Source organism: Ranitomeya variabilis, chromosome 2 (genome assembly GCF_051348905.1).
Source record: "Ranitomeya variabilis isolate aRanVar5 chromosome 2, aRanVar5.hap1, whole genome shotgun sequence".
In the NCBI taxonomy this organism is placed as follows: Eukaryota; Metazoa; Chordata; class Amphibia; order Anura; family Dendrobatidae; genus Ranitomeya; species Ranitomeya variabilis.
In genome coordinates, this window is record NC_135233.1 from 377,766,938 (window position 1) to 377,911,116 (window position 144,179).

The 144,179-nt window shown below is 47.0% G+C and overlaps 4 protein-coding genes across 4 annotated transcripts; 2 read left to right on the forward strand and 2 right to left on the reverse strand.

Annotated features, from left to right (window-relative positions):
• The first annotated feature begins 4,323 nt into the window (after nt 1-4,323).
• Nucleotides 4,324-87,239, forward strand: SLC44A4 (solute carrier family 44 member 4). The gene is made up of 22 exons (XM_077286077.1): nt 4,324-4,425; nt 44,183-44,231; nt 44,361-44,434; nt 50,433-50,511; nt 60,594-60,693; nt 60,776-60,892; nt 62,151-62,211; nt 63,570-63,687; nt 63,912-63,995; nt 65,137-65,249; nt 78,471-78,593; nt 79,307-79,406; nt 79,487-79,579; nt 80,917-81,019; nt 81,505-81,761; nt 82,849-82,943; nt 83,103-83,206; nt 83,406-83,479; nt 84,786-84,856; nt 85,100-85,194; nt 85,351-85,435; nt 85,804-87,239. The coding sequence occupies exons 1-22, from the start codon at nt 4,410-4,412 to the stop codon at nt 85,923-85,925; spliced, it is 2,133 nt and encodes a 710-aa protein (XP_077142192.1). The 5' UTR covers nt 4,324-4,409; the 3' UTR covers nt 85,926-87,239.
• Nucleotides 87,240-88,319: 1,080 nt separating this feature from the next.
• On the reverse strand, nt 88,320-100,690 carry LOC143806116 (uncharacterized). The gene is made up of 11 exons (XM_077286078.1): nt 100,482-100,690; nt 98,899-100,061; nt 97,013-97,120; nt 95,506-95,580; nt 95,320-95,424; nt 94,116-94,253; nt 93,697-93,876; nt 93,381-93,593; nt 91,375-91,566; nt 90,471-90,564; nt 88,320-90,054 (listed from the first exon to the last, which is right to left on the reverse strand). Exons 2-10 carry the CDS (start codon nt 100,057-100,059, stop codon nt 90,472-90,474), a joined length of 2,265 nt encoding a protein of 754 aa, XP_077142193.1. The 5' UTR covers nt 100,060-100,061; nt 100,482-100,690; the 3' UTR covers nt 88,320-90,054; nt 90,471.
• A 3,879-nt stretch (nt 100,691-104,569) lies between these two features.
• Nucleotides 104,570-113,271, reverse strand: PPT2 (palmitoyl-protein thioesterase 2). Its single transcript, XM_077286080.1, has 9 exons — nt 112,075-113,271; nt 110,019-110,189; nt 109,479-109,635; nt 108,695-108,790; nt 106,773-106,880; nt 106,532-106,615; nt 106,296-106,380; nt 106,150-106,204; nt 104,570-105,851 (listed from the first exon to the last, which is right to left on the reverse strand). The coding sequence occupies exons 1-9, from the start codon at nt 112,087-112,089 to the stop codon at nt 105,708-105,710; spliced, it is 915 nt and encodes a 304-aa protein (XP_077142195.1). The 5' UTR covers nt 112,090-113,271; the 3' UTR covers nt 104,570-105,707.
• Nucleotides 113,272-127,788: 14,517 nt separating this feature from the next.
• On the forward strand, nt 127,789-142,465 carry LOC143806118 (carnitine O-acetyltransferase-like). Its single transcript, XM_077286081.1, has 14 exons — nt 127,789-127,962; nt 130,186-130,407; nt 130,759-130,877; nt 131,624-131,677; nt 132,302-132,461; nt 132,988-133,162; nt 133,248-133,426; nt 134,189-134,289; nt 134,854-134,982; nt 135,414-135,536; nt 135,606-135,741; nt 136,020-136,082; nt 141,016-141,153; nt 141,268-142,465. The coding sequence occupies exons 1-14, from the start codon at nt 127,918-127,920 to the stop codon at nt 141,484-141,486; spliced, it is 1,863 nt and encodes a 620-aa protein (XP_077142196.1). The 5' UTR covers nt 127,789-127,917; the 3' UTR covers nt 141,487-142,465.
• The last annotated feature ends 1,714 nt before the right edge of the window (nt 142,466-144,179 follow it).

Below are 144,179 nucleotides of genomic sequence, written 5' to 3' on the forward strand. Positions count from 1 at the left end.
CTCTGCACTCACATCTATGGGGGTCCTGATAAAACCCGCGCAGGTTGTGGATCGGCAGATAGGAGAATAAAGGAACATTCACATGACCGTATAGCAGCCGTATGTTACCGTCAGTATTAGGGCCGCCAATCCTGGGCCGGTCACATATGAGGCTGTGAATTATGTCTGTATCACAGATGGTTAAATAAGGCTCCTTAAAGGGATAGTCGCATCTTAAATGTTTACTGCTTAGCGCTTGTAAACACGAGTAATTTTGCATTTTAAGGAACATTAAAATTTTCAGCCTTTTGTGCGAAAATACTTGTTACAGCTCGTCGCAGGACATGCACTATTTTTGGGTGTCTTCTATTTGCCCCTCCTTGTAGTTCTGTGGCCACATCCTCTGTTAATAAGTCAGCGATCAGCTGTCAGTCCCGGGATCGAAGTCATCTGCACTTTATGGTAGATGAATCTAGGGCATGGCATCCGTGCCGCTCTTCTCTTCCTTGTTGGGACTTTTGTTGGTTTTGGACTTTGCTTATTTCATATTTTTATACAAGAAGTTAACATAGTAATATAATAATGCACGTATGACCCAATGTCAGGCCGAGCCAGACACGTACTGCTCCCCTGCATGTGGCTGCATGATAGCGAATACATCCTATAGGATAGACAACGGTGGTCTTGAAAGCTGAGCAAAATTATTTGCAAGACCCTGGTCCAGTGGTCACGTCAGGAGTCCGAGGCCACCAGAATCTCCTGCCTGAAGCATCGACAACGCCTCTTCCACTTAGTAGGTCGGGCCCAACTTAATAACAGTGGGGGGCCGACTATTCATAAGAGGTGTTAGGGGTTGCTAAGGTGGCTGGACCTGGGGCGGCCAACGTGGCTGGACCAGAGGTGGCTGATGTGGCATGGCCAAAAGTGGCCGAATAAGCTTGACCATGGGTGGCCCATGCGGCTGGACAGGGGTGGCTGATGTGGCATGACCAGGAGTGGCTGACGCGGCTGGACCATGGGTGACCCTCACGGCTGAACAATGTGTGACCCTCGTGACTGGACCAAGGTCCTGCAAAATTTTTTACGTTTGGCAACAGGGATGGCCCAGCGCTGTACTTGGCTTTCACCCATAGACAATGATGGGCACTCCATTCCAACGAGGCTTTGCCGAGCACAGTGAGGTTCCCAGTGTTCAGACCCCACCACCGATCACCAAGAAATAGGTGACTTGTAATGTCGGGAATCACAAGGTATGTTTCCAGAATTACAACTTATCCTGATGGAGAGGGATCAGAGCTCGGCTGTCCCCATCAGACCCAGAGCCACTATGTGACCACAGCCCAAAAAATAAATAATAGGGGAGGACATGGGACCCCATGTCGTGTGATTCAATAGAAATGTTGCGATTGATGGAACATCCCTTTAAAAAGGTCTCATCAAGTCCATGTGTGCTATTAAGACATATGGATGTCATAGATGGGGATGTCATAGATGGGGGGGGTCCCCACCCAGGTCTCCCCTTTATGACCCAGGGTGCAATAGAGCCCACCCTGTAAAAGAGCAGCACATAATGTTGCATTATTAAAGGGGTCTTATCTTGACCATCTTGATTACGGTACCTGAATATTGGTTGCCCAAGTGCCGCTGGCGTCTGCCCAGGTCTCCCCGATGCTGGCACCTGAGCTGGCAGCGCACAGTTCCTGGTAAACTTCCTAGTTAACTTTCTCTTTTTAGAATCGGGCGGCTCCTTCTGCCTGTAATCATTGACATAGCAATAAATCACTTGGCACTCAAAAATTCTTATGCAAGATGAAGATGAACATTTCGTTTATTTTGTGCATCCAGTTCAAAGGTTTAAACGTTTTCGGTCTAATCAGAAGACCTTCATCAGAAACATCTTTGAATTACTGGAAGCCAAATAGCAGGGAATGTAGGCCCTGAAGGCCTGCGCAAAACTGTACCCGGGAGATCGCACCTGTATAGTCCTGGAGGAGCTTGAGATGAAGTGCTGTGGCAAAGCGAAGAATCGCAGGGGAAGTGGCGCTGGTGTCTCCAAGTGCGTGGCGCTGAGCTGCAGGGGACGCAGTTGATCCCGGGAGCGTTTTGGACTTGCGGTGGATACCGCGTCTCCTCTCCTACCCTCCAGCCTCCTGCGGGCATGATCGGCTTGCTCAGCCCTCTATTCTCAAGATTCCCCTTGTCATTTGTACTCGACCGGCTAGTGTCAGCTCTGCATCTCTATACAGCCAAACCCCTCTATACTCCAGTGCCTGATGCAAATCTTTCTAATAAAGGGTGTATAATAATATGTATAATACCTCTTTTGGCTTTAAACAATAGCACACTGATGAAGGTCTTCACAGACCGAAACGTTTGTGAATTTACACTGTATGTATTAAACACTCCCTTTTGCATCAGACTCCCTGGAGTGTGCTGAGTATATTCTATATTACGTCTGTAAGGTCTGGGCACCTATTCTCATGCACCTCCACCTTGGGCTGTGCTGAACATTTACTTTACCACTCCATAGAATACGGTGATGTCACAATACAGGAATAAATTGCATTTTGATGTCATAGTGCAATAGTGATGCCACAATAAATGGATAATAAAGCAAAGGCTCGAGCCGCTGTGTGCTAAAAGATACGAACAAAGAGTATGAAGGAGAAACCGTCACATACACTGTACCTATAGAATCTGTCACATAGACTGTGCCTATATAATCTGCCACATAGACTGTGCCTATAGAAATCATTGCATAGACTGTGCTTATAGAATCCGCCACATAGATTGTGCCTATAGAATCTGTCACATAGACTGTGCCTATAGAAATTGCATAGATTGTGCCTATAGAAATCATCGCATAGACTGTGCCTATAGAATCCGCCACATAGACTGTGCCTATAGAATCTGTCACATAGACTGTGCCTATAGAAATCATTGCATAGACTGTGCCTATAGAATCCACCACATAGATTGTGCCTATAGAATCTGTCACATAGACTGTGCCTATAGAAATAGCATAGATTGTGCCTATAGAAATCATCGCATAGACTGTGCCTATAGAATCCGCCACATAGACTGTGCCTATAGAATCTGTCACATAGACTGTGCCTATAGAAATCATTGCATAGATTGTGCCTATAGAAATCATTGCATAGACTGTGCCTATAGAATCCACCACATAGACTGTGCCTATAGAATCTGTCACATAGATTGTGCCTATAGAAATCATCGCATAGACTGTGCCTATAGAATCCGCCTCATAGACTGTGCCTATAGAATCTGTCACATAGACTGTGCCTATAGAAATCGCATAGATTGTGCCTATAGAAATCATCGCATAGACTGTGCCTATAGAATCTGCCACATAGATTGTGCCTATAGAATCTGTCACATAGATTGTGCCTATAGAAATCATCGCATAGACTGTGCCTATAGAATCCGCCTCATAGACTGTGCCTATAGAATCTGTCACATAGACTGTGCCTATAGAAATCATCGCATAGACTGTGCCTATAGAATCTGTCACATAGACTGTGCCTATAGAATCTGTCACATAGATTGTGCCTATAGAAATCATCGCATAGACTGTGCCTATAGAATCCGCCTCATAGACTGTGCCTATAGAATCTGTCACATAGACTGTGCCTATAGAAATCGCATAGATTGTGCCTATAGAAATCATCGCATAGACTGTGCCTATAGAATCTGCCACATAGATTGTGCCTATAGAAATCATCGCATAGACTGTGCCTATAGAATCCACCACATAGATTGTGCCTATAGAATGTGCCACATAGACTGTGCCTATAGAATCCACCACATAGATTGTGCCTATAGAAATCATTGCATAGACTGTGCCTATAGAATCCGCCACATAGACTGTGCCTATAGAATCCGCCACATAGACTGTGCCTATAGAATGTGCCACATAAGACTGTGCCTATAGAAACCACCACATAGATTGTGCCTAAAGAAATCATCGCATAGACTGTGCCTATAGAATCTGTCACATAGACTGTGCCTATAGAATGTGCCACATAGACTGTGCCTATAGAATCCACCACATAGATTGTACCTATAGAAATCATCGCATAGACTGCCTATAGAATCCGTCACATAGACTGTGCCTATAGAATCGTCACATAGACTGTGCCTATAGAATCTGTCACATGGACCGTGCCTATATAATCTATTTATTATCTATCTATTTATCTATCCATCTATTATCTATCTATTATCTATCTATCTCTCTTTCCCTCGCTCTCAGTTCTTCTCGTGGACGGGCTCTGGGCGTGGTCAGCAGCCGTAGTGGGCGGGGCGGAGCACAGGTGTGAGCAGGGGGCGTTGCCAGGTGACCACAAGGATTGAGGAACGGAGACAAGTGCTGAGCGGCCGGAGACCGGGGACAGCGGGCACCGGGGAAGATGGCGGAGGAGTACGGTAAGCAGAGAGCACACTCCGGGAGCGCTGAGCTCACCTGTGTGACCGCCACAGACCGCGGGTCCTGCCCTGTGTATGTCTAACCTGTGTGCGGTATAATCTCCGCGTACTGCGTCACCTGCCCCAATGTGTACAGGGACTGAGAGGAGGAGGATAGGAGACAGCACTGATATATAGGAGGAGGAGGATAGGAGACAGCACTGATATATAGGAGGAGGGGGATAGGAGACAGCACTGATATATAGGAGGAGGGGGATAGGAGACAGCACTGATATATAGGAGGAGGGGGATAGGAGACAGCACTGATATATAGGAGGAGGGGGATAGGAGACAGCACTGATATATAGGAGGAGGGGGATAGGAGACAGCACTGATATATAGGAGGAGGATAGGAGACAGCACTGATATATAGGAGGAGGAGGATAGGAGACAGCACTGATATATAGGAGGAGGAGGATAGGAGACAGCACTGATATATAGGAGGAGGAGGATAGGAGACAGCACTGATATATAGGAGGAGGGGGATAGGAGACAGCACTGATATATAGGAGGAGGGGGATAGGAGACAGCACTGATATATAGGAGGAGGGGGATAGGAGACAGCACTGATATATAGGAGGAGGGGGATAGGAGACAGCACTGATATATAGGAGGAGGGGGATAGGAGACAGCACTGATATATAGGAGGAGGATAGGAGACAGCACTGATATATAGGAGGAGGAGGATAGGAGACAGCACTGATATATAGGAGGAGGAGGATAGGAGACAGCACTGATATATAGGAGGAGGAGGATAGGAGACAGCACTGATATATAGGAGGAGGAGGATAGGAGACAGCACTGATATATAGGAGGAGGAGGATAGGAGACAGCACTGATATATAGGAGGAGGAGGATAGGAGACAGCACTGATATATAGGAGGAGGGGGATAGGAGACAGCACTGATATATAGGAGGAGGGGGATAGGAGACAGCACTGATATATAGGAGGAGGATAGGAGACAGCACTGATATATAGGAGGAGGAGGATAGGAGACAGCACTGATATATAGGAGGAGGAGGATAGGAGACAGCACTGATATATAGGAGGAGGAGGATAGGAGACAGCACTGATATATAGGAGGAGGGGGATAGGAGACAGCACTGATATATAGGAGGAGGGGGATAGGAGACAGCACTGATATATAGGAGGAGGAGGATAGGAGACAGCACTGATATATAGGAGGAGGAGGATAGGAGACAGCACTGATATATAGGAGGAGGAGGAGGATAGGAGACAGCACTGATATATAGGAGGAGGAGGAGGATAGGAGACAGCACTGATATATAGGAGGAGGAGGATAGGAGACAGCACTGATATATAGGAGGAGGGGGATAGGAGACAGCACTGATATATAGGAGGAGGGGGATAGGAGACAGCACTGATATATAGGAGGAGGGGGATAGGAGACATCACTGATATATAGGAGGAGGAGGATAGGAGACAGCACTGATATATAGGAGGAGGAGGATAGGAGACAGCACTGATATATAGGAGGAGGAGGAGGATAGGAGACAGCACTGATATATAGGAGGAGGAGGATAGGAGACAGCACTGATATATAGGAGGAGGGGGATAGGAGACAGCACTGATATATAGGAGGAGGAGGATAGGAGACAGCACTGATATATAGGAGGAGGAGGATAGGAGACAGCACTGATATATAGGAGGAGGAGGATAGGAGACAGCACTGATACATAGGAGGAGGAGGATAGGAGACAGCACTGATATATAGGAGGAGGAGGATAGGAGACAGCACTGATATATAGGAGGAGGAGGATAGGAGACAGCACTGATATATAGGAGGAGGGGGATAGGAGACAGCACTGATATATAGGAGGAGGGGGATAGGAGACAGCACTGATATATAGGAGGAGGGGGATAGGAGACATCACTGATATATAGGAGGAGGAGGATAGGAGACAGCACTGATATATAGGAGGAGGAGGATAGGAGACAGCACTGATATATAGGAGGAGGAGGAGGATAGGAGACAGCACTGATATATAGGAGGAGGAGGATAGGAGACAGCACTGATATATAGGAGGAGGGGGATAGGAGACAGCACTGATATATAGGAGGAGGAGGATAGGAGACAGCACTGATATATAGGAGGAGGAGGATAGGAGACAGCACTGATATATAGGAGGAGGAGGATAGGAGACAGCACTGATACATAGGAGGAGGAGGATAGGAGACAGCACTGATATATAGGAGGAGGAGGATAGGAGACAGCACTGATATATAGGAGGAGGAGGATAGGAGACAGCACTGATATATAGGAGGAGGGGGATAGGAGACAGCACTGATATATAGGAGGAGGAGGATAGGAGACAGCACTGATATATAGGAGGAGGAGGATAGGAGACAGCACTGATATATAGGAGGAGGGGGATAGGAGACAGCACTGATATATAGGAGGAGGGGGATAGGAGACATCACTGATATATAGGAGGAGGGGGATAGGAGACAGCACTGATATATAGGAGGAGGAGGATAGGAGACAGCACTGATATATAGGAGGAGGGGGATAGGAGACAGCACTGATATATAGGAGGAGGGGGATAGGAGACAGCACTGATATATAGGAGGAGGAGGATAGGAGACAGCACTGATATATAGGAGGAGGAGGAGGATAGGAGACAGCACTGATATATAGGAGGAGGAGGATAGGAGACAGCACTGATATATAGGAGGAGGGGGATAGGAGACAGCACTGATATATAGGAGGAGGAGGATAGGAGACAGCACTGATATATAGGAGGAGGAGGATAGGAGACAGCACTGATATATAGGAGGAGGAGGATAGGAGACAGCACTGATATATAGGAGGAGGAGGATAGGAGACAGCACTGATATATAGGAGGAGGAGGATAGGAGACAGCACTGATATATAGGAGGAGGGGGATAGGAGACAGCACTGATATATAGGAGGAGGGGGATAGGAGACAGCACTGATATATAGGAGGAGGGGGATAGGAGACAGCACTGATATATAGGAGGAGGAGGATAGGAGACAGCACTGATATATAGGAGGAGGAGGATAGGAGACAGCACTGATATATAGGAGGAGGAGGATAGGAGACAGCACTGATATATAGGAGGAGGAGGATAGGAGACAGCACTGATATATAGGAGGAGGAGGAGGATAGGAGACAGCACTGATATATAGGAGGATAGGAGACAGCACTGATATATAGGAGGAGGGGGATAGGAGACAGCACTGATATATAGGAGGAGGGGGATAGGAGACATCACTGATATATAGGAGGAGGGGGATAGGAGACAGCACTGATATATAGGAGGAGGAGGATAGGAGACAGCACTGATATATAGGAGGAGGGGGATAGGAGACAGCACTGATATATAGGAGGAGGGGGATAGGAGACAGCACTGATATATAGGAGGAGGAGGATAGGAGACAGCACTGATATATAGGAGGAGGAGGATAGGAGACAGCACTGATATATAGGAGGAGGAGGATAGGAGACAGCACTGATATATAGGAGGAGGAGGAGGATAGGAGACAGCACTGATATATAGGAGGAGGAGGATAGGAGACAGCACTGATATATAGGAGGAGGGGGATAGGAGACAGCACTGATATATAGGAGGAGGGGGATAGGAGACATCACTGATATATAGGAGGAGGGGGATAGGAGACAGCACTGATATATAGGAGGAGGAGGATAGGAGACAGCACTGATATATAGGAGGAGGGGGATAGGAGACAGCACTGATATATAGGAGGAGGGGGATAGGAGACAGCACTGATATATAGGAGGAGGAGGATAGGAGACAGCACTGATATATAGGAGGAGGAGGATAGGAGACAGCACTGATATATAGGAGGAGGAGGATAGGAGACAGCACTGATATATAGGAGGAGGGGGATAGGAGACAGCACTGATATATAGGAGGAGGAGGATAGGAGACAGCACTGATATATAGGAGGAGGAGGATAGGAGACAGCACTGATATATAGGAGGAGGAGGATAGGAGACAGCACTGATATATAGGAGGAGGGGGATAGGAGACAGCACTGATATATAGGAGGAGGGGGATAGGAGACAGCACTGATATATAGGAGGAGGAGGATAGGAGACAGCACTGATATATAGGAGGAGGAGGATAGGAGACAGCACTGATATATAGGAGGAGGAGGAGGATAGACTGATATATAGGAGGAGGAGGATAGGAGACAGCACTGATATATAGGAGGAGGGGGATAGGAGACAGCACTGATATATAGGAGGAGGAGGATAGGAGACAGCACTGATATATAGGAGGAGGAGGATAGGAGACAGCACTGATATATAGGAGGAGGAGGATAGGAGACAGCACTGATATATAGGAGGAGGAGGATAGGAGACAGCACTGATATATAGGAGGAGGGGGATAGGAGACAGCACTGATATATAGGAGGAGGGGGATAGGAGACAGCACTGATATATAGGAGGAGGAGGATAGGAGACAGCACTGATATATAGGAGGAGGAGGATAGGAGACAGCACTGATATATAGGAGGAGGGGGATAGGAGACAGCACTGATATATAGGAGGAGGGGGATAGGAGACAGCACTGATATATAGGAGGAGGAGGATAGGAGACAGCACTGATATATAGGAGGAGGAGGATAGGAGACAGCACTGATATATAGGAGGAGGAGGATAGGAGACAGCACTGATATATAGGAGGAGGAGGATAGGAGACAGCACTGATATATAGGAGGAGGAGGAGGATAGGAGACAGCACTGATATATAGGAGGAGGAGGAGGATAGGAGACAGCACTGATATATAGGAGGAGGGGGATAGGAGACAGCACTGATATATAGGAGGAGGAGGAGGATAGGAGACAGCACTGATATATAGGAGGAGGAGGATAGGAGACAGCACTGATATATAGGAGGAGGAGGATAGGAGACAGCACTGATATATAGGAGGAGGAGGATAGGAGACAGCACTGATATATAGGAGGAGGGGGATAGGAGACAGCACTGATATATAGGAGGAGGGGGATAGGAGACAGCACTGATATATAGGAGGAGGGGGATAGGAGACAGCACTGATATATAGGAGGAGGAGGATAGGAGACAGCACTGATATATAGGAGGAGGGGGATAGGAGACAGCACTGATATATAGGAGGAGGGGGATAGGAGACATCACTGATATATAGGAGGAGGGGGATAGGAGACATCACTGATATATAGGAGGAGGGGGATAGGAGACATCACTGATATATAGGAGGAGGGGGATAGGAGACATCACTGATATATAGGAGGAGGAGGATAGGAGACAGCACTGATATATAGGAGGAGGAGGATAGGAGACATCACTGATATATAGGAGGAGGAGGAATAGGAGACATCACTGATATATAGGAGGAGGAGGATAGGAGACATCACTGATATATAGGAGGAGGAGGATAGGAGATAGCACTGATATATAGGAGGAGGGGGATAGGAGACATCACTGATATATAGGAGGAGGAGGAGGAGGATAGGAGACATCACTGATATATAGGAGGAGGGGGATAGGAGACATCCCTGATACATAGGAGGATGGGATAGGAGACCTCACAGATATATAGGAGGAGGGGGATAGGAGACATCACTGATATATAGGAGGAGGGAGATAGGAGACATCACTGATATATAGGAGGAGGGGGATAGGGGACAGCACTGATATATAGGAGGAGGAGGATAGGAGACAGCACTGATATATAGGTGGAGGAGGATAGGAGACAGCACTGATATATAGGAGGAGGAGGATAGGAGACAGCACGCACTGATATACTGTATAGGAGGAGGAGGATAGGAGACAGCACTGATATATAGGAGGAGGATGGATAACACGGTATTATGTCACCTGCTCACACTTACCAATAGAGGCTTTATACCTCCTTGCTTGTTGTGATGCCATGGCCTATAATACCCGCTCGGTGCCAGTCCTGGTTGTGCTCTGGTGTGCGCAGTGTGAACGTTTCTAGGTCAGTCATCCATTTTCCCATGGTTGTGTTTGCTGATGGTGTTGCTGGTGTAAGGGTACCGTCTCACAGTGGCATTTTCATCGCTACGACGGTACGATTCGTGACGTTCTAGCGATATAGTTACGATCTCGCAGTGTCTGACACGCAGCAGCGATCAGGGACCCCGCTGAGAATCGTACGTCGTAGCAGATCGTTTGGAACTTTCTTTCGTCGCTGGATCTCCCGCTGTCATCGCTGGATCGTTGTGTGTGACAGCGATCCAGCAATGCGTTCGCTGGTAACCAGGGTAAACATCGGGTTACTAAGCGCAGGGCCGCGCTTAGTAACCCGATGTTTACCGTGGTTACCAGCGTAAAAGGAAAAAAAAACAAACAGTACATACTCACCATCTGATGTCCGTCAGGTCCCTTGCCGTCCGCTTCCCGCTCTGACTGCCGGCCGGAAAGTGAGAGCAGATCACAGCGGTGACGTCGCCGCTGCACTCTGCTCTCACTGTACGGCGGCACTCAGTCAGAGCAGGAAGCAGACGGCAAGGGACCTGACGGACATCAGATGGTGAGTATGTACTGTTTGTTTTTTTTTCCTTTTACGCTGGTAACCACGGTAAACATCGGGTTACTAAGCGCGGCCCTGCGCTTAGTAACCCGATGTTTACCCTGGTTACCAGCGAACCTCGGCATCGTTGGTCGCTGGAGAGCGGTCTGTGTGACAGCTCCCCAGCGACCACACAACGACTTACCAACGATCACGGCCAGGTCGTATCGCAGGTCGTGATCGTTGGTAAATCGTATAGTGAGACGGTACCCTAACTGTTGTAAATACATCTGATGATTGGCGTTTGTGCCTGGCATGTGTATGGTCTATATATAGTGTGTATGGTGTGTATATATAGTGTGTATATATAGTGTGTATGGTGTGTATATATAGTGTGTATGGTGTATATATAGTGTGTATGGTGTGTGTGTATGGTGTGTATATATAGTGTTTATATGTATGGGGTGTGTGTGTGTGTGTGTGTATATATAGTGTGTATTGTATACATAGTGTGTATGGTGTGTATACATAGTGTGTATGGTGTGTATATATAGTGTGTATTGTAAACATAGTGTGTATGGTGTGTATACATAGTGTGTATGGTATGTATATATAGTGTGTATTGTATACATAGTGTGTATGGTGTGTATATATAGTGTGTATTGTATACATAGTGTGTATATATAGTGTGTATGGTGTATATATGGTGTGTGTATGGTGTATACAATGCCTACAAGTAGTATTCAACCCCCTGCAGATTTAGCAGGTTTAATAAGATGCAAATAAGTTAGAGCCTTCAAACTTCAAACAAGAGCAGGATTTATTAACAGATGCATAAATCTTACAAACCAAAAAGTTTTGTTGCTCAGTTAAATTTTTATAAATTTTAAACATAAAAGTGTGGGTCAATTATTATTCAACCCCTAGGTTTAATATTTTGTGGAATAACCTTTGTTTGCAATTACAGCTAATAATCGTCTTTTATAAGACCTGATCAGGCCGGCACAGGTCTCTGGAGTTATCTTGGCCCACTCCTCCATGCAGATCTTCTCCAAGTTATCTAGGTTCTTTGGGTGTCTCATGTGGACTTTAATCTTGAGCTCCTTCCACAAGTTTTCAATTGGGTTAAGGTCAGGAGACTGACTAGGCCACTGCAACACCTTGATTTTTTGCCTCTTGAACCAGGCCTTGGTTTTCTTGGCTGTGTGCTTTGGGTCGTTGTTGGAAGATGAAATGACGACCCATCTTAAGATCCTTGATGGAGGAGCGGAGGTTCTTGGCCAAAATCTCCAGGTAGGCCGTGCTATCCATCTTCCCATGGATGCGGACCAGATGGCCAGGCCCCTTGGCTGAGAAACAGCCCCACAGCATGATGCTGCCACCACCATGCTTGACTGTAGGGATGGTATTCTTGGGGTCGTATGCAGTGCCATCCAGTCTCCAAACGTCACGTGTGTGGTTGGCACCCAAGATCTCGATCTTGGTCTCATCAGACCAGAGAACCGTGAACCAGTCAGTCTCAGAGTCCTCCAAGTGATCATGAGCAAACTGTAGACGAGCCTTGACATGAGGCTTTGAAAGTAAAGGTACCTTACGGGCTCGTCTGGAACGGAGACCATTGCGGTGGAGTACGTTACTTATGGTATTGACTGAAACCAATGTCCCCACTGCCATGAGATCTTCCCGGAGCTCCTTCCTTGTTGTCCTTGGGTTAGCCTTGACTCTTCGGACAAGCCTGGCCTCGGCACGGGAGGAAACTTTCAAAGGCTGTCCAGGCCATGGAAGGCTAACAGTAGTTCCATAAGCCTTCCACTTCCGGATGATGCTCCCAACAGTGGAGACAGGTAGGCCCAACTCCTTGGAAAGGGTTTTGTACCCCTTGCCAGCCTTGTGACCCTCCACGATCTTGTCTCTGATGGCCTTGGAATGCTCCTTTGTCTTTCCCATGTTGACCATGTTTGAGTGCTGTTCACAAGTTTGGGGAGGGTCTTAAATAGTCAGAAAAGGCTGGAAAAAGAGATACCGTATTTCGCGGCATATAAGACGCACCGGACCATAAGACGCACCCCAAATTTGGGGTGAAAATTGCAGAAAAAAAGATTTTTTATAAGATGGGGGTCCGTCTTATTGTCCGAATTTACAGTATCTTACCTGAGGGCTGGTGGTGGCAGAGCAGGGTCACAGGAGGCATGGTGGCGGCAGAGGTGGGGTGATGCGGTACGGCGTGCACCTGAGCAGGGTCCCTTCCTGCTTAGGTGGGCGACGCCACGGCCTGGTGTCCATGGGAGGGTGGCAGCAGTGGTTACCGACAGAGGTGCTGGGATGAGGAAGCACAGTGAGAGGTATGGCGTGAGAGGGGTCCCTTTCCCCGGTGAGGTGATGGAAGGATCTCGTGGGCACATGGACTGGAGATGATGGAGGTAGTGGTGTACATTGTGAAGCGAGTATTCCACAGGAGCTCAGATGTCTGAGCGCCGGGAAGCGGCAAGGACTCAGACATATGAGCGCCTGTGGAATACTCGCTTCACAATGTACACCACTACCTCCATCATCTCCAGTCCATGTGCCCACGAGATCCTTCCTGAACCTTGCTGCACCCATCCTGGGAAGCAAAAGGATACAGGATACAGAGTCCAAAGTCCCGGTGAGGTGATGCAGCAGCCGGTAATGCTTACCGTGGACCGTGGCGGTGGAGATGAGGAGGCGCAGTGAGCGGGGTCCCTTTCCCCGGTGAGTTGATGCTGCAGCCCCGGTAATGCACAGAGCCGGGTGAATCCTGTTGATATCGGTGGGCGCGGCCATCTTCCTGAGGCCGCGCGTTCGCAGATGGAGCTCTAGTGCCCGGGGCTTCAGGAAAATGGCCGCCGCGATCCCCATCTGCGCACGCGCGGCATCTCGCGGCCATTTTCCTAAAGCCCCGGGCACTAGAGCTCCATCTGCGAACGCGCGGCCTCAGGAAGATGGCCGCGCCCACCGATATCAACAGGATTCACCCGGCTCTGTGCATTACCGGGGCTGCAGCATCAACTCACCGGGGAAAGGGACCCCGCTCACTGCGCCTCCTCATCTCCACCCCCACACCTCTGCCGCCGCACCTCTGCCACCGCACCTCTGCCGCCGCACCTCTGCCGCCACGGTCCACGGTAAGCCTGCATTGCGCATATAAGACGCACCCCCCATTTTCCCCCCTTTTTTTTGGGGGAAAAAGTGCGTCTTATATGCCAAAAAATACGGTAATTAATCCAAACATGTGAAGCTCATTGTTCTACTTCTTAATACTTTAGGGGAACCAAACAGAATTCTGGTGGGTTGAGGGGTTGAATAATAAATGACCCTCTGAAAAGACTTTTCACGATTTAAAAAAAAAAATAAACAAAGAAATAACATTCTTTTTTGCTGCAGTGCATTTCACACTTCCAGGCTGATCTACAGTCCAAATGTCACAATGCCAAGTTAATTCCAAATGTGTAAACCTGCTAAATCTGCAGGGGGTTGAATACTACTTGAAGGCACTGTATATATTGTGTATATGTATGGTGTGTGTATATATATAGTTTGTATATATAGTGTGTATTGTATATATGGTGTGTATATATAGTGTGTGTATGTATGTATGTGTGTGTGTATATATATATATATATATATATATATATATATATATATATATATATATATATATATATATAGTGGATATGTAGAGTTTCAATGGGACAGTAACCCTCTGCTGTGATGTGGCAGTGACTGGTGATGATCGGGCACTAAATGCCCGTGTGCTCTGCACTCGGATCGAGCAGGTCAGACGCTTGGACGGGCGCGACCCGAGTATAATGGAAGTCTATGGGAAACGCAATCATTTTTCCAGCAGACCCGAAGAAGAGGTCAGGGGAGGGTAGGAAACGCGCTGAAATGGCACTGGAACATCATGGGGAAGACCCCCGGACGCATGTCTGAATCCCAGGTCGCTCCTGGGAACATTGTGGTCAGAGTATTACGCCATTTTTATGGACTGATAATAATATATACAAAGCTGAAGATAAAAGGGATGTTACAGGATAAGGTTAGGAAACATTCTTTCCTGTATAATGACTTGTATACGGAGGCTTGTATAAGTATTCAAATCCACCCCCATTTTGACATTTTTGGTGTTTGGTACCCTACAACCTAGAATTTCATTTTTTTTTCTTTTTTTTTTTTAGTTTTTGCATCAGTTCATGTAAAGAACGTTCCTATAGCTGTGAACATTTGGTTTTCTTTCTACTGTAAAGCAAAGAACAAAAAGGACAAAATAACTGAAAACTTCAGTGTGCATAACTCTTCACTCCCTAAAGTCCGTACTTTGTAGAGCCTCATTTTGCTCCAATTCCAGCTGCGAGTCGCTTTGGATAAGTCTCTAGGATCTTGTGACACTTGGATTGCACACGGGGCCGTCCTGTCACAAAGCCTGGGACTTATGGAGAGAACTGCTTGCACAAGAAATGTTTAGGGGCTTCATAGCAAAAGGGGTGAATACATATGCACATGCCAATTTTAGTTATTTGATCCCATAAATTTAGTTTATGCCTGTATTTCTCTCACTTCACTGACTTTGTGTGATGCATCTGCAGCGCCCCAGAGTCCTGGTCGTTGCAGTACTGTGGCTCCGCCGCTAAGGGGGGCTATGGTACGTCTGATGGCACTGAAGGAGTTAATCTGACCAGGTATCACATACACCAATACATTTCACAGCCGGGCCTCCAGGGGGAGCTAAGGGTGCTATTCATTAGGCCACTCCTCACCGTGTGGGTAAACTGGGGGTCAGGCAGGAAGTTAGTTCAGAAAGCTGACTGGGTTGGAACCAGGCAACACCTTGTGGCAGGGGGTGTTGTGGGGAAGATTCGGTAGGGTCCCTGTCAGGTTTGGGACCCTGACAGAGGCCTGGCAACAAGAAAGAACGTCACGGGACCGTGCCTGCTCAGCATAGCGGCGGTGCCCTAAGAAAGGATCAGAAGCGAGATAGATTGTGCTGAGTGAGAAACGAGATCAGAGCAAGAGGAGAAATACCAGTAGGAGTCGTGCTGTAAGATCGAGGCAACATCCTACTGAGGCGCACAACCGGCGGCCGGAACGCCGAGGAAGTATTCATATATCTAGCTCCAGGCAATACTTCAAACCAACGGCAGGACAGTCAGTCTCAGGCGGGCTGTCTCACCTAAATCACCTATGCAGACTTGGGGGGCAACCTGTGGAGAGGGGCGACTCTAGGGTCCCAAAAGAGCTCCGAGCCTACCCGTCATACGGGTGCGTCCCAACCATAACACCGGGAGGGACGGAGGATTAGCAGAACATCATCTAATCGAGTTGTTGTGAGGGAACACGAGAAACAGACACAACAGTTGTGGGGACTATCCCGTAAGCACAGCAGGGGAGGACCACAACACATAGCGCAAGCAGGAAGGCATAGATAGATTTCCACCTGCAAAGAGAACTCTGGAGGTGCCATTGGACCGGCCGGACTTGCGCAGCCTGGTGAACCGTATTCCGGACTGAGGACCCAGAGACCTTCAGTAAAGAGGTAACGAGACTGCAACCTGGTGTCTTCATTATTTACTGCACCGCACCACCACCACCATCCACATCCATCATATCTATCACTGTACGCCCCTCAGCAGGGTCACGGACCGGGCCTAGCCACCGTGACAACCCCAGAGCAGAGACTCAGAGGCCCGGTACCGGGTACCCCTCGGCCCTGCGGCAGTGGGGGCGCTACAACTTGGCATCACGAACAGGATCTACTTAAGCCTGAAGAATCAGGTCATGTGTGCCTTGGAACTGTGATTTACTGTGCTTGGACTGTACTTTATTGCAAAGACTGTGTGTTGCCATTTACCGCCAAAAGTTCCCGCCAAAAGTCGCCGCCATTGCAGCGTTCCAGGGAGCGCGGAGGAAGAAGAAGGGCGTGCCATGGGAGGAGACTACCAAAGCGGCGCCAGAAGTAGCGACCGCCCCCTCCGACTCCTGCTGCGAGAGGACGACCTACCCAGCAGCAGAGGAGAACCGCCCCCTGATTTGCAACGGCGGGAACGAGGTGAAGAAGGAGCCCGACCTCGGAGAAATGGCGGAGCCAGGTGCATGCGTTGCCGCCGGATGCCCGACAGCGACGATGAGCAGCAAGTGCCCAAGCAATGGCGAGGTGATCCCGACCTGCCCTCACCCATCAGAGGCGGACTCGCGTCCACCGCCGGTGAAGGACCTGAACTCCTTGGAGCCGCCGGTGGAGGAGCCGAGCCTACCTATCCCAGCCACGGAACCATGGAGGGCGGAGCCACATCAAGAGGTGACTCCAGAAGAGCCGCGGTCCGGGCTGCAACCGATTCCAGTGTCCTCGTCAACGGAACAGATCGACATCGGTGGAATCACATCAGGCGCAGGTATGGACGGCACCCCTACTCCCCCAGCCGATTCTGCTCTCCCGACCGATCCGGCTCCCCTGACCGATCCCGCTCCGGTGACCGCTCCTCACCCCAGCAACAATAACCGTTTCCTCTCAGTGGAGCGGGTAGTCCTCACCCCCGACGCGATGGGGAAGCTGGTACCTCCACTACCGACCAAGATGGGGGAAACCATAGATGTAGGCCCGGACGGGGTGATCCTCCGGTGGGACACCCCCTGGAACGAGCCGTATGGAGCTCCGGGGGAGAGCCTCACCCTTGCGGTACTTACCTGGGAACAGTATAAGCAATGTCTAATCCAACACTGGAAAGATCGAGATGAGACTGAACAACATGATACACAACATAGAAAGTCTGTGCACGGCAGGAAAGACGTGGTAAAGCGGGGAACTGTGCTGGCCTACCACCCGAAGAGGGGATGGGGCTCCATACAGGAACCGGGACTACCAACTGATGTCTTTGTTACTAGTTATAACGTAAAAACTCCCTGCTTCAGTCGAGATGGTGACCCATTGCAAAGGGGGGATCAGGTGACCTACACTCGCCACCGGAATGCACAAGGATGGTGCGCTCGGAACGTTCGCTGGTGTGAGCCTGAGGGAGCGTCACCTGTTGCCCCGATCATGACTGCTCCAGATTTGCCAGATCTTGTTACTGTCACCACCGTACGCCTTGTAGCGGCTGCTGAACTTGCAAGCAGGATTAGCCTTCAAATCCAGACACCGGTTGATCTGACGGCATCTGAGAGACCAACTACCAGCACAGGTGCTGCATCGGTCGGGGATCAAAAACCACCTTCTGCACCACAAGAGTAAGATCTTAAAACTCTGAATATGTAAATAGTTCTTCAAACTGTTTGTTTCTGCTATGTTGCTGCTAAAACCCGTCCAGGGTTTACTCTTAAAGGGATCCCTTTGTTGACCCGGGATCCCTATTGCTCTTTGTTTGTTTTTCTACTTTTTGCTCCGTTACTAAGAAACTGCTGAATCATGAACAATGCATGATACAAACTTCTTGTACATAGTTGCACCTTCTTAAAGGTGCTCTCTACTGGTTTTATACAAAAGACGGACTCTTTGCGAAGATACGGTTATTGGAACTTGTACCGGAGCCCTTACGGTGTACGGACTGGTAGCTGAAGAAGCTGCGCTACCTCATAAAGACTTGGTCCCCTCTTAAAGGGGATGTTTACCTGTGCACTTATGAGTAGTACTGTCTTAAAACAGTAAAGTGATAATGATGTCTTGAAAGAAAGTAATAATGCTGATATGTAAACGTTAAATGTAACTAACTAGTTAATTGTGAGAAATGGTTGATAATGTTGATGAAAGGATGAGGACAGGGAGTGAACCCGGACGGGGTTAGTTGGTGAGTCCTCCTAGGAGCCATATAGAGATGGCCTGTTGATCCTAAACTGAAGGAAAAATGTTATGTTCTATACTGTGTATAGTGGTAGAAGGGCAGTAGGCCCGGACTGAACAGGGCGGTCCTGCATAGAAAGGAGAGGCAGTAGGTCTGGAGCCGTTAGGACAGGCGGTCCTGCAGAAATAAAGTAGGAGAATGTAGCACAGTTGCTTAAGCCTTATAATGTGTTATAAGAAGGTCTTTAGTGGATTTAGAGTGTACATCCTTAAAGGCGATGTTAAATTATTGTTCAGAAATTTGCACTAAGTAGAATACCCGGTTGGGTGAGAAAAGTTATTTGAAAGTATTTAACCATGTTTGTAACGTTTAAGTGTCCTCACCTCCCATAAAGGGAAGCTCTGTTCAAGTATGCTTATTGTTATTGCGCTCACAAAAATTGTATGTCTTTTTGCTGACATGTATTGTTGTTTTCTTCCCAGTCCCGGAGTACTGGATTTAACCGGGGGGGAGTGCAGCGCCCCAGAGTCCTGGTCGTTGCAGTACTGTGGCTCCGCCGCTAAGGGGGGCTATGGTACGTCTGATGGCACTGAAGGAGTTAATCTGACCAGGTATCACATACACCAATACATTTCACAGTCGGGCCTCCAGGGGGAGCTAAGGGTGCTATTTATTAGGCCACTCCTCACCGTGTGGGTAAACTGGGGGTCAGGCAGGAAGTTAGTTCAGAAAGCTGACTGGGTTGGAACCAGGCAACACCTTGTGGCAGGGGGTGTTGTGGGGAAGATTCGGTAGGGTCCCTGTCAGGTTTGGGACCCTGACAAAGGCCTGGCAACAAGAAAGAACGTCACGGGACCGTGCCTGCTCAGCATAGCGGCGGTGCCCTAAGAAAGGATCAGAAGCGAGATATATTGTGCTGAGTGAGAAACGAGATCAAAGCAAGAAGGAAAATACCAGTAGGAGTCGTGCTGTATGATCGAGGCAACATCCTACTGAGGCGCACAACCGGCGGCCGGAACGCCGAGGAAGTATTCATATATCTAGCTCCAGGCAATACTTCAAACCAGCGGCAGGACAGTCAGTCACAGGCGGGCTGTCTCACCTAAATCACCTATGTAGACTTGGGGGGCAACCTGTGGAGAGGGGCGACTCTAGGGTCCCGGAAGAGCTCCGAGCCTACCCGTCATACGGGTGCGTCCCAACCATAACACCGGGAGGGACGGAGGATTAGCAGAACATCATCTAATCGAGTTGTTGTGAGGGAACACGAGAAACAGACACAACAGTTGTGGGGACTATCCCGTAAGCACAGCAGGGGAGGACCACAACACATAGCGCAAGCAGGAAGGCACAGATTTCCACCTGCAAAGAGAACTCTGGAGGTGCCATTGGACCGGCCGGACTTGCGCAGCCTGGTGAACCGTATTCCGGACTGAGGACCCAGAGACCTTCAGTAAAGAGGTAAAGAGACTGCAACCTGGTGTCCTCGTTATTTACTGCACCGCACCACCACCACCATCCACATCCATCATATCTATCACTGTACGCCCCTCAGCAGGGTCACGGACCGGGCCTAGCCACCGTGACAACCCCAGAGCAGAGACTCAGAGGCCCGGTACCGGGTACCCCTCGGCCCTGCGGCCTTGGGGGCGCTACACATCCGCACTACAAATCAGATTATAAAAATATATAAACACAGGTTGTAATATAATAAAATAGATAAAAGCCAAGGGGGTGGATACTTTCACAAGCTATTGTATAAGGCAAAATTACAAAGAGAAAAAATGCCTCCTCCTCCCCTTCATAGCCGGGCCATGTCTCACCGTAGTTCCCCGTCACCTATGACTATAGTAGATGACATGGCAGAGGGGAAAATAAAGCTGCACCCACCAATAGTCACCGGTAAATGTAATTTTAGCATTTCACTACCTTATCTGGGCTGTGGGGTGTGACATGGTCAGACACGTCCTGTTTATGAAGGAGCGACTCTGAAAACCTATGCGGACAATGCAAGACCTGCCACAAATTAGAAGGAAGAGGGACTCGTATACACCCCGTGTTACCCATAAAGGAGGCCTTGTACACACTGTTAGAATTGTTAGGTAGTGGGACTCCTAGACTAAAGCCTATGTACTAAGGGCAAGGGCTGCCAAAAATTACAAGGAGGGACTGTAATACACCCTGGAAGACACATAGAAGAGGGCCTCAGAAAACACCATGGAAAAATCATGAGCGACGGTCCTATGATGACCCTCTAAAAATGATGAGCAAGGGGTGCCAGCTCATCCTTTAACAATCAGTGAGGGCCGTCTGATGACTCTCTAAAAAGTTCTGGCTTCAAGAGTGGTGTCCCGCGCAACCCTGAAAAATGGGACAGGAAGCTAGGTCTTGTGGGTGAGCATGTTTGTTGTGCTCCCGCAGCTGACACAGTTTCACTTGGCCAACGGCCTCTGCGTGCACCATCAGCAGCGCGTCCACTTCCCCGTCTCTTACCGCATGTCTTGAGCATTTTAAATTATCCATATAATATATGCCTGCAAACTTTCCAGTAGTAATACGGAAAAGAAAATATGCAGCCCTGAAAAGGACTTTTGTTTTTAGGTTGCAGCAGTAGAATACCTATAGAACGACTGTAAGGCAATAAACCCTGCCTATATGCCTCCATTCCAAAACTTTACCTCCTCCACCAGCTGTCCCTACACTGAATGCAGGTAACAGCACTTTTACTAGAGAAAAGACATTATGTAGTCCTGCAACTACTGCAAGTATCTGCCTGCTCTAATCTAAGCTCTCCCTCCTAGATCAACTCTCCCTGAACTATTTCCAGAGGACAGTGTGCCAAGCATCACGTCACCGGGTCTGATATAAGACTCAATGATGCGATGAAGCCGGCCAATCACAGTAATGCTAGTAGCCACCATGGCTATGGCAATGCCATGTATAGCAGGCAATCCCCGCATGTTTGTTGGCTGTCTAACAACCGCAAATCATGCAGGATGGGAACTCGGCCGCAAATCATGTGAGATGGGGACTCAGCCGCGAATCATGCAGGGTGGGGACTCGAGCGTGGCGCTCAAGCACCCGTGATACTTGATTGAATAGTGAGCGTACCCGAGAACCCCAATGGTCAATTGAGTATCAAGCAGTGGTGAGTACGCTCGCTCTATATCTCTCATTGAATCGTCATAGACTATTCACATTGAAGGGACTCGAGGGTCCGTGACCCCCAGCGATCTTCTGACATGTCACCATCATGAATGATTTTCTTCTGGACACTTCATTGAATTTAATGGAGCTTCCATATACTGAGGTCGTGGAATACAACTAATACTCCCCAAATTCGGGGACTGTCTGTCACTGTGTATTGGGGCACAATGTGGGTAGCACTGGTTTATGAGGGTGGTACAGTTTTGGGATTGACTTGGGTGGATAGCATTGTATATCGGTGCACTCTGTGGCCAGCAGAGTGTAAGGTACCACCCTATGGTTGGCAATCTGTGGCCAGCAGTGTATAAGTTGGCACTCCGACTGGTACTGTTCATAGTGGTAATCTGTGGATAATGTATACAGGTGCTTCTAACAAAATTAGAGTGTCATTAAAAAGTTAATTTAAGTTCTTCAATACAAAAAGTGAAACTCATATATAGAGTCATTACACACAGAGTGATCTATTTCACACGTTTGTTTCTGTTAATGTTGATGATTATGGCTTACAGCCAATGAAAACCCAAAAGTCATTATCTCAGTAAATTAGAATACTTTATAACACCAGCTTGTAAAATGATTTTAAAATCCGAAGTGTTGTCCTACTGAAATGTATGTTCAGTAAATGCACTCAATACTTGGTCCCTTTGCATCAATTACTGCATCAATGCGGCATGGCTTGGAGGCGATCAGCCTGTGACACTGCTGAGGGGTTATGGAAGCCCAGGTTGCTTTGATAGCAGCCTTCAGCTCGTCTGCATTGTTGGGTCTAGTGTCTCTCATCTTCCTCTTGACAATACTCCATAGATTCTCTATAGGGTTAAGGTCAGGTGAGTTTGCTGCCCATCAAGCACAGTGATACTGTTGTTTGTACACCAGGTATTGGTACTTTTGGCAGTGTGGACAGGGGCCAAGTCCTGCTGGAGAATGACATTTCCATCTCCAAAAAGCTTGTCGGCAGAGGGAAGCATGAAGTGCTTTAAATTTCCTGGTAGACTGCTGCGCTGATTTTGGTCTTGATAAAACACAGTGGACCTACACCAGCAGATGACATGGCTCCCCAAACCATCACGGATTGTGGAAACTTCACACTAGACCTCCAGCAGCTTGGATTGTGGCCTCTCCACTCTTCCTCCAGACTCTGGGACCTTGATTTCCAAATGAAATGCAAAATTTACTTTCATCTGAATACAACACCTTGGGCCACTGACAACAGTCCAGTTCTTTTTCTCCTTGGCCCAGGTAAGAAGCTTCTGGCATTGTCTATTGGTCATGAGTGGCTGACACAAGGAATGTGACACTTGTAGCCCATGTCCTGGATACGCCTGTGTGTGGTGGCTCTTTAAGCAATGACTCCAGCAGCAGTCCGCTCCTTGTGAAGCTCCACCACATTTTTGAATGGCCTTTTCTTAACAATCCTTTCCAGGCTGTGGTTATCCCGGTTGCTTGTGCACCTTTTTCTACCACACTTTTTCCTTCCACTCAACTTTCCATTAATATACTTGGATACAGCACTCTGTGAACAGCAGCTTCTTTAGTAATGACCCTTAGTGGCTTCCCCTCCTTGTGGAGTGTGTCAGTGACTGCCTTCTGGACATCTGTCAAATCAGCAGTCTTCCCCATGATTGTGGAGCTACTGAAACAGACTAGTGGACCTTTATAAACGCTTAGGAAGCCTTTACAGGAGGAGTCACTGCCTATTACTCCAATATATCCCAACACAGTATATTAGACACTTCTATATTACCATAATTGAACACCATAATCCATTGCAGCAATTAGCCATCAGATATGAACAGATTCTAAATAGAAAAATGTAAAACGTGATATGTTATTATTAATTATTAATTTAAAAGACAAATGCATTTTAAAAAAGGCCTCCAAAGAAGGGGGGAACACAGCAGATTAAATCAATTATGTGCCAGAGAATATAGGCAATTCAGTAGCGTAGCTACTGGGGGGCAGAGGGGGCCATGTCACATGAAGGGGCCCACTGGGAGCCAGGGCCACTTCTGTGAGGAGGCAGAACATAGCATAGGAGCAGAGCAGTATAATGTCTGCTCCCGTCTGACGGAGACTCTGCACGCTGCTAGCACAGTGGCCGGCTGCAGTCTCCCCCCTGCAGTGAATGGTTTCGCCCGTCTGACCTGATCATGAAGCTTTTCCCTGCAGTTTTCTTCACTCTGTGCACGCTGGGATTGGCTCAGGCACGCTGGGTCCTAGTGCCCACAACTTGCATTTCACATACACACTTCCTGCTCCTGCCTGCAAACTTTTATCAGTAAGTGCTGGGGATGGAACTTATTAGGTTTATTAAATTCAGGTATGTCACAGTGAGACCGTTGGGGTATTGTGGGGGCTGAAAGTGGGTGAGGGGGGACAGGACACTGGGGGGGTAAATGTGACTATGTGAGACCATGGGGGTATTGTGGGGGAGGGGAGACAGGACACTGGGGGGTGAATGCACTGAGACCATTTGGGTGTTGTTTGAAGGTGGGTGAGGGGGGACAGGGCACTGAGGGGGTGGATGTGAGATGATGGGGGTATTGGGGCTGAAGTGGGGGAGGGGGGACAGGGCACTGGGGGCTGAATATTATAATGTTTTGTTATGATATTATATGTACTCCATCATGTAATATTTGCTGTCTGGGGAGGCTGGAGATGGAGGGGGGGTTAGGGGGCTTTTGATACATACCACCTGGATATTTTATGAGTGTTAGTATAAGGAGCCCACATACAGTAACCAAGAGCTGCATCACATTTACAGCACCACTTCCAGGTGCTGACAATCCCCATCCCCTGCCCCCTGTCTGATACCTTCTGGCGTTTTCATCTGTTTTAGTCTCCGCTCGGCTCCGTCTCCTGCAGTTTGTGGCCTGTCCGAGGCTCCAGTGTTTCATGGAGCAGCGCAGAGGTCACTAATCAATGTGAGTCTGTGGGAGCCTCGTTCTGGCCTCTTTCTCACTCTCAGGCTATGTGCACACGGTGCGGATTGGCCGCTGCGGATTCACAGCAGTTTTCCATCTGGTTTACAGTGCCATGTTAACCTATGGAAAACCAAATCCACAGTGCACATAATACCGCGCGGAAACGCTGCGTTGTATTTTGCGTAGCATGTCAATTCTTTTTGTGGATTCCTCAGCGTTTTATACCTGCTCCTGTATAGGAATCCGCAGGTGGTAAAACGCAGGTGAAATCTGCACCAAAAGCACAGGAAATCCGCGGTAATTCCGCACACGAATCCGCAACAAGTGCACATAGCCTCATAGTCTTATATTGAGCGCTTGTGACATAGCTTCTAACTTCTGGCCTGTCAGAAGCTGCGCTCACAAGTTTGAGCAGCGGCACTGCAGCAGTGCCACAAAATAGTGAATACGCCGGAGGATGAGTAAATGACCAGGATATCCAAATCATGACAGGGAGCTGCGGGCCCATCATACTGTGTATAAGGGAGCTGTGGGCCCATCATACTGTGTATAAGGGAGCTGCGGGCCAATCATACTATGTATATGGGAGCTGCGGGTCCATCATACTGTGTATAAGGGAGCTGCGGGCCCATCATACTGTGTATAAGGGAGCTGTGGGCCCATCATACTGTGTATAAGGGAGCTGCGGGTCCATCATACTGTGTATAAGGGAGCTGCGGGTCCATCATACTGTGTATAAGGGAGCTGCGGGCCCATCATACTATGTATAAGGGAGCTGTGGGCCCATCATACTGTGTATAAGGGAGCTGCGGGCCCATCATACTGTGCATAAGGGAGCTGCGAGCCCATCATACTGTGTATAAGGGAGCTGCGGGTCCATCATACTGTGTATAAGGGAGCTGCGGGTCCATCATACTGTGTATAAGGGAGCTGTGAGTCCATCATATTGTGTATAAGGAAGCTGTGGGCCCATCATACTGTGTATAAGGGATCTGTGGGCCCATCATATTGTGTATAAGGGAGCTGCGGGCCCATCATATTGTGTATAAGGGAGCTGCGGGCCCATCATACTGTGTATAAGGGAGCTGCGAGCCCATCATACTGTGTATAAGGGAGCTGCGAGCCCATCATACTATGTATAAGGGAGCTGCGGGCCCATCATACTGTGTATAAGGGAGCTGCGGGTCCATCATACTGTGTATAAGGGAGCTGCGAGCCCATCACACTGTGTATAGGGGAGCTGCGGGCCAATCATACTGTGTATAAGGGAGCTGCGGGCCAATCATACTGTGTATAAGGGAGCTGCGGGCCAATCATACTGTGTATAAGGGAGCTGCTGGCCCATCACACTGTGTATAAGGGAGCTGTGCACACATCATACTGTGTATATGGGAGCCGCGGGTCCATCATACTGTGTACTGTATAAGGGAGCTGCAAGCCCATCATACTGTGTATAAGGGAGCTGTGGGCCCATCATACTGTGTATAAGGGAGCTGCGGGCTCATCATACTGTGTATAAGGGAGCTGCGGGCCCATCATACTGTGTGTGTAAGGGAGCTGCGGGCCCATCATACTGTGTATAAGGGAGCTGCGGGCCCATCATACTGTGTATAAGGGAGCTGTGGGCCCATCATACTGTGTATAAGGGAGCTGGGGGCCAATCATACTGTGTATAAGGGAGCTGCGGGTCCATCATACTATGTATAAGGGAGCTGTGGGCCCATCATACGGCATATCAGGGAGCTGCAGGCCCATCATATTGTGTATAAGGGAGCTGCGGGTCCATCACACTGTGTATACAAGAGATGTGAGTCCATCATACTGTGTATAAGGGAGCTGCGGGCCCATCATACTGTGTATAGGGAACTGCGAAGGCATACTGTGCATATGGGAGCTGTTGGCCCGTTACACTGTATATAGGGGAGCTCTGGGGGGTATTAAACTTTCTATAGTGGAGCTCTGTCAGCATTATACTGTGTATAGGGGAGCATTGGGCTCATTCTATCTATAGGGGAGCAGTGGGAACATCGTATGGTGTAGAGGGGAGCAGTGGGATCATACTGTGTAGAGGGGAGCAGTGGGAACGTCATACGGTGTATAGGGGAGTTATAGAATCACCATACTGTGTATAGGGGAGCTGTGGGGGCCTTAGACTGTGTATAGGGAAGCTTTAATCTCACCATACTGTGTATAATGGAGCAGTACATGGGGGAACATAGGGAACATTATTAAATGTAAAGTGGGCACTTAAGCATTACTGTATTGTTATAGGGGCACTCAGAGTATTGTGACCATCAAAGTTGCATATGGTCACAATATGATGGTAAAGTCAATGTTCGTTTTTGTCTATAGATTTATTATCAATAACAGTAGGGTCATATTCTGAGGTTCCCCTATATTCACAACTAGAGTGCGCAACCGTAGCTGTAATCAGGGTTAGCTGGTTAGGGGCCCACTCAGATGTTTCGCCCCCCCCCCCCCCCCCCTAAGTTGAAACCCTAGCTACGCCTCTGAGGCAATTGCACTATATTATATATCAAGCCTAAGAGGAGGGGGCACATACTAATGCATAATACAGCAAAAAACTGCTATTAGACCTAACCGGTCTAACCAGTAAAGTGCAAATGCAAAAAAGGTATTGTTCAATCTACAGGCTGAAGAGATTATCAGTGGAGAGGAGGCAGGTGGTGAGATGGAAAGCGGGATATTCAAAGGGGTAAAGGTACCTTCACACTAAGCGACGCTGCAGCGATAGCGACAACGATGCCGATCGCTGCAGCGTCGCTGTTTGATCGCTGGAGAGCTGTCACACAGACCGCTCTCCAGCGACCAACGATGCCAAGGTCCCCGGGTAACCAGGGTAAACATCGGGTTACTAAGCGCAGGGCCGCGCTTAGTAACCCGATGTTTACCCTGGTTACCAGTGTAAAATATCGCTGGTATCGTTGCTTTTGGTGTCAAACACGACGATACACGCCGGTCTGACGACCAAATAAAGTTCTGAACTTTGTTCAACGACCAGTGATATCACAGCAGGATCCTGATCGCTGTTGCGTGTCAAACACAACGATATCGCTATCCAGGACGCTGCAACGTCACGGATCGCTAGCGATATCGTTTAGTGTGAAGGTACCTTAAACTAATCCCTATTATAAGCATATGATATGTATCCTGCATCGCCATCACTTCCCCTTCACCGACAAATCCAGATGAAAGACATCCCTGCATGACTGAAGCAAAATTGCATAAAAAAACAATGGTATATTACCTAAGGGTAAGATGAGTCAGGGAGGAGAAGTACAGGCTGTGTCCACCCCACACCTGACGGATGCTGTTTCGCTACTCGATTCTTCTGTGGGCACTTCGGGGCGTATGGGGTGGATTTGACATTTTTAAGTTATTTGTCTTTTATATTAATAAAATATCAAATGTTCTAGTTAGAATGTCTTCATATCTGATGGCTAATTGCTGTAATGGATTATGGTGTTTGAGTCAATGCCTGCAGTGTAAGGTGTAATTTTTCTGTTTGAGACGAGCTCCAAGACGTGGTCGGCTGCATCTTGGCACCTCATCACATGAATAGTTCTGTGTGTGGGGGCGCTCTGTGGCTCACAAGGTGTATGTGGGGGCACTCTGTGGCTCACACGGTGTGTGTGGGCACTCTGTGGCTGGCACGGTGTGTGGGGGCACTCTGTGGCTGGCACGGTGCGTAGGGGCACTGTGGCTGGCACGGTACGTGGGGGTTGTCTGTGGCTGGCACGGCGTGTGTGGGCACTCTGTGGCTGTCACGGCGTGTGTGGGCACTCTGTGGCTGTCACGGCGCGTGGGGACAGTCTGGCTGTCATGGCGTGTGTGGGCACTCTGTGTCTGGCATGGCGCGTGGGGACACTGGCTCGCACAGTGCGTGGGGGCACTCTGGCTCGCACGGTGCGTGGGGGCACTCTGGCTCGCACGGTGCGTGGGGGCACTCTGTGGCTCACACGGTGCGTGGGGGCACTCTGTGGCTCACACGGTGCGTGGGGGCACTCTGTGGCTGGCACGGTGCGTGGGGGCACTCTGTGGTTGGCACGGTGCGTGGGGGCACTCTGTGGCTGGCACGTTGCGTGGGGGCATTCTGTGGCTGGCATGGTGCGTGGGGGCACTCTGTGGCTGGCCCAGTGCGTGGGGGCACTCTGTGGCTCACACAGTGTGTGGGGGCACTCTGTGGCTGGCCCGGTGTGTGGGGGCACTCTGTGGCTCACACGGTGTGCGTGGGGGCACTCTGTGGCTGGCACGGTGCGTGGGGGCACTCTGTGGCTGGCACGGTGCGTGGGGGCACTCTGTGGCTGGCACGGCGCGTGAGGACAGTCTGGCTGTCATGGCGTGTGTTTGCACTCTGTGGCTGGCATGGCGCGTGGGGACACTCTGGCTCGCACGGTGCGTGGGGGCACTCTGGCTCGCACGGTGCGTGGGGGCACTCTGTGGCTCACACGGTGGGTGGGGGCACTCTGTGGCTCACAAGGTGCGTGGGGGCACTCTGTGGCTGGCACGGTGCGTGGAGGGCACTCTAAAATACAGAGCTGGGGTCCATTGTACTGGGTTCTTGCCTCACTTGTACTTTATCACCTCTTGGTGGCTGCTTGTGGTCGGTGCTGAGCGGTGCCCATCAGCAGGCCCCATTCTTCCTGACCCTGTTTGACCAATTTTTTGCCCTCCTCTCCTGTTCTTTGCTATACTGGATTCCCTGGTCCGTTCTTTTGTATATTCACCTCTGGAGATTTAGGATTTGTATATCCAGTGACCTGAGTTTCTTATATTAAGCTATGGGGCCTCCAGACACACCCCAGACACTTTGTACCTACCGAGGAGGTGACGCCCGTGAGCTGCAGCTACCAGAGCATCCAGACACCACAGTCACTGAAGTGTCAGCCAATACTGGAGGCATTTGGGTGCTTGGTACTGCATTACGGTGGTCTGCAACTATCTCCTAGCATCCTGGAAGTTGTAGTTCCGCAGTATCTACAGAGACACAAGCTGCAGACCGTTGCCGTAACCGTAGTGTTGTACCAACAAACTTATAAGTGTTTAACCAGCCATAGAGTAGGCAGTGCCAGGGTTAAATTCCTGTGAGCTGACCCCCATCGTAACGTACATTAATGCTTTCTCCGCTTCTTCCTGGTACTGTAGTTATGGAAATCCAAGAAGCTTATTCAAATTTCCTCTATAAAAACAATGTGACACCACACTCTATCTCTGCCAGTAAGTTTTGCTATCTGGTGCCATCTTTATGCTTTGTCCCATCATTCATTTCCCCAGAGGTCAGGGTCTCATGGCAATTTCGGATCTTGGACCCACCACTCTTCCATCAGTGATATTCAAAGGTCGTGCAGCTGTGGTGGTCTACATGTCACCTTCCTAACTCACGCAGATGGTCAGGGCACCAGTCAAACCAGAGGTTTGGCCTAATCTCCAACCTTCCAAGAATTGCACATATCCAATCTTGGTGCCATTACTTAGTTTGGGTGTTTGTGGACCTCCTCTCACCCCTCCCCCATAAATAGGGGTCAGTTCTGTGTTTACTTCATCTTGCAGTCCAATCTTTGCCAGCCCCATCCCTCCCACCCCCCCATAGGAAGTCTTTTCTTTCTGTCAGCTCATTGTTAATGCATCAACTATTTTTACGAGGCCATTTTGCAGTAAAGTAACAGCTCTGGCTTAATATCTAACTCCGTACAACACCCGTAATGACCCCGATCCTCACATTTCCTGTCTCTGGATTTCATTTAATACCAGGCAGAAATTTCTATTCTTGTCAGGTGTCTACAGGCGACTGACAAATGCATAGAAAGGCCTGTTTTTTCCTGTTCTACATCTCCCTAAACCCATTAACAATCTCGCATAAAAACCTCTTTACTTGGAGGAAGGGGCTATTGTTCTATCATTAATCAAGATGATGACTATGCGGCCCCCTGCATCTTAGGAGTCAATTGTACAGAGGACTGCACAATAGGTTTTTGGATCATGGAACACCTATAAAGTAAAGAGAATTTTTTTTTTCAATTTATTTCATTTTATTTTTTGCGAACATTTTTGATTTTTAGCTTTTCATTCTTTTTAGGAAACTTTTATTAAAAATAATTTCACAAAATATCAATAACTGTGCTCCAAAAATGTACTGATGCTAATCCCTACATCCTTTACTGTCCTAGTAGACTTCTCCTAAAGAATAGCATCCTCTTCTCCCATACTGCACAACTTCCCTGGTGCAAAATTTTCATCTGTAGCCATAACCATGCCCCCATGACTATTCTCCCCCATCGCACCAAATTTGATATAATCTTTGGATTCCCGATGGTTTGGGATGTTTTCAGCGAGGCATGGAAGTTTTCTGACTTTTTTGATAGCCCTCAAGGTGTCCCCATTTTTCGTGAAGTTCCTGGACATCCCAGGAGAATTGACACTTATGATTCAACGTCAGTTTAAGGCCCCTTCACACATCTGCGTTTTGTGTCCATATGTGTTCCATTTTTTACGGACACACGCACACCCACTGTATTCAATGGTGGTGCTCACATGTCAGTTTTTTCACACGAGCCATGTCAGTTTTTTCACACGAGCCATGTGTCCGTGTGTAAAACCCGAAGACATGTCCTTTTTTTTTTTACGCAGCACAAACAAAATACGTGCGGCACACATGGATAGCGATGACACATGGATAACATCTGTATGACAAGTACCAACGCCTGGGAAAAAGCGGTACAGTTTGCGCTGATCCCAGGCATCGGGTTCTGAAGGCAGCTCTCATCATTGTCGCCTGGTCTCCCGGAGATTAGTGTAATCGGGTGACAATGATGGGAGTTGTATTCAGCAGTCAGCACCCACTGTCTACATCTTGTGTAAAATCAAGAATTAAATAAAAAAAAGTCATTGGCTCCCGTGTAATTTTCATAACCAGCAAAGGGAAAGCCCATGGCCGGGGTCTGATGTTAATAATCTAGAAAAGGGGACCATATCCCAAAAGGCTCCCAAGCTATTAATAACAGCTCAGAACTGTTTGCTTAGCCTTTACTGGTTAGTTTATGGGGGACCTCAGAAAAGAAATGACGTAGAGTCCCCTTATAAATTCAAACAAGGAAAGGCTAAACAGATAGCTGTGGGTTGGTATTAATAGCCTGGGGAGGGACCAGGAATATTGCCACCCCCTCGCAGGCTACTAACCTCAGCCCTCAGTCACCCCAGAAATGGTACATCCATAAGATGCGCCAAATCTGATGCTTAGCCTCACTTTTCTCACTTGCCCCTGTACAGGGGCAAGTGGGGTACTAGTGTTGAGGTTGATGTCAGCTTTGTATTGTCAGGTGGCATCAAGCCCAAGGGTTAGTAATGGAGAGGTGTCTATAAGACGCCCTCATTACTAACCCCATAGTAAGTTTAGAAATAAACACACAGCAAAAAATATATATATTTTCTGACCATCTTTACCCATTTATTACTGTAAAAAATGAAAATAATTAAAAAAAAACATACTCCTCACCTGTCCAATAAGATTAATTAATTTTTCTCACACCGTAATCCTTCTCTACTGCATCTGGATGTATTGATGAACGGTGACATGATGTGACCATTCACCTTGACATCCAGGAGACACTGAGCAGAACTTGGGTCGCAGCTTCAATGATAAGCGGTAATGTCATAGAGATTACCGCCAGTAACTGCCAGCTGTTCCCACGCTCAGTCCACTGTGAGCGGCCCGATGAACTGGGGTCACCTTCATGATGTCACCACTAGCACAGTGAGAATTTTCCCTGGCAATATCTCTAGCCCCTTCCCAGGCTATTAATATCAACCCACAGCTGTCTGCTTGGCCTTTGCTGGTTTGAATTTATAGGGAGACTTTACATAATTTTTTTTCTGGGGTCCTCCGTAAATTCATCAGGAAAGGCTAAGCAAACAGCTCTGAGCTGTTACCTTTTGGGATATTGTCCCCTTTCCCAGATTATTAACTCCAGCCCCTGGCCATGGGCTTTTCCTCTGCTGGTTATGAAAATTACGCTAGAGTGTGCTGAATTCAACTCCCATAATTGTTGCCTGGTTGCACTAATCTCAGGGAGATCAAGCGGCAATGATGAAAGCTGTCTTCAGCACTCGGCGCATGGGAACAGCGTGGACTGTACTGTTTTTCCCAGGAGGTGGTACGTGTCACACAGGCACACGGACAGCAAACCGATACACAGATGTCACATATGACTGGCACACCGACACAGACCACAGATCTCACCAGGACTGTTTTTTTTTCCTGTACAGGAATCACCAGGACATGTGAAGGAGGACTAATGGTGACATTCCTGGGGCTAATCATGTCATTGCTCTCACCAGCTCTCATTTCTCCTCTTCTATACTTAATGTACTTGATGACAGTTAACAAGCAATTTCTAATTAAAGGGAATGTCCTACTAAATAAAATTGAAAAAAGAGAGAGTGGGGGGTCATTCCTTGGAAATACAGGGGAAATGTTGGCTACTCGCAATACAAAGCTTCTCACTTCCCCTGCCGGTCTCTATACTTCCTGCTCAGTCTAGACTGTGACTATTGCAGCCAATGCAATAGTGATGTGTTGGTCACCCCTGTGGCCAGTGATTGTCTACAGTGGTCACATGTCCATTGGAAGCAGAAAATAACTCTGAACTCCCTGGTCAGTCTGCATAGACATGTGACTGCTCTAGCCAATCACTGGCAGTAGTAGTGATGACGTGTTGGACTCTACTGAGACCGGCAATTGGCTTGAGCTACTTGAGATCTGTCCTATTCGAGAAGGAAGTAGAAGAGACTGGGTGCGGACCTGGGAAGGGTCCATAGCTGGAATATGCTAAAAATACATCTGCTTACAAAGAATTTTGGAATTTTAGCAATGACTTGTCCCTGTAGATAGAAGCAACTATGTGAAAACTGGTAGCAAGAACCCGTCCTAATATGATGGTGGGGCTGCGATATTTTTTGTTTATTTATTTATTTTTTATTTATTTTGGGGGTGCAATTTTTTTGACGAGCATACATGTTATGAAAATCATAGTATTGGGGTCAGTCAGCCGGGACCCTCATAAGGATAATGTGCGTTTTTGTTCCCTTGGTCTTATGGGAGCACATAAAAAAAAAAAGGCCTCTCCTAGCGACAACTATACAGTAGTGTGCATACTATTAGATATGTTTCTGTCTATAAACAGCGCCTCAGTTGTTAATTGCTTTGGTCTGGTATTGCGGCTTCACTTGGCAAGTTATTACCTATCCATATGATCGATGATACTTTACTGTTGCGGGGAAATGCCCCATTTAGAATGAACTGGAGATCTCACACGATAATTGCTCATTTCTCCCTTGCGTTAGTTTTGCTAAATCTTCCCTATGCTCCCTATACTCATGAGGCGTTGCCCGTTAAGCAATTTTCTGACATATACTGAATAGTACAAGGAACTGATGACCGTGGATTAATCACGAAGCTGCAGGTCAAGTGGGAGGACAAGGACCACATTGTGCTCGGTCGTGGGAGGTTATCTGTTTTGCAAATCAGGAGCCCGGCTACTCGTTTTCTAGGAAAATCAGACCGCGACAGTCTGCCGTGAAAACGGAATCGGACACCGACTCCATTGTGGTCACAAACCAGCTCTGCAGGAAGCTCCGCACATTGTGTACAGAGGAGCAGATATCCGAGCGCTGACTACTGAGATCTGAGCCGTAGCCGTCACTCGCAGGGCATCACCGAGGCCCCGGGGAGCGGCGCTGCCATGGTGCGGCTTGTTACTCTTAATTATTGGTTCCAGGAATAATGCTGGTGGTGACACTGTCAATAGTTTCAGCTCTGAACTAATTACTGGGTCAGTGGGATAGATCCAGCGTACATTGTGTTGTGATATCACAGATTTTATTTAGAGGGATTTTCCAAAACCCATCTGCACCGACTGCAGCTTTAAAAAATCAAACTGGAGTATTCACTGACCAATAGAAAACCTGCATCAAGACAAGAAAAGACAAAACTCCACCGTTTACGCATTTCCTGCTCACATATAGGGCCAAACTGGCCTGAAACGCATAGACTCTATGGAATTTTGTCCTATTTTTTGTGAGTAATGGCTCGAGTTTTTTTAAGAAGTTACATAAAAGTATCAAGAATTGTTATTGTTCCTGGTTGCCGGCTTTGATCTATGCTGCAATCTGCAGTCCCTCCATGTGGGGTTATGCTGACACTTGTCTCTCTTCTACGCATCTGCTCCTTTCACCTTTCCCCAGTTTAGCGCTGAGTCCCCACGGATGGTACCGATCGATGTCTGTTATTGTCTGCAGCGCTGATGTCATATCAATAGCGCTGCAGTCAGTATCTGAGCTCAGCGGCTCAAGCAGTCAAGGTGACAAAACGAACCACTGAGATCAATGATTGGCTGCAGCGCTGTCAACGTGACATCAGAGCTGCAGATGATCACAGACACTGGAGGAAGCGCTGGATCTGGGCAGGGGAGTAAAGATTTTTTTTTTTTTTTTTAAACAAACTGTAGTTGGGAGATGTTTTCCAAAACCAGAAAAAAAAAAAAAAACATTTTAATGAAGACCTGTCATTTGCCATAAATATGTAATTTATTTGTAATTTGTAAATGTCGACGTTCTCCTGAATCCGAGGATATTCTCCTGCGCCTCTCCCTTCCTGAGATATAGCCCCTTCTTTCCTTTATCTAAATATAGTGTTGTTGGTGAAGTGGGCGTCGTCTTCAATAAAACTTTTGATGAGAAGACTTGAAGACCACACCCACTTGGTAACAAGCCTAGATTTGCATAAAAGGAAGAGGGGGTCATATCTCAGGAACGGAAAAGAGGATAAAAAGAAAAACCTCGCCGGATTCAGGAGAACAGTGGCATTTACATATATTTATGACAAGTGACCGTTCCACCTTTCCTCAATAACCTAAATTTCAGAAGTGACTAATGTCAGTCATTTGAGCACAGGAAGATATGAGGAGCCTGCCTGCCTCTTATACTCTGCCCCAAGCAAAATCCATCAGTGCCCACAGCTCCTCCGCCGGCTCCACCCTGCAGATATTGGTCCACTGAGGCCAGTCTTCATGGCTACCTGATGTCGGACCTTGGTTACCTGATGTCGGACCTTGGTTACCTGATGTCGGACCTTGGTTACCTGATGTCGGACCTTTGTACTGGGACCCTGGGCACATCCCTCTCCCTTTTGTCCTGGCACAGGATGCCACCCACACACTCAGGCGCACTGGCACATTTGGCAAGTGCCATTTACTCCCTCTCGGACTTCTTGCCCCTTGAACAAATCTTTACCTGCCCCTGAGGGACCCTATTACACGCCTTATGGTCACCAATGGATGATGTTCTTCTGAATATTTAGTGGTAAACGCTGGGATTGTAGAGACTTTCTTTTGTTCCGACCACTTGCCTGGAAGACCCTGCAGAAGATCTCTCCATTTTACTCCATCGACTGTTCAAAGGGACACACAACCCGCTCCCAGTCATTTCCATAATCTGTAGGAAGTCTACCATGGCTGTAGGCCATCCTCCGACATTCAGCATTGCTTACTGATAAGAAGTTACACTAATCCCACAATCCTTTGCACTATGCACCTCTTCTATATTGAAATGATTCCTCAGAAACAAGCAAAGTCCAGACCTCCAGTGATCGATCTGCTGTGTACTGTGAAGGATAGTAAGGGTTTCATTTCCCTACAGTGCCCCCGCAGGAGAAGCCAAGTATTGCACCTTTCCCATTGAAATCAATAGGCTGTACATTGGTTTTCCCACAGTGAGGTTATCTGGTGTCGGTGTATTGTCTCTTGGTCGATCTTGGGGCTTGAACTTCATTGACTATGTCCAGGCAAACATTGTTATAAGATAGACACTTTGTGATCCCGCCAGGCCTCCCCGTCCGCACATCCACACAAATTTCAGGGTTTCCAAATCTAAGATCAAGGCTCATATTAATTTTTGCTAGAGGAATTCATATGGGATAGTGGGCGCCCCCTGTTGGCAGCTTAGGAACCCAGTAGATCTCTTCCCTGTCACCTTTTGGGGTTTTCATTATAATCCATAGAGCATTGCTCCATCATCCACCCCTCCAATACTGATAGCCGTGCAGAGCATTGCTCCATCATCCACCCCTCCAATACTGATAGCCGTGCAGAGCATTGCTCCATCATCCACCCCTCCAAAACCAATAACCATGCAGAGCATTGCTCCATCGTCCACCCCTCCATTACTCATAGCCGTGCAGAGCATTGCTCTAACATCCATCCCTCTAATGCCAATAACCATGCAGAGCATTGCTCCATCATCCATCCCTCCAATACCTATAGCCGTGCAGAGCATTGCTCCATCATCCACCCCTCCATTACTGATAGCCGTGCAGAGCATTGCTCCATCATCCACCCCTCCATTACTGACAGCCATGCAGAGCATTACTCCATCATCCACCCCTCCAATACTGATAGCCGTGCAGAGCATTGCTCCATCATCCACCCCTCCATTACTGACAGCCATGCAGAGCATTGCTCCATCATCCACCCCTCCAATACTGATAGCCCTGCAGAGCATTGCTCCATCATCCACCCCTCCAGTACCGACAACCGTGCAGAGCATTGCTCCATCATCCATCCCTCCATTACCGACAGCCATGCCGAGCATTGCTCCATCATCCACCCCTCCATTACTGACAGGCATGCAGAGCACTGCTCCATCATCCACCCCTCCAATACCGATAGCCGTGCAGAGCATTGCTCCATCATTCACCCCTCCAATACCGATAGCTGTGCAGAGCATTGCTCCATCATCCATCCCTCCATTACCGACAGCCATGCAGAGCATTGCTCCATCATCCACCCCTCCAATACGGATAGCCGTGCAGAGCATTGCTCCATCATTCACCCCTCCAATACCGATAGCCGTGCAGAGCATTGCTCCATCATCCATCCCTCCATTACCGACAGCCATGCAGAGCATTGCTCCATCATCCACCCCTCCAATACTGATAGCCGTGCAGAGCATTGCTCCATCATCCACCCCTCCAGTACCGACAACCGTGCAGAGCATTGCTCCATCATCCACCCCTCCAGTACCGACAACCGTGCAGAGCATTGCTCCATCCTCCACCCCTCCAATACTGACAACCGTGCCAAGCATTGCTCCATCATCCACCCCTCCAATACTGACAGCCGTGCAGAGCATTGCTCCATCATCCACCCCTCCAATACCGATAGCCGTGCAGAGCATTGCTCCATCATTCACCACTCCAATACTGATAGCCCTGCAGAGCATTGCTCCATCATCCACCCCTCCAGTACCGACAACCGTGCAGAGCATTGCTCCATCCTCCACCCCTCCAATGCTGATAGCCGTGCAGAGCATTGCTCCATCATCCACCCCTCCAATACTGACAGCCGTGCAGAGCATTGCTCCATCATCCACCCCTCCAATACCGATAGCCGTGCAGAGCATTGCTCCATCATTCACCACTCCAATACTGATAGCCGTGCAGAGCATTGCTCCATCATCCACCCCTCCAGTACCGACAACCGTGCAGAGCATTTCTCCATCATCCACCCCTCCATTACTCATAGCCGTGCAGAGCATTGCTCTATCATCCATCCCTCCAATACCGATAGCTGTGCAGAGCATTGCTCCATCATCCATCCCTCCATTACTGACAGCCATGCCGAGCATTGCTCCATCATCCACCCCTCCAATACTGATAGCCGTGCAGAGCATTGCTCCATCATCCACCCCTCCAAAACCAATAACCATGCAGAGCATTGCTCCATCGTCCACCCCTCCATTACTCATAGCCGTGCAGAGCATTGCTCTAACATCCATCCCTCTAATGCCAATAACCATGCAGAGCATTGCTCCATCGTCCACCCCTCCATTACTCATAGCCGTGCAGAGCATTGCTCCATCATCCACCCCTCCAATACCGATAGCCATGCAGAGCATTGATCTATCATTCACCCCTCCAATACCGATAGCCGTGCAGAGCATTGCTCCATCATCCACCCCTCCAATACTGATAGCCGTGCTGAGCATTGCTCCATCATCCATCCCTCCATTACCGACAGCCATGCAGAGCATTGCTCCATCATCCACCCCTCCAATACTGATAGCCGTGCTGAGCATTGCTCCATCATCCATCCCTCCATTACCGACAGCCATGCAGAGCATTGCTCCATCATCCACCCCTCCAATACTGATAGCCGTGCAGCGCATTGCTCCATCATCCACCCCTCCAGTACCGACAACCGTGCAGAGCATTGCTCCATCATCCACCCCTCCAGTACCGACAACCGTGCAGAGCATTGCTCCATCATCCACCCCCCCAATACTGACAGCCGTGCAGAGCATTGCTCCATCATCAACCCTCCATTACTCATAGCCGTGCAGAGCATTGCTCAATCATCCACCCCTCCAATACCAATAGCCGTGCAGAGCATTGCTCCATCCACCCCTCCATTACTCATAGCCGTGCAGAGCATTGCTCTAACATCCACTTCTCCAATACTGATAGCCATGCAGAGCATTGCTCCATCATCCACCCCTCCAGTACCGACAACTGTGCAGAGCATTGCTCCATCCTCCACCCCTCCAATACTGATAGCCGTGCAGAGCATTGCTCCATCATCCACCACTCCAATATTGATAGCCGTGCAGAGCATTGCTCCATCATCCACCACTCCAATATTGATAGCCGTGCAGAGCATTGCTCCATCATCCACCCCTCCATTACTCATAGCCGTGCAGAGCATTGCTCTATCATCCATCCCTCCAATACCGATAGCTGTGCAGAGCATTGCTCCATCATCCATCCCTCCATTACCGACAGCCGTGCCGAGCATTGCTCCATAATCCACCCCTCCAATACCAATAACCATGCAGAGCATTGCTCCATCATCCATCCCTCCAATACCAATAACCATGCAGAGCATTGCTCCATCGTCCACCCCTCCATTACTCATAGCTGTGCAGAGCATTGCTCTAACATCCATCCCTCCAATACCAATAACCATGCAGAGCATTGCTCTAACATCCACCCCTCCAATACGGATAGCCGTGCAGACCATTGCTCCATCATCCATCCCTCCAATACCTATAGCCGTGCAGAGCATTGCTCTAACATCCACCCCTCCAATACGGATAGCCGTGCAGAGCATTGCTCTATTTGCTGGAGCCTTGTTCAATTTACCCAGGCAACTCCAGTTTTTCTGCAGAGTTTTACTACGTTTTTCCTTAGAGCAATGCTCTGCCAGCCCTACCTGTACTGATAACACTGCAGAGCATTGCTCTATTCATCCTGCAGAGCATTGCTGCTGCAAACTTGCTGTTAAGCATAACCCTAAATATGCCCCCAACACCCAAGTCCTTCCATGTGTCCAGGTATGAGGCTGAAGCCTCTAGTGACAGGTGGAGGGCTCAAGACTTACGTCCTCGGGGTATGAGGAAAGACACAAGGAGTAAAGAAAGGTACAAGGTGAGAAAACGCCTGGGGCAGATGGGGTAATAAAGGGGCTGTAGGGGCAGGTTACTGGTGACGGCCAGGAGAGGAACGTGAGTCTATATTTGGCATTTTCACGACGTGTAATATTACTCCGAGCTTTTGTTCTTGGTGACGGTAATGTCCCACACCCACATTATACACATTGTGCAAACACGGAAATGTAGATTTAGCCTTTATCTCGTTGACAAAGGCTGAAATGAAGAGTGGCCGGTGGGGCGGAGGCGAGGACGGCGGACAATGAGAGAACTAAAATGCCTGTAAACCTCACTATAATTACAGTAAAAAAAAAAAACTTTGAAAGTGAAGATTTCAGTATTTTTCTGGTGGAATTGGACAGTTATGGAACTGGACCCCCAATGTTTGGCGTAACCTTTACACATGTATTCGATGTGATAATCCATTATGTCAATCACGGGAAATCTGCATTGATGACCATTAGAGACAGTAGATAGACCCGGTCCATCGGTCACGTCCACAATCTTGGGCTGCTGAAGAGGAGCCCTGAGAATCGCCTCTTCTCTTTTTATTCGCCAGTCTGGCGTGATGTCATCATTGCCGTGTGATGCACATGTGATGTCCCACCAGGCTGGCTAATCAGAAGAAAAGCCACGGATGCTGTCAGGTCACAGGCGGTTCTGAGGACTCCCACTGAGCAGCCAATGGACCAGGTTCTGAGAATCGATTCTCCCCAGGTCTAATTATCATATCTCTTGATTCTGGATGAAAATCTTGGTGAAGAATTAACCATCTGCTATCACTCAGAAGGCCAGCTCTTCCTTTAGTAGACATCTTTGCTGTAGTTTTAGGCTATGTTCATGGAGACACCGAATTTACCGGATCAGTCACATCTGTAAATTCCTTACCCTAGTCTGGACCATAAATTGAATCGAATTAGATGATACAATTTTCTCATGGATCTGAGCTCCGTGTGAAGTTTGGCCTATGCGAACTAGCACAAGGTGAACGTTGGGTACGTTCGATGTCCATTTTTGTATGGAAATACTCTAACTCCTACCCCAGGACCGTCCAAAGTCAGATGTGACCACCCATTTTTAGGCAGAACTGTTATTAAAAATTTGAGACAATGCCATCAAATTTGGAACTGTCGGCGCGTATGAGTAGTGAAGTGAACACTAAGGAGAAGTATGAGCCATACTGGGGTAGATGTGAGGAGCTGGCCTTGTTCTAAGGACTATTGGACTGATGCACCTAGAGCGGAATCCGCTGCTCTAGGGGACGCAGACTTTTCCAAGCGCAAAGCATCAGTTACATCAATCTTGTTGTGTTCTTAGAGATTTGCTTCTCGTGTTTTATTAGAGATTTACATGCTCATCAGTTTGGTCTCCAGAATCAATGTTTCCGTTCAGTGACAGTAAGCAGAGGAAGACGTGCGGGCTGGATCCTATGCATACATAAGGCCAGACCCAACATTGGTAATCAGAGAAAGCAGTCATTCCATTACTCTCCTTGGTGTCTCAGGGACCTCAAGCCAATGTTCCCCCGTCACTAGTCCCATTGTATGGATGAGGTTAGTAGACCCAGTGGAGTGGTCCCCACAGAAGGGTCTCACCTGCAGTCCTAGGTGATAGCTGTAGCCTGAGGAAAATATCTCCACCAATGCACAGTAGGCTTTGGGGGAGAGTGTGAACACTTCTGCCCATTCTGGGGCTGATCCCAGGAGAGGGAGAACAATAAGCCACATGTTTAGTGAGTTGGTGCAGTGACTTTGAGGGGCGAGGATCTATTGCTGAGGCTCTGGTTCCCATGTATGGATGGCCTATAGAGTTTGGAGATCGGTAGCCAGCTGGGCTAGTAGTTCTCCCTGCCACGGTCGTGGGATCTGCCGTCTGGATTAAACAAACTATCTTAAGGACTGTTTCTGCTGGCTGGAGCTGGATACATGTGCTATAGTCTTGTTATCTGGAGGAGCGAGGACTGTGACTACAGACTATACTGGCAGGAGATACAAAAGCTGTAGACCAACCAAAAGTTGGGAGACAGTGAGTATCACCTGTAACTACTGGCTCCAGGGTGGGGATCTTGTCGACTAGGGACAATGTATTTTGTCCATCTGAAGACAAAAGAAAAAATCCAGCTCACCATAGTTGTAGTCCCTGGAGGCTCGGAGCACGGAAACACTGTGTCAAGGCGTGAGGAATGCAGGAAATAGAAAAAAATCCAGCTCGACGAGGTGGTGAAAAAGCAAAGTCTTGGTACTTTATTCACTTCATATCAAAAAATAGAGGATAAAACAACAGCACAATATAATTAAAAACACTATCTACGCGTTTCTGGTGACATAGCACCCTTAGTCATGACTAAGGGTGCTATGTCACCAGAAACGCGTAGATAGTGTTTTTAATTATATTGTGCTGTTGTTTTATCCTCTATTTTTTGATATGAAGTGAATAAAGTACCAAGACTTTGCTTTTTCACCACCTCGTCGAGCTGGATTTTTTTCTATTTTGTCCATCTACCCGGAGTTGTTGTAAAACCATGTACGTAAGTAATAAAAAAAATAATGGCATCGTTAACCTGCCTACGTGATTATTACAACTCGCAGCCTCAGATCTTCACAGCAGATATGAGCCTTAAGACATTGACCTCTTAATACATTTTTTCAACCATGTGCACATCAATCACAGTGCCCATCTTCAGGACCGCTATGAGGCTGGTGGAGGCCCAGTGGGCATTTGTTCAATTTGCCTGACCTTCGACACGAGTCTGTTCCTCCTCCCCGTTTTCGAGCGGCTGTGTGTGTAAACAAGCCATGATGTTCGATACCCGATGAAAGAACATGTCATAAACGCAGAGTCGGGGATGTGACAAATCAAGGTTATAAACATGTCTCAAGGTGAAGTGTACAATTTCCCTCGTAATTAGCTGATAAGATCGGTAAATATGGCGCAATTAACACATTTCTCTGACGATAACGCTGCCCTGTGACAAGGAAGAAAGCGGAGGAAGCGCGCGGGGAGCGATCCCAGGGGGCAACGTCACACATTACACTGCCAGTGTCTGGATTTCCCAATATCAGAAGTAAATCAGTGTCCGAACTACAAAATATCTAATGTTTGGGGTACAAAACCTTTATGGCCAGCGCAGGACCATTGCCTAGAGCAACAATGGAGCCCCCAGATCAGGATAGAAGGGTCCAATAGTTCCAAGGCCCACGATTTCCTAAGGCAAGTAGACCTCTGAATAGGGCCAGATAAAGGCCAATGGCGGCCCCTTCAACAATATACTGGGTATGAAGACAGATTTATGGCACGCAATGCATCCTTGGGAACGGAAGCCACCGCATGCATCGCGGAGATCCGGGAGAACTTCGGGGGTCGTCGGAAGGTAAGTATAGCCATATTTTTTTTTTTTTTATTCTTTTTTTTTTTTTTTTTACACGAATATGGATCCCAGGGCCTGAAGGAGAGTCTCCTCTCCTCCAGATCCTGGGAACCATCCGGGACCGCTCCCTGCACACGCCATATAAGACGACACCCGGTGTATAAGATGACCCCCGAAAAGTTGGGGGTCGTCTTATATGCTCAGTCGTCTTATACACCGAAAAATACGGTACATAGAGCCGGGAGGAAGAGCCCTCTTTATACTCCCTATAACAAGTGTGGGATAAAGCGGGAGAGAGAAGGATCCAAAGGGAACGTCAACCACATCAAATGCCAGGTCGCCATATTCGTCTCCTACCAATGTCTTCAGTCTCCATCTGTTAACCCTTCTTTCTTCTCCTCACAGGTGAACCAGAGAAATATGACCCGAAATTTAATGGACCTATCAAAAATCGGTGAGCGATCTGTCATTGCAGCATCATAGGTGTCAGTGACCCTGATTTCTGGATTTATCATCCAGTGGGCACATCCAGGAGGCCACGGTATGTGTGTTGTCTCACTGACTGTCTCCAATCTTCACGCAGGGGCTGCACAGACATCATCTGCTGTGTCCTGTTCATGGTGTTCATTCTCGGATACATCGTGGTCGGAGTTCTGGGTAAGCGTGGAGATAAAAAAAAAAAATGTCTAACGAAATTGTATAATAGGAGGGAACACTAAGGGCTCATTTCCACATGCGAGGCACACGTCCGTATCTCGCATGTGGAAACCAAGCTGTGGAGCCGGCACTCCAGAGCGGAGCGTGCGGCCGCATAGGAACACATGGAGCTGCACAGCTCCGCTCCAAAGTGCCGGCTCCACAGCTTGGTTTCCACATGCAAGATACGGACGTGTGCCTCGCATGTGGAAATGAGCCCTTACTGATGTTGTTGGAAGCTCTGGCTCTATTATAAAAACTTGGACATCTCTACCATGTGTGAACACGGCCGTAAGGTGGCCAACGCTGCTGTGCTTCTTCAGGACTTCTGTCTATAAAGTTTTATAAGAAATAGGCGACCGACTGTGTATTGCCCTGTATTCTGTATCTTGGGGCCCAAAGCTCCAGGCAGGACTGTGTCTGATTACATGGAGACCATCCAGAGTCACCGACTGCGTACATAGATGCCAATAACCCGGGGCCCCAAGGATTAGAGTCCCTGGACTGAATCCAGGCTTGTGGTGGATAACAAAGAACAGCGTCTTGGCGAATAATCAGGAGCCTCGCAGGACAGGGCGTGGGGCCAAGGAGAATCAAGTAAAGTTCTCAGGAAGTTTGCAGTTAATTTTTATTTATTTTTTAAAGGGGCATACACTGAAACAGAAAATGTAAAAGGGATACTACGTGTTTAAAAGACCATGCATGTACATGTGCCATAAAGGGATCAGTAGTGGCTTACTATCACCGCTGAGCCTTATCATCATTGCGATAATTTGCTGTGAAATATGAAAACTACTGTGTGTCAACGAAAAAAATGTCCGCCATAAGCCTGTTACCGTTATCAGACAGATAAGTTTATCTGCGGGCGCTGAGTGATAACAGCCTCACTCCTATCCCCTACCTATGGCTACATTCACACAGTATACAGCGGGCACCAGTGTCAGGGGTGCGGAGGTGACAATCTCACCTGGTTTGTCAAGTCTGGAAAATCATACCGTAATCATGGAAACAAAAACCTCTCTGGTAATTCATTAAAAACTAATATGCAAATTAGCTTGCCTCCAAAATAATGAAATCTGGAGCTCTAGTGCCACCTATTGGAGGCAGCGACCCTACAAGCCAATATTTGTCCCTTTTAAGAGGCCTTGCAACATGGTGACCATAGTCACAAGATGGCGGTCAGCCAAGTACTCGCACCCAACTCCCCTCTGGGAGGTGAAAAAGGGCTGTTGTTCTTCTCTGCCAGTGATCGGGGTCTAAATTAAGTGTAATAGTATGCAGGTACTGAGTATGTCACCACGGAACAGACAGACCAACAGTTGAGGGGTTTAATAACAGGAATCAGGTTCTCCTCGCAGGGAGGAAGCAATGGAAAATAACCAGCAATAAAACAGTGCAAAAATATGGGAGTCAAACAATGTAACAGAATTAAGCAGGGTTTCTTGAGAAAAGAACACTTATCAGTCTGATGAGGACTTGCTTGAAGGGTCGTCTTCTCCAACGTAGGCGCCGAGAAACAGCGGCACTTGTCGTCCCTCTGTTGTCCGTGGGCTGAGTAGTCTCTAGGAGCCCGCTGCCTGGGGTTTCGGGAGTTAGTGTGATATGTACAGGCTCTTAGTCTTTAGCTTTTACAGCACAGCCAGGAATCAGGGGCTCTGCACTGTTAAGTCTCTCACCAAGAATCACAGTCTCTGTACTGATACCGCGGGGACCAGGGGGTCGAAGTCTCTGCACGGGCCAATGTCTCTACACGGGTCTCAAAGCGCCCCTCTCCCGTCACAGCATAGTCCGCTTTCATGTACTCACAAGATGCAGTCTTTCTGGGCAGTCTCCCTGTATTTGTCCTCAGACCGGGAGCTCTCTCTCTGTCTCCCGGAGCGCAGCTGCACCCTGCTCTGACCGCTGCTCTGTCCCTTGCGCGCGTACCTTTCCCGCTCTCTGCCCGCTTCCTTCCTGTCCCAGTCTCTAAGTCTGCCCCCAGGGGAACCTGCAGCACAGCTCAATGGTTCCAGGCACAGAGCCGAGAAGGTAACCGCCCCCAGACTCTTCTTGTGTTTCACCTCCTTACATAAGTGTCCAAATCTTTCCTCTCCCTACCTTAATTATTTGGTGACCTCCATCAGAAATCAGCCTAAAATGAGTCAGTAAATACGAGTTTTGGTTAATGGTGGATAATATGCCAAACCAGGGTCTCCTCCAAAAGAAAGGAGGAGAAGCCGCCCCCATGTACCATCATGGTGGCATTAGTGAGGCACGACGCTCTGTACACCTCATCGCCTTTATAGCACAAAAAATGGTTGGAAACAAGACGACTGATTCCTTTACATCGAACTTAGTGCCATGTCTGCCCCAGGGAAAGAAGCATATCTGAGTAAACATGAAACGTCGTCGTCTGTGTGGTGCCGATACGTCACAGCGGAGCTGCTCGATCACTGATGTAGATAAAGTCCTGGGAAAAGTATATAGAGAAATAAACGATCAGGGCCTGATGCCAAGAACTATCCTAGAAGATAAGAAGGACCTTATCAAGGACCTGAAATCCCGACCTCCCAAAGTATGCACTTCAAAGAATCCATCCAAGCAGGGCCGGGCATAAAGTCAGATGAGGGGCTCCCCGAGTCGGTCATGAAAGGGCAGATATGGGATATCACAGCACTCGCCATGACATTTCCCACCATGCCTGGTTTACTTTTACATTTAAACGGGACCTGTCCCTTGCTACAAATATCTAACATTTCTCCCTGTTGTAAATGCCGCTGTCCTCCTGAATCCGGTGTAGTTTTTCTTTTGTTTCTACGCCTCTCCGTTCCCGAGATATGGCCTCCTCTTCCTTGTAAGTAAATGCATTCTTGTCATACAAGTGGGTGTGGTCCTCAACTCTTCGTGGAGGAATCGCCCACTTGGTCAACAAAGACTAGATTTATATATCGGGAAGATGAAGCCATATCTCCGGAGAGGCGCAGGAGCACGAGAATAACATCGCCGGATTCAGGAGAACAGGGGCATTTACACCAAGTAAAAAAAAACAAACTTATTTATTGCATGTGACAGTTCCCCTTTAAATGGTTGTAGCTTATTATTTGAATAAAATAAATAAATATAAAGATCTAAAACTAAAAAGCAGCCCTCTAGCTCAAGTAATCGACGCCTCTCTGGGAGTGTTCTCATGGGGACACAGGAGCAGAGTAAAAGTAAGAGTCGGACCTGGCGCTTCAAGCTCCGGTACCTCTATTATGTATTCATACTCTTCAGATCAGATTATAGATGATTTCCATCATAATATGGAGGAATTTACTGTGAAATCTCCAATCCCCAAGCTGCAGAACTGGAGACCAGGAGATGTAAATGTAGAATAGATGTGAAGCCATCCCCATTCCGCTGTTTAGCCATGCTTCTTTGTTCCTTCCTATCAGCCCTTACAATGCAAATGTCACCAATAGCCACAAACCCCATTATTTTATAAAATTCTTTATAAACCAGATTAAAGTTATCCCACTGGGGTGAAACCCTGTATGTTGTGTAATAAAGCAGCTGGCAATATCATGGGAGATATGTGTCAAGAGGTGGCTAGCCTAGGTGATGTGAAACTTAGAAACAATGCTCTAGCACTGATAAGTGCTGGAAGGTTTTTTTTTTTAAGGGTCCAGGTTTTAGGAATGACCAGAAGAGCTGGTTAGGATTGATTGTTCCCTTTCCTCCAATCCAAGTTCTGCCGTTCATTTAAAAGGCTTAGCTTCCTCAGAAGTGTCTGTGTGGAGAGGTGGAAAGACTTGTGTGTGCTGGTCAGTCGTGGTCCAACTCTTAACAACCTGTGTGAAAAGCTGTTTCTTTTTGTCTGAATGGGTGAGCCCATATTGTTGTGTGGACTGTTTAGCATAATTTCCACCTTTGTCAGAGAAAGGCTATCTGTTTTGTTCTACCTGGAAGTTTTATGAACTTCAATGAGACTTCCTATTTTCACAATAAATTTTTTGCATGTGTGAATGATACAAGGTGCCAATAAGTGTGAACCCCCACAGGTGTTATAATCTGCATGAACTTGGTGTTGCACCACGGATGGTCTTTTGCAATGTACCATGGACTGTGTAGTGTTGCACAGCCTCTGTGGTGTAATATCTCCATACACTTTTCGATAGCTGTCTGTTGAACGATGGTTCGGCCAGTCCCTTGGCTAGCAGTTATCTCGCCCGACCCACCATACAGAGGAGTGCTTGCTGTCTCGAGCAGTCTCAATGTTGCCTTAGATTTGCAATGTGGCTTTCAGTTGCACAGTTATTGCACATGTTCCTACTGTAAGCACTCAGTCCCAAACTACAGGGAAAAACTGCAGCAAAACCGTGTGGTTTTATAACATGGATTTGACCGATGGCAAAAAAAAATAGAATAGTTGATGTAACCCCATGTCTGTTTCTGGAGGACCTGTGCTGTTCGGCATTACCCAGACAACCCATTTGATCTGCTTAGTGTCAAGGGAAACTTCTTACAGGTCGCGATTGACCAAAGTGGAGAACCCCTTTAAGCTTACATCTTAGACATCCAAGAAGTCGATCGTTACTGAGCAGAGGCCGATTGACAAATGTCCGCCCCATCGATTGGAGCCAAGGCCACGTCACAGGTGGATGTATCTGCCGCTTGTTGGCCCCATATCATTGTGACATGACTTGAATTAGTCATTGTAATGACGGCAATAGTAGAAAACGAAAGTTGATTCCAGCTCCAAGATGTTTGTATAAAATTCAATCCTTTATTGGAAAATTATTAAAAAATTGTAATGACGGCTCCTGGCTCGTCACTCCATTGTTCACTGTAGGAGACTTTTTTTGGAAGTTTCGTCTTTGAACTTGTAACTATGCAGAAAGTGTCCCCTTGGGGCAGCAATGACAACATTGGAAGGGACCGGTCACACAACTCGAGTGTGGAATGTGGCCACCAAAACACAAGGTAGCGACAAAACCAGTTAAGACCAACATTTAAAAAGAAAATGTTGAATACTTGCTCGATATCGCAATTGCGAAGGTGAAATTGTGAATGGACGGAAGTAACAGCCCGAGAAATACAGGAGTCAGTGACAAGTATTGACATTTTTCCTTTACGTGAGCATTTATGTTGAGTTTGGGGAAAAGAAGAAACCTGAAGCTCCTGGTCCCAACGGAAAATCTGCAATGTCCCCATTCCTCGATCACGTGCCACTTAGTTTTGGTGTCTTCCTGTACAAGAGAGGGACCTATGGATCTCATCAGGCACCAATGCACCTTATGGCTGAACTTGCCAACCCCTCCAACCATTAGATGAATGGTGTGAACATTTTTAGTCAATACCACCACCCTTCTGGAGTCACACATCTGTAACATGTCCCGATTTCTTCTCATTCCACAAATGAATATAGCTGCCTCAGGTTTCTCAGAGACGTTGAGCACTCTTCTCGGGGCCTTGGGGATTTGTCAACATTTCCAGGAGTCTAGGAGGTCTCCCCCAATCCTTAGAGCCTCCTGGACATTGGAACTGGCCAAGATGCCTCCAGCTATGCTATGATTTGGATAGACATTGCTCATCTGTGTAGAGGACAACACTCATGAAGATAATGAAGGACCCAACAGACCCAACAGTTGTTTTTTTTTTTTTCAGAGGCAGGAAGCCTTATATATGGCTTGGTGGTGGGTAAAGTGGTCAGTGTGTCCTGCCTGGGTGCTGTGCTCGTTTTTGAGGTAGTTGTAGGGTTGGTTGGAAACTTTTTTATTGAATCCACAATGGTTGGAGTCATTATTGGGCTTGTGAGGAAACCATATTGAGGCTTGGGCTTACAATCTTTGCCAGTTCTTTCCTTTTAGTAAAACCAAGCTCAGTGGTTCCCACAAAGTCACCATTGCTCTACAACCTTGATTTCTTCAGTAAATCACCAGTAATAGTAGCATTTCTGCTTCCAGTTATTAACTGTCTGTTGTGTCCTCTTATCCTCTAGCCTGGGCGTATGGAGATCCTCGCCAGGTCATTTATCCCCGAAATTCTACTGGAATGTACTGCGGGGTTGGGGAAAACCAGTAAGTATAATCTCTATGCAGGTAAAACGTGTAGAAAAGCCTGTCTGCTAACTGCCAGTCATCAGGTCTGAGCCTGTGTATGTATCTCCTAAAAGTTGGTCTCATCTAACCAGCAACTCTGAATAGACCATTAATCAGGAAGCCCGAAAGCCGCCAGCCTCCAATGACCTATGCATCCAAAAGCATTTTTTGTGACTGATGTAATCTGTACCTAAAAAATGTGTTTCTAGTCCCCTAAAATTTCACAAAACAGGATGTATATTTCCTGCTGAGCAAGTAGATCTGCTGGAAAAGCTGTAGGCAGCTACCATTAGGGGCGCAGGCTACCTAAGTATTTCTATTGCTTTCACTGAATTCACTGGAAGCTGCAGCTATATGTATGCAGTGAGCTCCTCCTAGTTGCTATGTATGTAGTGAGCTCCTGCTAGTGGATGTGTATGCCGTGAGCTCCCCCTAGTGGCTATGTCTGTAGTGAGCTCCCTCTAGTTGCTATGTATGTTGTGAGCTCCCCCTAGTGGCTATGTATGTAGTAAGCTCCCCTAGAGGCTATGTATGTAGTGAGCTCCCCCTAGTGGGTATGTATGCAGTGAGCTCCCCTAGTGGATGTGTGTACAGTGAGCTCCCTCTAGAGGCTATGTATGTAGTGAGCTCCCTCTAGTGGCTATGTATGTAGTGAGCTCCCCCTAGAGGCTATGTATGTAGTGAGCTCCCCCTAGTGGATATGTTTGTAGTGAGCTCCCCCTAGTGGGTATGTATGCATTGAGCTCCCCTAGTGGATGTGTGTACAGTGAGCTCCCCCTAGTGGTGGTGTATACAGTGAGCTCCCCCTAGAGGCTATGTATGTAGTGAGCTCCCTCTAGTGGCTATGTATGTAGTGAGCTCCCCCTAGAGGCTATGTATGTAGTGAGCTCCCCCTAGTGGATATGTATGTAGTGAGCTCCCCCTAGTGGGTATGTATGCATTGAGCTCCCCTAGTGGATGTGTGTACAGTGAGCTCTCCCTAGTGGTGGTGTATACAGTGAGCTCCCCCTAGGGGCTATGTATGTAGTGAGCTCCCCCTAGTGGGTATGTATGTAGTGAGCTCCCCTAGTGGGTATGTATGCAGTGAGCTCCCCTAGTGGATGTGTGTACAGTGAGCTCCCCCTACTGGTGGTGTATACAGTGAGCTCCCCCTAGAGGCTATGTATGCAGTGAGCTCCCCCTAGAGGCTATGTATGCAGTGAGCTCCCCCTAGAGGCTATGTATGCAGTGAGCTCCCCCTAGTGGCTATGTATGCAGTGAGCTCCCCCTAGAGGCTATGTATGTAGTGAGCTCCCCCTACTGGTGGTGTATACAGTGAGCTCCCCCTAGAGGCTATGTATGTAGTGAGCTCCCCCTAGAGGCTATGTATGTAGTGAGCTCCCCCTAGATGCTATGTATGCAGTGATCTCCCCCTAGAGGCTATGTATGTAGTGAGATCCCCCAAGTGGCTATGTATGCAGAGTGAGCTCCCCCTAGTGGATGTGTGTCTAGTGAGCTCCCCTAGAGGCTATGCATGTAGTGAGCTCCCCCTAGAGGCTATGTATGTAGTGAGCTCCCCCTAGTGGGTATGTATGTAGTGAGCTCCCCTAGTGGGTATGTATGCAGTGAGCTCCCCTAGTGGATGTGTGTACAGTGAGCTCCCCCTACTGGTGGTGTATACAGTGAGCTCCCCCTAGTGGGTATGTATGTAGTGAGCTCCCCTAGTGGCTATGTATGCAGTGAGCTCCCCTAGTGGATGTGTGTACAGTGAGCTCCCCCTACTGGTGGTGTATACACTGAGCTCCCCCTAGAGGCTATGTATGTAGTGAGCTCCCCCTAGTGGCTGTGTATGCAGTGAGCTCCCCCTAGAGGCTATGTATGCAGTGAGCTCCCCCTAGTGGCTATGTATGCAGTGAGCTCCCCCTAGAGGCTATCTATGTAGTGAGCTCCCTCTACTGGTGGTGTATACAGTGAGTTCCCCCTAGAGGCTATGTATGCAGTGAGCTCCCCCTAGTGGATATGTATGCAGTGAGCTCCCCCTAGAGGCTATGTATGTAGTGAGATCCCCCAAGTGGCTATGTATGCAGAGTGAGCTCCCCCTAGTGGATGTGTGTGTAGTGAGCTCCCCTAGAGGCTATGCATGTAGTGAGCTCCCCCTAGAGGCTATGTATGCAGTGAGCTCCCCCTAGTGGGTATGTATGTAGTGAGCTCCCCCTAGTGGGTATGTATGTAGTGAGTTCCCCTAGTGGGTATGTATGCAGTGAGCTCCCCTAGTGGATGTGTGTACAGTGAGCTCCCCCTACTGGTGGTGTATACAGTGAGCTCCCCCTAGTGGGTATGTATGTAGTGAGCTCCCCTAGTGGCTATGTATGCAGTGAGCTCCCCTAGTGGATGTGTGTACAGTGAGCTCCCCCTACTGGTGGTGTATACAGTGAGCTCCCCCTAGAGGCTATGTATGTAGTGAGCTCCCTCTACTGGTGGTGTATACAGTGAGTTCCCCCTAGAGGCTATGTATGCAGTGAGCTCCCCCTAGTGGATATGTATGCAGTGAGCTCCCCCTAGAGGCTATGTATGTAGTGAGATCCCCCAAGTGGCTATGTATGCAGAGTGAGCTCCCCCTAGTGGATGTGTGTGTAGTGAGCTCCCCTAGAGGCTATGCATGTAGTGAGCTCCCCCTAGAGGCTATGTATGCAGTGAGCTCCCCCTAGTGGTGGTGTATACAGTGAGCTCCCCCTAGAGGCTATGTATGTAGTGAGCTCCCCTGTTGTGATTCGGTTATTTGGCTCCCCCAGTGGTCGCTTGTGGTACTGGTGTCTTGTGAGCTTTTCACCTGTTTCTATCAGGATGTGGGAGTTTCCTATTTAGCCTTGTTCCTCAGTCATTCCAATGCCGGCCATCAATGTAACCAGAGTCTTTCTGTTGCATGTACCTGCTCCCAGTCTGCTGACCAGCTAAGTTGGACATTTCTGTCCTTAGTCTATTTTTGTATGTTTTGTCCAGTTTGCAGTTATGTGATTCTCTGCAGCTGGAAGCTCTTGTGGGCTGAAATTGCCACTCCGGTGCCATGAGTTGGCACATGAGTTTAAGGTAATTTCAGGATGGTTTTTGATAGGGTTTTGTAGCTGACTGCGAAGTCCACTATTGTATCCTTCTGCTATCTAGTTAGTGGGCCTCGCTGTGCTAAATCTGTTTTCATACTACGTTTGTCTTTTCACCTTAACTCACCGTTATTATATGTGGGGGGCTACTATATCCTGTGGGGAATTTTCCTCTGGAGGCAAGCCAGGACTGTGTTTCATCTATTAGGGGTAGTTAGTCCTCCGGCTGGTGCGAGACGTCTAGCGAAAACGTAGGCACGTTCCCTGGCTACTATTAGTTGTGTGTATAGGTTTAGCATCGCGGTCAGCTCCAGTTTCCATCACCCGAGAGCTTGTCCGTTTTTCTATGTTTCTGATGTTCCCCTGCCATTGGGAACCATAACAGTATGGCCGGCCTACATGTTTAATCTATGGGCTGAAGCAGGAGAGAAAAAGGAACTGTGTGGAATTTTTTTTTTTTTTTTTTCTCTGAAGTTGCACTCCAGCTCTAATTGCAGTCTCCTGCTTTCCTCTCCTCTTAACCCCTGAATGGCTCAGATTTTATCTGTTGAAATATGGATCTCCAGAGTCTGGCTACAAATTTGAATAATCTTGCTGCTAAAGTTCAGAATATACAAGATTTTGTTATACATGCTCCTCGGTCTGAACCTAAAATTCCTTTACCAGAGTTTTTCTCCGGAGATCGATCTTGTTTTCTGAATTTTAAATACAATTGTAAATTGTTTCTTTCTCTGAGATCTCACTCTGCTGGAGATCCTGCACAGCAGGTTAAAATAGTGATTTCATTATTGCGGGGTGACCCTCAAAATTGGGCATTTTCATTGGCGCCAGGGGATCCTGCGTTGCTCAATGTGGATGCGTTTTTTCTGGCCTTAGGGTTGCTTTATGAGGAACCTAATTTAGAGATACAGGCTGAAAAGGCCTTGATAGCCCTCTCTCAGGGGCAAGATGAGGCCAAAATATATTGCCAAAAATTTCGAAAATGGTCTGTGCTTACTCAGTGGAATGAGTGCGCTCTGGCGGCAAGTTTCAGAGAAGGTCTCTCTGATGCCGTAAAAGACGTCATGGTGGGGTTTCCTACGCCTACGGGTCTGAATGAGTCCATGACAATGGCTATTCAGATTGATCGGCGTTTACGGGAACGCAAACCTGTGCACCATTTGGCGGTGTCTTCTGAGAAGGCACCAGAGAGTATGCAATGTGATAGTTTTCTGTCCAGAAGCGAACGACAGAATTATAGGCGCAAAAATGGGTTGTGCTTCTATTGTGGGAATTCAACTCATGTTATATCAGCATGCTCAAAACGAACAAACAAAGTTGCTAAATCCTCTGCTATTGGCACTTTGCAGTCCAAGTTTATTTTGTCTGTGACTTTAATTTGTTCGTTATCTTCTATTGTCGCGGATGCTTATGTGGATTCTGGTGCCGCTTTGAGTCTTATGGATTGGTCCTTTGCCAGGCGCTGTGGGTTTGATCTAGAGCCTCTGGAAGTCCCTATACCTTTAAAGGGTATTGATTCTACGCCATTGGCTAGTAATAAACCACAATACTGGACACAAGTGACTATGCGTATGACTCCAGACCATCAGGAGGTGATTCGCTTCCTTGTGTTGTTTAATCTACATGATGTATTAGTGCTGGGATTGCCATGGTTGCAAACCCATAACCCAGTCCTTGACTGGAAAACTATGTCTGTACTAAGCTGGGGATGTCAGGGAATTCATGGGGGCGCTCCTTTGGTTTCCATTGCTTCATCTATTCCTTCTGAGATCCCGGCTTTTTTGTCTGATTATTGTGATGTTTTTGAGGAGTCTACTCTTAATTCTCTTCCCCCTCACAGAGATTGTGATTGCGCCATAGATCTGATTCCTGGCAGTAAATTTCCTAAGGGTCGTTTATTCAATCTGTCTGTACCTGAACATGCTGCTATGCGAGAGTATATTAGGGAGTCCTTGGAAAAAGGACATATTCGTCCTTCTTCGTCTCCTTTAGGAGCAGGGTTCTTTTTTGTAGCCAAAAGAGATGGTTCTTTGAGACCTTGTATTGATTATAGACTCTTAAATAAGATCACAGTCAAATATCAGTATCCTTTGCCATTGCTGACAGATTTATTTGCTCGCATTAAGGGAGCTAAGTGGTTCTCTAAGATTGATCTTCGCGGTGCGTATAATTTGGTGCGAATTAAGCAGGGGGATGAGTGGAAAACCGCATTTAATACGCCCGAGGGCCATTTTGAGTATTTGGTAATGCCTTTTGGTTTGTCAAATGCCCCTTCGGTCTTTCAGTCTTTTATGCACAATATTTTCCGTGAATATCTGGATAAATTCATGGTTGTGTATCTGGATGATGTTTTGATTTTTTCGGATGACTGGGAGTCTCATGTTCAACAGGTTAGGAAGGTTTTTCAGGTTTTGCGGACCAATTCTCTGTTTGTAAAGGGTGCAAAGTGTGTTTTTGGGGTTCAGAAGATTTATTTTCTGGGGTACATTTTTTCCCCTTCTTCTATTGAGATGGATCCTGTTAAGGTTCGGGCAATTTGTGACTGGACGCAGCCGACTTCTCTTAAGAGCCTTCAGAAATTTTTGGGCTTTGCTAATTTTTATCGTCGATTCATAACTGGTTTTTCTAGCGTGGTCAAGCCTTTGACTGATTTGACTAAAAAAGGTGCTGATGTTGCCGATTGGTCTCCTGCTGCTCTGGAGGCCTTTCGAGAGCTTAAGCGCCGCTTTTCTTCTGCCCCTGTGTTGCGCCAGCCTGATGTTTCACTTCCTTTTCAGGTGGAAGTTGATGCTTCCGAGATTGGAGCGGGGGCGGTTTTGTCACAGAAAAGTTCAGATGGTTCAGTGATGAGACCTTGTGCGTTCTTTTCTCGAAAATTTTCGCCCGCCGAGCGAAACTATGATGTTGGTAATCGGGAGCTTTTGGCGATGAAATGGGCATTCGAGGAGTGGCGTCATTGGCTTGAGGGTGCTAGACATCAGGTGGTGGTCTTGACTGATCACAAGAATTTGATTTATCTTGAGTCGGCCAGACGTCTGAATCCTAGACAGGCGCGCTGGTCGTTGTTTTTCTCTCGGTTTAATTTTGTGGTCTCGTATCTGCCAGGTTCTAAAAATGTGAAGGCTGATGCCCTTTCTAGGAGTTTTGAACCTGATTTCCCTGGTGATTCCAAACCTACGGGTATCCTTAAGGATGGGGTGATATTGTCTGCTGTCTCCCCTGACCTGCGACGTGCTTTACAAGAGTTTCAGGCGGATCGGCCTGATCGTTGTCCGCCTGGTAGATTGTTTGTGCCGGATGAGTGGACCAGTAGAGTCATCTCGGAGGTTCATTCTTCTGCGTTGGCTGGTCATCCGGGAATTTTTGGTACCAGGGATTTGGTGGCTAGGTCCTTCTGGTGGCCTTCCCTGTCTCGGGACGTGCGTACTTTTGTGCAGTCTTGTGATGTTTGTGCTCGGGCCAAGCCTTGTTGTTCTCGGGCTAGTGGATTGTTGTTGTCCTTGCCTATTCCTAAGAGGCCTTGGACACACATCTCTATGGATTTTATTTCTGATCTCCCTGTTTCTCAGAAAATGTCTGTCATCTGGGTGGTGTGTGACCGTTTTTCTAAGATGGTTCATTTGGTACCTTTGCCCAAGTTGCCTTCCTCATCTGAGTTGGTGCCTCTGTTTTTTCAGAATGTGGTTCGGTTGCATGGTATCCCGGAGAATATAGTTTCTGACAGGGGATCTCAGTTTGTGTCCAGATTTTGGCGGGCGTTTTGTGCCAGGATGGGCATTGATTTGTCTTTTTCATCTGCATTTCATCCTCAGACGAATGGCCAGATGGAGCGTACTAATCAGACCTTGGAGACTTATTTGAGGTGTTTTGTGTCTGCTGATCAGGATGACTGGGTCACCTTTTTGCCGTTGGCAGAGTTTGCCCTTAATAATCGGGCCAGTTCTGCCACTTTGGTTTCCCCTTTCTTTTGCAATTCGGGGTTCCATCCTCGTTTTTCATCTGGTCAGGTGGAATCTTCGGATTGTCCTGGAGTGGATACTATGGTGGACAGGTTGCATCGTATTTGGGGTCAGGTGGTGGACAATTTAAAGTTGTCCCAGGAGAGGACTCAGCATTTTGCTAATCGCCATCGTCGTGTTGGTCCTCGTCTTCGTGTTGGGGACTTGGTGTGGTTGTCTTCCCGTTTTGTCCCTATGAGGGTCTCTTCTCCTAAGTTTAAGCCTCGGTTCATCGGTCCTTATAGGATTTTGGAAATTCTTAACCCTGTGTCTTTTCGTTTGGACCTCCCAGCATCCTTTGCTATCCATAATGTTTTCCATCGGTCGTTATTGCGGAGGTATGAGGTGCCAGTTGTGCCTTCTGTTGAGCCTCCTGCTCCTGTGCTGGTTGAGGGTGAGTTGGAGTACGTGGTGGAGAAAATCTTGGACTCCCGTGTTTCCAGACGGAGACTTCAATATCTGGTTAAGTGGAAGGGCTACGGTCAGGAGGATAATTCTTGGGTTTCAGCTTCAGATGTTCATGCCTCTGATTTGGTTCGTGCCTTTCATAGGGCTCATCCAGATCGCCCTGGTGGTTCTTGTGAGGGTTCGGTGCCCCCTCCTTAAGGGGGGGTACTGTTGTGATTCGGTTATTTGGCTCCCCCAGTGGTCGCTTGTGGTACTGGTGTCTTGTGAGCTTTTCACCTGTTTCTATCAGGATGTGGGAGTTTCCTATTTAGCCTTGTTCCTCAGTCATTCCAATGCCGGCCATCAATGTAACCAGAGTCTTTCTGTTGCATGTACCTGCTCCCAGTCTGCTGACCAGCTAAGTTGGACATTTCTGTCCTTAGTCTATTTTTGTATGTTTTGTCCAGTTTGCAGTTATGTGATTCTCTGCAGCTGGAAGCTCTTGTGGGCTGAAATTGCCACTCCGGTGCCATGAGTTGGCACATGAGTTTAAGGTAATTTCAGGATGGTTTTTGATAGGGTTTTGTAGCTGACTGCGAAGTCCACTATTGTATCCTTCTGCTATCTAGTTAGTGGGCCTCGCTGTGCTAAATCTGTTTTCATACTACGTTTGTCTTTTCACCTTAACTCACCGTTATTATATGTGGTGGGCTACTATCTCCTGTGGGGAATTTTCCTCTGGAGGCAAGCCAGGACTGTGTTTCATCTATTAGGGGTACTTAGTCCTCCGGCTGGTGCGAGACGTCTAGCGAAAACGTAGGCACGTTCCCTGGCTACTATTAGTTGTGTGTATAGGTTTAGCATCGCGGTCAGCTCCAGTTTCCATCACCCGAGAGCTTGTCCGTTTTTCTATGTTTCTGATGTTCCCCTGCCATTGGGAACCATAACACTCCCCCTACTGGTGGTGTATACAGTGAGCTCCCCCTAGAGGCTATGTATGTAGTGAGCTCCCCCTAGAGGCTATGTATGTAGTGAGATCCCCCAAGTGGCTATGTATGCAGAGTGAGCTCCCCTTAGTGGATGTGTGTGTAGTGAGCTCCCCTAGAGGCTATGCATGTAGTGAGCTCCCCCTAGAGGCTTTGTATGTAGTGAGCTCCCCTAGAGGCTATACATGTAGTGAGCTCCCCCTAGAGGCTATGTATGTAGTGAGCTCCCCTAGTGGCTGTGTATGTAGTGAGCTCCCCCTAGAGGCTATGTATGTAGTGAGCTCCCCCTAGTGGCTGTGTATGTAGTGAGCTCCCCTAGAGGCTATGCATGTAGTGAGCTCCCCCTAGAGGCTATGTATGTAGTGAGCTCCCCCTAGTGGGTATGTATGCATTGAGCTCCCCTAGTGGATGTGTGTACAGTGAGCTCCCCCTAGAGGCTATGTATGTAGTGAGCTCCCCCTAGTGGGTATGTATGCATTGAGCTCCCCTAGTGGATGTGTGTACAGTGAGCTCTCCCTAGTGGATGTGTGTACAGTGAGCTCTCCCTAGTGGTGGTGTATACAGTGAGCTCCCCCTAGAGGCTATGTATGTAGTGAGCTCCCCCTAGTGGATGTGTGTGTAGTGAGCTCCCCCTAGTGGATGTGTGTGTATTGAGCTCCCCCTAGTGGATGTGTGTACAGTGAGCTCTCCCTAGTGGTGGTGTATACAGTGAGCTCCCCCTAGTGGCTATGTATGTAGTGAGCTCCCTCTAGTGGCTATGTATGTAGTGAGCTCCCCCAAGTGGCTATGTATGCAGAGTGAGCTCCCCCTAGAGGCTATGTATGCAGTGAGCTCCCCTAGTGGATGTGTGTACAGTGAGCTCTCCCTAGTGGATGTGTGTTCAGTGAGCTCCCCCTAGTGGTGGTGTATACAGTGAGCTCCCCCTAGAGGCTATGTATGTAGTGAGCTCCCCCTAGTGGATGTGTGTGTAGTGAGCTCCCCCTAGTGGATGTGTGTACAGTGAGCTCTCCCTAGTGGTGGTGTATACAGTGAGCTCCCCCTAGTGGCTATGTATGTAGTGAGCTCCTCCAAGTGGCTATGTATGCAGAGTGAGCTCCCCCCTAGTGGCTATGTATGCAGTGAGCTCCCCTAGTGGATGTGTGTACAGTGAGCTCCCCCTACTGGTGGTGTTGGTGGTGTATGCAGTGAGCTCCCCCTAGAGGCTATGTATGCAGTGAGCTCCCCCTAGAGGCTATGTATGTAGTGAGCTCCCCCAAGTGGCTATGTATGCAGAGTGAGTTCCCCCTAGTAGCTATGTATGGTTGAGCTCCCCCTAGTGGCTGTCTGTAGTAGGCTCCCCCTAGTGGCTATGTATGCAGTGAGTATAAATCCCACCCCCAGGGAGCAGCGCGACCCTGAGCCGGACCACCCAGTCTTGGGCAGTTTTACATAAATCCTGGCGTCTTACAGTCTGTTTCCCTCCTGGTAAATTGAGGACTTTTGGCGACTACTGTGCACAGACAAACCTGTGCCCATCACTGTTGTATGTCTCCAGACGATCCATGCTTTACACCTCGGCTTCTCTCTTGGAGGGTGTGTGCTCTGCGTCTTCTCATGTCTTTCTCTCCGCGCAGGGACAAGCCCTACCTGCTGTACTATGACCTGCTGAAGTGCATCACGGGCACCAGCATCCTGGCGTCAGCCATGAATGGGTTACAGTGCCCCACCACCCAGGTACTGTCCCTGACCACGGTCCTCCCATACCCCTCATATCCTGCCATCTTTAACCCTTCCCTGCCTGCTCCCTACATTTCAGGTCTGTGTGAAGGAATGCCCGCAGGATTTCAGAGGCACGTCTTTCTGGGCCGCCCCTAAAGATGCCTTCATCCAGGAGTATTGTCAGCCCAGCATTAATCTGACCACCACACAACTGGTCAGTATGCGGAGGACATAAATGGTTCATAGAAACATACGTATGATGTAATAAGTATATTCTGTATGATACGGGAGGTAATTACAGGGGATGGATCGCTGGGATACTAGCAAAGCACAGAGAGAGAGTCTAGGCTGCCGCCATATTGGATCGTTACACATGCGGACATGGGGATCTACCTATTTATAGGAATTTTCCACTTTGGACACCCCCATTTTGATAGGAGGAACCCCAACAGTAAGCCGAGCACCATGTGTCCAGTTCTAGGACCTCCAGTGATCATCAGTGATCTGTGGTGGATCAGAATAGTGAGTGCAGCTCTGGAGTATAATACAGGATGTAACTAAAGATTAGTAATGTAATGTATGTACACAGTGACTGCACCAGCAGAATAGTGAGTGCAGCTCTGTAGTATAATACAGGAGGTAACTCAGGATCAGTAATGTAATGTATGTACACAGTGACTGCACCAGCAGAATAGTGAGTGCAGCTCTGGAGTATAATACAGGATGTAACTCAGGATCAGTAATGTATGTACACAGTGACTGCACCAGCAGAATAGTGAGTGCAGCTCTGGGGTATAATACAGGATGTAACTCAGGATCAGTAATGTAATGTATGTACACAGTGACTGCACCAGCAGAATAGTGAGTGCAGCTCTGTAGTATAATACAGGATGTAACTCAGGATCAGTAATGTAATGTATGTACACAGTGACTGCACCAGCAGAATAGTGAGTGCAGCTCTGGAGTATAATACAGGAGGTAACTCAGGATCAGTAATGTAATGTATGTACACAGTGACTGCACCAGCAGAATAGTGAGTGCAGCTCTGGAGTATAATACAGGAGGTAACTCAGGATCAGTAATGTAATGTATGTACACAGTGACTGCACCAGCAGAATAGTGAGTGCAGCTCTGGAGTATAATACAGGAGGTAACTCAGGATCAGTAATGTAATGTATGTACACAGTGACTACACCGGCAGAATAGTGAGTGCAGCTCTGGGGTATAATACAGGATGTAACTCAGGATCAGTAATGTAACGTATGTACACAGTGACTGCACCAGCAGAATAGTGAGTGCAGCTCTGGAGTATAATACAGGACATAACTCAGGATCAGTAATGTAGTGTATGTACACAGTGACTGCACCAGCAGAATAGTGAGTGCAGCTCTGGAGTGTAATACTCAGGATAAATAATGTATATGTACAGTGACCTAATATTACATGTAATTACGTTTTCTATTTTTCCTCAGTCTGTGTATGATATCGTGGCCGAGGAGCTGTGTCCTGCGTTTCTGATTAAGAGCGATCCATGTGAGTAATGGTAAACCCCCACTTTTTCCTGAGCTAACAAAACTTGAAGAACCATCCTAAATAGGCGGCACTTACTAATTTATGTTTTGGGAATATACCATAGAAAGAGACTCTGTGGCTCCTACAGGAATGTTAGAGAGAGAGGCCCCATACTTCAGCGGCCACATCGCTTCAGAACATTATTAACTTGTAGATTAACCCCATATCTGCAGGTAAATTGCTGTGTTTTTTTATACATGACAGGTTCCCTTTAAACATGACATTCTGACTACCTACAGCCACCACTAGGGGGAGCTCTCTGCATACAGTGTTATTACTGATTTCAACCTGGAAGCAGTACAGTATATGCAATATTCTCACGCACTCCCCCTAGTGGTGGATACTTGGGATTTTTTTTTATCTCTTTGATGTACGAGGATCTTTATTTCAGAAAATCACATACTGTATTATGGAATTTAAAAGGATAATCTGCCTCTTATGAGGCCATTCACTGGGTAATATTCCTGGGCTAATGGGCTATTAGTGACATCACTGCGCCAAGTGTGATGTCATTCGATGCACATTTAGTTGACAAGCTGTGTCAGGAGCTGCTAATGGTGCTGATAGATTTTCACCCTGTTTTTCTTTTTTTTTTTTTTTTTATAAAAAAGTTAAAAATTGTGTTTCAAACCCTGAGTATGGGGCAAATTGCTTTGTACTGATGTTTTCTGAGACCCGTACATTTTTTACCTTCCATCAATGAATGATGAGCTGTAGATTTTAATGGTATCATTTTGGGTACATTTGACATTTTGATCATTTTTTTTACTATTGTTTTTGCAGAGGAGCTTTGACTAATTAAAGGTAATTTTTGACATTCTTTTTTTTTTTTTTTTGCCTAACAATGTCACCATACAGGTTAAACAATTTTATATTTTGATAGATCGGCCCTTTATGGATGCGACAGTACCATTTTTTATTTTTTTTTCAATCTTTTACATTTTTTTTTTTTTAACTGGGGAAAGACTGTTGATTTACATTTTTATCTTTTTGAGTACCAACATGGCCGCGGTGAGGGATCTTCAACAGGCGATCACATTGTGGGGAGGGGAGGACCGCGATGGGGACGAACATCAGGCCCGGTTTGCACAGCTTAATTGTAGCTGTAAGCGATTGACAGCACCATTTTAGGGGTTAACGGCAATGATCGGAGCTAGCTTTGATCGCTGCTGTTAGACAGGTGCTGGCTGTGTATCAGTCGGCACCGGCCTGTTATGAAGGGCACTTCACACACTCGCCTGATCCGTTACGATCTATCCATCATGGGGTGTTTCCACTCCGAAGACCGATGTGTTTGTGAACAGGTCTCTCTCTTTCAGTGTTTAACAGGTGTTTCCCCAGCACGAATTTCTCCATTCCTCCTAACTTCTCAATCATATATGGAGGAAAGAATTTGACCGGGAACGAATCCAGAGATTCTATACTCAATGCAACCAAGTAAGTTTTGGCGTCCCCCTTTTTACTTCTAGGTACTTTGACTTGTTTCAGTCTTTACAATCCTCCATCAGGTCCACAACTCCATGTTTTCTGTCTCTGCCGAATCCACCATCTGGCAATCTGTCGTTAATTCTTTGCCTCTTACCTGAGTTTTTCAGGTGACTTGATTCTCCTCCCTGTACTGCGGTTTCTAACTCCTTTCTCTCCACCTTTTTATTTCTTAGCCAAATATTTGATTCATTCAACTTCCAGAACCTGGGAAAGAAAATATTTCAGGACTTTGCCAAGTCATGGTCTTGGATCCTCATGTAAGTCATATGGGGTGTGTGGGATATTCCCTTATCTATCCATTCATGATCTCTGGGGGTCCTTCTGCTGAGACCAACACACCAATCACAGGGGGACCCAAATCTCCCTGAGTGACAGAAGTGGTAGTGAGCGTGTGCGATCACCACTACTATAGACCCTGGATGGAGCGTAGGGAGCGTGTGTGACCACCACTACTATAGACCTTGGATGGAGAAGTAGTGAGTGTGTGACCACCAATACCATACACAGTGGATGGAGCGGTAGTGAGGGTGTGCGACCAGCAATACTATACACAGTGGATGGAGAAGAAGTGAGTGTGTGACCACCAATACCATACACAGTGGATGGAGCGGTAGTGAGGGTGTGCGACCACCAATACTACACACAGTGGATGGAGAAATAGTGAGTGTGTGACCACCACTACTATACACAGTGGATGGAGAAGAAGTGAGTGTGTGATCACCACTACTATACACAGTGGATGGAGAAGTAGTGAGCGTGTGCGACCACCACTACTATACACAATGGATGGAGAAGAAGTGAGTGTGTGAATACCAATACCATACACAGTGGATGGAGAAGTAGTGAGCGTGTGCGACCACCAATACCATACACAGTGGATGGAGCGGTAGTGAGGGTGTGCGACCACCAATACTATACACAGTGGATGGAGAAATAGTGAGCATGTGCGACCATCACTACTATACACAATGGATGGAGAAGTAGTGAGCATGTGCGACCACCACAACTATACACAGTGGATGGAGAAGTAGTGAGCGTGTGCGACCACCTCTCCTATAGACAGTGAATGAGCCAGTGGTTACATGCGCTCACTATCGCTTCATTCACACAGGGAACATGGGAGCCTCTTGATTGGTAAATTGGAGGCAGTAGCTCTAGGAACATTGTAAGTGGTCTGACTAGGAGATGGCGGTAGCTGAAGGTGGAGATATAAACGTCAGTGTGAACAGAGAGTGAGCGAGGCATATATGGCACCATGGAAAGTGTTAAGGTGTTGAGGTGATGGGGCAACAGCTGCAGGGTCGGATAGAGAGTATAGCGACATGGTCACTAAGTATTTATCAGTAATCTGGGTAGAAGAGCTGACACTCTACAATCTTCCATTTCCTTGTATTGCAGAGCTCTGGCTATAGCTATGGTGACGAGCCTCCTCTTCCTCATCCTATTGAGGTTCATTGCCGGCATCTTGGTGTGGCTGCTCATCATTGGTGTAATAGGGGTTATTGGTTACGGTGAGTCTAAGGAGCAGAACTGCTCCATCTGTAATATATAACTATGTCTCCACCAGCAGAATAGTGAGTGCAGCTCTGGGGTATAATACACGATGTAACTCAGGATCAGTAATGTAATGTATGTACACAGTGACTCCACGAGCACAATAGTGAGTGCAGCTCTGGGGTATAATACAGGATGTAACTCAGGATCAGTAATGTAATTTATGTACACAGTGACTCCACGAGCACAATAGTGAGTGCAGCTCTGGGGTATAATACAGGATGTAACTCAGTATCAGTACAGGATCAGTAATGTAATGTATGTACATGGTGACTGCAGCAGCAGAATAGTGAGTGCAGCTCTGGGGTATAATACAGGATGTAACTCAGGATCAGTAATGTAATTTATGTACACAGTGACTCCACTGTTGTGAATTCTGCTCTTGGGCTCCCTCCGGTGGTTGTTGGTGGTAGTGCAGTTGTCTCTGGGTTGTAATCCAGGGCAGGTGTTTCTGCTGATTTGCAGCTCTACTAGGTATTTAGGTGTGCAGGATCCATTAGTCCCTGCCAGTTGTCCATTGTTCTTGGAGGGATTGCATCTCTGTCTGGCTCCCCATGCCCTGCTGTCAATTCAGCTAAGATAAGTGTCTGGTTTTTTGTCTCTGCAGCACACATGCAGTGCAATTCAGTGCAATTCATTGTGTTTTTGTCCAGCTTAGACTTTGTTTGGATTTTTCAGTCATGCTGGATTCTCTGGAGATGCAGATATACATTCTATGTCTTTAGTTAGATGTAGAATTTTTGCATTATCTGCTGTGGATATTTTTAGGGTTTTAATACTGACCGCTTAGAATTCTGTCCTATCCTTTTCTATTTAGCTAGAAGTGCCTCTTTTGCTAAATCCTGTTTTCTGCCTGTGTGTGTCTTTCCTCTTATACTCACAGTCAATATTTGTGGGGGGCTGCCTATCCTTTGGGGTTCTGCTCTGAGGCAAGATAGAATTCCCATTTCCATCTATAGGGGTATTTAGTCCTCCGGCTGTGTCGAGGTGTCTAGGACGTGTTGGGTACACCCCACGGCTACTTCTAGTTGCGGTGTCAGTTTAGGGTTTGCGGTCAGTACAGGTACCACCTACTCCAGAGAAAGTCTCATGCGGCTCCAAGGTCACCGGATCATAACAGTACAACTGGCCTACAATGAGTTAAATGCATCTCAGAAAAAGGGAAGAAAGGTGTTGAGCCATTTGTTTTTCTGTATCCTGTTTTGTCTTTCCTTCCCTCTTTTCCTCTGGGTGACTGAGGAGTCTTGTGCTAGCATGGATGTTCAGGGATTAGCTTCTCGTGTAGACCAGCTTGCTGCTAGGGTACAGGGTATTTCTGATTATATTGTTCAGACTCCGGTTTTAGAGCCTAGGATTCCTACTCCTGATTTGTTTTTTGGGGACAGGTCCAAATTTTTGAGTTTTAAAAACAACTGTAAACTGTTTTTTGCTCTGAAACCTCGTTCCTCTGGTGATCCCATTCAGCAGGTTAAAATTGTCATCTCCCTGCTGCGTGGCGATCCTCAGGATTGGGCATTTTCTCTGGAATCTGGGAATCCGGCCTTGCTTAATGTAGACGCCTTTTTTCAGGCTCTAGGATTATTATATGATGAACCAAATTCTGTGGATCAAGCGGAGAAGACCTTGTTGGCCCTGTCTCAGGGTCAAGAAGCGGCAGAATTGTATTGTCAGAAATTTAGAAAATGGTCTGTGTTGACTAAATGGAATGAGGATGCTTTGGCGGCAATTTTCAGAAAGGGTCTTTCTGAATCTGTTAAAGATGTTATGGTGGGGTTTCCCACGCCTGTTGGTCTGAGTGATTCTATGTCTCTGGCCATTCAGATTTATCGGCGCTTGCGGGAGCGCAGAACTGTGCGCGCTGTGGCGTTGTCCTCAGAGCAGATGCCTGAGCCTATGCAGTGTGATAGGATTCTGTCTAGAACGGAACAACAAGGATTCAGACGTCAGAATAGGTTGTGTTTTTATTGTGGCGATGCTTCTCATGTCATTTCAGTCTGCCCTAAGCGTACAAAGAGAATCGCTAGTTCGGTTACCATCAGTACTGTACAACCTAAATTTCTGTTATCTGTGACCTTGATCTGCTCATTGTCGTCATTTTCTGTCATGGCGTTTGTGGATTCAGGCGCTGCTTTGAACTTAATGGACTTCGAATTTGCCAGGCGTTGTGGGTTTCCCTTGCAGTCTTTGCAGAACCCTATTCCTTTAAGGGGCATTGATGCTACACCTTTGGCTAAAAATAAACCCCAGTTTTGGACACAGGTGACCATGTGCATGGCGCCAGCCCATCAAGAAGATTGTCGTTTTCTGGTGTTGCATAATTTGCATGATGCTATTGTGCTGGGTTTTCCATGGTTGCAGGTACATAATCCGGTGTTGGATTGGAAGTCTATGTCTGTGACTAGTTGGGGTTGTCAGGGGGTTCATAATGACGTTCCTTTGATGTCAATCTCCTCTTCCTCCTCTTCTGAAATTCCAGAGTTTTTGTCTGATTTTCAGGATGTATTCGATGAGCCCAAGTCCAGTTCCCTTCCACCGCATAGGGACTGTGATTGTGCTATTGACTTGATTCCAGGCTGTAAGTTTCCTAAGGGCCGACTTTTCAACCTGTCTGTGCCTGAACATACCGCCATGCGGAGTTATGTTAAGGAGTCTTTGGAGAAAGGGCATATTCGGCCATCTTCTTCACCGTTGGGAGCGGGATTTTTTTTTGTTGCTAAGAAGGATGGCTCCTTGAGACCCTGCATTGATTATCGCCTCTTGAATAAGATCACGGTCAAGTTTCAATACCCTTTGCCTTTGCTTTCAGATTTGTTTGCTAGGATTAAGGGGGCTAGTTGGTTTACTAAGATTGACCTTCGGGGGGCAAATAATCTTGTTCGTATTAAGCAGGGTGATGAATGGAAAACTGCGTTTAATACGCCCGAAGGCCATTTTGAATACCTTGTGATGCCATTCGGGCTCTCTAATGCTCCATCTGTTTTTCAGTCCTTCATGCATGATATCTTCCGGAATTATCTTGATAAATTCATGATTGTATATTTGGATGACATTTTAATTTTTTCCGATGATTGGGAGTCTCATGTGAAACAGGTCAGGATGGTATTTCAGATCCTTCGTGATAATGCTTTGTTTGTGAAGGGGTCTAAGTGTCTCTCTGGAGTGCAGAAGGTTTCTTTTTTGGGCTTCATTTTTTCTCCCTCATCTATAGAGATGGATCCGGTTAAGGTTCAGGCCATTCATGATTGGATTCAGCCCACATCCGTGAAGAGCCTTCAGAAATTTTTGCGCTTTGCTAATTTTTATCGCCGTTTCATTGCTAACTTCTCCAGTGTGGTTAAACCCCTGACCGATTTGACGGAGAAAGGCGCTGATGTGACGAATTGGTCCTCTGCGGCTGTCTCTGCCTTTCAGGAGCTTAAACGCCGATTTACTTCTGCCCCGGTGTTGCGTCAGCCGGATGTTTCTCTTCCGTTTCAGGTTGAGGTTGACGCTTCTGAGATTGGGGCAGGGGCCGTTTTGTCTCAGAGGAATTCTAATGGTTCCTTGATGAAACCATGTGCCGCCTTTTCCCGTAAGTTTTCGCCTGCTGAACGCAATTATGATGTTGGCAATCGGGAGTTGTTGGCTATGAAGTGGGCGTTCGAGGAGTGGCAACATTGGCTTGAGGGAGCCAAGCACCGTATTGTGGTCTTGACCGATCATAAAAATCTGATTTACCTCGAGTCTGCCAAACGGCTGAATCCTAGACAGGCTCGATGGTCCCTGTTTTTCTCCCGTTTTGATTTCGTGGTCTCGTATCTTCCGGGTTCTAAGAATATTAAGGCTGATGCCCTCTCTAGGAGTTTTTTACCTGATTCTCCTGAGGTCCTTGAACCAGTCGGCATTCTGAAGGAAGGGGTGGTCCTTTCTGCCATTTCCCCTGATTTACGATGGGTTCTTCAGGAATTTCAGGCTGACAAACCTGACCGCTGTCCAGTGGGGAAACTGTTTGTTCCTGATAGATGGACTAGTAGAGTGATTTCTGAGGTTCATTGTTCTGAGTTGGCTGGCCATCCTGGTATTTTTGGTACCAGAGATTTGGTTGGTAGGTCCTTTTGGTGGCCTTCTTTGTCGCGTGATGTGCGTTCTTTTGTGCAGTCCTGTGGGACTTGTGCGCGGGCCAAGCTTTGTTGTTCCCGTGCTAGTGGGTTGCTTTTGCCTTTGCCGGTCCCTGAGAGGCCCTGGACGCATATTTCTATGGATTTTATTTCAGATCTTCCGGTTTCCCAGAGGATGTCGGTTATCTGGGTGGTTTGTGACCGGTTCTCTAAGATGGTTCATTTGGTGCCTTTGCCTAAATTGCCTTCCGCTTCTGATTTGGTTCCGTTGTTTTTTCAGCATGTGGTTCGTTTGCATGGTATTCCGGAGAATATTGTGTCTGACAGAGGTTCCCAGTTTGTTTCTAGGTTTTGGCGGGCCTTTTGTGCTAGGCTGGGCATTGATTTGTCTTTTTCCTCCGCATTTCATCCTCAGACAAATGGCCAGACCGAGCGAACTAATCAGACTTTGGAAACTTATTTGAGATGCTTTGTGTCTGCTGATCAGGATGATTTGGTGGCTTTCTTGCCATTGGCCGAGTTTGCCCTTAATAATCGGGCTAGTTCGGCTACCTTGGTTTCGCCCTTCTTTTGTAATTTTGGTTTTCATCCTCGTTTTTCTTCGGGGCAGGTTGAGCCTTCTGATTGTCCTGGTGTGGATTCTGTGGTTGACAGGTTGCAGCAGATTTGGGCTCATGTGGTGGACAATTTGGTGTTGTCTCAGGAGGAGGCTCAGCGTTTTGCTAACCGTCGTCGGTGTGTTGGTTCCCGGCTTTGGGTTGGGGATTTGGTCTGGTTGTCTTCCCGTCATGTTCCTATGAAGGTTTCTTCCCCTAAGTGTAAGCCTCGGTTTATTGGTCCTTATAGGATTTCTGAGATTATCAATCCGGTGTCTTTTCGTTTGGCCCTTCCGGCCTCTTTTGCCATCCATAATGTTTTCCATAGATCTTTATTGAGGAAATATGTGGTGCCCGTTGTTCCCTCTGTTGATCCTCCTGCCCCTGTGTTGGTTGATGGGGAGTTGGAGTATGTGGTTGAGAAGATTTTGGATTCTCGTTTTTCGAGGCGGAAGCTTCAGTACCTTGTCAAATGGAAGGGTTATGGCCAGGAGGATAATTCTTGGGTTTTTGCCTCTGATGTCCATGCTGCTGATTTGGTCCGTGCCCTTCATCTGGCTCGTCCTGATCGGCCTGGGGGCTCTGGTGAGGGTTCGGTGACCCCTCTTCAAGGGGGGGTACTGTTGTGAATTCTGCTCTTGGGCTCCCTCCGGTGGTTGTTGGTGGTAGTGCAGTTGTCTCTGGGTTGTAATCCAGGGCAGGTGTTTCTGCTGATTGCAGCTCTACTAGGTATTTAGGTGTGCAGGATCCATTAGTCCCTGCCAGTTGTCCATTGTTCTTGGAGGGATTGCATCTCTGTCTGGCTCCTCATGCCCTGCTGTCAATTCAGCTAAGATAAGTGTCTGTTTTTTTGTCTCTGCAGCACACATGCAGTGTGCTTTACAATTCAGTGCAATTCATTGTGTTTTTGTCCAGCTTAGACTTTGTTTGGATTTTTCAGTCATGCTGGATTCTCTGGAGATGCAGATATACATTCTGTGTCTTTAGTTAGATGTAGAATTTTTGTATTATCTGCTGTGGATATTTTTAGGGTTTTAATACTGACCGCTTAGAATTCTGTCCTATCCTTTTCTATTTAGCTAGAAGTGCCTCTTTTGCTAAATCCTGTTTTCTGCCTGAGTGTGTCTTTCCTCTTATACTCACAGTCAATATTTGTGGGGGGCTGCCTATCCTTTGGGGTTCTGCTCTGAGGCAAGATAGAATTCCCATTTCCATCTATAGGGGTATTTAGTCCTCCGGCTGTGTCGAGGTGTCTAGGACGTGTTAGGTACACCCCACGGCTACTTCTAGTTGCGGTGTCAGTTTAGGGTTTGCGGTCAGTACAGGTACCACCTACTCCAGAGAAAGTCTCATGCGGCTCCAAGGTCACCGGATCATAACACTCCACCAGCACAATAGTGAGTGCAGCTCTGGAGTATAATACACGATGTAACTTAGGATCAGTAATGTAATGTGTGTACACAGTGACTGCAGCAGCAGAATAGTTAGTGCAGCTCTGGGGTATAATACAGGATGTAACTCAGGATCAGTTATGTAATGTATGTACACAGTGACTGCACCAGCACAATAGTGAGTGCAGCTCTGGAGTATAATACACGATGTAACTTAGGATCAGTAATGTAATGTGTGTACACAGTGACTGCACCAGCAGAATAGTTAGTGCAGCTCTGGGGTATAATACAGGATGTAACTCAGGATCAGTAATGTAATGTATATACACAGTGACTGCACCAGCAGAATAGTGAGTGCAGCTCTGGAGTATAATAGGAGGTAACTCAGAATCAGTAATGTAATGTATGTACACAGTGACTGCGCCAGCAGAATAGTGAGTGCAGCTCTGGAGTATAATACAGGATGTAACTCAGGATCAGTAATGTAATGTATGTACACAATGACTGCACCAGCAGAATAGTGAGTGCAGCTCTGGGGTATAATACAGGATGTAACTCAGGATCAGTAATGTCATATATGTACACAGTGACTGCACCAGCAGAATAGTGAGTGCAGCTCTGGAGTATAATACAGGATGTAACTCAGGATCAGTAATGTAATGTATGTACACAGTGACTGCACCAGCAGAATAGTGAGTGCAGCTCTGGAGTATAATACACGATGTAACTCAGGATCAGTAATGTAAGTTATGTACACAGTGGTGGCACCAGCAGAATAGTGAGTGCAGCTCTGGGGTATAATACAGGATGTAACTCAGGATCAGTAATGTAATGTATATACACAGTGACTGCACCAGCAGAATAGTGAGTGCAGCTCTGGACTATAATGCAGGATCAGTACAGGATGAGCACAGGATAATTAACAATTCTTTATATATATATGGCGCAGTTTTGTTTTTTTTTAGTTTTATATATACCTGCTTTTTGCATTTCATATAGTGTGCCCGCAATAAGATCATAAAAGATATTTGGGATTCATTTTAACATTTAAAAGGAATCTGCCACCGGGTTTTTGCTCTCCCATCTGACAGCAGCATGATGTAGGGGCAGAGATGTGGATTCTAGCGATGTATCACTTAAAGGGCTGATTGCTGCAGTTTTGATTAAAAAGTGTTTTATCTTCTGCAGATCTAGCTGCGCTCGGAATGCTGAGCGGTTTATAACCCCGCCCACACCCCTGTGCATACACAGAAAGCTGCCAATCAGTGTTGGGGGCGGGGTTAGACTACCTGGCAGAAGGTTTACTAGTCCTCTAGTAATAATCTCCTGCTGATTAAACCAGTGATTTTATGAAAAGTCCAGCAAGCAGCCCAGTAAGTGACACATCGCTGAAATCAGGATCTCTGTGCCTACATTATGCTGCTGTCAAATTATATGGCAAAACCTGGTGACAGATTTCCTTTAACCCCTTCCCGACCCATGACGCCACGTAGGCGTCATGAAAACCCGTGCCAATCCGACCCATGACGCCTATGTGGCGTCATGGAATGATCGCGTCCCTGCAGATCGGGTGAAGGGGTTAACTCCTATTTTACCCGATCTGCAGGGAGAGGGGGAGTGGTACTTCAGCCCAGGGGGGGTGGCTTCACCCCCCCGTGGCTACGATCGCTCTGATTGGCTGTTGAAAGTGAAACTGCCAATCAGAGCGATTTGTAATATTTCACCTAAAAAACTGGTGAAATATTACAATCCAGCCATGGCCGATGCTGCAATATCATCGGCCATGGCTGGAAATACTAAAGTGACCCCCCCCACACCCACCGATCCCCCCCCCAGTCCTCCGTTATGGGGTCCGGTCCCCTCCGTCCGCCTGCCGGCTCCCCCGTCCTCCTGTCCGCTCCCTCCTTGCTCATATCCACCCCCCCTGTGCTCCGATCCCCCCCCCCTGTGCTCCGATCCACCCCCCCACCACCCCTTCATACTTACCGATCCTCCCGGTGTCCGTACGTCTGCTCGCTGGGCGCCGCCATCTTCCAAAATGGCGGGCGCATGCTCAGTGCGCCCGCCGAATCTGCCAGTCGGCAGATTCCTTACAAGTACATTTTGATCGCTGTGGTAGGTTCTATCACAGCGATCAAAATAAAAAAAATAATAAATAACCCCCCCCCCCTTTATCACCCCCATAGGGACAATAATAAAATAAATATATATATTTTTTTTTTCCACTAGGGTTAGGGTTAGAACTAGGGTTAGAACTAGGGGTAGGGTTAGGGTTACGGGTAGGGTTAGGGGTAGGGTTATGGCATGTGCACACAGAGCGGATCGGCCGCGGATCCGCAGTGGATCGGCCGCGGATCCGCAGCGGATCGGCCGCGGATCCGCAGCGGATGGGCCGCGGATCCGCAGCGGATCGGCAGCGGATCCGCAGCGGATCGGCCGCGGATGCGCAGCGGATCGGCAGCGGATCCGCAGCGGATCCGCAGCGGATTGGCCGCGGATCCGCAGCGCATCGGCAGCGGATCCGCAGCGGATCGGCCGCGGATCCGCAGCGGATTGGCAGCGGATTGGCCGCGGATCCGCAGCGGATTGGCCGCGGATCCGCAGTGGATTGGCCGCGGATCCGCAGCGGATCGGCAGCGGATTGGCCGCGGATCCGCAGCGGATTGGCTGCGGATCCGCAGCGGATTGGCCGCTGCGAATTCGAAGCAGTTTTCCATCAGGTTTACAGTACCATGTACACCTAAGGAAAACCAAATCCGCTGTGCCCATGGTGCGGAAAATTCCGTGCAGAAACGCTGCGTTGTATTTTCCGCAGCATGTCAATTCTTTGTGCGGATTCCGCAGCGTTTTACACCTGTTCCTCAATAGGAATCCGCAGGTGAAATCCGCACAAAAAAACACTGGAAATCTGCTGTAAATCCGCAGGTAAAACGCAGTGCCTTTTACCTGCAGATTTTTCAAAAATCGTGCGGAAAAATCTCACACGAATCCGCAACGTGGGCACATAGCCTTAGGGTTAGGGTTGGAATTAGAGTTAGGGTTGGAATTAGGGCTAGGGTTTGAAATAGGGTTAAGATTAGGCTTGTGGTTAGGGTTACGGATAGGGTTAGGGGTGTGTTGGGGTTACAGTTGTGGTTAGGGTTGGGATTAGGGTTACGGTTGGGATTAGGGTTAGGATTAGGGTTGGAATTAGGGTTACGGGTGTGTTGCGGTTAGGGTTGTGGTTAGGGGTGTGTTGGGGTTAGGGTTGTGATTAGGGTTATGGCTACAGTTGGGATTAGGATTAGGGGTGTGTTGGGGTTAGTGTTGAAGTTAGAATTGAGGGGTTTCCACTGTTTAGGCACATCAGGGGTCTCCAAACGCAACATGGCGCCACCATTGATTCCAGCCAATCTTACGTTCAAAAAGTCAAATGGTGCTCCCGCCCTTCCAAGCCCCGACGTGCGCCCAAACAGTGGTTTACCCCCACATTTGGGGTACCAGCGTACTCAGGACAAACTGGGCAACAACTGTTGGGGTCCAATTTCTCCTGTTACCCTTGCAAAAATAAAAAATTACTTGCTAAAACATAATTTTTGAGGAAAGAACAATTATTATTTATTTTCACGGCTCTGCGTTATAAACTTCTGTGAAGCACTTGGGGGTTGAAAGTGCTCACCACACATCTAGATAAGTTCCTTCGGGGGTCTAGTTTCCAAAATGGGGTCACTTGTGGGGTGTTTCTACTGTTTAGGCACATCAGGGGCTCTGCAAATGCAATGTGACGCCCGCAGACCATTCCATCAAAGTCTGCATTTCAAATGTCACTACTTCCCTTCCGAGCCCTGACGTGCACCCAAACAGTGGTTTACCCCCACATATGGGGTATCAGCGTACTCACAACAAACTGGGCAACAAATATTGGGGTCCAAATTCTCCTGTTACCCTTGTGAAAATAAAAAATTGCTTGCTAAAACATCTTTTTTGAGGAAAGAAAAATGATTTTTTTATTTTCACGGCTCTGCGTTGTAAACTTCTGTGAAGCACTTGGGGGTTGAACGTGCTCACCACACATCTAGATAAGTTCCTTGGGGGGTCTAGTTTCCAAAATGGGGTCACTTGTGGGGGGTTTCTACTGTTTAGGCATATCAGGGGCTCTGCAAACGTAACATGATGCCCGCAGACCATTCCATCAAAGTCTGCATTCCAAAACGTCACTACTTCCCTTCCGAGCCCCGGCATGTGCCCAAACAGTGGTTTACCCCCACATATGGGGTATCAGCGTACTCAGGAGAAACTGGACAACAACTTTTGGGGTCCAATTTCTCCTGTTACTCTTGCAAAAATAAAAAATTCTGGGCTAAAAAAATATTTTTGAGGAAAGGAAACACATTTATTATTTTCACGGCTCTGCGTTATAAACTTCTGTGAAGCACTTGGGGGTTCAAAGTGCTCACCACACATCTAGATTAGTTCCTTGGGAGGTCTAGTTTCCAAAATGGGGTCACTTGTGCGGGAGCTCCAATGTTTAGGCACACAGGGGCTCTCCAAACGCGACATGGTGTCCGCTAATGATTGGAGCTAATTTTCCATTCAAAAAGCCAAATGGCGTGCCTTCCCTTCCGAGCCCTGCTGTGCGCCCAAACAGTGGTTTACCCCCACATATGGGGTATCATCGTACTCAGGACAAACTGGACAACAGCATTTGTGGTCCAATTTCTCCTATTACCCTTGGGAAAATAAAAGATTCTGGGCTAAAAATCATTTTTGAGGAAAGAAAAATTATTTTTTTATTTTCACGGCTCTGCGTTATAAACTTCTGTGAAGCACCTGGGGGTTATAAGTGCTCACTATGCATCTAGATAAGTTCTTTGGGGGGTCTAGTTTCCAAAATGGGGTCACTTGTAGGGGAGCTCCAATGTTTAGGCACACAGGGGCTCTCCAAACGCGACATGGTGTCCGCTAACGATTGGAGCTAATTTTCCATTCAAAAAGTCAAATGGCACGCCTCCCCTTCCGAGCCTTGCCGTGCACCCAAACAGTGGTTTACCCCCACATATGAGGTATCGGCATACTCAGGAGAAATTGCCCAACAAATTTTAGGATCCATTTTATCCTGTTGCCCATGTGAAAATGAAAGAATTGAGGCTAAAAGAAATTTTGTGTGAAAAAAAAAGTACTTTTTCATTTTTGCGGATCAATTTGTGAAGCACCTGGGGGTTTAAAGTGCTCACTATGCCTCTAGATGAGTTCCTTGGGGGGTCTAGTTTCCAAAATGGGGTCACTTGTGGAGGAGCTCCAATGTTTAGGCACACAGGGGCTTTCCAAACGCGACATGGTGTCCGCTAACGATGGAGATAATTTTTCATTCAAAAAGTCAAATGGCGCTCCTTCCCTTCCGAGCCTTACCATGTGCCCAAACAGTGGTTTACCCCCACATGTGAGGTATCAGTGTACTCAGGAGAAATTGCCCAACCAAATTTAGGATCCATTTTATCCTGTTGCCCATGTGAAAATGAAAAAATTGAGGCTAAAATAATTTTTTTGTGAAAAAAAAGTACTTTTTCATTTTTACGGATCAATTTGTGAAGCACCTGGGGGTTTAAAGTGCTCACTATGCTTCTAGATAAGTTCCTTGGGGGGTCTAGTTTCCAAAATGGGGTCACTTGTGGGGGAGCTCCAATGTTTAGGCACACGGGGGCTCTCCAAACGTGACATGGTGTCCGCTAAAGATTGGAGCCAATTTTTCATTCAAAAAGTCAAATGGCGCTCCTTCCCTTCCGAGCCCTGCCGTGCGCCCAAACAGTGGTTTACCCCCACATATGAGGTATCAGCGTACTCAGGACAAATTGCACAACAACGTCCGTGGTCCAGTTTCTCCTTTTACCGCTGGGAAAATAAAAAAATTGTTGCTAAAAGATAATTTTTGTGACTAAAAAGTTAAATGTTCATTTTTTACTTCCATGTTGCTTCTGCTGCTGTGAAACACCTGAAGGGTTAATAAACTTCTTGAATGTGGTTTTGAGCACCTTGAGGGGTGCAATTTTTAGAATGGTGTCACTTTTGGGTATTTTCAGCCATATAGAACCCTCAAAATGACTTCAAATGTGAGGTGGTCCCTAAAAAAAATGGTTTTGTAAATTTTGTTGTAAAAATGAGAAATCACTGGTCAAATTTTAACCCTTATAACTTCCTAGCAAAAAAAAAAAATTGTTTCCAAAATTGTGCTGATGTAAAGTAGACATGTGGGAAACGTTATTTATTAACTATTTTGTGTCACATAACTCTCTGGTTTAACAGAATAAAAATTCAAAATGTGAAAATTGCGAAATTTTCAAATTTTTTGCCAAATTTCCGTTTTTTTCACAAATAAACTCAGAAATTATCGACCTAAATTTACCACTAACATGAAGCCCAATATGTCACGAAAAAACAATCTCAGAATCGCTAGGATCCGTTGAAGCGTTCCTGAGTTATTACCTCATAAAGGGACACTGGTCAGAATTGCAAAAAACGGCAAGGTCATTAAGGCCAAAATAGGCTGGGTCATGAAGGGGTTAAATACTGTTTTTTTCTTTATTATACCTGATTTCCCCTGTAACTGGTACTGGTATATTAGGCCTAGTTACAGGGGAAATTCTGCTGCCTGGGTGTATAGCAGAGGTGACGGGTTCCTCTTGGACCCAGCAGCTCCTGCTCCCTTCCTAAACCCAGCGCTCACCTAAAAGTGGAGACCGTAATAAACAGCCTTACCTTCTCTATGGGGAGTCTGGCTGTGTCTGACAGTCTGCCCCCCCCCCGCCCCCGCAGCTGGACAATCACATATAGAGCAGAATGCAGGCTGCCCGGATGATTATTATCTAGGGGCAATCTGGAAGTAGTTTAAAACGTTGCATCTATTTGCCTTCTACAACGTCTGTGTTGCACTGTTTATTGCTGGCTGCAGAATGAGTTAACGGAGGATCCATCAGTGAGCTCGTTCTGACTCTTTTCTTGATCCTTTGAGTTAATTTATGATCCGCTGGACGTCCCACCAGAATGAGCTCACTGACGGGTTCTCAGTTAATTCATTCTGCAACTTTATGTTCTCTCATGTTCCTTCTTTTCTTTCCCAGGCATTTACCACTGTTACATGGAGTATGACACCTTCAAGAAGACGGGGGCGACGATCAACAATGTGGGCTTCACCACCAACCTGAGCGCCTATTTCAGTGTGCAGGAGACATGGCTGGCCTTCTGTATGTCCCTACCCACCTATCCACATGTCCGTCAAAGCTTAGGAAGAATCATTTAAAGGGCCAGTACACCATTTTAAGAGCCTCTGCGAGCAATTTGCTGGGGAAAGCCTCAAACAAACAGACATTCACCCTACAGGACAATTAATACTTGGCGGCTCTGATAAATGGCCATAGGCCAGCGGCATCCTAACGGCTGATAACAGTGAGAGCTAGAGCGTTAGGCTTGGTGTTCTGCCTGAGTGTTTGTGTCAGTGCCACCATCTAGTCGCCATACACGGTACTGCAGCAGCTGAGAACTGATGTATAATGGGAAAAATGAAAAATATTAATTTTTTTTTCACTTATATAGCACCATTCAGATAACGGCACGGATCACTTATCTGATCTGATGTCTTCCATAGTCTTTATCTAGATTTTCACCTGATTAGTAACGGCCGTACACATGAGATATCGGTCAGACGAGTGTTAGCGCACATTTACATCGGCTGCTATACGGGAACAGTTATTACACAGCGTAAATGTGCAGAGCCCTCGCTCGTCAGGCTGAAGTGATTATACAATTGTTTAAAAATGTTAATTCTCGGCAGCACATTGTCCCGTGTAAACAGGAGATGTGCTGCCGAGTGGTGTTAACAATCGTCCTGTGCTCGTAGATGTGCTGCCGAGCCTTTCTGTACATCTGCCGCTCTCTAATACTGTGTTATCACCCACAGTCATCATCCTCCTGGTGGTGGAGGTCATCCTGCTCCTACTCCTGCTCTTCCTGCGGAAGCGGATTCTCATCGCCATCGCGCTGATTAAAGAAGCCAGCAAGTGAGCGGGGGAGGGGAAACGACCCAGCGGCCCGGGGGTGTAAAGCGTCTGTCGGTGACCGCCTCTCTTTGTCTCCACAGGGCGATCGCTCACATCATGTCCTCCCTGTTTTATCCCCTTGTCACCTTCGTTCTGCTGGTGGTGTGTGTGGCGTACTGGGGCATGACCGCTTTGTATCCTTCATCAGCAGCCGGCATATACCTTCCTGATAGAGATTCAGCCCCTGGGATGACAGAAAGGGGTTAACAGTGTAACGTTCTCCCAGACAGCGCCCCCTCTGAGCACAGGTTGTGGGTGGTATTGCAGCTCAGTCTCATACAGTGGAGCTAATCTGCGACATCACACACACCAGGTATAGAGCCGCTGCACTGGTCTTGGGGAGAGCAGCCATGTTTCTTCACTTCAGGAAGAGTTGTACTTGTGGTCCCAAAAGTCCTTAGAAGCTCCAGCACTTCTTGTTATGGGGAAGAGGAAAAAATGACAAATCTCGGAAAGTCTGACTCCTCATCTGGTCCCGTCCTTCATACTGATTCTTATCACTACCCTGTTACCTAAATAATAGAAGATCTTCTTAAAGGGGTTGTTTCACCAACAAGGTGTGATTACAGGATGGATGGGAAATGTGATCATAAGGCCCCAATGGTTATAGAAATGAGGTCATAAAGTCCCCTGTGTATAGAGCAGTAGAAATCATGTGCAACCACTGCTCCATGCACTAGTGGTGGTCGCACATGCTCAGTACAGCTCCATTCACAGTCTTCAGCAGTGGTGGTCACACATGCTCAGTACCGCTCCATCCACAGTCTACAGCGGTGGTGGTCGCACATGCTCAGTACCGCTCCATTCACAGTCTACAGCAGTGGTGGTCGCACATGCTCAGTACCGCTCCATCCACAGTCTACAGCAGTGGTGGTCGCACATGCTCAGTACCGCTCCATCTACAGTCTACAGCAGTGGTGGTCGCACATGCTCAGTACCGCTCCATCCAAACTCTACAGCAGTGGTTGCACACGCTCCATCTACAGTCTACAGCAGTGGTGGTCACACATGCTCAGTACTGCTCCATCCACACTCTACAGCAGTGGTGGTCGCACATGTTCAGTACCGCTCCATCTACAGTCTACAGCAGTGGTGGTCGCACATGCTCAGTACCGCTCCATCCAAACTCTACAGCAGTGGTTGCACATGCTCCATCTACAGTCTACAGCAGTGGTGGTCACACATGCTCAGTACTGCTCCATCCACACTCTACAGCAGTGGTGGTCACACATGTTCAGTACTGCTCCATCCACACTCTACAGCAGTGGTGGTTGCACATGCTCAGTACTGCTCCTTTCACACAGGGGACTTTTAGAACACCTGTTCTTGTGATTGGTGGAACTCCACTGAGTGAGTGGCAGCTGTTGGGGCTGATCCTACAGAATCTCATGTTAGAAGTGCCGTTTCGGGGTTGGGAAGCCTCTGATGTGCAGTAGACATGGTGGCGACACAGGATCCTTAACTTCCCCAGATATCTGGCAACCTCAGGAACTCCAATATATGTGATATCCACCCCGAACAGCAGCATCGCAGGGTGCACCAATATAACTGGGAACGAAACCTGTGACCCGATGGTGAGTATGGGGCACGTCTGCGCTCAGGGCAATGTGTGGCCTATCACAGGGCTGGCTGTGTACAATGGCCGTGTGTTACGAGTCATCCGTGGCCATAGACGAACACCCCTCAGGAAAACCTGCCATCAGTTGTAATCAGGGGGACAATCTGTCAGGCAGTAATCAATTTCCTGCAGCGCCCCCTCAGGAGAACGGAAGCATATGCACATTTGCATTGGAGTGTGGTGGGTAGTGCAGGATAATGGCGGCTCATCCAGAGCGGGAGCCTCCTGGCGCAACACAGCGTACGTGGCCTCTACCCACTCAGGTACTCGATGTACACCCGATCCATCACACAACACTGTACTGTGCTGCTACACTGTAACGAGTCCTCACCTGTGCATGCTGCCATCATCCAGCCCAAGCAGAACACTGGTGAGGAGTAATAGCCAGCGCGCATTATAGGCGGCGGGCGGCTGTCATATCTCGTGTCCTCCCTCTCGCAGGCCTTTAACGCCTCCAGCACCAGCTGCCCCGAGGCGCGATGCATCTTCTACAAGTATAACACCGAGGGAATCTTCCAGCAAAACCTCTTCAACCTGCAGATCTACAACGTGATCGGCTTCCTCTGGTGCATTAACTTTGTCATCGCCCTGGGCCAGTGCGTCCTCGCCGGGACCTTCGCCTCCTATTATTGGGCTTTCCACAAACCAAAGGACATCCCATACTTCCCCGTGTCCGCCGCCTTCATGAGAACCCTGAGGTGAGAGTCTTCTCCACAGCAGAACCGATAATCACTGGTGGCTTCACCAGGGGCCATGTTACATCTATATATTAACATGTGGCAGGAGGGGGAGGATTTCTCCATATCACCTAGGTCTAATACCAGACTCATACTTCCAGCTCTGTACAGATGACTTTTCAGCAGCCTAAATTATCATCACAGACAATGATTACAATGACTGATAACACCTCTATATACAGTAGATCACACAGCATCCACCATTCACAATAGGTGATGTCACAGCTCACCTCCTCCTCCTGTACAATGACTGATAACACCTCTATATACAGCAGATAACACAGGATCCACCATTCACAATAGGTGATGTCACAGTTCACCTCCTCCTCCTGTACAATGATTGATAACACCTCTATATACAGTAGATAACACAGGATCCACCATTCACAATGGATGATGTCACAGCTCACCTCCTCCTCCTGTACAATGACTGATAACACCTCTATATACAGTAGCTAACACAGGATCCACCATTCACAATAGGTGATGTCACAGCTCACCTCCTCCTCCTGTACAATGACTGATAACACCACTATATACACTAGATAACACAGGATCCACCATTCACAATAGGTGATGTCACAGCTCACCTCCTCCTGTACAATGACTGATAACACCTCTATATACAGTAGATAACACAGGATCCTCCATTCACAATAGGTGATGTCACAGCTCACCTCCTCCTGTACAATGACTGATAACACCTCTATATACAGTAGATCACAGGGGATCCAGTGTTAACAGTAGGTGAAGTATGATATCAGTCTATTGTTAATTTCCACCTAAAGAACAGTATGTAGGCGTCTAATATTAGGTCTCGTTTTACCATGATGACACATAAATCTGCATAGGAGCTGTATACGCAAAATGGTGGGAGATTTTTAATGAACATTTTTTTTAGAAAGTTGCTTCAGTTTTATGTCGGAACAGTTTTGATGACCTGGCTGTGGATATGGACTTTCCCTTTAAATATCTCACACTTGATGCCAATGAGCAGCTGTATTTATCTCTGTAATAGTTTGTGTCCCCTGTGACTGTCGCCCCCCAGGTATCACACAGGATCGCTGGCATTTGGGGCCCTCATCCTTACCATTGTCCAACTGATCAGAATCATCCTGGAGTATCTGGACCACCGGCTGAAAGGTAAAGCGTTCAGGAGACGCCTCGCCGTCCGGTATGTGGCGCGCCATCCGGTATGTGGTGCGCCATCCGGTATGTGGTGCACCATCCGGTATGTGGTGCAGGAAGGCGCCCGGCCGATACGAGTGTGCACCTCCGTGTAATGGCCTCTCTCTCCACTAGGGGCACAGAACGCCTGCACGCGCTTCCTCCTCTGCTGCCTGAAGTGCTGCTTCTGGTGTCTGGAGAAGTTCATCAAGTTCTTGAACCGAAACGCGTATATCATGGTAACTCCCTATCTATGAATGCTGCACATCGGCCCTTAGGAACGTGCAAGGAAGAACTTTGTGTTTTCTTGTTTTTACTTCTTCTCTCCATTCATACCCAAAGCGAAGTTCACAGTTCTCCTGATGACTTTTGGAAACAGACGGCAGTTTGGCTCCTCGCCATTCAGCCTTACTGATGGTTTCCTTCCTTCTTGTGCAGATTGCGGTTTACGGAAAGAATTTCTGCGTTTCCGCCAAAAATGCCTTCAAGCTGCTGATGAGAAACATTGTGAGGTGACCGCACGCGGCCCCCTGGCCCCCAATGTTACACACCTGTGCATACATGTGTCTCCTGCTTATTACACAGGGTCACATCACCTCGGATAAGTGTCTGTCTATCACTAATATGACTCGTGAGTAATGAGTGGTGAGCTGGCGGGAGGAGACGGGCGGCATGTCGTGGGCAGTGTGTGGCGAGGATCTGGCACCATGACCAGGACTTGGTGGGTTTACGTGGAGTTGGCAGATGATCAGTGACTCGCCATATTGACCTGGATTTGGTATATACGGAGTAATATATTCCTTGGCTTTTTGAGTTGGTCTTCAGTGTAACATATGGCTCGGTGCCCTGAATCGGGCATGGCATGTTGAGCTAGACTAAGACTTTGCTTGTACTGAGTAATGTCAGAACTGGACATGATGCATTGAGCTGGACTTGGAGCTGGACTTGGGCCTAGTCAAGCTCACACATTACTCAGCAGATGTAAAGTCCATCTTAAGTAGTATAGAACCTAACACTTTGAGCTGGGCTTAGCGCTTTGAGATATACCTGGACCTTCCATATTCTGAGTAATGCAGATCGGTGATCTGAGCTGGGCTTAGCACATTGAGCTAGACCTGGACTTTCCATATTCTGAGTAATGCAGATTGGTGCTTTGAGCTGAGCTTAGAATATGGAAGGTCCAAGTCCAGCTCAATGTGCTAAGCTCAGCTCAAAGCACCAATCTGCATTACTCAGAATATGGAAAGTCCAGGTCTAGCTCAATGTGCTGAGTATTGCAGATTGGTGCTCTGAGCTGAGCTTAGCACATAGAGCTGGACTTGGACCTTCCATATTCTGAGAATTGCAGATTGGTGCTCAGAGCTGGGCTTAGCACATTCAGCTAGACCTGGACGTTCCGTATTCTGAGTAATGCAGATGGGTGCTCTGAGCTGGGCTTAGCACATTGACCTGGACCTGGACTTTGCATGTTGTGAGTGATGTGTGAGCTGGACCTTGCATGTAGAACTGGATTTGATGTGTTCACTATGAGTTGGCGAGATCTAAGTGACTGAACATATTGTGTTGGACTTGATTTGTGATCTGGACTTGACAGAAGTACCGTATGTCTTGTTGAGTTGGACTTGGATGGTGGAATGTAATGGAGGATTTTGCATGTTCTCCTGGCCTATGCATGTTGTGGATATCTGGTGCACCTTGGTGCTGACCTGGCTTCCCATGTGGTTTTGGAATATTCAGCCTCCACTGTCTGGTTGGAGTGTCCTTTCTGCGGTGGAATATGTTATCTGCTACTTCTGACATCTGTGCTTTTCTCCGCAGGGTCGTTGTGCTGGATAAGGTCACAGATTTGCTGATCTTCTTCGGGAAACTGATTGTGGTCGGTGGAGTAGGTGAGGAAACCAAATGACCACAACCATGAAATCTGTACTGACTGCCACCAATATTTGTAACTTTCCTCCCTTGTGCTACCTGTGCCTCCACATGTGACCCCTTACGGTGATCTTCTGCCACCACCTCCCTCATCATGGCACTACATGACAGTCTTTCATTGTCATCACCATGGCCTCCGAATTCCTTCATCTCTGTTAGATCTGTAGATCTCTCACTTATGTGCGGTGTCTTCTTCTCCTCAGGAGTCCTCGCGTTTTTCTTCTTCTCGGGCCGTCTACCGATTCCAAACGATGCCTTCAAGTCGCCGACTCTGAATTACTACTGGATACCCATTCTGGTGAGGACCTAGGAGGGGCACGTTACCAATGTGGACACTGATGGGATAACCTGGTCATATCAATGGCTTCACAAATAGCGGTCCTGGAGCCCTTGAAGGACTCTTCTCGGTGGTCGGGTTCTCACACGTTATGTACTTTTTTTTTCTTTCTTGCAGACGGTGGTGTTAGGGTCGTACATGATCGCGCAAGGCTTCTTCAGCGTGTACACTATGTGCGTGGACACTCTCTTCCTCTGCTTCTGTGAGTATACATTACCATTTACGAAGATGCTAGCTGTTGACCTACAGATGTCTGATTTGGCCCCGGTGGTCAGCTTGGACCTCAAGTCAGGCAGCTGAACCATGGAATCCTTCCAAATTTCATGATGCTGGCTAGTCCATAAGATCTCTACCTCGTAGACGCCATCACGGCTGTACTGTATCTCCTGGGCTCGGAGGAGGGTGGATCGATGGGTCTGAGATGACTAGACAGAGAGACATCAGTGACTGAGGCTTGGGGATCTACTCAAACCTTGTGACCAGGAAGAGTTCCCCTATCGTCCTTATCAGCCCAACCATAATGTGGCATCACCGTCCGACCTGCTGACCTCTCCTCTCCATCTTTTCCAGTGGAAGACTTAGAAAGACACGACGGTTCCCCCGAGAAGCCATATTACATGTCCAAGTCTCTGATGTCTATCCTAAACAAGAAGAACCGGCCTCCTAAGGGCCAGGACAAAAAGAAGAAATAATCACTTGTCTGCAGAGATTCGTGGACGATTCTCTTATTGATAACATTATTATTATTGATTTAGTTTGGTGCCCTCCACAGATTTCAGGGCGGCCATTTTGTTTACATTTTTGACCACCGCACCCATCAAAGGTTTATTGACTGCTGTGCCGAACCAAAGAGAATGGCTGCATCTGGCTTCTATTGCCGCCCATGAATGACCTGGTTTGGTAGAGAAGCGTCACACTGATGGTCACCGAAGTCCCCCCTCTACACCACTCGGCAGCCATTACACCAGGATTACATGAGTGAGGAGAATCGGTCACAATGTCCGACTGTTCCTCCTGTGACCTCTCAGCTGAGAATGTGTCTTCTTGTTTCTCCTGGCAGCCATTAGTAAGTCCAGTAGAAGGCACAACTACTTGAAGATGGGCAGGAGCAGCCTATCGTGACGTCATGTTTGCCTGGAGCATAACTATGGCCGCCGGATCTCATTGTCATCTATTGTTCTAAAACAATGGCCACTTCAAGGGTCAAAAACTACACTAGAAAGAAATGCTTAGAAGTTTCCGTGGGATCAGCTGAAGTTCAGGATCTATTATGGTCCTTACAAGCCTAAGTAGTTTTCCAGTAGTCTTCAAGGGGCATATTGAGTTTTTTGATTCGCAAGTAACAGGCAGTGCGCTTTGAAAGGACATATTAATATTGGGGGGGGCTTAGGTATTTAATAGGGAATTTATAACAGACAACATGGTCTGCGACCATGGAGCCATTTTTAATATATTTATAGTGTCCTGTTATTACCACATCCTCCACTAGGGGGAGCGCCTATTCAAATCAGTATAAATGTATGTGCTGTGAGCTCCCCCTGGTGGCTTTGTTATATATGACAATATTAGGTCACTATGGTTGATCTAAATCTGAGCGGTGATAATTTCCTACGCCACGTACAGATGTATAGAAATAAAAACCGCAGATAGATTGTCGCGTAATAAGTCCCAACTTTTCTATCCTCAATGTCCGTTACTTGGTTCCTGTCTAGATCATCACCGTATGCAGTTTCCTCATCTATATTCAGTCTTGGTGACCTTAGAGAAGGAACTAGAGGCGTCTCCAGCAATATCCTAAAAAATAGCCAAAGAGGAGGGGTTAGCCTGAGCGTAGCCTCCACTAGAGCGCACTTTACAGTGTATATAATCCTTTGATTACATCTTCTGCTTTTAGATTTTTATATGTTTTATATCCTATGTACATAATCCTGTATATTGTGTGTCCATAGATTTCCAGTAAATAAATATTTTCATAAGAGTTTAATAAATTGAAGTATAAAAAATAATCTGACTTCATGATTACGTCGTATGTGAAACTGTTATAAGATAATGCATAAGGGAATCTGATAAAAAAAAAAAAAATCTGCTTCTTTCTTGACTTATGAGCCACTTCTTTCCCCACTGCCTCCTGAACTCCTCAGTTATTCTAAAAAAAAAAAAAAGAAAAAAAAAAAAGTCTAAAATCTTCCCTGCTGAAAATAAGACACGGCCAGGGCTCATTGACTTTAATAGGCAGCTGTAATCTGTTCCCTCAACGTAGAGGCATGAGTGAGGTAGACACACACACACACAGATGGTGATGCTGCTTTCTAGTAAGCGTTTGTTTTACTGTGGAGCAGGATTCACAGCTACACTGCTCAGTGCTGCTGTATATGGTTTTTCATGCTGCTGCTTCTGAACATGTGCGGTGTATGGGAGACATCAAAGCAGCAGGTCTCCACCCAGTAGCTCAGCGACAACTGAAAATTAGAGATAAAGCCTGTAGCAGGAAAAACTGGATCAAGTTAAGTTTCGGTAAATTTTTACAGCAGTGATGAGTGTAGAAAATTCAGATTTTCTGCTTTACTTCTAGAGATGCCTAGTGGTGGGATTTGTCATGGCAAGCAAATTTTATTTTACTACACAGTAAAGGAAATGTCACCACCCGAACTGCACATATGATGCATATCTGACTAGTTATTAGTAAACTTTTCCAACGCCAAATATACTTCAGCAGTTAGGAGTCTGGACACAGGAAGAGTCATGAGATGTAAATCCCCCTAGTTGACATTAAACAGTTCCCCTACCTGTAGGATGCACTGAAATCCTGAGCATGATCATAAAAACTAAAAAAAAAAAAAAGTTATCAGCCTATATCTGTTCCTATTTTTATACGTTTTGCTGCTCTCTAGTAAGTGTTTCTCAAACCCTGCAGCTGGATTCACAACTACACTGCTCAGTACTATGTTCTCGACATGTGCTTAAATGAAATAGGGGAGCAGGAATCCCTCGTGTGTGCGCTATTTTTTTATACTTCTGATAATTTGGAACATTTGATAATAAAGCACCTTCCTGATCCAGTAGAAATAAATTCCAGAACATCACATGTGATTATTATAGACCTTTTATTAACAGAATCGTAACAAATGTCAGAATCGGAACATAAATAATTACAACCAATTAGAGTAATAGATGCAAGCACCAGCGTTATGGCAGTCAGGCTGGCAGCGGAGACGCAGTCAATCACTGATGGGCAGCACCCAGCACATGAGCGATGGCCATAAACCCCATGTCCTGAGCTGAGGATATGAGTAATGTGAACCTTTAAAGGCTCATCGTAAACTTCCCAGTGTCTGGATAGCATTCTCTCTCGTTGTGGCACTGGACAATTATAGCATGGCAGAAGACGACACAAGTGTGATGTACCTAGAAAGACAACAAATGCCAACACCAGGAGGACCCATAAAATCCATATATACCCGTAGCAAATCACATGGCAGTGGTGGGTCACAAAGCTCTCAGCATATTATCAAGAGTAAGACCAAAAACAAAGCCCTGACGTAACAAACGTTCTAATATGTCAAGAAATATTAAGTCTAACATTGGTCACGATTTTCCAGGAGACCTTCAGCACCATCCCTTTAATAAGGGCCCAGTTTGTAGTTAGTATGTAGCCAGGTACAACCACCATCACTGAAGACCTGAACACGTAGCCACACCTAAACATTCTGCTCCTCCCAGGTCCAGGAAGCTGAGATCTGAGGAGCTATTTGCCATCTCAGATATTTCTGGTGCTCCTCTGTATTGAGAAGACGGTGACCAGACAAGCTCGGCAATAGGAAAAAAAGAAACATTCTAGTGTATTAATTCATCACACAATATGATCGATTGTAAGCGATCTGCTAGAAATCACTACATGATCCGGTTCAGGGAGGAGAGATCAGGACATTATGGTCTCCTCTGTCTATGGCGTAATGACCTGTAATCCAGGCACTGGTGGCCTTACTGGACACCCGGGAACAATGGTGGATTATCAGTCCTGATGTCATCCACACAGTAGAGGAGTGTGGGCAATTAATGTCACCTCCAGCATATTCGGCCTCTACCAAGGAACGATGAAAGCGAAGGATCACATCATGGCAGAATATGTTTCATCAGCCTCCATAAAATCCTGGCCCTCAGATCAGGAGAACTCCATAAAGGTGTGGCCCTCAGATCAAGAGAACTCCATAAAATCCTGGCCCTCAGATCAGGAGAACTCCATAAAGGTGTGGCCCTCAGATCAGGAGAACTCCATAAAATCCTGGCCCTCAGATCAGGAGAACTCCATAAAGGTGTGGCCCTCAGATCAGGAGAACTCCATAAAGTCGTGGTCCTCAGATCAGGAGAACTCCATAAAGGCGTGGTCCTCAGATCAGGAGAACTCCATGAAGTTCTGGCCTTCAGATTAGGTCACGTTGATACTTTTGACCCAAAGATAACAGGATATAGGAGGTCTTGGATCATCGCTCATGACTTCTCCATGATCTTTCTGTAGGACATCACCATAGTAGATCCATCTGATATATTCTCTGAAGTAGAAGATCTCTAACATTCTAAATTCTAGAATTACAAATCTCTCTCGTCTTCATTTCCACCGTGTTTTAGACATTTCCCACTTCCCTGATCCCATAAGATACATCACCTCCGGTTTCCTCCATAAACATTTATCAAGCCTCCAAAAAATGATCCCAAGTTATATAACCCTCCCCACCCCAGAAAAAAAAAAATCATGATTCCAGTTCTGAGTCTCCAGCTGGTAAACAATTCGTTTCATCCCATTAGAAAAGTAGCAAAGAAGATCTGGAAGAGAAGACAGGGCAAAAATTAAAGGAAACGTGATGGGAGACACTAAGTCACATCTAATCATATAATCCTTACAGTCCTGGAAGGGCTCAGCCTGAAATCTGGAAAAATACATCCTGCAGAGGGCGCTGTATACAGTTCACAAAGAACTCATTAGTAGCTGTGTGACTGCGGGGAGCTCCCCCTAGTGGTGACTTCAAGTAACTAATATTTAATTTGATGCCCATGTGACATGAGGACAAACCACAAACGGTACCTGCCTCATTACCCGCCACGTGCACCAGGGAAAATCCTTCTCCACCTGTACAATTCATTTATGTCACCAGGATCCGGAGCAGTGCATCTGCCCATCACCCGCCAGTGCCACACCACATCACCAGGCATCTGTGCAGAGTCACAGGAACCCCGCTCACCTCACAGCGTGCCCATAATCCCCCCTCCCAGGCTCAGTCTTTCTTGAAGCTTCTTGATGATCTGATCTCTGTTCTCCGCATCCTGCAGCAATTTCTAGAAGACAAGAATATTAAGAGTAAATTGCGAGTGATAGTAGCTGCAGTACCTGAGAACAGCCACAAGACAAGTGCGGCGCTGTGCTGTTCTATACACTGCTTCCTCCCAGAGAATGCGGGACTTTGTAACGGATGCTTAATTGGGGTGCTGGCTGTCGGACCCTCAGAAATCTGAAATAATGAACTATTCTAAGGATATTTGTAAGTAGTGAGCTCCCCCTAGGGGTGGCTGTATAAATCTGTATATAGTGAGCTCCCCCTAGTGGTGGCTGTATAAATCTGTATATAGTGAGCTCCTCCTAGTGGTGGCTGTATAATTCTATATGTAGTGTGCTCTCACTAGTGGTGACTGTATAAATCTGTATGCAGTGAGCTCCTCCTGGTGGTAGCTGTATAAATCTGTATATAGTGAGCTCCCCCTAGTGGTGGCTGTATAAATCTGTATATAGTGAGCTCCTCCTAGTGGTGGCTGTATAATTCTATATGTAGTGTGCTCTCACTAGTGGTGACTGTATAAATCTGTATGCAGTGAGCTCCTCCTGGTGGTAGCTGTATAAATCTGTATATAGTGAGCTCCCCCTAGTGGTAGCTGTATAATTCTATATGTAGTGAGCTCCCCCTAGTGGCGGCTGTATAATTCTATATGTAGTGAGCTCCTCCTAGAGGCGGCTGTATAAATCTGTATGTAGCGAGCTCCCCCTAGTGGTGGCTTCAGATTTGTCTAAAATGTTAATGGGTGAGGACACTACAGCCTGTACACCCCATGGGGGTGGCAGTGGACCAGGATCTAGGCTTGTGTGGTCCTCACCTTAGTCGTCCGGTCCTTCTCCCTCCCGGAGTCTTGTAGTTGCAGCAGTTTGGCCTGGACTTGGTGCCGATCAGCGTTGTGCCTCCGTCTCTCTTCCTGCACCTCGCCCTCCTTCACCCTCAGCGACTCTCGCAGCATCTTCTGCTCCTGAGCCCCGTCCTGCAGGCGTTTCTTACAATGTCGCAGCTGCTCCTGAAGGTGAAGGACAATGTTATGGTAATACCACAAAGCCCTCTATAGCAGCCACCCTGAGACTCATATGTTCCCATCCACTGACGTCCTGCTCAGCTTATACACAGCAGCCATCTAAACACGCAGAGCTGCAGTGTAAAGCATGGTGGAGGAAAAAACAGCACGTCACTGAGACAGGAGGTGGATTTCAGACTATGCAGGAGTCACTGATCAGAGAAAGGCTGAAATAAAATTCATCAGGCCTCTCAGTTCTGCTACACCGCACATACGGAATTACCGGATCCATCTAACCAAGCATTTACATGGGACTTCCAAAAAAGTGATCCACTGTATAAAACCAATCAGAAACTAAATCTCCCTCCCATATAGGAGATTCCACATTGTATTCTGGACTAAGGAGACAGAGGCCTCCGGGTTACTGACTCAGCGCCGAGTGTCCGAGTCTATAAGAAGCCACTGGGCCGACACTAACACTGCTGGGAATCATTCACACGTGAGAGCGACCAGAGATTCCCAGAGGCACCAAGGGGACAGTACTGGGGAACATTACCACAGAGCAGAGGTCCTAACAGTGCAGGGAACAACACTGCGCAAAACACATACACAGGCTAATGGCCAGAGAGAAAGCCCTGCATTATATGTATATGGGAGCAGTATTATAGGAGTTATATTCTTGTACATAGGGGCAGTATTATAGTAGTTATATTCTTGTATATAGGGGCAGTATTATAGTAGTTATATTCTTGTACATAGGGGCAGTATTATAGTAGTTATATTCTAGTACATAGGAGCAGTATTATAGTAGTTATATTCTTGTACATAGGAGCAGTATTATAGTAGTTATATTCTTGTACATAGGGGCAGTATTATAGTAGTTATATTCTTGTACATAGGAGCAGTATTATAGTAGTTATATTCTTGTGCATAGGAGCAGTATTATAGTAGTTATATTCTTGTACATAGGGGCAGTATTATAGTAGTTATATTCTTGTACATAGGAGCAGTATTATAGTAGTTATATTCTTGTACATAGGGGCAGGATTATAGTAGTTATATTCTTGTACATAGGGGCAGTATTATAGTAGTTATATTCTTGTACATAGGAGCAGTATTATAGTAGTTATATTCTTGTGCATAGGAGCAGTATTACAGTAGTTATATTCTTGTACATAGGGGCAGGATTATAGTAGTTATATTCTTGTACATAGGGGCAGGATTATAGTAGTTATATTCTTGTACATAGGGGCAGGATTATAGTAGTTATATTCTTGTACATAGGGGCAGTATTATAGTAGTTATATTCTTGTACATAGGAGCAGTATTATAGTAGTTATATTCTTGTGCATAGGAGCAGTATTACAGTAGTTATATTCTTGTACATAGGGGCAGTATTACAGTAGTTATATTCTTGTACATAGGGGCAGGATTATAGTAGTTATATTCTTGTGCATAGGGGCAGTATTATAGTAGTTATATTCTTGTGCATAGGAGCAGTATTACAGTAGTTATATTCTTGTACATAGGGGCAGGATTATAGTAGTTATATTCTTGTACATAGGGGCAGGATTATAGTAGTTATATTCTTGTACATAGGGGCAGGATTATAGTAGTTATATTCTTGTACATAGGGGCAGGATTATAGTAGTTATATTCTTGTACATAGGGGCAGGATTATAGTAGTTATATTCTTGTACATAGGAGCAGTATTATAGTAGTTATATTCTTGTACATAGGGGCAGGATTATAGTAGTTATATTCTTGTACATAGGGGCAGTATTATTGTAGTTATATTACAGTCAGAACTCGTGACTCGCCTGGAGCAGTGTCTGACTCTCATTGAGAGCATTGAGTAGATCCTGGATGTCTCGCTGGTGCTGAACACTCTGGCGTTGATTTTCTGTGTGGGCCTGGGACAGCAGACGACCTTTCTCCTGGATTTGGGATACTAGAGGATTAGGGGCAGACAATCCAGGAACTGAGATACTAAAGTCATCGAGTCCCTGGGATAAGAGAGAGTCTGCGAGTGCCTGAAAAAAAGATGGAGACATCCATGATGTGAGGTTCGCTATTGGAGGAAGTTACAGATAATATTTTACACAGAGGTTTGAGGTTCGGACGCCCCTCACGCACCTCAACATCTTGATTGCTGCTGCTCAGAGCTCCTTGTATTGCTGCGATCAGGGCATCCTTCTCCCGCAGAGCGGAGAGGCGCAGAGCATCCTGAGAGGCTGCGGAGCGATTTGCAGAGTCCAGAGCCACCTCCAACCTCTGAATGGTGAAGTCCTTCTCTCCCAGGATGTCACGCAGAGCCTCCATGATTAAATAGAAGATAGCATTAGAAAAGCTGGGAGACAACCCCTGAGGGAACGACAGCGGTGATAGTGGTCACACTGGGCGTCAGCTAGTATGTTTTTGTAGCAGAGGAAACAAGAAGAATCCTAAATGAATATAGTCGGAATATAGATACTCGATGCAATGATTGATTGGCAGGATTCCAGTGCTGAAAGGCAATGCCAGAGTTATAGACCCGCCCCCGAGGAGCCACTCACAGTTATGATGTCCTGATTGTCACGAAGAACCTTCGAGAGATGTGCGATGTCATCCTCTCTCGCTGTCAGTTCTTCCTGCAGACGTTTCTGTTCTGTTTCTCTTTGGCGTTTGAGTAAGGCCAGCTCATCCCCTTCTCTCTGCTCAGACAGGTCACAGTGTCAGAACTCGAGAAAAGGCCCTAAGAAATCAGATCTTATGGATCTACTAGGATCACCGGGGCAGAATTCTCTCTATAGAGCTGGATGGATTGTTAATTTAATGGCCTTTCTTCCTACTAACATATTTGCTCTGCATTAATGCACCAATATGTAATGTATGTACACAGTGAATGCACCAGCAGAATAGTGAGTGCAGCTCTGGAGTATAATACAGGATATAACTCAGGATCAGTAATGTATGTACACAGTGACTGCACCAGCAGAATAGTGAGTGCAGCTCTGGGGTATAATACAGGATGTAACTCAGGATCAGTAATGTATGTACACAGTGACTGCACCAGCAGAATAGTGAGTGCAGCTCTGGGGTATAATACAGGATGTAACTCAGGACCAGTAATATAATGTATGTACACAGTGACTGCACCAACAGAATAGTGAGTGCAGCTCTGAGGTATAATACAGGATGTAACTCAGGATCAGTAATGTAATGTATGTACACAGTGACTGCACCAGCAGAATAGTGAGTGCAGCTCTGGGGTATAATACAGGATATAACTCAGGATCAGTAATGTAATGGATGTACACAGTGACTGCACCAGCAGAATAGTGAGTGCAGCTCTGGAGTATAATACAGGATGTAACTCAGGATCAGTAATGTAAAGTATGTACACAGTGACTGCACCAGCAGAATAGTGAGTGCAGCTCTGGGGTATAATGCAGGATGTAACCCAGAATCAGTAATGTATGTACACAGTGACTGCACCAGCAGAATAGTGAGTGCAGCTCTGGGGTATAATGCAGGATGAGTGATGTAATGCTATTTCTCCTCTATCATTTGCAGATTGATGTCACTGTTTCGCCTTATCCTCATTCAGGACGCAGCAGGATGTATCTTATAGTTTATTAGTGACAATTCAGACATTAAACAATTATAATTTCAGTAACACTGATCAGTCAGTGTCTGTGCTTCCTTCTCCTCCGCCTTCTGCTGCTGGGGCTCATGTCCCCCTGTCGTGGTCTCTAATTTGGGGTCATTATTAGTCACCTGTATCTGATCTTCTCGCGCTCTTAACTTCTCAACAAAGTCTGTAATAAGTTCCCCCGATGGGTCACAGGCTCCAGGGAGCGCCAGCAGCAAAGTCAGGGAGTCCTGAGGATTAGAGGACAGGTGCCAGTGAGCCAGAACATGGTTCCATAGCCCACCCTAGGATAGACCTGCCCGGATGCCCACCTCCAGGAACTCCTCCTTCAGCGTCAGTCTTTTGATCAAATCTCGGATTAGTTCCTGCTGTTCGATCATTTGGTCCTGGAAGGGAAGGAGCCAGAGTAAAACCAAAGCTCCAGTAAGTGCAGGGAGATGTAACACTACAGCCTTAGTCTACGTTCACATTTGCGGTCTGCGCCGCAGCATCGCCGCATGCGTCATGCGCCCCTATATTTAACATGGGGGCGCATGGACATGCGTTGCACTTGCGTTTTGCGCCGCATGCGTCCCACGCGTCCGGGCGCAGGGGACGCAGCAAGTTGCATTTTTGCTGCGTCCAAAATCAACCAAGAAAAGGACGCATGCGTCGCAAAACGCAGCGTTTTGCATGCGTTTTTGTTTGCGTTGTGCGTTGCGTCGCCGACGCTGCGGCGCACAACGCAAATGTGAACGTAGCCTTAAAGGGGAGGTGCCCTAAAGACCAGACTGTTATATACCCCATTATGGAGAGTCTGTATAAACAACCACATGCCGAGAATGGCTTTCCTTAGAAATATTCAGGATGGAAACAGGACTTGGGTTATCGCAGACTCTGATGTGACCACCTCTTTAAAAAAAAAAAAAAAGAAAGAAGTTTTTCTAGCTTCACTTTCTAGATATTTATATTGTAGGTCACGTCACAGCTCACCTCCTCCTCCTGTACAATGACTGATAACACCTCTATATACAGTAGATAACACAGGATCCACCATTCACAATAGGTGATGTTACAGCTCACCTCCTCCTCCTGTACAATGACTGATAACACCTCTATATACAGTAGATAACACAGGATTCACCATACACAATAGGTGATATCACAGCTCACCTTTTACCCCTGTACAATGACTGATAACACCTCTATATATAGAGTAGATAACAGGATCCACAATTCACAATAGGTGGTCACAGCTCACCTCCTCCTCCTCCTGTACAATGACCGATAACACCTCTATATACACAGTAGATAACACAGGATCCACCATACACAATAGGTGATATCACAGCTCACCTCCTCCTCCTGTACAATGAGTGATAACACCTCTATATACAGTAGATAACACAGGATCCACCATACACAATAGGTGATATCACAGCTCACCTCCTCCTCCTGTACAATGAGTGATAACACCTCTATATACAGTAGATAACACAGGATCCACCATTCACAATAGGTGATGTTACAGCTCACCTCCTCCTCCTCCTGTACAATGACCGATAACACCTCTATATACACAGTAGATAACACAGGATCCACCATACACAATAGGTGATATCACAGCTCACCTTCTACCCCTGTACAATGACTGATAACACCTCTATATACAGTAGATAACACAGGATCCACCATACACAATAGGTGATGTCACAGTTCCCCTCCTCCCCCTCCTGTATAATGACTGATGCCCCACAGGATGACATCACATTGTGGATTTAGGATCATTATGACCACGGACACAGCAGCAGTGTCGCCGTTCACACGTTGGGTTCTTACCTGCTGCCGTGACTCAGTGCCGCCGTTCTGCGCCATCTTCAGCTGGGTCTGCAGCCTGCTTATGGTCTCCCGGATGTGGAGGGAACGAGACGTCTGAGTCTTGAAGACCTGGAATTCAGATGGGAAAGGAATATGGAGATAAGAAGTATAAAGTGTATGATCATTAATATCAGAGAAGAGGCCTACAGGACGAGTGATGAATGTCTGACCATAGCGGACGAGTGATGAATGTCTGACCATAGCGGACGAGTGATGAATGTCTGACCATAGCGGACAAGTGATGAATGTCTGACCACAGCGGACAAGTGATGAATGTCTGACCACAGCGGACGAGTGATGAATGTCTGACCATAGCGGACGAGTGACGAATGTCTGACCATAGCGGACGAGTGACGAATGTCTGACCATAGCGGACGAGTGACGAATGTCTGACCACCTGGGGACCTGTCTTATGGCAGAATCCTAGCAGCCCTTTCACACAGACCAAACTCCCATTACAGGTCATTGGCCCATGGTAGAGATCGGCAGACGCTCATTCATTCATGGGCAGATTGCGTCTTCTGTGCTGCCTAAAAGTCATTGTTGTCGGCAACACAACTTCTACTACACAGGTGGACAGTCTCGCAGTCCTTCCACCATTCCTCAACACTAGCCAACATGAGTATATTAATGGCCGGGCAATAAAACGTTCATTGTCATCGAGGGCGAAACACCCTGCACATTACCGTTGTCTGCACATTTACTGGAATGACTCCGGTTTACTAGGGCGCCTCATTCCTCACCGTACATTATACAAGGGACATTCCTCTCGGATCAGGGTATATATAGATATAAGATGCAGGTGGACTCCCTCTTAAATGCCTCGCGCCTCAGTCACCGGCTCCGGAGTGTTGACCGTCACCGATATTGACTCATCTCTCCGATATGTTACCTCCATTAATAGGGCAATTATAAAGAGGTGGCATATGCCAATCACACTCAGGCACACGTGCAGTTTTCTCCCCTGTAATTCCACAGATTATATTGTGGCACACCGGGTGGAGTTAGACCTGCCATTGCTTAGATTATACAGATTGTCTGGAGTAATGTTTGCCTTTGGCCGGGACACGCCCGAGACATCTGTACTTTGTTGTGAAGGGCAGCCATAGTTGGGCTGATAAAATATTGCTGCCTGCCCATGGACTGACTAGACTGACCAGCCGAGTCACCACCAGGCTTTCCTTCACCCAGGGCAAGAGTTAATTTCCGTGCCCTCATTTCTTGGCTTGTTGGTGCCGTTCCTTGCACCTAGAACATCAGGAACCAACGTGATCTCCCTGGTGTCACGATGGGCGAAATCCATGCTCAACACTTCTAAAACCACTAAATCCACAAAGAATATGGTAGAAAAGTGATGCCACTTATCAGAGAAGAGGAGGTAATCAAGATGCTTCAATTTTTATTGGTAGGTGAACGTAACAATACCTTTCAGGATTACCCTTGATTGGATTTACCAATGAGTAAAGATTGAATCATCTTCACATAGAATGATTTGGTTTCTCTAGATAACTGGAGTCACTCTTCTACCATTTTTTTTTTTCACTAATAATACCAAAGGTGTACCTCATGAAAAAACTAGGACAACAGTGTTCACAGTTTTATGCACAAGGTCAGGTTGGTGACCAAGCCTCATGTGACGTTACTGGATGGCGGGCAGAACGGAACACTGCCCTGGTCCGGCTGCCACATAGGACCAAACTGGATGCCGGACCAGGATAGTTTGAGTCTTGCTCATCTCTTTGCACCTTCCATTAGCCACCGAGCCCGTGAAACACTATCAACTCTCGAGAAGGTCACATGGTCACAGGTGTGCTCATACTCTAACATACCCATCTATTATCACGTACCTCAGGTCCAATGCCCATGTAAGCATCGATGTCTCGCACAGGTTCTACGACCTGCGGCCTCTCGTAGTCCTCTTCAATATGCATCTCCACATTTCCTGCCGTCACTCTCTGTTGACCCCTGATGGGTATCTTGCTTTTTGTTGGTGTTTTAATAGGACTATACTTAATTTCCTTTAAGCTTTTCAACACTTCTCCCACCATCGGCTTGGGTAAAGAAAATGACGAAGGAGGAGATGAGGCTAAAGGAGACTTTGCTTCCCAAAACACTACTCCATCTCCTTCTTCACCAGCATAAGAAAGAGAATCCAAAGAAGAGGCAGATAAGGAGAGGAGGGAACCCTTACTGCTGGTGCTCTCTCCACCAACACTCCCTAGAGATTTGCTCCTTAGAAGAACCGAGCCATCATCTTCGCTTCGGCCGAGCTTCTTCCTCCGAGGGACGGTACACACAGACTCGTAATTGGCATCAGAAACTCTCCAGGAGGAACAAGAATGGCACTTCTCGCCCCTGATGCAACGAGAGCAGCCCCTGTGATGGTCGTCCCACCAGCTCTCATGCTCCCACATTGAGCGGTCATGGTCCAGAAGATTTTGGTAAGATTTTGAAGGGGTTCCCGAAGACAAAGAACCCAAAGAACTATGCAAGGACACCGGGCGGTCCGTAAAAGGAGATGTTGGACATGAATTTTGGTATCCTGGAGAAAGGGAATTATTCCGAGACTTAGAGTAACCAGGAGATCTGAGATCATTATAAGAACCCCGATACCCATAGGCATTACGGTCTTGCAGATGCCCAACGTACTCCGGTACTGGAAGCCCCCAGGCCCTGGCGTGAATAGTACGTAGGGTAAACGAAAGCTTCTCCTTCTCCTTCACCAGGCGGATAGACCTCTGCTCATACAGCTCACGCATACGAGACAACACCTGGTCATAGCGGTGGTAGACATTCAGTGAGTGGCAGCACTTTCCGCAGATGAACTCCGCATCTTCCGGCCTCCCTTTCCCTTTTCCCGATCTGGGGGATGATCCAGGTGGATTGCGGAGAACTTGGGTCCCTAATACATGGGAAAATAAGGCCGGGAGAGATCCGGAGCCCCCGAAGAGCCACTTACGACGTGATCCACGAAGTTGTGAGGAACAGAGGCGGCAAAGATCAGACATATCTAGAAGAGGAAACCGAGAAATAATACTAAAAACAATTTTTTTTAAAAAAATAAAAAAATTATTTTATCCCTGAGGGACCTGATGCTCAGAGTTTTACATGTCACCGGCTGAATGTTTCGCACACAACATACAAGGGGAGCGTGTCCACGTTTTCACGGCACTGACTCATCTGTCACACACCCTGCAGGGAGGGAAGGCGAGGAGGAGGCCGGCGGCAGCAGCAGCAGCCAGGGATTACCAGATTGTTCCACTGATACTTTCTCCTAAAACTTTTTCTCATTTCCCGTGACCCCAGATCCTCTGCTAGACAAGACCCTCTGCTATTCCCCTACAGCTGCTCCAGTCTGTCCTCTGCCAACCAGTAAGTCACCGCCACCACCCCCGCTGTCACCACCACCATCCCAGTCGTCACCACCCACCTGCGCTGTAGCTGGCACTGACGAGGCCTCTAGGTCTCCTTGCACTTGCAGAACTAGTCACAGCTTCTTCCAAAGCTCCTATGCCCCCATGGCAGCCTGGTGTCCAGAAGTGAGAGCTCAGGAGGACAGGACCCTCCTCTGCCAGCTCACCTCTCCTTCCAGGAAACTCCCCAGAGGGAGGAGTGGAGGTGTGCACCCAGGACACTACCTGACTTAACCCTTTCAAGGTAGAAACACCTGAAACAAAGGTGTATTTGTTTTTTTTTTTTCCAGGCTTGCTACAATGTATACATTTTCTTCTCCCCCTTCACCCCCATACACACCGACGAGACTCATAGCAACAAATGGAAAATATTTGCCATGTGAACTCCCTGGCATTTAGAGGGTTAAAGAGCAGCTTTGTGAGATTATACTGGAAATAGCTCCTCTAATCTCCAGCAGAACACCACCACCACCTCTCCTAGGAGAAACGCGGCACACTACAAGTCCCAGCATGTCCATGTCCAGAACTGGAGCTCGGATAATATTTAGCGCAACCCTCCCTTCCCCCATATCATGGGATAAAAACTTTTTTTTGCTCCGGAGCGGAAAGAGTTAAAGGGATTTTGCAAATGAGGATTTTTTTTGTTTTCTTTGGCTGGAGCTTTCACCTGCACAGGTTATTATGGGGGGATAGTAACACATTCAGTTCCAGAGGCGGCGGCAGAGGACTGTGTGTTTTGTATATGGGTGTCTGGCAGCTCAGGGGTTAATGACAACTTTTCAGGCTGCAGTGAAGTTGCTGAAAGTTTAGAAGAGTCCAGACAACTTTTCCTCCACCCCCTCCTGTGTGGGATGTTGGTTTGCTCTGTTTACAGATGTTTATCTATGGTGGGTCCCACCTACATCTACAGGTGAGAAGTGAGGCCACGCCCACTTTTAAAGAAACAGTACACTAAAAAAATCTGCAGCCATTTTGAGCTGATTTTAAAAAAAATATATATATATATTATTTAATTTTTTTGCTGGGCGGCGAATTTGTAACACCCCTCATTATTTTGTCTTTTCTCAGGTATAGGAGATGTTAATAATGTAATGCTTTTTTAATAATTTGAGTCTGCTTTTCAATTTTTATTTTACCATTACAGCTATAACATATTTTTCCTTTCCATATTGCTGTGCAAGTGCTTGTGTTGTGCGAAACGAGCTGATGCTTTTACAAGTGCCATGTTATTTATAGAGTACCGCCTCACCCCCACTGAATGATAAGCGGCACACTACAAGTCCCAGCATGTCCTATTACCGAAGGATCTGCAGCACAGACATTAATATTTAGCTTTACGTCATTTACAGCCCCCAAATTATTGGGATAAAGACTTTGCTCCTTTTCAGCTGCACAATCTGGAGAGGAAAGAGTCAAAAAGACTTCACTAGTGATGATTTTTTTTTTGTGTACAGGAGTTCCGGAAGGTTCAGAAAATCTCTGCAGCATTTTTTATTACTTTTTTTTTTCACTAGAAAACAACAGTTTTATTCATATATATATATATCATTTTTTTTACATTTTTAACAGAGCCACTGCAAAATAGGAAAGTAGCTGGCATTTTATTATTTTTATATATATTTTATATAAAATGCTTTAGATTTTAAATATTAATTTTATAAAAAATTTTATATATTTTTATATAAAATGTTTTATATCCTATTTTTATAGTCAATATAAAATGTTTAACCCCTTCATGCCGCGCCCCTTTTTCATTTTTGTGTTTCTGATTTTTCGCTCCCCTCCTTCCCAGAGCCATAACTTTTTTATTTTCTTGTCAATATGGCCATGTGAGGGCTTGTTTTTTTGCGGGACAAGTTGTACTTTTGAACGACACCATTGGTTTTACCATGTCGTGTACGCAAAAATTCCTAGTGCCTTGAAATTGAAAAAAAAAAAGTGCAATCCCACACTTGTTTTTTGTTTGGCTTTTTTGCTAGGTTCACTAAATGCTAAAACTGACCTGCCATTATGATTCTCCAGGTCATTACGAGTTCATAGACACCTAACATGACTAGGTTCTTTTTTATCTAAGTGGTGAAAAAAATTTCCAAACTTTGCTAAAAAAAAAAAATAAAAAATCACGCCATTTTCCGATACCCGTAAAGTCTCCATTTTTCGGGATCTGGGGTCGGGTGAGGGCTTATTTTTTGCGTGCCGAGCTGACTTTTTAATTATACCATTTTGGTGCAGATACGTTTTTTTGATCGCCCGTTATTGCATTTTAATGCAATGTGGCGGCGACCAAAAAAACATAATTTTGGAGTTTTGACTTTTTTTCTCATTATGCCAATTAGCGATCAGGTGAATTCTTTTTTTTTTTCTTTATTGATAGATCGGGCGATTCTGAATGCGGCGATACCAAATATGTGTAGGTTTCATTTTTTTGTTTTATTTTGAATGGGGCAAAAAGAGGGGTGATTTAAACTTTTATGTTTTTTTTTTTTTTTAACTTTTGCCATGCTTCAATAGCCTGGGAGGTTAGACGCTGGCACAACTCGATTGCCTCTGCTACATAGAGGTGATGCTCAGATCACCTCTAAGTAGCTGAATTACTCACTTGCTATTTGAGCCGACCACTGGGTGGCGCACACAGCAAGCCGGAAGTGACAACCTGGAGACCTCTGGTTGTCATGCCAATGAACCAGTGATGCGGGTGGGTTTCCAGCCCGATGGCCGGAAGTGCGCGTTAAATGCCGCTGTCAGAGTTTGACAGCGACATTTAACGGGTTAATAGCCGTGGGCGGATCACGATTCCACCCGCGGCTATTGCGGGCACATGTCAGCTGTTCAAAACAGCCAACATGTACCCGGAAAGATGTGGGCTCACCGCCGGAGCATGTCGTGAAGAGGTTAAAATAAACTCTAAAAAATATTTCAAATATATTATAAAAATGATAGCAGAAAAAAATATAGATGTCAAATATAAAAATACAGAGATTACATATAAATAATATATATAACAATATATAAATTATAAACAAAATAAAATTTTATATATGAAAAGATGCACAAAAATATAAAATATCTGTATTTTAATATGTAGTCTTAATTTTGTGATATTTTTATATAAATGCTTTATATTTTTTTCTACTTTATATATTTTTAAAATGTAATATATGTAATATTTTATATTATAAAGATTAAATATAAAAGTATTTTATCATATTTATATACGGTATATATTTTAGATCAATTATTTTTATAACGTTTTATATATCTTTTTATATATAATATTTTTATACATATATATTTTTTAGAATATATGTTATATATTTTTATTGTGGAGGTCACACTGATAATGAAGCCTAAGGCTATGTGCACACGCTGCGGATTTTTCCGGACTGATTTTGGTAAATCCGCAGGTAAACCGCACTGCGGAATTCCTGTGTTACCGCGGTTTTTGTGCGGATTCCACCTGCGGATTCCTATTATGGAGCAGGTGTAAACCGCAGCGGAATCCGCACAAACAGTTGACATGCTGCGGAATAAACACTGCTACGTTTCCGTGCGTTTTTTTCCGCAGCATGCGTAAACTCAGGGAAAACTGCTGCAAGCTAATCAGCAGCGTGTACACATACCCTAAGGCTACGTTCCCACGCTGAGTTTTGGGCGACTTTTTTATGCTGCTTATTTTTTAAATAAATGTAAGTAACCTATTTTACTTAATGGGTGCAGAAAATCTACAACATCAAAAACTCGCCAAAAAAGCTCCTTGTGGGAGTGTAGGCTAACAGAGCCGTCACCCGCTGTGTAATAAGTCTTGGGACCGAACGCAATAGCTTTACCGGGAGTGGGAAGGGAGCAGGTAAAGGACTTGTACAGAATTATTATAATATAGGCGCCTCCTTCTAGAAACAGCGCCACACACGTCTATTGGTTGTATCTGGTACTGCAGGTCATTGAATGAATAGAGCTGGGCAGCAATACCAGGTATCACCTCTAGACTGCTGATCAGGAATAAAGGCACAGATCAGCAATTTCTTGCCCCCTTCCTATTATTTCCTTGCCGGTGACGGACCTGTGGTGACGGTTACTCGCGGTCACTCACGGTTTATATAAAAACTTCAAATGCACAAATGTTTTATTGAACACAACAAACAGCAATAAAAAAAAAGGCAGAAAAAAAAAAAAACACGATTACAAGTTTAACGGGGCAGTAAAGTTCCTGACGTAAAAGGGCTGACGCCGTCCCTCGTGTCCAGGAGTGTCAGCTCTTGTGCCTTGGGATTATAAATACATAAATAACCAACGTCCTGAGTATCCGGAGTCCAGAACCCGACAATCTTCTAAGAAAGGTAAAAAATAAAAAACAATATTTGCTGCCCTGACTTCTATGGACATTGCATTGATGACGGCTTCTTTTTTGCAGCAGACACAGGGATATTTCAGCTCCAGGTTAACCCTGCGGAGGAGGCCAAAGCGATTTTGCGAGTCCACCCCTCTCCAATCGTGCACAAGCAGGGTGGCCGTAGTACCTTTTTGGCATTGGTTGGTTAATAGAAAAAGCTAAAACACCATCCACTACCGTTTTGTGTATACAGCTTCTATGCAGATTTATGCATTTCTACGGTTGCAGACTACAAACTATGTCGTTTCATTCTGATGTTATGCGTTGCTCCTTCTCTTCTGCATGGGTGCTGTGTACACAAAACAACAGCCTTCAATTTAGATGCATTGGAGTGATAGCAAGAAATTGGATAATCCATACATCCGATCGGTGGGAGCACAGTATGTAAGTGACGGCTATGGAGTAACCACGAAAGTCCACGCACGGGGCAGGCAGACGCTTAGCAAAAAGCTACGAGGTTCGCCCCATAAAGGTAAAAAGCACCCTGATCGCCCATAATGTAACAGCAGTGGATTGGAGGAGCAGAGGTAGAGGATCCCACTTTGTACCCTTCCCCCAAAATTGTGCAAATGGTCTCCCAAAAATGAAATTTTTCATTAGAAAAAGGAGTACAACCAGAAAACGTTCTACCTTCCAAAAAAGTCAGGGGAGGGATATAAAAGTAGCCTACGTGTTCCTCCTATGGTTACACAATGGAGACCGATGGCGGGAGGTAAAAATGGCAGGAGGCCTAGAGTTCATGGCAGGAGGCGGCCGAGAATGAGGCGGGAAGGGTCATGGATCCGGGTCCATCTGCATTAAGGAGGGAGGAGAAGGTTCCCATGGTGGAGCAGACGGGGAGGCGTGTGGAGCGTTAGGTCAGCCACTTCTCGATGCATTCCTTGTACACCGTCTCGTTGGAGTGCCACATTGTGTGAACCACGTTGGCCACATTGTACACCGTGACGGCTCCTCTCTTATCCAGCGTGCGGAGGCCAAAGCTGTCGTCCGTGTAGACCTGAGGGGGGAAGGTTAGATATGAGAGGAGCTAAATGTGCTGCTCACACAGGGGCAGGGCTCATTACAGTGTATCAGAGAGCTTTGTGTCCACAGAACAGGATATGGCGGCGTGGCGCACCACGGCCTTATCTGTGGCACCGGTAATACTAAGCAGCCATCCTACCATGGATGATGGGAGTGTGAATAATTAGTATTGGGCACTTGTGCTACCTCCCTATTTATCATGGGGTCCGCTGCATCCTGCAGTATAATGGTTGGAACAAACCCCCCAAACGAGATTTCCAGGGAGAACCAACCTTCTGGTATCTCATCTCCTGCACCGTCTCATTCTCATCGTAGAATCCAAAGTGGCTGAAAAGGGAAAAAAAACAAACGTAACATGAGACGGCGTCGCCGTGTGCGGGAGCAGATTCACGGACGCTGCGGACCACCGCCTCTGTACCTGGACTCCCAGGGGGTGATGACGCCATCACTGGGACCGCCGATGAGCACTAACTTCCGAAGGCGCAGGAAGTTTTTCCTCCATTCTGTAAGTAAGAAAATTAATTCTTGACATGACGCACACACACGGTACGGTAGACATTAAGGATTGTTCTGCCAAACAAATATTGGGGATCCCATGGCTATTTCTGGGGGTGGGATGGGGGCACAGAGGCAGCCATTTTCGCACCACAGTACCTGTCGTGTTTGGCTCCGGCCGTTCGGAGTTTATAGGCGCCAGGAACTTGCTGTTGTTGATGTACATGTCGTGGTGATGGGGATCTGAAAACGGAAAAAACGCCATTAGTAAAAAACACTCAATGGCCACTTCAGTCCACGCCATCTGATGGACATCAGAAAGCGACATCCAGGGGTGTCGGGGGGCACGTCAGCATTCCTTCACATCACCCCCGTCCCCTCACCCGCTGCCGTCACTTACCGTTCCAGAAATTGCAGATGGAGATGCTCTGCCCGAACTGCGTGTAGCAGAATCTGTAGAGATTGGCCTTCACATAGGTGGGGAACAGATAGCGCAGATAATCTGTGTCTGCAACATAGGAAGTAGCAGCGTTACCGCACCACAACTATACCCAATGTGCAGAACTGGACGGGAACAAACACCCCAAAAGTGACACGTACAGCCGTCTGCACCACATCTCAGACTTTCCTCCACTACTTTTTTTTTTTATCTTCCCCTTCCTCTAAGAGGAATACTTTATTTTGAGCCTTAGGGTTTTTTTTCTGCAGGACAAGTTGTTGTCTAAATAACGCCATTGACTCTATAATATAAGATAGTGAAAAAAAGTACTTCAACTAATGAACCACATGTGATCCCGTGCTGTCCTGTCTGTATATTCTTTTACTCCCCCCGTGATCCGTTGCTGTCTTGTCTGTATACTCTTTTGCTCCCCCCTGTGATCCCGTGCTGTCCTGTCTGTATACTCTTTAATCCCCCCTATGATCCTGTGCTGTCCTGTCTTTATACTCTCTTGCTCCCCCCTGTGATCCTGTGCTGTCCTGTCTGCATACTCTTTTTCTCTCCCTTATGAACCCATGCTGTCCTGTTTGTATACTCTTTCGCTCCCCCCTGTGATCCCATGCTGTCCTGTCTGTATACTCTTTTGCTCCCCCGTGATCCCATGCTGTCCTGTCTGCATACTCTTTTGCTCCCCCTTATGATCCAGTGCTGTAATGTTTGTATACTCTTTTGCTCCCCCTGTGATCCCGTGCTGTAATGTCTGTATACTCTTTTGCTCCCCCTGTGATCCTGTGCTGTCCTGTCTGCATACTCTTTTTCTCTCCCTTATGAACCCATGCTGTCCTGTTTGTATACTCTTTCGCTCCCCCCTGTGATCCCATGCTGTCCTGTCTGTATACTCTTTTGCTCCCCCGTGATCCCATGCTGTCCTGTCTGCATACTTTTGCTCCCCCCTTATGATCCAGTGCTGTAATGTTTGTATACTCTTTTGCTCCCCCTGTGATCCCGTGCTGTAATGTCTGTATACTCTTTTGCATCCTCCTCTGCTCAGGAGCTGTGGTATGATCAAATCATGTCCCTGCACTGTCAGACACAGCCATTACACAGTACACAGCAGGGACACATCTATAAGATTATCTCCGTACAGGAACATTTTATTTATACACATCCAATTGTGAAAGTTATTATTATTCCAAGATCTATTGATTAAAATCAATTTTTTTCCTTGAGATAAAAAAACCTTTAAATTTTATATTTTCACTGATCTGACATTTCTGGATGCAGGGACACTGAATGCTGTCAGCTCTGCTGTTTGAGGAGATGCTGGCTGTATAACACAGCTGCCCCCCACCATCTACAGAGCCGCCTCTGCTCTGCTGCCTGCTCCATACACCCTCGTGTCGTATATTTATACAATAAGATAGTGAAGGGGTTAAGAGGTGGTAATGAGAGCCGGGAGGTCTGGTTATTATATATAGCATATTATATTAATAATGCATATGTTCTGCCGTCGCTACGGGAGGAGCGGAACAATATTTCCCGACATAGAGCGATGATCCTCTAGAGACACATGGTAAATATCTGCAGAACCGTCCTGCTTCATGTCAGCGAGTCTTAGCTCACTACCGTGGTAAAGACGGACCTCGAGGATTACTAATAAAACAGCGCCACCCTTGTACATAGGTCGTATCTGGTACTGCACCAATTAAATACTACAACACCAGACACAGCCCACAGACAAGAGTGGCAGATTTCATATACACCCTTTAAGCTGACCATGGCGGTGCCATTAACTGTCCGAACCCCCCTAAGACGTCAGGAGATGTCAGCGCCAGGTGATCATACAGAGGAGAGCATAATAGATGTGGATGAATAACCCTCACCTCCATACTGTCCCATCTGCGGGGAAGACAACGAGATGAACGTGTCCACATTGTGGTCCGGCATCGTCTCCAAGATTCCCCGACAGATCAGTCCTCCTGACAGAAGGAAAGAGCGAGAAGTATACTTATCTTATCTCCGGAAACAACAGTACATAATGGACTGAAATGTAATCAGTAGTGGGGTTGGATTCAGCAGCGGCCGACCATCTAAGGGGGGTGGGCGACTGGCCGTCTAAGGGGGGCGACCGTCAGTCACATGTCTGTAGTGCTCAGCAAACTGGGTAAGAGGCCGACGGTCCAAGGGGGCTGACAGCGTGGAAGCAGTGGGCCAGGCTGGGCAGCACTCCTGCCAGGGACGGGCGTCACTGTGCCCACTATACATGGGGCTCCTGCCTATACCACTGTCGAGGCCCATGGAGATGACACCTACTTTCCGGCCATAATATATGCAGATCTGAGTGATGGTGTCCGTGTGTCTGGGCGTCTCCACGTCTTGTCAGATGACTGGGAACTTTGGAATGAAATTACCCTGAAGAACTGGATGTCTCCCAGGTGCATGTGATGTAAACAGAAGCCAAAAAATAAAGTGGCCCAGTGAACGAGGCTCGGTCTGCAGGTGGCACTCGGCCAATCGCTGGTGACAGACATTTCTGGCACAGAGCTCGCAATCATCTCTATGGAGCAATTCTGCCGTATCGTACAGCTCATGAATAGTCATACGAGCTGCTATTGCTGACGTGCCACGTGTCCGCCGCTGCCGGATGCTGGGGAGTGTAGTCCTCACCTTGTGAATAGCAGAGCAGGTGCACCCCTTCCTTGCCAGCGTTCTGCATTATGGGGTAGATGGCTTCCCGGAATCCCATCACTTGTTTCCAGAGAGGCTGCAGACTCGCCCTGTGGTCAAACAAGTCCAGCACCGAGATATTGGTGCCCGGGTGAGACTGTGGTCGGAGAAAAGGGAAGTCAGGATGGAAGATTCCCCCGATCAGTCCCGCAGCTGCCTGGATAATATCACAGTAGGCGGAAAATGCCGGGAGGGCAAGAGTAATGTATTCCTGGTACTAACCACACATACCGTACGCTCGCCGGGGAGAGACATGCACTACTCATACACTTGCCAGGAAGAGACGGAGCCCCACGGGATAGCCGGGCACAGACGGCGCCCCACACGATAGCTGGGCACAGACGTGCCCCATACAATCATCATGTGCACCAGGTTCACACACCAGCTGTGTCAGTCTCCCTTCTCCGTCTCATACACACGATAACTTCCCTGCCCGTTACAGGCCCCCGCTGTCTCTTGGGCACTGCCCGCTCCGCTCACCTTGTTGATGTACTCCACCAGGTATTTGAAGTTGGCAGAACTGTCGAAGAGGCCATGGACCAAGATAACCGGTTTGTATCCGTGAGAGGGGGCACCTAACCACAGTAAGAGGGGCACGAAGAAGAGCATCGGCGCTGTCCGGCGGCACATTTCAGCCACGTTTACAGTTCCCTATAAACAACAGACATGACCCAATGAGCCGACAGCGGTGCTCACATATATACAGCTGGCACCATTAGTCACACATGGCTGCTGACTCCGGCCTAGAGGCATCTCCCAGCAATGTGAGGAATGACTTCCCTACACCACCTGCCAGTCTCCCAGTAAGCGCAGCGCTCACATCTGCACACAGGGGGCGCTCTCACTTCTCACTGTGTTTTCCTGGCAGCCTCAGGCTACATCTAATTTTATCAGCTTTAAGTCAGGTGACCACACCCCCTCGTGTTAACCCTTCACCAGCTGCAGACCCAACCTGCCGCCTCCTAGCAAACCCAAAATCTCCGTTACTAACACATTACTTGCCAACTAATATAGGGGCTGCGCTAATAGAGTAAACTCGTTACCTGTTTCTGAATCAACTCATAACCCATTCATTTCTCTACTTTTTAATTCCACTGTATTAACCCATTAGGTGTCACTAGTGACGGTGGCTTCAGGTCACACCAACCCCACAGACACAGAACTAAGCAGAGCTCCCGAGACTCCAACCAAATTAACCCCATAGATACAGCACCAGGCAAAGCCCCCGAGGCCCAGACCACACCAAACCCACAAACACAGCACCAGGCAAAGCCCCCAAGACTCCAGGCCAAACTAACCCCACAGATACAGCACCAGACAAAGCCCCCAAGGCCCCAGGCCACACCAACACAGCACCAGGCAAAGCCCCCAAGGCTCCAGGCCAAACTAACCTCACAGATACAGCACCAGGCAAAGCCCCCCGAGGCTCCAAGCCACACCAACCCCACAAACACAGCACCAGGTAAAGCCCCCCAGGACTCCGGGCCAAACTAACCCCACAGATACAGCACCAGGCAAAGCCCCCAAGGCCCAGGCCACACCAACCCCACAAACACAGCACCAGGCAAAGCCCCCAAGACTCCAGGCCAAACTAACCTCACAGATACAGCACCAGGCAAAGCCCCCCGAGGCTACAAGCCACACCAACCCCACAAACACAGGACCAGGCAAAGCCCCCCCAAGACCGGGCCAAGCTAACCTCACAGATACAGCACCAAGCAGCACCCCCGAGGCTCCAGGCCAAACTAATCCCACAGATACAGCACCAGGCAGAGCCCCCCAACCCGGGTATAGGTGGGCACCATACAACTTCACGTGCCCTATAAACCCACCCTGCCCCGAAAGATACAGACTGATATATAATATTAGGACTTTGACATGCGACTGCATAAGTTCTGGACAGGACCATGAGTTAACCCTGCGCTTTCTGACCTCTACATCCTTCCAGAAACAAATCTAATCTCCCCATCGATCATCTGATAAATCCTACACTACACCCCTCAAATCATCAGAGGAAGAATAAACGGAAGTGATAGACGGACAGCCGGGGCGAGAGTGATAGATGGACAGACGGGGCGAGAGTGATAGATGGACAGCCGGGGCGAGAGTGATAGATGGACAGCCGGGGCGAGAGTGATAGATGGACAGCCGGGGCGAGAGTGATAGATGGACAGCCGGGGCGAGAGTGATAGATGGACAGCCGGGGCGAGAGTGATAGATGGACAGCCGGGGCGAGAGTGATAGATGGACAGCCGGGGCGAGAGTGATAGATGGACAGACGGGGCGAGAGTGATAGATGGACAGACGGGGCGAGAGTGATAGATGGACAGACGGGGCGAGAGTGATGGATGGACAGACGGGGCGAGAGTGATAGATGGACAGACGGGGCGAGAGTGATAGATGGACAGACGGGGCGAGAGTGATAGATGGACAGACGGGGCGAGAGTGATAGATGGACAGACGGGGCGAGAGTGATAGATGGACAGCCGGGGCGAGAGTGATAGATGGACAGCCGGGGCAAGCGCTCTCATCTTACTCTCTGGCGTCTCATTCTCCTCCTGGGACGTGTGCGCTCTCTCGCACTAATTTCTTCTCTCTGGACGTCTCATTGTGGTATCCGGACACCTGGTCGCTACATAGAGGCTTCCCGCTTACCTGACAGTCTCTGATCTGTCACCCAGGAGTCAAGTATGGAAGGTCTCTAGCTGAGCACTGTCCCTGCCTGCAGTCTCAGGTTATGTGACGGTCTCTTACCTTATGGTCTCAGGTATAGGAGCACTCTTCACCTCGTATGTCTCTCTATGGGTGCACCCGGGGCACTCACACACAGGGCCTACTACCTCTCTCTCCGCAGCCTCGCACTGGCAGTCTTGTGGCTGTCACCATGCTGTCCCGTTATAGGATGCGTCTCTCCAGCACAGCGCTCTCTTACCTCCTTGTCCTAGGCTATCACAATTGCACACATTCCCACCAGTCTCTTCTCTAACCTCTCGGAGGTCACCATTTAGGATGTCTCTCTCCAGCAGTGCACTTAGAGCACTCACTTAGTCCCTGCAGTCGCTCTAGTGAGACTGTCCCTCTTGTGTTCTCTATGTGCTGTCTCCCTCTGGTCAGTGTCTGTCTCTCCCCTGCTCTCTCTGGTCACTGTCTCTCTCCTGCCCTCTCTGTGCAGTCTCTCCCCAACTCTCTCTGGTCACTGTCTCTCCCCTGCCCCCTCTGGTCACTGTCTCTCCCCTGCCCTCTCTGTGCAGTCTCTCTGGTCAGTGTCTGTCTCTACCCTGCCCCCTCAATGCAGTCTCTCCCCTGCTCTCTGGTCACTGTCTCTTCCCTGCCCTCTCTGTGCAGTCTCTCTTCTGCTCTCTGGTCACTGTCTCTCCCCTGCTCTCTGGTCACTGTCTCTCCCCTGCTCTCTGGTCACTGTCTCTTCCCTGCCCCCTCTGTGCAGCCTCTCTCCTGCTCTCTGGTCACTGTCTCTCTCCTGCTCTCTGGTCACTGTCTCTTCCCTGCCCTCTCTGTGCAGTCTCTCTCCTGCTCTCTGGTCACGGTCTCTTCCCTGCCCCCTCTGTGCAGCCTCTCTCCTGCTCTCTGGTCACTGTCTCTCCCCTGCTCTCTGGTCACTGTCTCTTCCCTGCCCTCTCTGTGCAGTCTCTCCCCTGCTCTCTGGTCACTGTCTCTTCCCTGCCCCCTCTGTGCAGCCTCTCTCTGGTCAGTGTCTGTCTCTCTTCCCTCCCTTGTTTACACTGACTGCAGTCAGCAGATGCTCCTAGTAAGCCCCGCCCCCTGTATGGCTCGTCACTTCCGGCTGACGCTCTATCCATCTGCCAAGATGGCTTCCTTAGTAACCAAGCCATAGCAACGCTCCCTGTAGTGTAGAGATGGGGGGGAGGACCGCAGATATCAGGGCAAATGCCACTGATAGTAAAGCTGTGGGGTCCTATGTGCAGTGTGGATGGTTACAATGCTGTTCCCCCATAACTGTGTGTACACGTCATATAAGATCATAGCTCACAACTTGGAAAGAAAGATGGGCGCAAACTGCGGAGTGTGGACACGTTTATGTTAGGCTCCTTTCACACATCAGTTTTTTGCCATCAGTCACAATCCGTCGAATGTTGAAAGAAAGAGAAACTGATGCGACAGATCCAACTAGCTGATCCAGATAATTGGATCCTAAAAAAGAATAAGAGCATGCTCTGTTAAAAAAACGGAATCCGTCGCCATAGGGTTCCATTGTAGCAAATGACGGACGGTGATGGATCCATTACTGTCCGTTTTTTCAACGGACACAAAAAACGTTCCTATGTCCGTTTTTTCTGGCAACTGGAAAACTAATTTTCGACAGATCCAGCGAAAAACGGATGAAACGTGAGGCCATCCATCGCAATCCGTCGCTAATACAAGTCTATGAGAAAAAAAACGGACCCGGCGGCAACTTTTGCCAGATCTGGTTTTTTTCAGAATTTGCCGGATTGTGACTGACGGCAAAAAAACTGATGTACAGTCTGTTCCCTAACCTCGCTCAGTCCATTATGTACTCCACACAGAAATAATCCACTAGTGATAGTGGGCTCATAGCCTATTAGAATTCCCACACAGTGTGATACCCCTTTCATAACCCCCACACTCCATCCACAGAGTATAATGCCCCCACAGCCTGCCACACACAGTATAATGCCCCCACAGCCTGCCACACACAGTATAATGCCCCCACAGCCTGCCACACACAGTATAATGCCCCCACAGCCTGCCACACAGTATAATGCCCCCACAGCCTGCCACACACAGTATAATGCCCCCACAGCCTGCCACACACAGTATAATACCCCCACAGCCTGCCACACAACAGTATAATGCCCCCACAGCCTGCCACACACAGTATAATGCCCCCACAGCCTGCCACACAACAGTATAATGCCCCCACAGCCTGCCACACAACAGTATAATGCCCCCACAGCCTGCCACACACAGTATAATGCCCCCACAGCCTGCCACACACAGTATAATGCCCCCACAGCCTGCCACACACAGTATAATGCCCCCACAGCCTGCCACACACAGTATAATGCCCCCACAGCCTGCCACACACAGTATAATGCCCCCACAGCCTGCCACACACAGTATAATGCCCCCACAGCCTGCCACACACAGTATAATGCCCCCACAGCCTGCCACACACAGTATAATGCCCCCACAGCCTGCCAAACACAGTATAATGCCCCCACAGCCTGCCACACAACAGTATAATGCCCCCACAGCCTGCCACACACACAGTATAATGCCCCCACAGCCTGCCACACACAGTATAATGCCCCCACAGCCTGCCACACAACAGTATAATGCCCCCACAGCCTGCCACACACACAGTATAATGCCCCCACAGCCTGCCACACACAGTATAATGCCCCCACAGCCTGCCACACACACAGTATAATGCCCCCTTAGTTTGCCACACACATAGTATAATGCCCCCACAGTCTGCCACACACACAGTATAATGCCCCCACAGTCTGTCACACACACAGTATTTTTCCCCACAGTCTGCCACACACACTGTATAATGCCACTACAGTCTGCCACACAGTATAATGCCCCCCACAGCCTGCCACACACACAGTATAATGCCCCCACAGCCTGCCACACACACAGTCTGCCCCCACAGCCTACCACACACACAGTATATTGCCCCCAACAGCCTGCCACCCACACAGTCTGCCCCCACAGCCTGCCACACATACAGTATAATGCCCCCACAGCCTGCTACACACACAGTATAATGCCCCCCACAGCCTGCCACACACACAGTATAATGCCCCCCACATTCTGCCACACACAGTATGATGCCCCCACAGTCTGCCACACACACAGTATAATGCCCCCATAGTCTACCACACACACAGTATAATGCCCCCACAGCCTGCCACACACACAGTATGATGCCCCCACAAGTCTGCCACACACACAATATGATGCCCCCACAGCTTCTTATATACAGTATGTCTCTACAGCTCCCTATATACAGTACCCTGCCCCAACAGCTCCCTATATACAGTATGTCTCTACAGCTCCCTATACACAGTATGATGCCCCATAGTCTGCCACACACACAGTATGCTGCCCCAAACAGTTCCTTATATACAGTATGTCTCTACAGCTTCCTATACACAGTATGATGCCCCATAGTCTGCCACACACGGTATGATGCCCCAACCGCATCCTATATACAGTATGATGCCCCAATAGCTCCCTATATACAGTATAATGCCCTCACAGTCTGCCACATACACAGTATGATGCCCCCACAGCACCTCCTATAGAGTATGATGTCCCATCAGCTCCCTCTATACAGTATGATGCCCCATAGTCTGTCATACACACGTTATGATGCTCCCTCTATACAGTATGATGCCGCAACAATCCCCCTGTATACAGTATGATGCCCCATAGTCTGCCACACACCCACAGTATGATGCCCTCACAGCTCCCTATATACAGTATGATGAGCCAACAGCTTCTTATATACAGTATGTCTCTACAGCTCCCTACACACAGTATGATGCCCCATAGTCTGCCACACACACAGTATGCTGCCACCCACAAAGTATAATGCCCCACAGCGGCCCACATGCAGAATATTATGCCCCATTTGCATTAGTGTTCTTTCACATCAGTGCTGTGTCTCTAGACACTACTCAGGGACAAGCCATGAGGCAGGGTAGTCAAATGTTCCAGGGTCTGATAACAAGAAAGCTTGTTGTAAACTAAAGGGTAAACACTAAGGTGGCGTTAGGTCAGGATCCGAGGTCAGAATACCAGGAAGATAGCGAATCAGAGCAAAGGGGCAAGGTAAACGGATGGTCTGAACAAGGTACAAGGTCAGGCAGCAATAGATCAACAAACAAAGGACAAGAATACTACAAGGCAAATACGCACCACCGAGCAAGTACTACGTCTGGCAGAGATCTGGGACTGAGAGCTTAGCTAAGTAGTTAGGAGATCACAAAGAACAGGGTAGACCTGACGGAAGCTCAACACTTCCCAGTCAATCAGAATGCCATCAGTTCAGCACGCCCCTGCACTAGATTGGATGACTGAGCAGTCGGTCACTGCGCCCAGGACACCTGCTACTCTTCAATTTGCAGTCTCTGCTGCCCAGTCACGTGACTCGGAGGTTCTTGCTAGAGATGGGCAGTCAGTCTAGCTCTATTTGGTGATGTTAGCCATTAGGCTCCACCAAAAAATAGGCAGCTCTTCTGACTGCCAAACGGATCCCTATTAAATATTTCCCCTCACATTTAAGATAAAATCACCGCAATCGAAACCCCACCCACCTGCAACCAGCCAATGACAATGACATTTGTCAAGAGGGGTTTCATCTGCTGACCACCATCATTGGTGGTATGGTTTTTGTTTCCTGAGGAACAAGTGGGTTAAACTTCGAAATGCATAGAAAAAAGCAAGAAAACTGATTTTGTTTTATTACATCTCTGGCGTTTGACATTTCTTCATCATCTGGCATCGCGAATATAGACGGCAAACTTTCAATTTTCATCGACCATTGTCATCTTTCACAGATGAGGCCCAGCTCTTTGTACTGGAGCGTTTGTAGAGACTGAAGGGTGGAGCAGGGATCTGATGTCTCCACCATTGTATTCAACTGCGTCATGAGGACACAGATACAGCTGAATACGTAAAAGAAGGCTGACAGCACTCACTATATTGGGGCGCCCGTTCCAAATCCAAGGAACCCTCCTGGATAATCCAAGCAATCAAACAAGTAGAGGAACAGCGCTCCATCCAGGTGTAGTAGAAAAGAAAGCTTTGTTCTGCCATAAAGTGAAGCCACGTTTCTATCATCACTAGGTCTTTGTCAAAGACCTAATGATGGTCAAAACATCGCTTCATTTTACGGCAGAATAAAGCTTTTTTTTCTACTACACCTGGACAGATACAGCTGAAGTCCAGACATACTCTGACCTCCCGGGAAGGCAGGACAGCTCCAAAAATCAAGGATGGTCCTGCAGAATCCAGGAAGGTTGGGAGGCATAATGATCACCGTTATGTGTACATGTATCATATACCATATGAACGAAAGTATGTGAACCCTCCATATTACACCTAAAGGAGCATTTGTGACATCCCATTCTAAATCTAGATTTAGGAGGAAGACATTTCGTGGTCGGACTTGTTCCCTCGGTGGCCCCTATTACAAGACCGCGCTGGTATCAGTGAGCTCTGCCCCACCGGCTGTTCTATCACATGATAATAAAGGCAGACTGCATGGCGGGGGGCCGGATCTTATATATCATGGGAGGAGGGGGGCTAGTTCTGGATGTTATACACTGGGGGTGAGAGGCTGGATTTTATACATCGGGGTGAGGGGCCGGATGTTTTACTCTGTGAGCGAAGGTCTGGATGTTATACACCGGGGGGGGGGGGGCGCAATGGGGCTTGATGTTATATACTAGGGAGTGAGGGGACAGATGCTATACACCAGTGACGAGGGGCTGGATGTTATACACTGAGGGGGCGAGAGACTGGATGTTTTATATCAAGTGCAATGGGGCGGTATATTACATACTAGGGGGCAAGGGTCTGGATGCTATGCATCGGGGGGCAATGGGGCTAGATGTTATACACTGGAGGTTGAGGAGCCAGATGTTATACACCGGGGACCAGGGGCTGGATGTTATACACAGGGGAGGGGGGCGGATGTTATACACTGGGGGGCGAGGGGCCAGATGTTATACGCTAGAGGCAATGGGGCCAGACATTATAGACTGTTAGCGAGGGGCCAGAAGTTATACACCAGAGGCAAAGGGGCTGGCTTTTATACACTGGGGGGGTGAATGTTATATACAAGGGGCAATGGGCCGGATGTTATACACAGGGGGTGGAGGGGCATCGGGGCCAAATGTTATACACCGTGATCAATAGTGCCAGATGTTATACACCAGGGGCAATGGAGCCTGATTTTATACACGGGGGGTGAGGGGCCGGATGTTATACGTCAGGGTTGAGGGTCAGATTTTATACACTGGGGGCAACAGAACTAAATAAGAAGCCAGAAGCTCAGTGAGTAAGTCATACGCAGTGGATATAATCGGTGATGTGTGTACATGCTGCATATAATAACTGCCATGTACATGTCATGTATGATCCAGGCTGTACTGTATGTACGTGGATAATCAGCGTGCAGTGTCTATATCTGCTGTCCTGTGCGACACATGGCTGATGTGACTTATCTGGGGCGTTCTACTTGACATCCGTTATTTGCATTTGACATCTTGGGCAATGTCAGCAGGATATTGCAGATATGTTAGATGTTACATGCAGTCTGTAATCTGTCGGGTTCCTACAGTCTAAAGCTCCATTTACATTGTACCATTCCTAGAAACACTCATTTCCCGATAATTTTGCAGTGTAAAAGTGCCACAAATGCTCCTCTGTAGCGTGAAATGATCTTTTGGGCAGCACATCGTTCTGTAGGGAACAATGGCATCGTTTGCACACAGAATGATCTTGTCATGTCCCATTATTTGGGAATCATACAGACAGTATTATATTATCATTGTGTTGTTATATAGTTCTGTTTCATTGCTATTCAATAAGGTTTGCTCTTTTTAGAAGTTTGTCCTTCCTCTCTCCCTGTTTGTCTCTCTGTAGCTATGATGTCAGTATCCTCTCCTTTCTTCTTCATTCTTCCTCCTCATTCGCTGTCAATCAGCCATCTTAGAAGCTCATGTGTATGCAGTCTTGTTTCTGAAAAGTCTTTTTTACCTACCATATGTGTAAATATTTACAAGAATTCAGATGGAAAATAAATCTTCTGTAAACTTCATAGTGCCTCCTACAGTCGAGTTCAAGCTATCTGAGGACATCGCTACGTATGAGTACGGTGCAGCCTGGAAACGATGTCTCACAGCGCCCTTTGCTTGCAGCTTAGTCCTGGAAACAGAATAGATCTTTTCCTGATCGTTCAATGCGTATCTGATGCAAGGTCGGCCAGTGTAAACAGGCTACTAAATGACTTGTCCGCCGAGAAACATATTGCCGGTCATTTAATACTGCAATACCCGCAGTGTACATGGACCATCATTTGCAGAACATTGATTTCCTCTCTAATAATTTAAAGGGCTTTTCCACTTCAACCAATATGTGATTGTACAGTGACAATAGGCTGATCACGTGGTGTCCTGTTGAAGAGACCCCATCATTTTTTGCAGCGCCATCACAGGAGAAATTAATTATTGCACCCTCCCTACAGAAATCAATGGCCTGCCTAAGTAGTACATATCTGTGCCGGTCCTGCAATAACAACAGATGCTCTGTGTAGACTGTTTATGGATGATAGATCAAGGTCTTCAATAAAGGACTCCAGCCTCTTATCTTGCTTAAAAACAACTGCTTTAAATGTATTATTTTCTTAAATATGCATTTTTTTTACCTGATGTAAATGCCGCTGTTCTTCTGAATCCGGAGATGTTTTTCTTTTGTTCCTGCGCCTCTCCGTTCCTGAGATATGGCCTCTTCTTCCCTGCATATAAAGCTAGCCAAGTGGGCGTGGTCCAAATGAATACACCCACAGAGGGTCATGTTATGACCGTGCCCACTTGGCTAATGCTGCCAGATATACATACAGGGAACAGGGGCCCATATCTCAGGAATGGAGAGGCCCAGGAGCAAAAGGAAAACATTGCCGGATTCAGGGGACCGGCGGCATTTACACCAGATTAGATAGATTACATACGTATGACAAGTGACCGGTCCGTGTAACAACCCGTCTATAGAAGACTTGTGATCACAGGTCTCCTACAATTACTGTACTTTACACCTAATTGTGATATTGTTAGAAACGTCGCTCGATGCCAAGTCCTCTCCTCCCTTCAGCATTATCCCGATACTCGTAGGATCACATGGGATTAATGTGGAATCTACTCCATCATTAGGATGTAACGGCTGTGCAGGCCCGATGCAGAGCGCACTGGGGGAGAGCGCGTATGGAGGAATTAAGAAATGTTGCCATGGCGATCAGGCTGGAAGAACCAAGGCTTAGATTTTTACGTGACTCCATGTTGTGGTGAAGCGGCTGAGATTAAACACATTAAAGGACGTATAAAGGTGTCTGGACTGTGCCTTATTGTCAGTCCTCAGCGCACATTTATTCATGAAGCAGAGGGATCAGGCTGAGCGCTCCTATATGTTCTATCTGCTGTCCATTCCCTACCGATCTGACACGACTTATGTGCTAAGGTAGCGAGATGTCGGTCTACGCTATTGGAACACAGTAATACCCCTCAGTATTATGGTCACTTTATTTGGAGACTGCATGTAATGCAGGGTATCTATATGTCAGTATCATACAGGATCCTTGAGGCAGCATTATTTGGCGGCATTACTTGTGGCCCTTTGGCATCTTTATTTGACAACTTAGCACTATATGACGGTATTATACAAACTATTTCAGGCAGTATTATTTGGGCACCATATGGCGGTATTATGTGGGCTAAATAGGGCTGCCTGAATAATGACAAAATCAGTACAAGAAAGCGTGGCCTCGAATCTCACAGGACGGGGACTAAAGCTGGAGTTACACTAAACGACTTACCAACGATCACGACCAGCGATACGACCTGGCCGTGATAGTTGGTAAGTCGTTGTGTGGTCACTGGGGAGCTGTCACACAGACAGCTCTCTCCAGCGAGCAACGATCAGGGGAACGACTTCGGCATCGTTGAAACTGTCTTCAACGATGCCGAAGTCCCCTTGCAGCACCCGGGTAACCAGGGTAAACATCGGGTTACTAAGTGCAGGGCCGCGCTTAGTAACCCGATATTTACCCTGGTTACCATTGTAAAAGTTTAAAAAAAAAAACACTACATACTCACATTCTGATGTCTGTCACGTCCCCCGCCGGCGTCCACAGGGGTAAAACTGCTTTCGGCAAGAGCGCTGCTAATGCACGCGCTTCCCTGCACTGAATGTGTCAGCGCCGGCAGTAACAGCGGTGACGTCACCGCTGTGCTCTGCTTTACGGCCGGCGCTGACACAGTCAGTGCAGGGAAGCTCTTGGCAGCAGCGCGTGCATTAGCAGCGCTCCTGCCGAAAGCAGTTTTAACCCTGTGGACACCGGGGGACGTGACAGACATCAGAAGGTGAGTATGTACTGTTTTTTTTTTTACTTTTACAATGGTAACCAGGGTAAATATCGGGTTACTAAGCGCGGCCCTGCGCTTAGTAACCCGATATTTACCCTGGTTACAAGTGAACACATCGCTGGATCGGCGTCACACATGCCGATCCAGCGATGACAGCGGGTGATCAGCGACCAAAAAATGGTCCTGATTATTCCCATCGACCAACGATCTCCCAGAAGGGGCCTGATCGTTGGTCGCTGTCACACATAACGAGATCGTTAGCGGGATCGTTGCTACGTCACCAAAAGCGTGACGTTGCAACGATATCGTTAACGATATCGTTATGTGTGACTCAGCCTTTAAGGTACCATCACATTAAGCGACGCTGCAGCGATATAGACAACGATGCCGATCGTTGCAGCGTCGCTGTTTCGTCGTTGTGTGGTCACTGGAAAACTGTCACACAGACAGCTCTCCAGCGACCAACGATGCCGAAGTCCCCGGATAACCAGGGTAAACATCGGGTTACTAAGCGCAGGGCCGCGCTTAGTAACCCGATGTTTACCCTGGTTACCAGTGTAAATGTAAAAAAACCAAACACTACATACTTACATTCCGGTGTCTGTCGCGTCCCCCGGCGTCCGCTTCCCTGCACTGTGTAAGCGCCGGCCCTAAAGCAGAGCGGTGACGTCACTGCTGTGCTCTGCTTTACGGCCGGCTGGCGCTGACACAGTGCAGTGAAGCGGACGCCGGGGGACCCGACAGACACCGGAATGTAAGTATGTAGTGTTTGTTTTGTTTTACATTTACAATGGTAACCAGGGTAAATATTGGGTTACTAAGGGCGGCCCTGCGCTTAGTAACCCGATGTTTACCCTGGTTACCAGTGAAGACATCGCTGAATCCGCGTCACACACACCGATCCAGCGATGTCAGCGGGTGATCCAGCGACGAAATAAGGTGCTGGCCTTCTAGCTCCGACCAACGATGTCACAGCAGGATCCTGATCGCTGCTGCGTGTCAAACACAACGAGATCGCTATCCAGGAAGCTGCAACGTCACGGATCGCTATCGTTATCGTTGTTAAGTTGTTCAGTGTGAGAAGGTACCTTAAGACCAGGGACCTCTTTATCTTATCTTCTCGAAGCCTTCCAAGATGGCGGCTGAACGAGGCTTTGTTTGGAAGAGGTGCCCACAGGTAATAAGTAACCAGTGTGAAATACACAGTGTGTACAAGGCTGAGTGTGAGAGATAAGGATGTGTAAACAATATTCAAGGACTCTTACCTAGGCGCAGGCACACAACACAAAACACACACTTCCCGCTGACCTACACCAGGGTCAACAGCTGTGACGAGTACAAACACCTGTCAGATAAAGATATTGCTTTATGTCAGCAAGTTTTACGAAGAGATGGGCGCCGGATTATCAGAGATTATGGATTATAAGACGGTCATAGAAAAATAAGTACACTGCTCAAAAAAATAAAGGGAACATTAAAATCCCACATCCTATATATCACTGAATGAAATATTCCAGTTGTAAAACTTTATTCATTACATAGTGCAATGTGTTGAGAACAATAAAACCTATATAAATGATCAATATAAAACACAACTAATATCCCACAGAGGTCTGGAGTTGGAATGATACTCAACATCAAAGTGGGAAATGAAGTTACAGGCTGATCCAACTTCAGTGGAAATGCCTCAAGACAAGGAAATGATGCTCAGTAGTGTGTGTGGCCTCCACGTGCCTGTATGATCTCCCTACAATGCCTGGGCATGCTCCTGATGAGGCGGCGGATGGTCTCCTGAGGGATCTCCTCCCAGACCTGGACTAAAGCATCCGCCAACTCCTGGACAGTCTGTGGTGCAATGTGACGTTGGTGGATGGTGCGAGACATGATGTCCCAGATGTGTTCAATCGGATTCAGGTCTGGGGAACGGGCGGGCCAGTCCATAGCTTCAATGCCTTCATCTTGCAGGAACTGCTGACACACTCCAGCCACATGAGGTCTGGCACTGTCCTGCATTAGGAGGAACCCAGGGCCAACCACACCAGCATATGGTCTCACAAGGAATCTGAGGATCTCATCTCGGTACCTAATGGCAGTCAGGCTACCTCTGGTGAGCACATGGAGGGCTGTACGGCCCTCCAAAGATATCCCACACCATTACTGACCCACTGTCAAACCGGTCATGCTGAAGGATGTTGGAGGCAGCAGATCGCTCTCTACGGCGTCTTCAGACTGTCACATGTGCTCAGTGTAAACCTGCTTTCATCTGTGAAGAGCACAGGGCGCCAGTGGTGAATTTGCCAATCCTGGTGTTCTGTGGCAAATGCCAAGCGTCCTGCACGGTGTTGGGCTGTGAGCACAACCCCCATCTGTGGACGTCGGGCACTCAGACCATCCTCATGGAGTCAGTTTCTAACCGTTTGTGCAGACACATGCACATTTGTGGCCTGCTGGAGATCATTTTCCAGGGCTCTGGCAGTGCTCCTCCTGTTCCTCCTTGCACAAAGGCTGAGGTAGCGGTCCTGCTGCTGGGTTGTTGCCCTCCTACGGCCCCCTCCACGTCTCCTGGTGTACTGTCCTGTCTCCTGGTAGCGCCTCCAGCCTCTGGACACTACGCTGACAGACACAGCAAACCTTCTTGCCACAGCTCGCATTGATGTGCCATCCTGGATGAGCTCCAGTACCTGAGCCACTTGTGTGCTTTGTAGAGTCCGTCTCATGCTACCACGAGTGTGAAAGCACAACCAACATTCAAAAGTGACCAAAACATCAGCCAGAAAGCATTGGTACTGAGATGTGGTCCGTGGTCCCCACCTGCAGAACCACTCCTTTATCGAGTGTGTCTTGATAATTGCCAATAATTTCCATCTGTTGTCTATTCCATTTGCACAACAGCATGTGAAATTGATTGTCAAACAGTGTTGCTTCTTAAGGGTACTGTCACACTCTGCAACTTTCCAACGATCACGACCAACGATACGACCTGGCCGTGATCGTTGGAAAGTCGTCAGGTCCCTTGCAGTCTGCTTCCCGCTCTGACTGAGTGCCGCCGTAAAGTGAAAGCAGATCACAGCGGTGACGTCACCGCTGTGCTCTGCTCTTACATTCCGGCCGGCAGTCAGTCAGAGCGGGAAGCAGACTGCAAGGGACCTGACGGACACCGGAGTGTGAGTATGTACGGTTTTTTTTTTTTACTTTTACGATGGTAACCAGGGTAAACATCGGGTTACTAAGCGCGGCCCTGCGCTTAGTAACCCGATGTTTACTCTGGTTACAAGCGAACGCATCGTTGGATCGGTGTCACACACACCGATCCAACGATGACAGCGGGAGATCCAGCGACGAAAGAAAGTTCCAAACGATCTGCTACGACGTACGATTCTCAGCAGGGTCCCTGATCGCTGCTGCGTGTCAGACACAGCGATATCGTATGGATATCGCTGGAACGTCACGGATCGTACCCTCGTAGCGACAAAAGTGCCACTGTGTAACAGTACCCTAAGTGGACAGTTTGATTTCACAGATGTTTGATTTACTTGGAGTTAGATTCTGTTGTTTAAGTGTTCCCTTTATTTTTTTTAGCAATGTATGTGTTGAGAACTGTAGGCAGGAGAAGATGCTGGATCAGATGTCCTTGGTTTGGCCACAGGTGGTCTGAATCTGGGGGTGGATTTGCTGGTTGTCACTTCCCTCGTTCTTCAGAAGAACATCGTCACGTGGGGTTTTAATAGAAAAAGAAGACAACCTTACTAATCACAACTGCAAATGTTGGACTTAGCAACCAAGCCGCAGGCAGCCCTGCAGGGAAACCAGGCCTAAGTGCACAACTGCCCAAAGGGCTAGTCAAGGCCCAACCAGCTCACCATGGGCTCCATGACACTCCCCACAGGCCAACTCAGTATGATGCTTCTTTCTCAGACCCATGTCACTTGCCCTAGCCTCCAGTGCCCCTTCCTCCAGTTCCCCTGCCTCCAGCCCCTTGTCCCTAGTCAACCTACCTCCAAATCCCCTACATCCAGTTTGCCTCCAATCCCCGTTTACAATTCCTCTGCCATTAGTTCTGTCTCCAGCCCCATGCCTCAAACCCCTCTGCATCCAGCAACTGTGCGTCCAATCCCTCTGTCTGCAGTCCACCTATTTCTGGTTCTCCTGCCTTCAGTCCCACTGCCTTCAATATCACAGCCTCCAATTCCCTTGCCTCCACTTCCACTACCTCCAATCCCCCTGCCCTCAATCACTCTGTCTCCAGTCCACCTGCTTCCAGTTCCACTGCCTTCAGTCCCACTGCCTCTAATCCATTTGCGAACAGTCTCCCTGCCTCCAGCCCCCTACCTCATATCCTCCTGCCTCCAGTCCCATTGCTTCCAATCCTCTTGCCTCCAATCTCACTACCTCCAGTCCCCATGCCTCCAATCCTTCTGCCTCCAGTCCTCCTGCTTCCAATCCTCCTGCCTCAATCTTCCTACCTTCAATCCCATTGTCTCCAGTCCTCCTGCCTCCAGTTCTCCTCCCTCTAATCCCCCGGCCTCCAATCCTCCTTTGCCTCCAGACACCATGCCTCCAATCCTTCTGCCTCCAGTCCTCCTGCTTCAATCCTCCTGCCTCCAGTCCTCCTACCTCCAATCCCATTGTCTCCAGTTCTCCTGCCTCCAATCCATTGTCTCCAGTCCTCCTACCTCCAATCCCATTGCCTCCAGTCCCCGGCCTCCAATCCATTGCCTCCAGTCCCCTGCCTCTCCAATAGCTATCTCTGTAAATAAATAGTCTCATCGTACCTATATCTCCGCACAATTTGGCAATCATCTATTAACACATATTAACGACGGCGTTCCTCCAACGATTGGCGCCAGACCTCCCTTTATTTGCTGTCATCTGCTCCTCCCTACACTGTCGTGGTGCAAGGTAACGGTGGCTCCATGCTCATCTCTCACCTGACTCTTTCTGGACTGAGTCATTGTTGGTGTCCAGTCTGGTCCTCACGTGACATCATGGGCCTAGTAAGCACAAAGGCGCCCAGAAATTGACGACGATCAGCTGCCACAGAGGACAATTAATTTATCACGCCATTTTATAATGACACAAGAACTTCCCTTCAGCATTTTTACTTCTGGAATTCTACAACAGAAATGTCGTAGGGGTTCACATAGTTTTATTTACATTGATTCTTTAGCAAATTCTGCTTTAAAATCCACATGAAAAACAACATTAAATACACTTTGAATGAGTCTGCAATTATTTTCAATGGGAAAGCAAATGTCTAATGCCCATTGTGCTGGGGTTTACCACACGTGGCAAAACGAGCAACAAGTCAATTCTAGAGGCATTTTGGATGGAAAAAAAGTTCTAAATAATTTGTCTTCTGAATTGATAAAATTTGAAAAAGCCCAATACACAAAAACAAGTAAAATGATGATTCCTTTTCTCTTTTAACCATAGGTGTACCTGCGCTGTTTTTTTTTCTGCTTTTATTTAATCAGTTGTCAGAAATGCCTGAAGAATTATCACTTTCCTTCTTTTTCCACTTGCAAAAAAAGACAAAAAAAAACCGCATTGAAAATAAATTTAAAAAAGCACCAGGAGTGTTCCTCCATTGCAACGAATGCAAAGCTTTTTCAAGGACTTTTAAAATATATATTTTTTCCATGTGGATTTCGGGGCTGAATCCGTTTTATTATACAGACGTCATATACGCCATTATAACAATATGTGGACTTCGCTGCAGCCTTTCCGCTCCCAAGGGGTGGATTTACGTGGAGTTTTTGGAGTGGATTCTGCTCCAAACTTCATGTCGGAATACACAGAGCTGAGCAAACAGAGGAACAAAGGGGAGTTATATATATATATATATATATATATATATATATATATATATATATATATATATATATATATATATATACATACATACATACATACATATATAAACATTTAAAACTTTTTAAAGCTTGCAAAAACTGCACTTTAATGTATGCATGAATATTGCACAGTGCTGGCACTCGGGGCATGCTGGGACTTGTAGTTCCACAGCAGCTATATGGACACCGGTCTCCACCCTATATGCAACGTGCACACATATATCCATGCTCCACCCTGCAGGAAGTGTGGTTCTGCCCCTCCCCCCATGACACTTAGGCCTGGCCCTCTCCCCTACACTTCCAGCTGCAGATTACCCCTAAAGTGTAGATTTCACTTTGTCCACAAGGGGAGGGGGGCAGCAATCCTGCAGGATGATCCGACACCTGACACGCTGCACAGCCCCCCTTAGGGCTACGGTGAGATCTCAGCACAGTTTAATTAACCCATTTATATTTTTTGCAGAACATTACAAGTTCCTGAGTTTGTGGGATTTGCTTTGTGCGTGCTCTGCACCACAGCAGGACTTTATACTGTTGATGTGTGTTTTTATTTAGGTTCCTCAGAGCATTGCGGCGACTTCTGCAAAGTTCGTTCAGACTTGTGCGGTTTTGCAGAACGTTGCATATGGCTTGATAATTATCACGTGAGGTTTAATTGATATCTAATATGTCAGGTGGGACAAACAAGTCAGAAAAGGGTTAATAGACCCCAAACTATTGGCGTGAAGTTTGGATCTGTCCAAAGCTCCCACACCACATCTGAACATTGAGCGGATCACTATAAACATTAGGGTATGTGCACATGGAGTTTTTTTTTTTTTTTTTTTTGTCTGGCTGAAAAATCCACATATAAAAAAGGTTAAAAAACACAATTTTTTATTATTTTATTTTATTTTTTTTTATTCATCAGTCCTAGTTTTGCTATTTGATGTTCCTTTTTTTTTTCCCACATATCAAAAAATGCAGCACCGAGGTCACTAACTGCCTGCTTTCCCACTGAAATAAATAGGACGTTTAGTAAAGTATTTGGCGCAGCTTTTGTGTGAATTTTGGAGCAGAATCTACTCTAAAATCCTTAAAAATATAAATAAAACCTCCTGTCAGAACATACCGTAAGGCTACGTTCCCACCATGAGTATTTGTTGAATTTTTGTTTTTTTTTCTCCACAAAATGTTTTTCAAAACCTCTTTAGGGAAAAATAAAAGCTAAACAGAAAACTCATACATTATTATTTTTTTCAGGAGGTTTTTGGAGCAGAAACTTTCTAAAAAAAAACAAAAAAAAAACCAAAATGCACATTTTCATTGGAGAGCTGGGGTATGTGCCTATATCTTATTTTTCAGGTGATTTTTGCCGGGATCCACCTGGCAAAGCGCTGTAATAAATGAACATAATGTAGAATGACCATTCCCACCACATGTTCAGTCTTCTGTTACTTTTAACTGCTTGAGGCTTGGAAAGTGAGGAAGCGATATGAAGTAGCGCGTTCATTCACTGGCGGCTTCCGCTTGGAAGTCACTTCAAACTACGACAAAAAAATGGCAACCGAGACGCTTCAGGAAAAATACCGCTGGCGTTTTCCTGAAGGGTCTTCACCTTGGAAAATACGACGGGTACGCTGGTGTCTAAAAGACGGTGTGCACAAATCCTTGGAGAGTTTCTCCTCTAAAAACTCCTGAAAAAACCTTGGTGTGAACATACCGTAAGAACAAAGCTAATTTACCTCAGAAATGAATAGTCAGAGTTCTCCAAATGTTTTTCTTTTTAAATATAATTTTTGTAGCGGATCGCCCAGAAAACCACTCTGTGTGAATAAAGCCTCGGGATGCAGAGTTTTATGATAAATTTTGAAGCAGATCTATTTTAGAATCCCCCCCCCTAAAAGACAAGCACAACAAAATGTCTGTGTGAACACACGCTTAGACCGGTGGAATACTGAGTGATTCCCTGGTAATAATATAGTGTGTATTATAGGGAAACCCCACTGGAGATTGTTGTAAATGGCGACTACTTCAGACTAATAAGTGCTAAGGTGAGGTGGCTGGCTGCCTAGCGACGCGCTCGGCCACCAGTCCAGTCATCTATGCTCCAGCACATATTGCATGACCAATCCATGTTACTGGTCCCGATCCCAGTCGTCGGGTCTACACAATTATCGGAGAAGATGGCCCAGAAATGGGGCGAGCAGGCTGCCGCAGAGACAGTAGAGGAGATTTGGAAGATGGAGGAGTTGCCCATGACAATCCTTCTTTCATTTGCAAAATGGCTTCTAAAAAAATGAGAGCTGGAATCTGATTGGTTGCTAAGAGCAGTGGCCTAATTACGGTATTATACGGTGTGTGTATTATATTGTATATAATTTATTTTTTTTTAATAAAACTACTCCAAAGTTTTCTTGCCGTAAGGTCTCTGATCTCATCCGGTCATGAACATACCTCACATACTTGTTCTCTGCTGATATTACTTCCATTTTGGGCAAACTATTAGATGCATAAAAAATGCACCGGCCTTCCATTTTTAAGACGTATCTAATGGAGACCTAAGATTCCAATATGGAAGCGCGCAGGGTTGTGTGGTGACTATAGGCCTTTATTTAAAACTATTCGTGTGACTAATCTGCACTCTCTTCCCTTCCCTAGATCTCCCTCCGTTGGGCCCATTCTGCCCCTCCGCTCCCTCGCCAGCCAGTCCCCAATCTCCGGAAGACCCTCGACAGCTACCTGCGCTCTCTCCAGCCTCTCGTCGATGACGACGAGCTGGAGAGCACCTGGGAGTTGGTGGAGGAGTTCCTCCGTCCCGGAGGACAAGGAGAAGAGCTGCAGAGACAACTACATAAGAGAGCGGAGCGCACCGATAACTGGGTGAGGCCGCCGGAGCTTACAATCTACACTTGCAGGAGGAAAATATCAGAACTAAATAATTAAGAATCTGACATAACCTAATGATAAAAGTCGTAGACTTCAGATGAATTGTGGCCAATTTTCAGATGACAGATTGGGATCTCTTAGCCACTCATCATCCCTGAGTTGATGGTCGATCGCTAATGATCAGCATCAAAGAGAAAAACTTCACAATTCCCATCAAAGAAGTCAATCAGCCAATCGCATTTTCGGGGTGCCACTTAGTTTCATATGTCGGCCCTTCCTCGAATGGTCGACTTTACCCCAATCTCGCTCCACTCATCCATTTCTTCACCTCTCTGCCCTTTGCAGCTCACAGACTGGAGACAAGAGTGTATATACCTGGAGAATCACCTACCGCTCCCCGTACACTCCAGCCCGGCCGTCATCCTCCCTCAGCAGGAATACAACGACTGGAGGGGACAGCTGAGGTACCAGTCCACCAATTCTCCACTTTCGAAGGGTGGACCCCGATGGGTGCATCATATACTGTAGATTTCGGGCTGAGAAATCAGAATGTCATCTAATGACTGTCTTGTCTAGGGCCACATGGTAACGTCATTATGATATCATTATGCGGTATATAGTCCTAGATGGTAAGAAAAGTGATTCGGGGAGAGGTCCAAAAGTCAATAGACATGGATCCCATACAGATCGACACCTCTAGCCCACCAGGCCCAATACAATGCACCTGGTCCAGTTCTGCTCCTTAGCAGTGGAACGATTTAAGAAAACACTAGTGAGGAGCGAACGTGCTCGAATAAGGTGTTATCGGAACATGCTCAGGTGTTAGAGTTTTTGCGCACGCAGAAGACAATGTTCGAGTCGCCACGGCTGCATGTCTCACGGATGTTAGGCAATCGCTGTATGTGTTGCAGCTGTCTAACAGCCATGAGACATGCAGCCAAGGTGGCTCAAACATGTTTTGAGCACACTGAAGACACTCAGTTAGCACCTGAGCATGCTCAGATAACACCTTATCCTAGCACGCTCCCTCATCACTAGATAACACCTGACCAAAGTCTTGAGAGTGCTCAAAAGTCATAAGATTGGTGCTCAGACAGAGCCTTGTGCATATTAATCCATTGTACCCCCGTCGTCTCCCCTCTTTTGCTTGTAAAAAGATTCATATAGATGATATTATGGAGGCCATTAATGGTTTTTACTTATTTTTCAGATTTGCATCCAAACTAATCTGCGGAGTCCTGGATTTTAAAGCCAAAATTGAGAGGTAAGTTCTGTCTTCCACCGTGTCGTACCGACATTGCGTATACCCCCTGCATTGTGCATTCGTGTCAGAACCCACAGCCCGACCACCGCAGAAGACCTTGGAGTATGTGCACACAGTTGTGTTTTTTTTGGTTTGTTTTTTTTTTGTCTCTTGAAGTAGGTACTGTGTTAAAAAAACAAAAACAAAAAAACCCCTTCCTACTCATTTGTACTGTATAACTCTTCTCCTGCTCACTTGTTCATTGTTTTTGAGCTTTTTAATTTTTTTCCAGTCCAAGTTTTTAAAAATGTCTAGTGGGGGGAAATAGTGTCAGTTCTTAAGTGACTCCTGATGGATACCTTTATCTGATGGCTGCAGAGGATGCATCATGAAACCAAAAACTCACTAATTGCTCGCTCACACGCTGTTTTGTTTTGTTTTTGTTTTTTTTTTCTTTTTTAACGTGTTTAAGCCACTGGAAAAAAAACACTGCATTTTACAGTATTGGCAAAGAAAATGACATTCTTTGGACAAGCTAAGGCCTAATTCACGAGTCGTGAATCTACTGGCACGGCCTAAATATGGTGGCTGGGTTGTATTACTCCACAATGGACGTGATTTCTCCTCTTGTTTTTCCCTACACAGCCCTGGTGGTCTGGAGGAGCTATGGCGAGGTCAGAGGCTGTGCCCGGATCAGTATTACAAATTCTTTGGATCCTGCAGGGAGCCTGGAACCAAGAGAGATCGAGTCCTTCTCCATCCTCGTAGCAAGTCTCACTATGTCACCGTCTGCAAGAACTACCAGGTGACCCCTATGTTGACCTGACTTGGGCAATGGTGGCCATCTTGCCCCATGTATATTAATTCCACTTATCTCCTCTCTATCGGACCAAGCCTCCCCGTGGGCGCAGAGCAGTTCCTTCTTTAGGTGTCGGTGCTGTAGACGTCTTCCTGGTCTTGAGGTTTACAGCTTTTTTGAAATTTGTTTTGTAGGTTCTCATTTTTTCCATTTTCAGTTCTTCTATCATGTTCCAAATTTACAAGCCGACCACAGCTTGAAACATGATATTTTGAAACTCCGAGTTGTTGTTTTTGGAAACGTAGGAACATGAGCGGCTTCCGATCATCAATCATAATGATGGTTTTCAGTGACAATTCAATATTTTTTGTTTATATTTTTCATAAATCCATAACTTTCACCTATAAAACAAAGGATGTGGAAATGTGAATCCAAGTATCCTCATCTCTGCCCCGAATATGGGGGACCTCCTACTTCTTAATGGGCCATAGGTAACGTGCGATGACGCTCATCATCTCTTCGTGTCTCCTAGTTTTTTGAGCTGGACGTGTACAACAGTGACGGCTCTCCCCTGACGGAAGATCAGATTCACCAGCAGTTGCTCTTTGTACGGGCGCACTCTAAAAAGACAGACAAGGAGCCCGTCGGGGTGCTCACCACCGACCACAGGAACAGCTGGGGGCGAGCATACAGCACCCTCATCCGAGGTGAGTCTACCAGAACTGCTCGCTGGTCAGTGTGTGTAGAGTAGGGGAAACCATGATGGCGCCGTGTCTGTCCTGACCCCTCCAGACCGGCTGAACCGGGAGTCTGTGCGCAGTATCCAGCGCAGCCTTTTTACCGTGTGTCTGGATGCTACAGCGCTGAAGTACTCGGAGGACCTGTACAGCAGCCGCACCGCTGCCCAGATGCTACACGGAGGAGGGAGCCATGCCAACAGCGGCAATCGCTGGTTTGACAAGACCTTACAGGTATATTCTCACACTTTTCTTAAAGGAACACTACAAAAGAAAAAATACATGTTCCCTCATAGCAGTTTTTGTGTCTTTTCTGCTGGTCCTGCCTTCCATGCCTGCTCAGCGGGGGCGGTCCTTCTAGGTATGATGACAGAACTGTGCTCGGGCATTCGGACATCTTCTCTGCTGCTCCTCCTCCCCTAGCTCGCCGTGCAGCTTATCTCACACTGCATCTCCGTCCCCCTCCTCTCCCTTCTTCATATCTGGATTTTTTTTTTTTTTTTAGTGTCTGAGGAGGATTGTGATCATTTTAAAGAGATCCCACAAGTTGGAGAAGGAGCACCAGACATTGCTTCACCCATTCAGGATGATATGTTAGGTTATACGCTCTGTGGAGGCAGTCATGGCTGCCATGTTTTCCAGAACGATAGTTACTGGTCATTGCTAATATTACATAACATGGCCCCAGTAATTAACTCCTTGCTGGCTAATACTTGGCACTGAGTAACACTATGCATTGCACTATGCACTTTACTGATTACCTTGTAGTTTATCTGAATATCTGGACACTGATAGCCCTCATTATCTGATCCTAGTCTGTTATAATTTATTTGTAAATGATTAATAAAATTTATATGATTGTATTGGACATTGTACTCCTATTTTTTTTTTTATTTTTTTTTTGTATTGATTGATATTACACAACATGGCCCCAATAATTTAACTCCTTATTGGCTAATACTTGGAGCTGAGTAACACTGAGTCTAACCCCTGCAGTTTGTGGTCGGAGAAGACGGGACCTGCGGACTCATATATGATCAGGCGACAGCCGATGCCTCCGCGGTGCTGACCATGCTGCACAATGTGTTCGACTACTGGTAAGTGACAGGCGCGTTGTCGGCGCGGCGCTGCTTTCCCTTAAGAGATAGGAGGTACAATTATGCCTCCATCTGTTTAAATAAAATAACGCCCAAGAATTTCCTTTACTGATCCTCAGTAAAAAAAAAAAAAAAAAAGTGTCTTTTATGCCATAAAGACTTTTCCCCCAAGATAATTCATCCCATATCAATTAAATAGATGATAACTCCGTGATCGCTTTGGGTCTGACCGTGCGGACCCCCACTGATAATGAGAATGGAGTGGAGGAGCAGTATGTGCATGGCCGCCCCGTCCATGGACCAGCCGGGAAAAGCTGAGCACTGAATGGAGTGGAGGAGCAGTATGTGCACGGCCGCCCCGTTCATGGTCCATGGACCAGCCGGGAAAAGCTGAGCAGTGAATGGAGTGGAGGTGCGCACGCTCGACCTCTGCTCCTTTCAGATGGGGCTCTGCAGGGGTTAAGTCCAGGATGTCGGACTGTATAATTACATTAATTGCTGTATAGTACAGTGCGATGATGTCCTAGTCTCGCCCACTAATGACCCTTCCCCCCCCCCCCCCAGCTCCGAGGGTCCCAGGCTGCTGCCGCCCCGCACTCCTCTCACCCTGGTTCCTTCTCCGAGAAAGCTGTACTTCAACTTCCCCCCGGAGATCAAGCAGCACGTGGAACAAGCCGAGCAGAACCTGGACATGTGAGTCTGGGGGGCTCCAAGGTTCACAAATTGGGGTGCAGTCTCGTAATTTATTGGGTGGGGTCCTGAGTGATGCTCATATGCTTTACTGGGGCCTGTAGATGCTTTTTCTTTCTACCTTTAAGAATAAATAAATGGATTCTCAGCACTCTGGCCCAGCGGCCATATCTGTAGTCTGTGGCCAGCAGATGGGAGCCCGGTGAGTTGCCTTGTACCTGCCGGTATCCCCGTCGCCTCTTCTGACCAGTAGACGTGGTGTGACGTCATGGGTGCATCACTCTGCAATAATGAAGTCACGCCAGAGGCTACAAGCAGAAAAGGTGCCGGGATGTCAGCAGGTAGGAGACGGCTCGCAGGGCTTCTGTCTGATGGCCATGGACTACGGTCCTGCGTAACCATTTCTGATTGCCTGTCTCTGCCTCGCTTCTCAGATTGGTAAATGATCTGGACATCTGCTGCTTCTCCTTCCCCGACTTCGGAAAGAAGTTTCCTCAGCGGTACAACATGAGCCCGGGCACGTTCCTCCAGATCTGCCTGCAGCTGGCATACTACAGGTACGGGGTGGGGAGACTCTCTATCTCGCGTCCTTTGCCGCCTTGCTGACGTTTTCCTTTTTTACACAGGTTACACGGCTCGCTATGCGCAACATCCGAGGCTGTTTCTCTCCGCGCCTTTCATCGGGGGCGGTCGGATGTGGTGCGTTGCTCCTCCCCCGAGGCACTGGAATTTGTTCAAGCTGCAGATGACCCCCAAAAACTGGTATGTGATGCGATGCAACCACTGGACGGGACTAGATGGCAAAAGCATCTCGGCGCTAGTTGAGAAAAAAGATTTGCAGGACCCTGGTCCAGTGGCCATGTTACCAGTCCGTGGCAACCTCCTACCTGCCGGCATGTTTGGCACATGTTGTGCTGGAACTATTAATCACAACATCATTGCACCGTGACGATGTATCAGAAGAGGCGCCGGAAAAGCCAGCAGGCAGGCGGAAGCTCAGGTCTCCATTACTCCATCTGCATTCTTATTTCTTTGAACAGGTAGAAGAGAAACGTTCCCTCTTGGTTAGAGCAGTAGAAAGTCAGCAAGAAGCCACCGAGCAGGTGAGCCTTCCTGGTATCGCTGCTTCCCTTGCATCACTGCTAGTGTCACCGACTCTTTCTTATTTCTCTGTGTTTCATGAATTGCATCAGATGCAGCTATGAAAAATCACAGTTCACATTGTCGTGTTATACCAGCGACTACCAGTAGGTGGAGCCAGTCTGTTGTTTCGGCATGGCCTGTTCTCGGGGCTGGCGAGCGCGGCTGCCGGGCTGCATGGCGGGTGAGGACGGCGCTAGGTAGAAGTTCCCGAATGCTCACTGACGTGAGAGCGATCGGGTGACTTTTATGGGGATATTACATTATTTATAGGGGAAATTCAGACAAAGTGATCTGGTGTCACACCGGTTTATGAACATCCGGAGCCATGGACATTAATATGAGGTCGGGTCCCTTTTTGGCAATGGCATCACGGTATACAAACTGACTTGTGGCATCCAGCGCCATGATTAACCCCTATCTGACCTAACGTACCAGTCGCCCTGTCGGGTAGGTGCCGGCGCCCATCACCTCAATTACGGTGGCGCAGAGCCCTGTCGGGGAATAACCTCACAGATCATCACTTCTTCTATATTCTGCTATACAGAGGTGTCGCGGTGTACGTGGAGCAAATGATCAAACGATCGCACGACGGGACGAGAAAATAAATAAAAAAAATCTATTTGGGATCGTTGTCTGTAAAATCTGATCTATGAAAATCGGAAAACGAACGTAATGGTGTACGGTAAATGCGGTAAGGGAGCAAAAATTGAAATTGACGTCACCCCGGCGCTCAAGAAAGGTTGTTGCACACCTCCATCCGCGGAAAAATAAACTTTTTATATTGAAGAGATCCAAGAAGTATCGTTTCTCCTTGTGGAGAGTGACCTGTTAGGCATGTCGAGGTGAGGAGACTTAAAGCCGCAATGCTCCTCTGGGAAATATGCAACTCGTTAAAGGGTCGACATTGACTGTTAGGATCGCTACTTCCAATAGGTGGCACTAGAGTTCTAGTCCTCTTCCTCTCTGAAGAGACAATTTGCATATATTGAAGAGAGGAATTTTTATTTTTTTTTACAAAATTAACTTTAAAATAAAAGGTTTCGGGTCTTAGAAAATGATTAATATAGTTGAATGGAGGTTTTTTTTTTGTTTTTGTTTTTTAAACCTGGAACCTTTTATATTCATATAATAAACCAAAAAAATTTGTAGTTAAAAAAAAAAAAAAAAAAAAAAAAAAAAAAATTGTCATTCTTGCAAGACGAGAATAAAACGATGAAAGCGGAAAAAGAAAACTGACTGCATCACCGAGGGGTTAAGGTGCCAAATCTCCTCAATTCTTTTAATATGGAGATGATGTGGCTGTGTGCTGGATTTTATGCGCCTCTTTGCCACCAGGACTCCATTGTTGTCTTATTTCCATAAGAGAAATCATTTTGGATGGAGTTCCCCTTTAGGTAATGTCTCTTTTCTTCCTGTGCATGGAGCGGTGACTTTTCCTGCTCAGTGATGGGGTAGGATTTGTGAGCCGCGGGATTTCAGAGCCACAGGATTTGTGGGATTGCTGGGAGTTTGTCTTTTGCCCCCTAGTGGCGGCATGCAGTGATCGCGTGCATGATATACATATATACAGCGCTACAGCTGCTGATATGCCCGTGTCTGTACTACCTGTACATCTCATGTAGCGCCTGCTCCGGACGTAAGGCCTTACCGTTGTACTTACTTCTGCTTTGTTACCGGTAGGACAGTTTGCAGATTGAGGAACTGAGGATTTTTGTATTGAGGAAATTCTTTGGCTATAAAGTGTAATGTTTCTGTCTGTTGCACGCAGGTTTGCAAACAACTTTTCATTAAAAATCTCCTACTGTTTTGCGGCTACAGCTCCTACGCCAACCTAGACGTTTCCATAGTAACAGACTACATGGTCATGTTGTAAAGGGGACCAGCTGGATGGAGTGAGCACCCCTAGGGTACACTCTGCACGTCGGCTTTAGCAATTGGGTTTCTCTTCTCTGGACTGCACCGAAAATAAACGCAACCTAGTTCTTACCAATGTGGTAAAACGTTACTCTTCTACGAGAAAATTGACCTTGAAATTGTTCCAGAAAATTAAGTAATTTTCCCAGAAAAGTGTCATTACACATGTTTTGTTATACACATGTCTATTTCATTTGTGTGTATTGAAACAACAGAAAAAGAAGGGGAGGGGGGGAGAATTGGGCATCATTCCCACACAACCCCAAAAATGGGCAGGACAAAATTGTCACACCTTTTGAAGCAAAGTTGTTCACCCACAATTTTGCAAACGTGTGATGCTCGTTCACACTCACCTGTGGCAAGTAACAGGTGTGGGCAATATGGACATCACACCTGAAACTAGATAAAAAGGGGAGTAGTTGTATCAATTTTTGCATTGTGTGTCTGTGTGTGCCACACTAAGCATGGAGAACGGAAAGAGAAGAGAATTGTCTGAGGACTTGAGAATTAAAATTGATGAAAAATATCAACAATCTCAAGGTTACAAGTCCATCTCCAGAGATCTTCATGTTCCTTTGTCCAGGGTGTGCACCCTAATCAAGAAGTTTACAACCCATGGCACTATAGCTAATCTCCTTGGACGTGGTGGCAGAGAAAATGATGAAAGGTTGCAACATAGGATAGTCCTGATGGTGTATTAGGCAGACCCAGTCAAGTTCCAAAGAAATTCAAAATGTCCTGCAGGCTCAGGGTGCTTCTGTGTTAGCGCAAACTATCCGACATTGTAATGAAATGAAACACTCCTGCAGAAGACCCGGAGGAACCCAGTGCTGACACAGAGACATGAAATAACTAGACTGCAGTTTTCCAAAATGTATGTGAGGAAGCCAAAAACTTTTTGGGAAAGTGTCTTGTAGACAGATGAGACCGAGATAGAAGTTTTTGGTAAAGCACGTCCTTCTACGGTTTACCAAAAATGGAATGAGGCCAACAAAGAAAAGAACACAGTACCTACAGTCAAATATGGTGGAAGTTCAAAGATGTTTTGCTGCCTCTGGCACTGGATGCCTTGACTAGGTGAAAGGCATCATGAAATCTGAAGATTACCAAAGGATTTTGGGTCTCAATGTAGTGCCCAGTGTTAGAAAGCTGGGTTTGTGTCCTAAGTCGTGGGTCTTCCAGCAGGACAATGACCCCAACATACTTGTAATGGATGGAAACAAAGCGCTGTAGAGTTCTGAAGTGGCAGGAATGAGTTCGGATCTAAATCCCATTGATCACCGGTGGAGAGATCTTATCATTGCTGTTGGGAGAAGGCGGCTTCACGTATGAGAGACCTGGAGCCGTCTGCAAAAGAAGAGTGCTCCAATATTGCAGGTGAGAGAGGTGTAAGAAGCTCGTGGATGGTTATAGGAAGCGACTGATCGCAGTTATTTATTCCAAAGGGAGCAACCAAATATTACATTGAGGGTGCCCTACAGTCCTGTCCGGCCCTTTTTTTTTTTTTTTCCTCTGTTAAACACATGTTTATTTCCTTTTGTGTGGAGCAAAACATGGTGTAATTGCAATAATTTTTCTGGAAGAAATACTTCTTCTCTGCATCAATTTCAAGGGTGCCAACACTTTCGGCCATGATTGTACATATGGTATACCTGGGCCACATTCCCACAATGGGTTTTTTGATGTTGCAGATTTCCTGTTTGCTTGTTTCTTGGTTCTTTCTGATGCTTTATTTATACAGTCATGTATGGATTGCTTGTGGGTTTTTTTACCTGTGGATTTTCTGCATCTAATGCCATTCTATGTTAAAAATCTGCACCCAAAACTGTGTACCCTCACGAGAAAGTGATGTGTTGGCAATCTCTTACCCCAGGTAAAAAAAAAACAAAAAAAAAAAAACAAAAACTCCATTGTGGGACTTAACAGTTTCTGTTCTCAACCACAGGCCGCCTCTGGGCCACACACTGGTCACCGGACCCTCGTACGTACACTTAGGTCAATAAGGACTGTTGTCTTCCTTGTCCCTTGTTTCCCACTACCACCAAGACACCACAAATGGCCTCTACTCTTCCCCGACCTCCTGACTTTTTGGGGGAGCCTCCATTGCCAGGCTAGCACTTCCTCCTCTCCCTACCTCACACAGGACAGACGGCCTCTGTGACTGTCCCAGAAAGAGTAGAACGGACCACCCGGGTCAGTGACAGAGGCCGTCTCCTCCCCTCTGACACCATAAATCTAGATGTAGATGTCCCTCACCTTCACGTTGCAGACTCGTGTCGGGCACAGAGGCCCTCCGGCAGCCCTTGTCCTTTAGGTGTTTTTTTGTTTGTTTGTTTTTGCCCTGGTTAAATTTAATTTTATATTTTTATGGATTGAACTTGTTCACAGACTAAATTGTTATTTTATTTATTTTTTTTGTATTTTGAATTTGAAAAAAAGAGGTGATTAAAACGTTTTTTTTTTTTCTTTAAGAATATTATTTTAATGCTTATTTTATCTTTTGGTCCCTTTGTTATAGGGAACGTTAGCCTGTTTCCTTATTCTATATCCTGCCATACCACAGTATTGCATTATATAGTGAAAACCACAATTTATTTACTTATTATTTTTTTTATGCCCGTCCAGGCCTTCATCAAAGGTCCAAGATTATGGTGACTGGATCCTCCAATACCTCCCCATCTGCAGCCCATGATTACAGCGTACGGGGACTAGTGGGCGCCAAGATGGTGGCATGCCACCATCACTTTACTGTCTTGCAGTATTGATAGCAGAGACAGGATGACCATAGAAATCAATGCCTTCCTGGTTACTGCTGACGCCGGGTCCTGGCCTCCCGGTGTTACTGACATAGACTTTTCTGTGAGATATTAGGATGGAGGCTGGGCTGCAGTCCCGGCCACAGCCCAGAGCAGGAGTGGCGCTGTGTCTTTCCACCAGCGTACAACCCCCTTTAATTCTGCCCCTATTCTGCTTTCTCAGGTGTTACAAGGCCAGTCTGTAGATGGCGCTATCCTGGCGCTGAAGATGCTGTGTCTTTCCTCCGGGATGGCGCTCCCGACTCTATTCATGGACACATCGTATGCGGTGTCTTCCCACTGGAAACTCTTCACGGGACAGGTCTGTAAATGGAGATCCCCCACACCCCCTGTCCCCTAAAAAATGTGATCTTACAAATGGTGTCTAACTAAAGCGAAGTCTACAGCTCTGTTCTTCTCCGTCCCGACCCTCCAGGTGTCGTCCCCCTTGGACTGTGTGATGTGTTACGGGCCCCTGGTTCCTGACGGGTACAGTGTCTGCTTCGCACCCACCCAGGACAGCATCACCGTGTGTGTGTCCGCATTCGATTGCTGTCAGGAGACTGATGCTGAGCGGCTGTCAGACAGCCTGCAGGGGGCGCTGAGAGACGTGCACGCCCTCGTCCTGAGCGCTCCATCGCAGGAGGAGGCGTAGTCGTCATCTCCACATTATGGACAACATGAGCCTCAACAAACTGCTGCGTATTTATTACAACCGTGGAGGAATCAGGACATCGGAGAACACCGGGGGCGCTGTGTGCTCCGGGACACACACAATAAGCCATGAAGTAGAGGGAGTGGGGCAGAGGCCAACCGGGTGTATGCGAGTCCTGAGCAAGTCTCCGGTATCAGCTGGTCATAGAGCGGCACCGATACAGCCGGGATATCGGCCATGCTGCCCGCAGTAATGCGCTCTGCCTGTGACCTCCTCATACAGGAAGTGGCCATTACGGCGTTTATCTACCCGCTGTAGCTGTTACATCCCCTGTTATAGCTCACATCCATGTACCCCGCTCTAGCTGTTACATCCCGTGTTATAGTTGTCGCATCCATGTACCCCGCACTGTAGCTGTTACATCCATGTACCCCGCTGAAGTTCTTATATCCCATGTTACAGCTGTTACATCCCATGTTATAGCTGTCGCATTCATGTACCCCGTACTGTAGCTGTTACATCCATGTACCCCGCTGAAGTTCTTATATCCCATGTTACAGCTGTTACATCCCATGTTATAGCTGTCGCATTCATGTACCCCGTACTGTAGCTGTTACATCCTCGTACTCCGCTGTAGCTGTTAGATCCCGTGTTATAGCTGTCACATTCTTGTACTCCGCTGTAGCTGTTATATCCCGTGTTATAGCTGTCACATTCTTGTACTCCACTGTAGCAGTTACATCTTGTGTCATAGCTGTCACATCCTCGTACTCTGCTGTAGCTGTCACATCCCATGTTATAGCTGTCTCATCCTTGTACTCTGCTGTAGCTGTCACATCCCTTGTTGTAGCTGTTGCATCTATGTATCCCATTCTCACAGAAAACAACCCAAAAGCTAGTATACAAATATTAAAAATTAACCTTTATTTCAAATATTAAAAATGTGCACTTGACAAAACCATCACCAGTAGATGCAAGCGTACTACAGGAAAGGCCGGAACAGTGCCAAGCCCTCTACTCTCTAGGTGCCCCCTACCTGCCTGCGGAGGTTGGCACCCTATTAACCTACGCCGTGGCGCCCCCGCTCCTCGTCGGCTCTCCCTACTATCCCTGTCAGACCCTAACGGGATAGGGGACGAAATGCTCACATATGCAATGTATGAAAATGGATAGCTTGAAGGGACAAAAATATCAGTAAAAATATCTAGCTCGGACTAAAATTCTCAACTAGCTTGGTAAGCTGTGTCCCTTTACTCTGTAGTTCATCTTGTCCTAACATATCCATTCATGGCAGATAGGAATGCCTAATTAGAGATAAGGTAAACCACATATATATGATATTGGTCCGTTCTGCTCTTATAAATATAATAGGGTCTCAAGATGCCAATACCCTAATAGGGAGATGTATCTGCTGTGACATCAGGCATATCCCATACCACACTTCAGCCTTTAAATACCACACTGCAATATTTCAATTTATGATAGGGGCCTAAAACAGCCAATGGTATATTTATATATTTTTTGTTATTATTACCCTAATACAGACCAAAACAAACCTACACCACATTATATCTTATATTTATCATGCAGAGAATCATTCCCTTTTAGACTCAACGCGTTTCTCCCCTTCTAATTCAAAGGGGTTCATCAGGAGTACATCCAGATAACAAAAAGGGTTACTTAGCTTATATATAGCATGTTAGCAGTTCAGATAGCTGCACCACCGGGCCGGTCCCCTATCCATGTAAGCGCTACATGGATAGGGGACCGGCCCGGTGGTGCAGCTATCTGAACTGCTAACATGCTATATATAAGCTAAGTAACCCTTTTTGTTATCTGGATGTACTCCTGATGAACCCCTTTGAATTAGAAGGGGAGAAACGCGTTGAGTCTAAAAGGGAATGATTCTCTGCATGATAAATATAAGATATAATGTGGTGTAGGTTTGTTTTGGTCTGTATTAGGGTAATAATAACAAAAAATATATAAATATACCATTGGCTGTTTTAGGCCCCTATCATAAATTGAAATATTGCAGTGTGGTATTTAAAGGCTGAAGTGTGGTATGGGATATGCCTGATGTCACAGCAGATACATCTCCCTATTAGGGTATTGGCATCTTGAGACCCTATTATATTTATAAGAGCAGAACGGACCAATATCATATATATGTGGTTTACCTTATCTCTAATTAGGCATTCCTATCTGCCATGAATGGATATGTTAGGACAAGATGAACTACAGAGTAAAGGGACACAGCTTACCAAGCTAGTTGAGAATTTTAGTCCGAGCTAGATATTTTTACTGATATTTTTGTCCCTTCAAGCTATCCATTTTCATACATTGCATATGTGAGCATTTCGTCCCCTATCCCGTTAGGGTCTGACAGGGATAGTAGGGAGAGCCGACGAGGAGCGGGGGCGCCACGGCGTAGGTTAATAGGGTGCCAACCTCCGCAGGCAGGTAGGGGGCACCTAGAGAGTAGAGGGCTTGGCACTGTTCCGGCCTTTCCTGTAGTACGCTTGCATCTACTGGTGATGGTTTTGTCAAGTGCACATTTTTAATATTTGAAATAAAGGTTAATTTTTAATATTTGTATACTAGCTTTTGGGTTGTTTTCTGTGAGAATAGTTCAATTTTCCCAAGCATTTATTCTTTTACTGTGAAAATCTATGTATCCCATTATAACTCCA

Coding starts and splice junctions, on each gene's coding strand:
- SLC44A4 (XM_077286077.1), top strand. Junction 63,688..63,911: donor TCTATACTCAATGCAACCAA/GTAAGTTTTGGC, acceptor TTTATTTCTTAG/CCAAATATTTGATTCATTCA. Junction 79,580..80,916: donor TACTGGGGCATGACCGCTTT/GTATCCTTCATC, acceptor TAACTTCCCCAG/ATATCTGGCAACCTCAGGAA.
- LOC143806116 (XM_077286078.1), bottom strand. CDS start 100,059: ATGTCTGATCTTTGCCGCCTCTGTTCCTCACAACTTCGTGGATCACGT. Junction 94,254..95,319: donor CGCGAGAAGATCAGATACAG/GTGACTAATAAT, acceptor CTGTCTGAGCAG/AGAGAAGGGGATGAGCTGGC. Junction 93,877..94,115: donor ACAATCAGGACATCATAACT/GTGAGTGGCTCC, acceptor TTAATCATGGAG/GCTCTGCGTGACATCCTGGG.
- PPT2 (XM_077286080.1), bottom strand. Junction 106,381..106,531: donor GCCGGAGCCAAACACGACAG/GTACTGTGGTGC, acceptor TCTTACTTACAG/AATGGAGGAAAAACTTCCTG. Junction 106,205..106,295: donor ATCACCCCCTGGGAGTCCAG/GTACAGAGGCGG, acceptor TTCCCTTTTCAG/CCACTTTGGATTCTACGATG.
- LOC143806118 (XM_077286081.1), top strand. CDS start 127,918: ATGATCCGACACCTGACACGCTGCACAGCCCCCCTTAGGGCTACG. Junction 130,408..130,758: donor CGGAGCGCACCGATAACTGG/GTGAGGCCGCCG, acceptor TGCCCTTTGCAG/CTCACAGACTGGAGACAAGA. Junction 134,290..134,853: donor CACAATGTGTTCGACTACTG/GTAAGTGACAGG, acceptor CCCCCCCCCCAG/CTCCGAGGGTCCCAGGCTGC.